Raw genomic sequence first — 115,681 nt, 5'->3', positions numbered from 1 at the left:
TTAATTAGAAAGTTTTCATTTCAGACCATTCTATGTGGCCACTTTGGGTCTCCGAGTTTGTATGGCCACCATGTAGGCCTCCTCTGAGCTTGTCAGGTTTAGTATGTGGCCCCTTTTTCACCCGCATCTGTCTAAGCCCAGCCTCCTACCTGCCAAGGATTGGCAGAAAGTAGAGTTGTTTCTGCCTAGGTTATCTCAGGATTGGTGAAAGATCACACAAAAAAATCGCCTTTAAGTTCCCGAACCGTAGTGATTTTAGAAACACACTTAGGACTAAGCCCAAGATTCTTGTTGCCTATGTCCGCCCCTCTTCCTTCTTGAGAATTCTCCAGATGCTTGTTTCGATGCCAGCGAAATGTAGCTGCTCCTGTGAAAAGGATTTATTCCCAAGGAATAAGATTTACATAAGACTACAGATCATTACTTTCTTTTGAGGATCGAAATCTTTTCTGGCCGTTGAGGGGAGACACCCAAGGAGGAGAAACAGGCCTTTCTCAGAGCATCTGCAGTCTAAAGAACTCATGGAAGAAGGCAAGATTCGCATCTCTGATGGAGCTGGTCCAGGAAGATGTCCTAGAGGATGGAAACCTCTACCACATTCATGGGGAAGATCGTGCCCCGCAAGTGTGCCCAGGGCACCAGGCTGTGCTGTGAAAGGGCACTGGTGAAACTGCAGGTGAAGGGACTAAAAAAAAAAATCCTCCAGGATGGTTTTTACTTGGTAGTGAAAACATTTGAGCTACAGTAGACGCAGAAAGAAACCTTATCTGAACTTCCCTTATTTGAGAGTCAACTGCCACAACCCCCATCTCCGGAGAGATCGCCGGTCAGACTCAACACATGGACATTCCAAAAACACTGTGTAAACAAGTCTCATTGGAGCCTTCCGCATTTCGAAGCCCTGCACCACCACCACCCTCATTAAGCTGATGTGTAAACCTTTATCCCTAGCTACTTGGGGAGTTACTAAGTGCTCTCGTATGCAGATGAATCAACTTCATTTTTTTGGACCTAAGTTGGTAGAGGGAAAACTTTCCTCCCTACACAGAACACTGCCCCTTTACTTGCTGGTCTGCCCAGGCAGGAGGCTAGAGGCAAAGGCATGATCTTTAGCCCCAAGAAGACACAGAAAACCTGCTACAAGGTCCGTCCTGGGGGGCGGGAGATGGAATCAGTGGCCCCGTCGTTGTCTGCTGCCCTTCCAGAAGCCTCTACCATCCTGTCTGCTTTCCTCTTCCCTTTTCCTCCAGGTGACCCGAAGCTCTCTTGCCCTTCCCCCTCTCCAGGTCCCCGGGGGCCCAGGTGACCATCAGCAACCGGCCACCCAGCAGATGCTTCCCTAAGACCAACTGTCCCAGCCCTGTTCCCCTCCCCCACCCCACCTTTTTCTTTCCCTGGTGTCCTACCAATCTGCTCTGCCAAGCTCTGGCTTTGTGGACTCTGGTCCCTACGGAGTGATATTGTGATGGAAATGAGGGAGAGGATGCGGAAGGGAGCGGCAAAGATTTACGGTTTCCATTAAAATCCCTGACAACCGATTATTTATGAAAGGACCGGCTGCAGTGGGAGCTGATAGGCCAGAGTCTAGCACCCCTGGCCTTCCGGGTGACGACAGGAGCAAACACGGGGTGAACAGCAAAGCAGGCTGGAGCTCCCATCAGGCATTCCCTCCAGGGCCGGACAGGGGCAGCCGGGAAACCAGAGAGCGTTGGTGCTTTGCGCCAGGCACACCAGCAGCAGAGAGCTCTCCCTGGCACTCCGCCTGGCAATCGCAGAGCCTTTCTGAACCTGAGTGTGAAAGGGTTAAGCAGTGTGTTGGCGGGTCCTTCTGGTCATCGAAAAATGTGCACTGTGTCCCCTCCTCTGAGCTTCAACACAGAGACAAGAGTGTGTGGGAAAAAAACAAAACACCCAGGTGTGACACTCTTGTTTTCACGGCCCTTCTGTTCCTTAGGCACCGGCCTGACTAAATAAATACTAAGAGGATAACGAAATCCTCAGAAGGTTGTTTGCTCCACAGTTGACACACAATCTCTGTTTCTCAGTGTGAGACTCTTCAAGCAGTTAATGCGGGGGGGCGGGGGGGGGGGGAGGCGGGGAGAGCGCCCCCACTGCCACTCTTCTGAAGCAAGGTCCCTCCTAGAAGCCCTTCCTGAGCCCCTCAAAAGAAAGTCTTGATACAATATATGTACCAGGGGTGGGGGAGGGAGTGGAAGTGAGGCAAAGATGCTTAGTTAGATTTTTAAAGATTACTACTTTGGCCCTGGCTGGCGTAGCTCAGTGCATTGAGCGCGGGCTGCGAACCAAAGCATCACAGGTTCGATTCCCAGTCAGGGCACCTACCTGGGTTGCAGGCCATGGCCCCCCAGCAACCACACATTGATGTTTCTCTCTCTCTCTCTCTCTCTTTCTCCCTCCCTTCCCTCTCTAAAAATAAATAAATAAAATCTTTTAAAAATTACTATTTTGTTTTTAAGTCAGCAATGTCTGATGGAACATTGTAGAACTGTGTATAATCACGAATCAGGAGTCTTGTTAAATCAGAAGAGATCTTGGAGACACCCTTGTATTTCTCCTATTTTCAGATGAGGAAAGTGAGGCTCAGAAAAAAAGTGTGGCTTCACAAAAGCCTTGCGGTGGATTCGTAGAGCAGCTTCTCCTTCCTTCACACACTTCGTACTGTTCGTGGGGAGAGAGAAACAGAAGTTGCTGCCCAGCGCCACTTTTGCATTCTTCGTTTTGACGGGTGTCTGATGGGTCTGAGAGACCCCCGGGGACGGGGCTGCGGGGCCACTGCCGTGCTTCCGCTGTCATCTTATTCTTTTGCTTCTTCCCTTCGTGGGCTGGGGAAACAACTGTCCCTGAATGGTGCTGTTCGAGTTGTTGTTAGGGCATCCTTTTCTGAGTGTGGATCAGGCTCTTAGAAACAAGTTCCACAGAAAGGACCCTGCCCTGGCTGGTATGGTTCAATGGGCTGAGCACTGGCCAATGAACCAAAGGGTCACAGGTTCAATTCCCAATCAGGGCACATCCCTGGGTTGAGGGCCAGGTCCCCAGGAGGGGGCACACGAGAGGCGACCACACATTATTTCTGTCCCTCTCTTTCCCCATCCCTTCCCCTCTATCTAAAAATAAAATGAATAAAATCTTTTTTAAAAAATGAAATAAATGTTAAGAGAATCTTTAAAAAAGGTAAATCCATGACTCAGACAGATACAACAATGAACGTGTGTTAAAGATTTAACTTTACTTGAACAATGATTAAAATTTAAAAAAATAAAAAAAAAAAGAAGAAAAAAAGATTTAACTCATTCAGTGAGGAGGGAATTAGATAGAAACAAGGAGTGTTGAAAAGAATTGTAAATAGAGGCAAAATTGGTTTCTTCCTTAAAGAAAAGAGGGTAACAATCAAACCTCTATCACACCAGAGAAAAATGGTTAGTTGTCTAGCAGCTAGGTACAGTTTACAGAGTTGCAAAGTAATTCCCAAGGAATTGGTTTTGAGTCAGCTAGTTTAAGGAAGAGTGTTCAACAGATAAATTTTCCTCTTCGGGCAACAGTCTTAAAAACATGGGTGGGATGTGAGATTTGGGGGATTTTGTTTGTTTGTTTAATGTAATTTTTAAAAACAAAGATATCCATCCCAAATTTTTAAAGGGACCATTGAAAACATCTTTATATATTAAGATTCCTGCCCTGGCTGGTGTGGCTCAGTGGTTTGGGTGCCGTACCGAAAACCAAAAGTATGTACCACACACCAAAAGGTCACCAGTTTGATTCCCTGTCAGGGCTCCTGCCTGGGCTGTGGGCCAGGCCCCCCCTTGGGGGCATGAGATTGGCAGCTGTATGAATGTTTCTCTCGCACGTCGATGTTTCTCCCTGTCCCTTCCCCTCTCTCTAAAAATAAATAAATAAAATATATTTTTAAAAATATCAAGACTTCCTAGAGTGTTTCATCGGTGACTTTGCTTGCCAGCACATTTCAGAAATGCGATTAGCACGAGGCACACCTGGCTCCTGTCTCTCCTGAAGTGTATAAAAGCCACAGATGACCTGAAAACAGGTAAAAGCCCAACGATGTCTGAAGCTAATTAGTAGTCTCCTTCCCATTGATTGTCCAATCTTCCTCTTTGTCCAACCTGGACATGGAAAGTATCTGGACTTCGTAAGCAATGAAACTGCAGAGTCTGGGTGGTTACAGAGACAGCCAGTTTCAGAGAGAAAATTTCTCTCACTTTCTTTTTCGGTGGAGCTGAGAGGCCACAGGCCAGTCACTGCTGCTGGGCAGGACTGGACAGGACTGGGCAGCCCTGGGCAGCCCTGGGCAGCACTGGGGCTCAGGGCAAAGGTGAGAGTCGCAGCTGCCGCTTGGCCCCCTTCTCCCAGGCTGCCTCCTGCATCTCCTTCCCCGAATCCACGCCCCAGGTACCCAGATGCTATAGGTCCGCACCAGCCAGGACAGCAATAACATATGGCCATGGAAATTTAAATTCTATAAACATCCAGTGCCCAGTTGCAAAAGCCACATGTCCACAGGTGTTAGTGCTTACTGGATCAGCTAGCACAGGTATTGCACACGTCCGTCACCGCAGAGAATTCTACCTGAGAGCCCTGCGGTAGGTGAGCACCCCTCCCTCCGTCTCAGATTTCTCTTCTATTCTTTTTCTGCTTGCCACGCTAGTTGCTTGTTATTCAAATAAATCAAATGTGGCCTCTGACAGTGACCAAACTTTAGTTAGGTTCCTCTGAGCCCTTTTCTTGTCTGGGCCTCAACTCTGGGCTTCTGTGTTCTGCCGTTCTTGTCAAGTCCAATTCTACTAAAAGTCTTGTGTTAGTTTAGAGAGAATCCCCTGCCCTTGATATGCGATCGATCCCTAGCCTGCCTTCAGCAAGAATCATATTAAGTCAAGGCCTTGGCTGGTGTGGCTCAGCGGATTGAGCGTGGACCGGCAAACCAAAATGTTGTGGGTTCAATTCCCAGTCAGGGCACATGCCTGGGTTGCAAGCCAGGTCCCCAGTAGCGGGTGTGCTACAGGCAACCACACATTGATGTTTCACTCCCCCTCTTTCTCCCTCCCTTCCCCTCTCTCTAAAAATAAATAAATAAAAACTTTTAAAAAATTCCATTAAGTCAGTTTAACAAAAATCCACCCCACCATCTTAGTAATAGTTCATCTACTGACCCCTTTACTTGGCTTGATGGCTGTAAGTCCCAACTTGCCCTTACTGCATTTGAGATGAGCACAATCTCTCTCCCCTAGTGTACTGTTCCTACTGTATAGTCCCGAGTAAAGATTTTCTTTCTATTTTTTAGATTTTATTTATTTATTTATTTTTAGAGAGGGCAGGGAGGGAGAGAGAGAGAGAGAGAGAGAGAGAGAAACATCAATGTGTGGTTGCTGGGGGCCATGGCCTGCAACCCAGGCATGTACCCTGACTGGGAATCGAACCAGTGACCCTTTGGTTCGCAGCCTGCACTCAATCCACTGAGCTATGCCAGCTAGGGTTTTCTTTCTATTTTAAGAGTCTTCAGAATATTTTTTTCTTTTCATACCTCTTTTATGAAACCTTCCTCCTTGCCCCTAGGAAAAATTAGTTCTGTGCACTCTTTGCACTATGTGAATTCTTCTCCTAAAGAGAGTATTGCTAGACTTTACACTCATCTACGCATTTGTCTTTTTTACGGATTGTTGAACTCTCATGAAAAGCACAGTGAGTGCAGCGATTAAGAATGCAGTCACTGGAGTCTGAATGCAGGGCTCAAAGCTTCCTGATGGAACTTACTAACTGTGTGAGCTTGAACAAGTAACCTTACGTCTCTAAGCCTCCGTTTTCTCGTTTGTCAAATGGAGATAATAGAAGTGCTTTCCCGCCCTGGCCAGTTGGTTGGGCATCATCCCACAAACTGAAATGTCACTGGTTCGATTCCCCACAGGGCACATGCCTGGGTTGCAGGCCAGGTCCCCCATTGGGGGCTTGCAAGAGGCCCCAGATCAATGTTTCTCTCTCACATCGATAGTTATCTCCCTCTCTTTCTCCGTCCCCTCCCCTCGCTCTAAAAATAAATAAATAAATAATAGGAAATAATGAAAGTACTTCCCCTGCAAAGATCAAATGAGACAGTCCGTTGTTTCAGGCACAGAGTGACTTCCCTCCCCCCACCCCACCCCCAGTCTTTGGCTCCAAACTTAGCAGTCGAAGATAGAAGAACAAAATTTTCTCTCTAGGTCTGAATATGAAGTCCCATTCCTTTAACATCCAGTTTTTTGTTTGTTTTTTTTTAGAAATTCTTAACATTTGATTTTTTATTTTTTTTATTTTTTTAAGATTTTATTTGTTTATTTTTAGAGAGGGGAGGGAGGGAGGGAGAGAGAGAGAGAGAGAGAGAGAGAGAGAAAGATTCAATGTGCGGTTGCTGGGGGTCCTGGCCCGCAACCCAGGAATGTACCCTGGCTGGGAATCGAACCTGGGACACTTTGGTTCCCAGCCCGCGCTCAATCCACTGAGCTACGCCAGCCAGGGCAACATCCAGTTTTAAAAGGGTTGTACTTGCAACCTCCCCTTGACACTTCCATTGGAAATAAATCAGACTAACCTTTTTTATTCTGTGCTATCAAATTTAGCTCCCCCAAATATCAACAAAACAGTCTGTTGATAAGACAAAACTGAGTTTCTTCTTACCACAGTAAGGAAGAACACTACCTTGGCACAGCTGTGGTGGTGGCTCAGGGGTGGCAGGACAGAGCTGCGGTATTGAGACTTTAAAGTTTAGCGTTGGGGAGGGTGGCAGGACAGGAATTGATTAGGATTGGGTAAGGTCATGATATAATAGTTTAGGATCGGTGGACACAGCAAAGCACTGATTTTGAAACCAGGGTTCTCAGAGTGTACAGAACTGTCCTGTGATGCTTCCTATTGTACAGTTGATGGCTCTCTAAGAAAGTTTCTAAAATGAACAATAGATTTATCTGCATTTTAAACTTCCAGGCCAGAGTGTTGTAAAATAGTTGTTGTGTTAATGTAGATAGTAAGCTGTGTGGGTGTAGGAAGTGCCAGCTCTGAGTGCTTGTAAAAGCTCATAAGCAAAATGAAAGGAAATGTTATCTAGGATACTGACTGCACTTAACCCTGCAGACAGAGTTTAACGAGGAAGAGCACTGTTCTGGTAAAGCGGAAAGTGATTTGAACTTTCAACAGCAGCCCCTCTCCCTGGTCTACTCATTTCCCACCATCTCTTCGCCTCAGTTGAATGCCACCAGTCTTGTGAGAAGGCAGAATTAAGAATGCTCAGTCTCCTGCCTGAAACCTGCAGTGGCCTCAGGGGCACACAACTTCTCCAGTTAGATGACAGCTTTAGACAGATCCTACTCTTTGGAGAAGGGACACTTGTGACTTTAACCTTTCATAGATAGCATGTGCTGTGTTAAGAAATAACTATTGCAACATTTGTTAAAATGGTTAGAAAGACTTTATCCAGGACTATTGCAACAGGGACATCACAACTGGGGAGAGAACATGCTGAACTCCAAATACAATAAGGACAAGTGGGTGGAAAATTACTGATAGGAGACCCCAAGGGTAGGGGGGATTCTTGCAAAACCAGTTTAGGATTCTTGATAAAGGTCAGCTGGGGATTGCTCAGATATCAAGGATGGGGAATCCCAAGCTGATTTAGCAGGATTCTTGCTGAGTTTATTCTTACTGCAGTTGGGAAGAGTATGACTTTGACAGAGTTAATGCTAAAGAGCAATTTCTTTATAGAGGGGCAATGACAAGACACAAAATCTGGAGCACCCAGGGAGATTGTTGGATCTGCTGGGCAGGTCGGAGGCATGATTAAACGCCGAAGGGAGCCTCATCTGTAAGTCTCTTAGTGAAGTGTTATGTGGAGGCCAGAGAAGAATGAAGATGACCTCTGAATGGCACTTCAAGCATCTGAAATAATGTTTAGTTGGTTGATTTTCTTTAAACTTGTTCTGTTACAGCTGCCTCAATTTCCCTCCGTGTTTGTTTGTTTGTTTGTTTGTTTGAAGGTAAGTTAATGGTTTGTTTTACAGGAAGAAATAAGCTTCCTGGGATGAGAATTCTGCTCCAGACTAGGGAAAACCGTGAACGGAAGAAAATCCAGTCACCTGAACACTACAAGTTCCAGAAAGCACCGCGGTCGGGGCGGGACTTGCTGACCATCATGATGTGTGGGCGGGGTCAGACGGGATGAGCGCTCTCTTGGGTTTTTGGCCCCGCCCCTGTCCCCTGTCCTGTCCTGTTGCTGTGGACCCGCTGCCGGCTGCTGCCCCCGGTGAGTCCCTGGAGTGAAGGAGGGTAACTAGTGGCAGTGGGCCCCCGGCTTCCCCAAGTCAGACTCCCAGTCCTGAGAAAGTACCATGAGCGGCAAAAGTGCTACCGGTTTCGGTTTCCACCTCCGTCCCTCTTTCTAGGGAAACAGTAAGTGGGAGTAGCGTCGCAGTCCCCGGAGCTCTTTCTGCGGCCTTGAAGGGCTCAGGGACAGTTCCCCCCCCCCCACCCCCCCACCCCCCGAGCAAGGCAGGGCTTCAATGCTTGCAGCCGGGTGGGAGACTCCTTGGGCAGGAGGGATCCCTCTGATCGCAGTGAGGGTCTTGACGCAGCATCACGTCCCTCCCGCGGGCAGAGGTCCCAGGAGTTCCTTAATCCTTGTCCTTGACATCTTGTGGTTTGCTTGGAGGAGGGGCCCTGCCTAGTCACCCTAGGCAACTTACTTTCTCTTTGGGCCTCCTTTGCCCCGTCTATATGAGTAGGCTTGATCCCTGAAACCCCTTGCCTTCAGATGGGGCCTCTGTAATTGGAGGAGGTTCTAGGCATCCGAGAAGAAGGAGAGCTGGAGTGCAGTGACCTGCTTCTTTACAGTCGGTATCCCATAGCCCCTCCCACTGCCACGAGCAGGCCTATTTAGTTTAGGGGCTAAGGTTCCCACTCACATTGTAATTTCAACCTCTCCCGAGCGTGTTAACTTTTTTCTATCACTTGGATTCTTTGCTCCTGATGCAAGCCTACAAGTGGTGGTGCTTGGGGCTGCGTAGAATAATACAGATGGTCTGCAGTTAATCCTCACTTAACGTTGTCATAGGTTGTACACCTTTAAGCCAAATGTCGTACAGGCAAGCCAGTTTTATCAGAGGCTATTTGGTAGAACCAAGAGTTAAGTTCCTACAACGTTTCATCAACATTAGAACTAAACGCTGAACAAATGGACGTTATTCAAGGATCTGCTGTGTATTATAACTTATCTCCACTATTGCAAAAACTACTTAAAGCAAAGGGCTTTTTATGCCATAGGCCCTTGTAAATAGTGTAGAGCACATGGTTAAGGAATATCCAGGGGACTCCTTTCACAGGTGTTTTCAGAAGGCCTCTACCTGAAACTCTACCCTTTAGCAGGTCTGACAGCTGTGGAGTGGAAGTGACGCTGAGAAAGGTGGTCAGTAAGAGTTCCATAGCACTAACAAGCCGTATTATCTTTCAAGTCAGGTAGTACATTTAAGGCTCTTTAAAAAAAAATGTGACAGTGCTTATTGATGTAACGCCATATTTCTTTATTTTCTTAGATAATGAACCCTTAAAATGAACTCTTCTAATTCCTTTTACTTAGGATCATCACTGGGAAGTTTCTTAGAGATATTCTAGCCTGATCCGTGCATTTTACTGATGAGGAAACTGAACCCTAAAAGGAGGTAGTGAGACTTGGCCAAGGTCTCAGAGCTTGTTAGTGGCAGAACTAAGACAGGAACCCAGGTGCCTCAGGCCCTGGCCTAGCCCACTTCCACGACACTCCAAGCACTGTCACTCCCCTTGTCACTTCAGGGGTTAGTGTAGTCACCCCTTTCGGGGAAAAAAAAGTGTAAAATCTCAGTCCAGTAAAATGGAGATTTAGTATACAGCGTTGAGCCTTTCGCAGTTTCTGGTTGCCTGCATGTCATGCCCCAGAACTAGTTCTCTGCCCTTCCCTAGTACTGCCGGCTCTGGTGGCGAGGGATGTGGGATGAGGGCCTGCCTAGAACAAGCGGGGCAGCCGATCCAAACAGCTGTCAGTGAGTACTACTGGAAGTCTCCTGGGGGTTTTTCTAAGGCACTCTGAAAGATTCTAGGTAAGGAACGATGATGAACTTGGGAAATTTGAATTACAGCAAGTGGCTTAATGATTTGAGGACCAGTGACTATGCGTCTTTGCTTTTGCTCCCCTGTCTCAGGCTGCCTACAAATCCATCATGTCTATCGCCGGCGTTCTCTGAGGGCGTTTCTGGGGAAGCATCTCTTCTGAGGCCAGAGAGGAGTGGGGCTCAAAGTGGTTCATCTACTGTGAATCGCTAGTTATTTAGAAAGTTAAGTAAGCAGAAGGATGAAGAAATTAGATTAATGTGGGTTTGGTTTTTATTTGTCTTTGTTTTTACTTTTCCCAAATGAAGACTTGATATGCAGTTTGCTCCCAGCTATGGAAGCATTTTGTTTTCTTCTGTGAACTAATCCAGAGAAACTACCTATAGTCTTCATTTCTCTCGAAACACGCACCCACTGCTATAAAAGGCTAATATAAAAAGTTGGGCACTTTAAAAAAATGTTTTTATTTATTCATTTTTAGACAGAAGGGAAGGGAGGGAGAAAGAGAGGGAGAGAAACATCAATGTGTGGTTGCCTCTTGCACACCCCCACTGGGGACCTGGCCTGCAACCCAGACATGTGCCCTGGTCGGGAATCTAACCTGTGACCCTTTGGTTCCCAGGTCTACACTCAATCCACTGAGCCACAGCAGCCAGGACAAAAGTTAGACACTCTAAGGGAGAATTCTAGTTATTTCTAATAAAGTTGTTTCTTTGTGGTTCAGCATACATGAGGAAAAATCTTGAGAAACTTGGACATTTTTCTGCTAAAAAGCTTATCAGTATAGCTTCCAGACCCTTGCAGGGTGAGCAGTAGAACTGACTGCTATTCCTTTTCTTCAGGAGCACGCAAGGGAATCCGTGCCTCCATGGAGTAGTTCTGGGAGCGGTATATCAGGCTTGAAAAGCCCCTGAGCTGAAAATGTGTCAGGTTTTCTTAGAAGTCAGGAAGCAGTTCAGGGGACTCATTTTTATTTTATTTTATTTTTTTTAGAGAGGGAAGGGAGGGAGAAAGAGAGAGAGAGAAACATCAACGTGCGGTTGCTGGGGGCTTTGGCCTGCAACCCAGGCATGTGCCCTGGCTGGGAATCGAACCTGCGATGCTTTGGTTTGCAGCCCGCCCTCAATCCACTGAGCTACAACCAGCCAAGGGGACTCATTTTTAAATACATTGCCTATTATTGCCACCTCCTCTGAGGACCCTAATCATTTTGGAAACTGAGCCCCACACACACACAAAGTAACAACAATGTCAGAGTCCACATAAAATGCCTGCGACAATTTGTGGAATCATCATTCTTTTCCCGTGGTTGATAGTTTGTTTTTAAAAATCCCTGTTTGTTTTCCGTGCTCACTTCTTACGTGACCAGTCTTTGACTGGAGGGCAGGAGTAAAGAATTGGTGGAATACCGTTCCACAATTTCTAGGGCGCCGACTTCATCCCACTGCTTTTTCATGACTCAGTAGCTCTGTGGGCTTCTAAAATTAACTCTCGCACGTGTATCTCCTCTCCCTTCCTTGCCTCTGGCAATAGCGCCAGAATTGGAAGTGGATGGTGGACAGGTTGTATAGTGGGAAGAGTGGTTAAAGGAGGGGAAGTTGGTGCTTACATCATTCTAATTTTCCTTCCATACCCTTCCCGTTCCCCTCCACAAAATAGTCACTTCTAGGTTGCTTTGTCAGAGGTAAGTTCCTGTTTGTACCAGGGAACTTCATCACTGGGGGAGAAGAAAGGCTTTAAGGACCCAGGGAACACCTTCCCTCCAGGAAAAGTGCAGTGAGGTGTCCTCGCTGGCCCAGCCCAGATTGGCAAGGTTACGCTCTAGGTTTGCGCATGGCCTCTTCCGTGCTCAGCTTCGGTAAGGAGCAGACAAGGGTAAGAAACAGCCACTGCTGTTCTCTGCTCCGCCTGCCTCCCCAGCCGCTTTCCCAGTCTTGGCAGAGAGGAGTTTTTGTTTCAGGATGAGTGTGTTCCGAATACCCAGAATGCCATCGTGTGCCCTCTGAGTCCTCCTGGGAAGCGGATGAGATCGTTGAAATGAGGAATTTCGTGGAGTCTCTTACATTTTTTTTAACTTCGTTACATAAATTAACCCATTTATTATTGGCTAGCAGTATTTCTTTTTTTTTTAATATTGTGCTATTTTTATTTTTATTATTGTTTTTTAGATTTTATTTATTTTTAGAGAGGGAAGGGAGGGAGAAAGAGAGAGAGAGGGGAACATCAATGTGCGGTTGCTGGGGGCCATGGCCTGCAACCCAGGCATGTGCCCTGACTGGGAATCGAACCTGTGACACTTTGGTTCTCAGCCTGAGCTCAATCCACTGAGCTATGCCAGCCTGGGCGGCTAGCAGTATTTCACATTGCGGAGCTTCTGCTGGTCTTTCGATTCCTTCAGCCTCCTGATGGCAGACTTTGCCCTGACAGCACAAGTGGGGTGGTAGGTCCAGCCGCCGCCACCACCAGCCGTTTCCATGCAGGAGCCACAGGGACAGACCTCCACAGCTCGCCTCTTCATCTTGGTTCTGCCACAGAAGGAGCAAGTGTACTTGACGTGAGGGCTGATTTCAGTTCTCTTCACCATTTTCCTGAGGGAGGCGCCATAATGGGTGCCGTATTTACCGACGATTCTGACTTAGTGCATTTAGCCAGTTTGCCTAGTCTCTGACATTTTTGATAAGGAAGGAATCAAGACTGTTGACTTTTCCTGACGGATGATTAGGTTTCCAGATGAAAGAAGAGAGATAAAGAATCCATTGGGCTCTGGCTGGTATGGCTCAGTGGATTGAATGCCGGCCTGGGAACCAAAGGGTCGGTGGTTTGATTCCCAGTCAGGGCACATGCCTGGGTTGCAGGCTAGTCCCCCAGTAGGGGGCACGTGAGAAGCAACCACACACTCATGTTTCTCTCCCCTCTCTCTCCTCCCCTTTCCCTCTCTCTCCTCCCCTTTCCCTCTCTCTAAAAATAAATAAAATCTTAAAAAAAAAGAAAGACAGATAAGTGTCCATTGGCTATACACTCAAGCTTTGGCATGAGCTCTTCCATGTCACTTTTTAAAAAGATGTATTTGTTTATTTACTTTTAGAGAGAGGGGAAGGGAGGGAGAAAGAGAGGAAGAGAAACACTGATGTGAGAGAAACATCGATTGGTTCCCTTTTGCATGCACCCCAATCGAGACTGGCCTGAAACCCAAGCATGTGCCCTGACCTAGAATTGAACCTGCGACCTCTCCCAATGCGGGGCTACACCCAGCCAACTGAGCCACACCAATCAGGGCTCCATATCATTTTTAACATCTTTGCTGATGTTCTTCACTGTTCTTCTGTTCATGAACTAACGTGTAGATTGCTTTTCCAGTAAGGAGTGAGAGGCCGAACCAAGCCCCATACCCAGGGCTGCTCTTGTCTTTCATGGGAGTATCCACTGGCAAAGCAGCGTGCCCGAGTTGGAGTGTGTGGAAGGTGGGCAGTGGAGTGTGGATTTTATGAGTCCTTAAGGAAACCGAAGCTATGCCTTTTGTTTTTTTGGCACCATGCCACTTGAACCAGCTCTGCCAGCTGAACCAGCCATACCAAGAATTGATATACACTTGGAGATTATCATCTCCTTACCCTATTTTAGAAAAGAGAAAGCTGAGAAACAACAGCAGCTTCTCCGAGGGTATCCAACAAATTAAGAGCAGAACTAAAAAAAAAAAAGGGGAAGAAGAATTAGTCCCATCACCATTCACACCATTGTTTGCCTGCAGATCCCCTTCCTTTCTTTTTTGCTGAATGACATATGTGTCTTATTTATTCATTTATTCGATGAATATACAATCGGCAACCACTCTGGGCAAGGCATTATGTTGTGGAGGAAGAGAACAGAGAGTACGGCCTTAGGTTGAGACATGTGCTGAAGTCACTCTTACCTGAGTGTTCTTCAGGTCCGTCGCCAAAGGACAGATGAAGTCATTTTACAGGCTCCGATTTACAGGCCTGCTTAGCACTTCACATGCTCTGTCCAGGCTCAGGACAGAGGGACTGCTGGCCTCAGTTTGCCTGGAGACCACCAGGGAAGGTAGGGGTGTGAAGGCCAAGAAACCGCCCCACCCTCCCTCCCTCCCCAAACCGGAGCCTCACAGGCAGCAGCTTGTCGGGAGGAACAAGCCCCGGCCCAGGCTGCAACGCGATCTCTCTCTTCCTCAGCAAAACTGATCTGAGGTTTGAGGTTGAGGATGTGGTTAAACTGTGTCACCAACCAGAAAGCCAATACATTTTTTTTTAGTTACTAAATTCAATCCCAAGAATGGATAGTTGAATGCCTCCAAGTCCCCTTCTCTGTGGGAAAAAAAAAACGGATCTGCGTGGAGTTGGAAGAACAGGCTTGGTTGGTTAGAGTTCAAAATGAAACCAGGAAATAAGCAGGGCGGGGCAGGGCTGGAAGAGCTACTGCCGGGTGTTTTTTTTTTTTTATTGTACTTATTTTACATTATGTGTGTGTGTGCTTACAATCTTCCAACATGTTCCAGCAGCTGGATTTGTAAGGTATCACACAGTGTTTGCATACATACAGCTCCTCCTCCTTCCGGTGTGTAGAGAGCTGCAATACTAGTTTCATTTCCCAGTAAACTTCTGGGTTGAGGATCATGAACTCAGTACCTACTACGCCAGGACGGCGTTTAGAAGGCAGGGCACGTAAGTTTTACAAGGCGGGAAGTGTCAGGTCTCAGCCACTCACTCAAAGGACTGTTTCCCTCAGTACTGTTTGTGCCTTCGGAATCATTTCCCATCCTCGATCACATCTTGTCTGTACTGTGTGTGGCCTGGAGAGTTCACTGTCCCCATCTTAGAGATAGGGATCCGTACTTGCTTGCGGTCCTCCACACCTGGGCTGTGTTTTCTTATTGCTTTGTTTTTATGCACGCTATTTCATTCCTGGAATTTCCTGACCCAAACCCCTTTGTCAAAATCTTAATCTTCCTTAGGGGCTTATCTAGGATTCTACCCACTCCCTGAAGCTTTTCTTTATTTTCCTGCTCAGTCACTCTCTCCCTCTTTGGAACCTGGGAGATTTTGCACTCACACTATCCGTTTGCCGGTCACTTGTTTACTCATCTGACTTCTCTGTCGGGCTGGAACCCCTTTTGAGGGCAAACACTGGGCCAGGAGAAAAAAAAAACATAAAAATAGTAATAATTACTAACATCTGTTCAAAATCTTTTTTTAAAGTTTTTATTCATTTATTTTTAGACAGAAGGGAAGGGAAGAAGAAAGAGAAGGAGAGAAACATCAATGTGTGGTTGCCTCTCGCGTGCCCCCGAATGGGGACCTGGCCTGCAACCCCGGCGTGGGCCCTGACTGGGAATGGAACCAGCGACCCTTTGGTTTGCAGGCCGGCGCTCCATCCACTGAGCCACACCAGCCTGGGCTGTTAAAACCTTTCTTTGTGCAGACTCTGGGCTAAGCACTTCATTCTGTCATTCAACACATCTATGGCAAGTGCTGATACAAGGACTGCACCCTTTCCATTTGCTCAGTCCCCAGCTCAGGCCACTTTCCCTTAGGCTGCCTGGCTTCCCTGAGGCATTTGGAAGAAGGTGAGCAGACTAGCCAGGAGCAGAGACAGGAAAGGCATGTGAGGGCGGGGTGGTGGTGCCAGTGGTGCAGAGGTCAAAGATAGTCTCAGAACATCCTTATAGCATGGGACGTTCATCATACATGGCTCAAAGTGAAACCAAAAGCAAGTTGTATGATCTCAGTGCTAGTCAGGCCTTCCTTCCCTCCCCCCCGACTTCTCTGGAATGGAATGTTCCCTGAGTAAGAGCCCAGAAATCTCCACCATTTCAGACAACCCTTTCTGAGCCTTATTTGATCCCGCGTCTCATCCACAGGACCCCGCCATGGAGGAGATGCTAGAAGACCCCCCCACCTCAGCTGTACTGCTGGACCACTGTCATTTCTCTCAGGTCATCTTCAACAGTGTGGAGAAGTTCTACGTGCCTGGAGGGGACGTCACGTGCTATTACACCCTCACCCAGCATTTCGTCCCCCGTCGAAAGGACTGGATTGGAATCTTCAGAGTGAGTAGTTAATTTAGTACCAAGTGACTAGGAACTAGAAGTGAATCTTCATCACCTTGTATAACAAGCATTTTGCATATTACATCCAGCCAACTTTAAAATCCTGAACCGAGCTCCCTAGCACTTCCCCTTTTCACACACCAACGTGTGCTGTGGGAGGCAAGCGAAAGCAAGGTGGCAGATCATACAATCCCCAACTTTTATTATGCTTGCAAAGACCAAATGTAAATTTTTTTAAAGTATCTTTTTTTTAAATTTTCTTTACGTTTATTTTTAGAAAGAGGGGAAGGGAAGGAGAAAGAGAGGGAGAGAAACATCAATGCATGGCTGCCTCTTGCTTGCCCCCCACTGGGGGCCTGACCCGGAAACCCAGGCACATGCCCTGACTGGGAATTGAACCAGCGACCCCATGGTTCGAAGTCTGCACTCAATCCACTGAGCCACACCAGCCAGGGCAAAAATATCCTATGTTGAAATGTTCATCTGTGGCTTGACTGGGACAATTGTTCCCTTACATTATTGGTGTTTAATTTGTCTTAATGTGAGTATTACAAATCTGGAAAGCATGTTGAGAAATTACCTGGTTCAACATCCTGCCCCCAAGAAGGTCGTCCCTGAGTGAGTGTGTCTTACTTCTTTGTAAAGATTTTCTGCGACAGAGAGTTGGTGGGACTCCTCAGTGTCCTCTCCTGGTGTCTAATCACCCTGTCAGTGCAAGTACAGAAAAGGTCCCTTTTTTGTGATAGTCAGCTTACTCTCTACCTCGGCTTTGCCCCTCACCTGTGTCTCTCTGTCTGTCACTGTCCCCCCCCCCCCCCGTAATGACAGATCTCCCTATTTCCAGAGACAGGAAATAAAGGTCAAACCTAAGCAATTTGTGCTGCAGAGTCCCAGCGTCCGTGACCTTTGTCCCGACAGCTCAGCCTGTCATTGCGAGTGTGCTCGTGCGGCTCATCCTGCAGCCAGACGTCATTCCTAACTGCGCTGCAAGGGAGCTGGTGCCCGTTTACATCCCTCATTAAGTGGCTTCTTCGTAACTGTTTGAAATTCCAAGCTGATGGATGGAGCCATGGCAGCAGGTGTTTAGAGACGGGGTAGGCAGCCAGAGGGACAGCGGCAGGCTCATGACAGCTCCGAGACAGCAGGGCGTGGGATCCTTAGACTGAAAGACGCTCTGACACAGAACCCTGGCCCGCCAGAGTGTGTGCTGTTTTCTGAAGAACACGACGGTTGGGGTTTTTTCCCCCGACGGGTAGCAAAGCTGTCCAGTGGGACATACTGCCGTGGGGCTGTGCCTTCCGTGTCCAGCGCCGTGGCCGCCAGCCACATGTGGCTATGGAGCACTTAAAATGCGGCTGGTGTGACTGAGCAACTGGCTTATAGATTTAATTTTGTTTCAGTTAATTTAAAATTAAATAGCCTTGTGTGGCTAGTGGCTATCATATTGGACAGGGCAAGTGTAGATTACAAAAAAAGAGGCGAATTCAAAAGGGTACGTGTTAGAGTTTGTAGTGTAATCTGTAATGTTTTTTGTTATGCTTCTGTTTAGCTTAGACTGCTGGTATTCCCCAAGCACTTAGCAACTTCCAGTGAGGTCTTGCCCCTAAGCCAAACAAGAGTCAAGCTGATTAAAAACAAATGTTTAAAAACATTTAAAAATGCATCTACATTTGGAGTGCTTCATGCATTTCTGAGGTATTGCCATACCTCCCTGAAGAAGTGGTTAATCCAAAGAATGGCCTCTAACATTTATTGTCCGTAAAGCTATTGATTTGAACACTGACCCCAAAGCCTGAAAGTTTCAAGACTAATAGAGAAGGGGTTAGAATTTTGGAGGACTCCGCAGTACGCTAGGTCTTTGATGAGGGTGTGTGTGTGTGTGTTCGTTTAACCCGCACAGCACAGCAGCCCCCTGGGGTGGGTAGTGTCGCCTCTTGTGCACACAAGAGTACAATGAATGCGCTCAGGGGGGTGACTTCCCCCGTGTCTCCCAGTGGTATGGGGTGAAACACGCTTGTTTGACATTTAAACCTCTGCTCCTCCCCCCTTCTGCTGAATTCCTTTAAACAACAGTTGGTAAAGTAGGAGAATTAAAAGTTGACTGTGAAGTTTCGTCCTTCGTGCTTCACTCCTAGAGCTCCCCCAGTTTTTTTTTTTAGTGTGCGTGTGTTTTTTTAATCCTCATCCAGGGACATTTTTTCATTGCTTTTAGAGAAGGAGGGAGGAAGAGAGAGAAACGTGGATTCGAGAGAGAAGCATCTATTGGTTGTCTCCTGTATGCACTCGGACCAGGGATCAAACCTGCAACCTAGGCACGTGCCCTGACCAGGAATCAAACCCACAACTCCTCAGTTACGGGATGATGCTCCAACTAACTGAGCCACACCAGCCAGGGCCAGTGTGTTTTTAATCATTTTCCTCAACTCCACATCAACCCTCACACTGGTACTTCCTGGCACCAAGTAGGCAATCATGAAATGTTTTTGAATGTGCAGTATGCTCCATCTTCTCGCGATAGCACAAGCCACCACCAATGATTGAGCCTAAAGTGGATGGGGGCCGGCTTTCCTTCCTTCAGTGTGTAGTACTGTGCTCCACACTCCCCTTCACCCGGGCACGTAAATGTTTCCAAGGTTGCAGAGGGGAGATGCCACGCCACGCAAGGCAGGCCGGGACTAGGACCGATCAGGTGCAGGAGCCAAGGACAGAAACTGCAAGTGGCTAAAAGTTGCTCCCTGTTCCAAGGCAGCAGTAATTCTTAGGCCTCTCCAGGTGCCATTTTGGTCACAGTGCATTAAGAAACTCCAGGATGTGAATGAAGACGCCATAAAATTCCTGCGTCCTGCACCACCATACGCTGCCGTGGCTCTGAGGTGCTTACAGCAACGGGGTGTGTATTAATGAGACACTAAAACATGCCCTCGCATGTTCTGATGAGCTTTCAGTGTAGCCTTTTCAACCCTACTCTAATTCCTTAACATATAAAAACGGAATATATTTTTAGTTTTGTTTTTCTTCCCACTGGGCTCAGGCAGGGTCAAAATATGGCAATAAATGTAATTTTGCTCCTCATTTGCCAAGTGTTCTCCCCTTGAAGACACAACAGCCCCCTTTCTATTCTCTGGTGTGCTCTTACCTTTCGGGTCCGACATGAGCCATCTTTCACTCCTCTTCACGTTTAGTGGGAATGTTCTCCACTTAGCCAGCTGTCTGCTGTGAGGCATATTTTACAGTATCCTTATATTTTATGACTTAATGCATTTGCTACCGAGAAAAAGCCTTTACAGTTACCACGTTGTTGTCATTCTCTTTAGCACCAAAAAGCCGTCATTAAGCATGCCTTCACAAAAACACTGAAGGAAAGAACACTCTATAGACTGGACTCAGTTATCCGGTGCTTCATGATCTAACAGGCCTCTTGCCCCTCCGCCCCCAACATTCATGGTATTCAAAATATGCATTTTTTAAAAGATTTTATTTATTTATTTTTAGAGAGGGAAGGGAGGGAGAAAGAGAGAGAGACAGAGACATCAATGTGTGGTTGCTGGGGGCCGTGGCCTGCAACCCAGGCATGTGCCCCGACTGGGAATCGAACCTGCGACACTTTGGTTCGCAGGCCATGCTCAATCCACTGAGCTACGCCAGCCAGGGTGTAAAAAAATGCATTTTTAAAAAAATGTAGTAGTATAACCAGGGTGGTCGAAGTAAGCAGACTGAATTAGACACAGGAGAGGACAAAGCAGTGGAGAGAGCAAGTCAAAAGTGCTTTCAGCATAAGAAGTTCCAACACGCCATAGTAAGAGGGTCACGGGACCAAGGATCAGAATTCTGGAATGTTTTCCCCAGTCACTCTTGGTTCTGTGTCTGACCTGGAGATAAAAGTTTTGGAGCTGGTCCTGGATGTTGAGTGGCCAGTTTTCATTTCCTTCCAAGACAGGTATTTTGGATGCTGTGTGTATGCGTGTGCCAGTTTTTCGTTGTATCAGACATTTCACCGTAGATGATTGTCATAAGTCAAAAAACAAGATCTGATCCATGGTGGGTGGGTCTCGTCATAATAAACTCATTCTATTGTGTTTTCAACATAAATAACAAGCAAATGCATTTTGAGAAGACATAGCCCAAACAAGGATTTTTCCCTGAGCATTTTCAGATGCTGAATGAGAGCCTCTTGTCACTGCAGGTGGGATGGAAGACCACCCGTGAATATTACACCTTCATGTGGGTTACTCTGCCCACTGACCTGAACAGCAAGTCGACCCAACAGCAGGAAGTCCAGTTCAAAGGTGAGAAAAGTACTGGCTAGATCAAAGGTGCTGGAGACAGTTAGCAGCCAAGACGAATTTATTTCCTTGAGCTTGGGCTTTTTGGAGCAGATAAAAGACCTCCAGATTTTTAGTTTTCTGGCTAGACCTTCTTTTGGATTACAAATCGTATTGTGTCTTTAGCTTATTACCTGCCCAAGGACGATGAGTATTACCAGTTCTGCTACGTGGATCAGGATGGCGTGGTCCGGGGAGCGAGCATCCCTTTCCAGTTCCGTCCAGAAAATGAGGAGGACATCCTGGTTGTCACCACTCAGGTCCGTGAGCGTGTCACCTGCCTCCCTTCCTGCCAGTAAGAGGAGTGATGCCAGAGGAGGGTGGGATTTGGGTCAAAAAGCCTTTATTGAACTTCTAACTGATACTATTGAGAAGAATTTACACGATACTCCCTCAAACCCACTCCAGAATGACTTGGGAACATTAACAAGAATCATCCCAGGTGGTTTCTCTCTCTCTGAAACTACTGTGACTTAGTGGCATTCAGTTATTTCTGTAATTTTTATCATCGCCATGTCTTATCACCGCAGTTCATTGAGAGGTTCCTTTGAGGAGAGACACGCCAAATATTCCTTGTATCTCTCAGCTCTGACACAGAGCCTGTCACGCATGAGTACTGGATTCACTTACTTACTCAGTTCCTGAACAGGATGCCTACTCCCCGTCCAGCACGATGCTGGGCACCAGGGAGGCAAGGAAGAATGAATTCAAACACTGTCCCCTGGCCTCCGGGAGCTAGGTCCATAAGAGAAACAAGCAGTACTAAGTGTGTGCGAGGAGAATCTGCATTCTTCTGTCATTCCCCCTTTTCTTTTCTTTTTTTAAGATTTTATTTATTTATTTTTAGAGAGGGAAGGGAAGGAGAAAGAGAGAGAGAGAGAAACATCAATGTGCGGTTGCTGGGGGCCATGACCTGCAACCCAGACATATACCCTGAGTGGGAATCGAACCTGCGACACTTTGGTTCGCAGCCCGAACTCAATCCACTGAGCTATGCCAGCCAGGGCTGTCATTCCCCCATTTCCATGGCCTTAATTTGGTTTATCTTTCTTCTCGGCAATAGCAGGCTCAAAGCTGCAGTTATACACATGTGTCTCTATTACTATCTCCCTTACACACTGAGGGGCTGCTCCCATTTGGGGTCTACGGGTACCACTGCAGTGAGTGGGGCCAGACCCTCCTTGTCCCAGGCTGTGCAAATTTTCTGCTAGACGGATTTGAACATCCCCTGAGCTGCGAAGGGTCGAATCAGAGTTTATGAAATGCTCTTTCGCAGGGCGAGGTGGAAGAGATTGAGCAGCACAACAATGAGCTTTGCAGAGAAAACCAGGAGCTGAGGGACAGCTGTGTCAGCCTCCAGAAGCAGAACTCAGACCTGCAGGACGAGCTCCGAAAGAAGCAGGTATGGCTGCTGGCGAAGGGTGACTCCAGAGTGTGGAGATCAGAACCGGATGGTATTTGCCTCTCAGGGCGCAGCGTTTCCTGTTTGGCTTGCGATCTCACTCCCTTATACTGATACCTTTGAACAGGCATAGTGTTAGAAGTTTTACGTGGATTATTTTTTTAAAACGTCATGACACACCTTTGGAATAGGTACTATTACTACCCCAATTTTGGAGATGAGTTGCCTGAGGCTTAGGGGGCTAAGTAATCTCTTACACGGTGAATCAGTGCCGGAGCCAGGGTCCAGACCCAGGCAGTCCGGCCCCTTCTTCCCATTGCCTGTTTCCAAGGTGAGATAATTTGCTTTGATTAGTTAGGACATGACATCAAGAGAAGAGACGGTAATAAAGTCAAGTTGTGGGTTATCCGAACCCTTTGCCACTTGTCTTCAAAGCAGCAGGTGGTGATGAGAGTTGATAATGCCAGAAGTGGAAGTGGAGAGTTTTCTCTAAAGACTATATATACTAATTACACTGAGGTCATAGCTTAGAAGTTTCCAAAACACACAGACCTTGGTAATCGCCGCCTGTGAAGCCCTCGATCTACAGGTGAGGAAACCGAGGCCCAGAGGAGAAGGGAAGTTCAGTGATTACACGGGATTGGGACTCGCTTTTCTGGACTCCCAGAGAGTGCTCTGTTCTCTACACCTTGCTGTCATGCAAGTACTTACCTGTGGTGCCCTTGGCCCTGGGCTGGTATGGAAGTGTGGGTGGCAGGTCCAGGCTGCAGACCTGGCCTGTCCCAAGCAGGGAGCTGACAAACAAAGGTGGCATCGGTGTAACTCACAGCTTGGCTGTCAAGAACCAGCATCTGGCCAGGAGCCTTCCAGCCTACCTGCCAGGTTCTAGTCCAGCAGGTAGAGGGTCTGGGTTCATGGGTGAGCTCCCCTCCATTCCTGCTACCAGTTATTATAATGATGACAAAAGCCAACATTTGTTACTCACCTACTGTGTGCCAGGCACCGTAATTAAGCACATTGTCTCACTGGATGCTTACAACAGCCCCGCAGCTCAGAGAGGTTCAGGCACTTGCTCCCTGTCACAGTTTGTGGCTTGGGACCGACTGGGATTTGAACTCAGATCGTTTTGATGTTAAAGCCCCTGTTTTTTAGAGGCAGGGTTATACACTGGTTAGGATCCTTGTCTTCGGACTCACACAGGCTGGTTCTCCCACTTACTGTTTGATGAGCCACAAGAAATGTCTTAACGTCTCTGATGACCTCTTTGGAAGAAGAAGATTGATAATACCTGTTTTTTCAAAAAGATACTAGGAGCCAGTTCCATAACAGCATCTTGTGCAATGACCAAAGCGTGGAGGCAGGTATCAGGGATGAACAGATGGAGAGACGTGGCATGGTGTGTACATAGAATGGCATTTTGCTCGGGTTAAAGGGGAAGGAAATCCTGACGTGTAGCGCAACGTGGTGCTGGGTGAAGGGGGTCCGACACAGAGAGATGGACACCACACAGTGCCACCGACATGAGGCATCTGGAGTCGTCAGCTCCATAGAAACAGAAAGTAGAATGGGGCTTGCCAGGAACTGGGGTGGGGGGGATGGGAGTTCATGTTCAGGGGGCCCAGAGCTTCAGTTCTGCAAAGTGAAGGGAGTCCTGCGGGGGGCGGGGCGTGGTGGCGGCTGCGCCGCAGTGTGAAAGCGCTAGGTCCCCCTGACCTGTGCTCCCAGAACGGTTGAGACAGCACATTTTGTGTTATGTGTATTTGACTACGATTTTTGAAACAGAAAAAATGATTTTTAAAAAGTCTATAACCCCAAACTTATTAAATCTTGAAGCTAAAAGCAGATAGGTGTGATTTACACAGAAGAATTGGTTCAGTTTAAGCCCTGGCTGGTGTGGCTCAGTGGACTGAGCACTGGCCCACAAACCAAAGGGCCGCTGGTTTGATTCCCAATCAGGGCACATGCCTGGGTTGCAGGCCAGGTCCCCAGTAGGGGGCACGTGAGAGGCAACCACACACTGATGTTTCTCTCCCTCTCTTTCTCCCCCCCACCCCCTCTCTAAAATAAAGAAATATAATCTTAAAAAAAAAGAATTGGTTCAGTTCACAATGAAATTGGGAAAGAACAATGAATGTTTAGGACGAACACGCGGGCCACTAGTCTCATGCGACATGTGGTGTGTTGTGACATGCTGTAAGCGTAGAACACATACCGGCTTTTGAAGACTTAGTCTGAAAAAAATGTGAAATTTTTTATTGTTCACACATTGAAACAGTATTTTATTTTACTTTTAAAAAAATTTTTACTTATTTATTTTTAGAGAAAGGGGAAGGGAGGGAGAAAGAGCGGGAGAGAAACATTGATCGGTTGCCTCTCACGCGAGAACCCGAAGCCCGGGCACGTGCCCCGACCGAGAATGCCACGGGCAGCCTTTTGCCCCTTGGGACAGCACCCAGCTCTCGGAGCCACACCGGTGGGGGCTGAAGCGAGACTTCAGACCTATCGGGCTGCATACACTATTGGTAAAATGAACTTCCGGTTTCTTTTTACTTTTTTTAATGTGGCTACTAACATTTTTTAACTACCTATGTGGCGTTCTGACATTGTTGGACGGCACATTTCTAGGAGAAAAGCAACTTTATTTTATCCAGTACTGTGTCTGCAATGCCAGGACAGTGTCTGGTATGTGATAGGCGCTCATTAAATGCTTGCTTAACAAACTAGTGGGCAATTAGTGCTCCAGTGGAGGAGGGACTTAGGTAGATACATTTTTTGTATGGACAGAACATATTAAGAACATCTGAATACAGAAACCCCTTAAGGTGGATAGTTTATTCACTGTTGTGTCATGCTATGCCTGACATGTAACATGTAATACATGCTCAATAAATGTTGCCGTGCGTTGGCTGCCTGAGGTATTAAAACTGTCTTAGAAATGGCCTGTCCCTTTGATGTTTCGGTCTACAGGAGGAACTGGAAACCTTAAAGAGCATCAACAAGGAGCTGGAGCAGAAAGCGAAGGAGCAGCAGGATAGCTGGGAGACAGAGCTGCTCCAGTGAGTGGGACCCCGGGCTGGGAGGACCTGCCGGAGCACCGGCACCCGCAGGGAGGGTCAGCTTAGATTGCTAGACTTCGTTAGACTACAGTCTCCCTGTTGCAACGTTGATCGATCAGTGTGATTCTCCCCTTTGGGCCATGAGCTCTTTGATTCTAGGCTAGAGAATTAGTGTCAGAATGGTAAGGAGCAATGACATGAATTCGAGTATTAACGTTAGGTATTGAATACCTGAGCTTTGAGGTCAGGAAGCCAAAACAGGATCGAAGAAGAGACGAATGGCTTTTAAAGTAAGTCTGCAGGCCTAGGGCCAAGGCAGCCGTAAGTCACGTCAGGCCTCGGGGAGCCAGCTGGCATCAGCACGTGCTTCACGTAGTCATCTTTGCACCCACAGACTGAAAGAACAAAACCAGAAGATGTCCTCAGAAAATGAGAAGATGAGGGTCAGAGTGGACCAGCTCCAGGTAGGCGATGGCAAACCCTTGCCCAAGTGTGCTTCCTTCGTCTTGCCGCCACCCCTGTCTGGCGGCCCAGGAAGATTCATTTCATTGTCGTGAATGCCTAACAGTGTACCTTTCAAAGCATCAGACGAAAGTTTCAGAGCGTGTGTTTTCTATTCTCCTTTTTTTTCTTTCCTGTGTTTTCTATGCTTGACCCTCCCACGCTTGTTTTTAATAGTCCCAGTCCACAGGAACGGAATAATTTTTTAGTTTATATTTATCATGAGCTCCTAAGGTGGATGACCATCATCTATACCAGCGGTTGTCAAATATTTTTCTTTTAACTACAAAGTCCTTGGAAGCAAAATCTGGAATGTAAAGCAAATAGCAGAACTGCTCTGGTTTTAGGAAGCTGTGCCCTAAAGAAGGGCTTCAAGGTGGAGGTTGTTGAATTTTACTCAGTTGCGTATTAGATTCTCAGGGTGCAAGGTACAGCTGAAAGGTGCAGTCCCCAGAGTCATGCAGCAGTTGGAGGTTGTCACGGCACACACATTTCTTTATGTCCCTGCACATTGACAAGCGTTGTTCCTGGTTAGTATTTCCTCTTCTGCATCTCGGTTTGATTCACTATTTTTGCTGTAGGCGCAGCTGTCGGCTCAAGAGAAAGAAATGGAGGAGCTTATTCGGGGAGATCAAGATAACGCAGAGCAGCTGGAGTATCTGAAAAGGGAAAACAGCCAGCTTCTTCGCAGTTTAACTGAACAGGTAGAGTCATGAAAGAAAAGAACACTTTTCGGCATTTAGGAGAAAATATACACATCGCTCTTTCTTTACTCTGTCGTATCCCTGGGTATCGCTGGCTCTGGAAAGGTCTCAGAGGGAGCCATCGGAAGCGATGTATCTCATGGCTTGTTCTCAGAAACCAGTAAGAGAAGACAGGCTTCTCTGGCTGTGTCGTGCTTGCTCATTAGCTGGGCAGGCCCTTCCCCAGTGCCTGCCTGCGTCCGTGTCTGTGCGTGTACTTCTAACCGCGGTACTGACATCTGTTTTTGTGCAGAGGGAGCAACAGAAGAAGCTCGAGCAGACGGTGACAGAGCTGAAGCAGGAAGAAGCTACTGCATTGAAGAAACAGCAGGAGCTGACGGCACGTCTGTCTTCGGGTGGCTTTGTGGGAGGAGCTGACAGAAAGGAAGGGGTGGGGTCCATACTCAGGTGATGGACAGGTTCAATAAGACAGACGAGAATGGTCCTTACCTCGGGACATTTTTGTATTCTACCCAGAAGGGCAGAGAATTTGCTATGTACAAAATGTTCAGGAACGGCAGGTATTTCTAATGTGGGATGAGTGCTAAAAGAACATTAGAAGTTAAACTTCATGACGGGTTGTAGTGAATGGAGCCTTGGGCTAGGAGCCCCCTCCGGAGAGAGTTGCTGCGCAGACACACAAGTGATCAGACGGCTGAGCTCTACGACTGGAAAATATTTCAGCTGTCAAAACAAAATTTGTTGTAATTAATATAATATTAGCAGTTATCATCCTTCTAAATTATTCTGAGCTACAGTAAAATGGCAATGATGGCCTAATTGCCTAATAATTTCCTGCAATATATTGCTGGGAGAGGGGACTCCTGGCAACGGCAGGTGCCTGGGAGCCCGAGTTCTGAGTAGATGCGAGAGCCCTGGAAACCCTGGTGTCTGCAGGCGCTCCAGCTGTTGGGGTCGTAACATGCCCCGTGTGCATCGTCCCCTCATCCAGCCATTGTTCGATGAATTATGGAGTGCCTGCCGTACATAACGTACTGTATACTTTTGCCCGGTATAGTAACGAGTAGACAAAGTTTGAAAATCGCCAGTTCACAGGTTAAGTTTAGTCCACAGACATGTTTTATTTGGCCTAGATGGTGCTTTTTAAAAAATTGAATTAATTGCCAATACTTAAAAATGGGAATGTCTCCCATTAAAAATTGTATCCCAGGCTCTGTCGAAAAATCGAAGACGGGAGCCCACACCTGGAGCCGAGTAGCTGCCGCGCCCCTTAGACGAGTCACGTGCCCTCCCTCTGGCTGCGGCTTTGCAGTTGCTCTGCATTCCGCTCCTCCTCTCCTTCGTTTAATTACATTCCTTGCCTGGCCCCGGCCGATAGACACATTTGAGTTTGTGACCTCTACTGTAGCAAAGAAATGACTGTTTTAAACAATCTAGAGCCATTCGAAGGCTTGGACTGACTTGTGGCAGGTATGGGTTTCCTTGGAAGTATTTTCATGGAGTATTTTGCAAGACCCAGGGGCTCCCCCAGCGGATGGCCATTCTTTATTCCTCGTGCATCTAAAAGGCCCCTATGAGGACTATGTACCTTATACCTCAGGAGCCTAGGAACCGAGAAAAGCAGCAGTGGAGGAGCAGTTAGTACAAGAGGTGGGCTGCCCGGAACATTCATCTTTGCGGGGGCGGAAAAAAAAGAGGTGGGCCGCCCAAAGGCAAAGGTAGAGGCCGGGAAAACTGTTTCTTAGAGAGGTACAAAGAGTCTCAGCATCTCCACAAACAGATCAGGCAGGCAGTTCAGGGCTGCCCTGGGCCCTGGTAGGTGACGGAGGTAAGGGGCCCAGGAAGCAAGGGTGTGAAGGTTTGTGGCCCGTAGCCAAGCCCGGAGGGTTGCACACCCTTGTGAAAGAGAGACATTCATCTTCCTGCTAAAAAGAGGAGGGATGGAGTGTGTGGCCAGAAACCGGCCTGAGAACCCCCAGAAATATAGGCCCCAGCCCAGCCATGGGCTCGGGGAAGCTTTCCGTAGCCACTGAGCAGGGTTCCACGCACATTCGGAGAGCCCTTCTTTACTTCTGCCTCTTGAGGAGGCGAGGCAGGACCAGAGGAGCCACAGGGGCCTGCAGTCAGCAGGTCCTGGGGCAGCCCCTCTCGCCTGACTGCCTCGGGCCAGCCAGAAGTGCACAGCTGTGTGGGCTCCAGCGTTCCTGTAAAAAGTCTTTGGCGGCGGGGGCACAGCTAACAGGATTGGCTTGTGTTTTTGTGAGGCGCCCAAATGTGGATGTACATAGGAAGGAGACGGGAAGCCCCCAAGTTATGCCTAGGAGTTCTGGGTTCATGAAACTAGCCCAGTCAACCCATCCTACCGGGAAGCTCCAGATTCTGGTCTGGGTTCCTGGTAGCCTCGGATAGATGCCTTCCAGGGCTCCTTTCCTCCTCCCGGTGACTTCTGTCCTCACACCAGAGAGGGAGTCAGGCCGTCCTAACCCTAAGTGCTTCAGGCGCTTTGACTGAGAGGTTTGTTCACGACGAACTGTTTCCATGGCTGGGTGGGGTTAGGCAAGGCTCCATTTATCCCTGACTCTGATAACTGGGTCTTGAGGTTTCCCCAAGCTTCCTTCTCTCTTTGGTCACCTACACACTTACACTCCCAGCTACACCGGAGGGAACCAGCACCTCTACGCCAGCCCAGGCCTCCAGGCACTTTGTCAAGCCCTTTCCTGTTCGTCAGCATCCCCTGCGTAGTACCACCCCGTTCCCTGTTCCCTCTGTCCCCACCTCACCCCGACACTTCAGAAAGCTACAGCTTCCGCCATCTCCCTGTTCCACCCCACCTCGGACCCAGATTTCTGCGTGTGAGCCTAATCTTACCTTTTTCAATTATTGACAGGACCAGAACTTTGACCTGTCAAGAAGACTGAGTGAAAACAAGATTATATATGATGTTCTGCTTAAAGAGAAAGAGAGGATGGAAAGAGAAAATGATGTAAGTATGTAAATGAGAGTAGAAAACCCCAAGATGTTAAGGGGAGAGAGCAGGGTGACCCAGTGGTGTGCTGGTAAGTTAAAGAGTTAAATGAAAGAGTCCCACCCTGACTGGCGGGGCTCCACTGGCTGAGTGTCATCCCGCAAAGCAAAAGGGCTCAGGTTCAGCGCCCAGGCAGGGTGCAGGCCTGGGTCGTGGGTTCAGTCCCTGGTCAGGGCGTGTACAAGAGGCAACTGATAGATGTTTCTCTCTGACATCAATGTTTCTCTCCCTCTCTTCCTCCCTTCCCCGGTCTCTAAAAATAAACAAATTCTTTTAAAAAATAAAAGCACCCCTTCTGGGACAGTGGGGGAGGCAGTCGCTCCTAAAGAAAGTAAATTCGATCTGGTTTCCTAATCTACCACAGTAAACCTACTGGGCGTAGCCATAGTCAACCTGAAAGGAACGGCTCCGGTGAGGATCTCACTTGCCATTTCTGGCTGTATCTTCACCCTGATCGCAAACGCTGTCTTTGGAGGGAAACGTCTGGTGTCCCTTTCATGCCAGCTGAGGACCCCCTTTCCCTCAGCGCACCCTCACCTTTGTGCACTGCTGCCAAGCCGGGAGCAGCCGTGGCGGGTGCATGCACCAGCGCTGGAGAAGCCAGGCTTCGAGAAGTGCGGTGCATGCATCCATGTACTCGTCAGCTTACCCAGTCATCCAACTGACAGCTGTTTTCTGCTGGGTTAAACACAAGTCACAACCGATCAATTGATCGAGATGATGGCAGTCAATAGAACACTTGAAGCCACTCTCGCGCCCCTACCTAGCACTGAGAGAGGGTGTCCGTGCGTTCTGGCTGCTCCTGGGTCTGCACCTCCGCCAGCTCCCCATCGCTGCCCTCTCTGTAACTCTCCCGGGCCGTTCCTGCAAGTGGTTATTTCTTCTCTTGATTTTACTGTTCATGCCATTGTGTTTCAATATTGTAGAAGGCATTTGGGGTCCATTTCTGGCCCTGTCATTCTCGACCTCTTGACTTAGATAAGTATACCTTGGCTTTGAAATCCTTATTTTCCTGGGATAGTCTGATGGGGTCAGGTGGGGTAGGGAGTGTGCACGCAATTTACCACAAGAAGGAAAAGATCTGATATTTGGAAGCTTTGTTAAGAACTATAGTAAAGGCTTCTTAAGATGTAAGCCCTGGCTGGTATGGCTCAGTGGATTGAGCACCGGACTGCAAACCAAAGGGTCATCGGTTCGATTCCCACTCAGGGCACATGCCTGGGTTGCAGGCCATGTCCCCAGTAGGGGGCACATGAGAGGCAACCACACATTGCTGTTTCTGTCCCTCCCTTTCTCCCTCCCTTCTCCTCTCTCTAAAAATAAATAAATAAGGTCTTTTTAAAAAATGATGTTAAGGGGCCATTTACTAATTTTATTTTTTTTAAGGAACTTTTGGTGCTATCTGCCCCCCTGTAGCTTATTCTCTCTCATTCTTTCTCTCATCCTCTCCCTCCGTCTCTTCCTTCCTCCACGTCACTCTTTCTGTCAGTGTATCCATTGGATGGGATATGATGGGAAGAAGGGAAAATGGTATCAGGTGAATATTTACATTGTGTAAGAAAATTGTTCTACAAAGGAGACTTTTAAAAAGAAGCATTTTGCTCTCAACAGTGTACAATAATTTCATTCTTAATGTAGCTCCTGCCAGCCTTGTATATCCACCCAATTTTTTGTACCTCCTGCAGTTGGTATATATTTCGAGATTTTAAAATCTTTTTTACCTGAACCCAAATGAAATGTGGTACATACTTAAGTCCGTATGTTCAGAACTCAGATCTTCAGAGTCCAGAGGCCGCTCCTTCCCCTTTTGGGGAATCCTGGCTTATTATCACTCCCTGGGCTCCCCGCTACCACGCTGTAATTAAGAACCACCTGGCCCTGGCTGGCGTAGCTCAGTGGATTGAGCGCAGGCTGCGAACCAAAGTGTCGCAGATTCGACTCCCAGCCAGGGTACATGCCTGGGTTGCAGACCATAACCCCCAGCAACTGCACATTGATGTTTCTGTCTTTCTCTCTCTCTGTCTCCCTCCCTTCCCTCTCTAAAAATAAAGTAAATAAAATCTTTGAAAAAAAAAAAAAAGAAAGAACCACCTGTAACGGGCACCCTTCAGCCAGTTCACTGGGGCCGCTCTTTGCCATCTTTCAACACGTCGCTATAAATCTTCTATCCTTAGGTTTTGAAGAGTGAGAACAGCAGGCTGATGAGGTACATGGATCTGGACTTTGACTTTCCGCCAGGTCAAGGGCCTGCTTCGGATCAGGGAAGCACAGGACGGAACCCAGGGCTGGTCTATGGGAATCCCTACACTGGTAAGACAACTTCGCCGCTGGAGCTGGGAGACAGACCCCTGCCTGCATCCCGGTCCCCCGCTAAATTTCTTTGTGTCTCAGATGCTAATTAAGACCAATCTCATTGTTAAGACTCACTGGGCAGAAGCCGAGAACCCGGTAGAAAGATTGCCAGGCGAGAAGTGTTAATTGAGAAATAAATCTAAATCCAGAAGACGCAAATCAGATCGTTCGCCCAGAGGCGGCGGACACAAATTGAGTCCCGTGGCTATATTCCAGCTACGTAAATCAGAGAAATGTCTCTGTGTAGGAGATACACACATAAAAAGCTGAGGAAGCTAATTAAGGTTTGGCAAGGGAAGCCCGAGAGGCGGGTAATGCCACCCAGGAAGGGGCAGTCATGGCAGCCACCCGATGGCCTGGCCAAGGGCCCCCGATGGTTCAGAGGTTCTTGTCACCCGAGGACCGGGAGTCCCATGTCCTCGCCTAGCAGGGAACTTGAGTCTCTTGTCTTCAAAAGTGAGGTGAGACCTCATTAGCTTTTTCAGGCAGGTTAAACCTGCTGTGTTTCCTCAGGAGTCGCCATCGGATCTTTGCAACAGGCAGGGGTACACATTTTATTTTTTTCTTTAAAAATATTTATAAACACTTTAATCAAAGAAACAACCATGCGGATTCAGTCTTAAAATACATTCTCAGACTGTTTCCGGGTTAGAGTATTACTGTTTTTATTAAAATCTCATTTTCCACCCACTTAATAGGTATACTGTTTTTTCTGATTATGTAATATACATAGCTAGTGTATATTACATACACCCCTTTATGTGACATACACTAAAAGCTCACCTCTTTATTTTTACCTTTTTCCCCTTGTCACTGACCTAGATCCCCTCTTTCAGAAGTAGATGGTTTATCAAAGAGATAGAGAGGCAGAAGCAGCGGGAGAAAGGGGACAATGGGTGTACAGAAAGCAGCTGCTAGAACACACGTGGAGACCTAAGGATGCTCTTTTTCCATTGAATGAAATTTTTTTTTATTATTACCTTCAGGCATCCAAGAAAGTTCTGCCTCCAGCCTGGTGAGTATTTTGAGTGACTGCTCCAAACCCTTGAGAAATGTTCCCTTGCTGCTCCAGTTCCTGGGGGACCCACAGGGCTCGCTGTGGCGACTCCAGAAGTCAGCGGGCGGGCCCAGGGCGTCCAGGGCCTGATTGAGGCGGGAGAAGAGCACGGTTCCTCCAGCAGCCTTCTGCTGAGTTTAGCGGCGGGATCAGGAGGGCAATGTGAACCGAGCAGCTAGCCACGCGAGGGATAGCCAGCGCCCCTTCCAGGCTGGCAGCTGTCTGACTGCTTCAGCAACGTTAGGTCCTTTCAATCCCGAGGGCAGAGATGGCCCTCGTGAGTCTCCCCAGAGCTGAGTTTGTTCGCTCGTCCCCCGTGTCTGGAGGACCTGCCCTTTTGCCAAGCACTGTGCTGGGCGCTGAGGACGCGGCGGAAGATCCTTCCGACAGACACGGTCTCCGCCACAGGCAGCCTGCGTCTTCCCTGACCCCTTTTGTTCTTCCTCCCAGCTCTCCAGTAAGAGATGCCCCGCCTGCAAGTCAGACTTCATGGGTGACATCTGTGATCACACCTTGGAGCAGCAGCTTGTTCAGACCCTGTATTGTCCAATTTGTGACAAGAGCTTCTCAGCCACAGAAGAGCAAATCTTTCAGGACCATATGTTCTGCCACAGTCTATAAGCGTCCCAGCCTCTCAGGTCCACGCTGCACGTAGATGTTATAGAGCAGAACCTATAGCTTCTACTACGAGTTATGACACGAGATCCTGTCTAACCTGAAAATATTGGGGATTTACTTAGTCCTGCTGCCCGGAAGGTAGAATCATGTCCATAATCTAAAGGGCAGTGTTCAGGGCTATTACTTCCATCCACGCTGGCTACCACCTTTGACGTTATCACGTGCTGCTAGCCGTGTCAGCTTCGCACCTGTGATGCCAGTTCTTCCAACGGCCCCCACTACACGGGCCCCGGGATGCCAGTGACCTGGCTGTTCCCCGCCGGCCTGACTCAGACCCTAAGGGGTTAGTTTTCCAAGTTGTCCCACAGCCACGCAAGGTGAGGCCTTGAGTGTATTTGTACTCAGTCCTCAGTCCTGCCCCTGGGGCCGGAAGTTGACCAGCAGTTGAGAATCTCTTCCTCCTCTCCCTCACGCCCTTTTCTCCCCCTGATGGCATTAGACTGGCCAAAAAAAATGCATGGCAGAGAACTCAGGCATCCAGTTTGGATACCAACAGTTTCTCATCTTGATTTCTCAGCTCCTAATAGAGGCCTCTTTTTCTTGAACCATAGACATGAACTATTATTTCAATCACAGAAAGTCCTCTTTGTCTAGGGATACCTCTGATTGGCATTTTCTACTCCTTGATCTTTCCTACGCACACACTTTTATTGTCTTTTCTTAACAGTAGGAGTTGTTAAAAACCGTATGGGGGTTGCAACTTTCTAAGCCCGTGGGTTTCAATATGGATGAGTCCAAATAATGAGACTAATGTTAATCTCTTTAATACTAAAAAAATAAACTAGTCCTCTTTTTCAAGGACTTTGGTAACCTAAAATAAACCCTGAGTTCATGGTCCTTTATTTTGAAGTTTACGGGAAAAGTGCAGTCGAAAGAAAGCATTGTGGGAATTACGGACCCCAGCCGTGACCTCCCTTCACCTGCCTTAACTGGTCAGCAGAAGGGCTTGCTGGCAGTTATTCCGAGGGGGAGAGGAGGTGGTGAGGCATTGGTTTGACAAATCTAGAACCCTGGCCTCTTGCTCTTACTTTTCACGCATTTTTTTGAAAGAGGGTGGCGTGGAATTTGGCACTTTTGTGAACCAAGTTCCATCCCCTCCGTCCAAGCTGAACTGTAAGAAGATGGTTCCATTCTCTCTCCCCCAGGGCCTGAGCAAACAGAAATGGCGACCAGGCAGCCCACCAGCAGGTCGCAATAGAGACTTCTACAGTTTTGAATGATGTGAAACAGGGGTGTCGGGGATAAGGCTGAGCCCACTGTGGCGGCATTCCTTCTGGGGGGTTCCCTGATGTGACTGGAGTTGCGTCTTAGGCAACGTATGTTGTCCCAGTCACAGCTCTTCACCTGCATTCCGCCTTGGATGGAATGAAGGTGGAACTACACCCCCACTTTTGCATGATTGTTTCAACAAGATGTCTCTTGGACCCATAGCCCTTTTGCCCCTTAAGAATCAGAAGTGACATTACGACGAACTCTAAATAGAAATGTAATGGGAGGTGATAATGCAGCTTTTCTGGCAGATGCCCCTCCTCCCTGCGAAATTCCTGCCGCTCCCCAGATAGTTCCAGCGAAGAGCTGCAGTTCCATTTATCCTGTACTAGTCATCTCTTAATTAAGCGCGGGAGCGGCGAGGAGCAGTCGCGCACTTAATCCAAAGCGGTGAATACTGTTTCCTGGTGAATCCCCGCCCCCCCTCCTTTGTCCCTGCCACAACCCCGAGGCTTGCCGTGATTGTCAACAGCAGCGGGAGCCCTTCCACAGGCCCGGTTAAAAGAACAGTTGAGGTGTTAATGATCCTCTTTGCTGGATGTAAAACAAAGCATCTTTAACCACTGTTCATTATCCCCAGCTGCTCTTACCAAGGCTTTGAAGGGGTAATTATGCTCCAGGCAGCTACTAGTGGTAAAGGAAACAATCATTCTTACATAATCCGCTCCTCACCCCAGCCTTTCCCCTGTACCCCTCTGGCACCCACATGTTTTATAGCTGTGAAATACCTGCAAAAAAAAAAAAAAAAAAAGCAGAAAGTTATGGGAGCAAAATAGTATTTATATCTAAATTAGGTTTTTAGAATCTTTGTACTTACATAGAAGGCAAATTTCTTCTATGGTTCCTCCTAATTTATTTTCTCTTGATCTAATACTGAAATATGTTTATATTACCTTAACACACCTACCAGATGGGCAGTGGGAAGAAGTCACCCTGGCCCAGGTGAGCGGGAGCGGTAAAGGAAAGCTACCCTAAAATCAGACACGGAAGAGCTGGCGAGAGAGTCAGTAAACCCAGGCCCCTAAGGACACCTGTAGCTTCAGCCCCTTTCCCTGTTCTTGCTAAAAACTGGGATGAAATGAAACTGCCTAATGTTTAAGTACTAGTCTCCTATGATTCGAGTGCTTTTCTACAGCGGCATTGGATTACACTGAGCTAAGCATACTCTAGCCTGGTCTCCTAGCAACAAATATTAATGAGACGATAGGCTGGGGCTGAGTGATACAGTCCATTACCTAGGAAAAGAGCAAAATGGAGTTAACACGGACATCAAACCCGAAGAGATGCCTAATTCCCCCGAGCTCACCGACAATGGGCCACACGCTCAGGGAGGCCGCGCTGGCCCCAGTGCCCGCCTTCGCTCTGTGAGTATGAAAATGAGGTCTTCGCATGCATGCAGTGCTTCACAGTTTAGAATGTGTTTCACATTTTTATAGATGAATGAGCTGAAACAGAGAAATAACTTGCTAAAAGTGGAAACAGCCTAAATGTCCATCAGTTGATAAATGGGTAAATAAAGATGGCATAGCCATACAAAGGGACGTTATCTGGCAATAAAAAGGAATGAATAATAAGGAATGATATGGCCCTGGCTGGGGTGACGCAGTGGATTGAGTGCCGGCCTGCGAACTGAAAGGTCACCGGTTCGATTTCCCATCAGGGCGCATGCCTGGTTGTTGGGCAGGTCCCTGGTTGGGGGTGGGTGAGAGGCAGCCAATTGATGTTTCTCTCACACATGAATGATACTCTCCCTGTCTTTCTCTCTCCCCCTCTCTCTGAAAATAAATAAAATCCTTCTTTTAAAAAAGGAATGATATAGGAATGAAAAGGAATGGATGAACCTTGAAAGCATGCTAAGAGAAAGAAGTCACACACACACACATTGTATGATTCCATTTACATGAAGTGCCCAGAATAGGCCAACATTCTATAGAAAGAAAATAGATCAGTGTTTCCCTAAGGCTGGGAGTCGGGGGAAACGGAGAGAGACTGCTGATGGGTGTGCAGTTTCTTTGGGGGGTAAAGAAAATGCTCTAAAATGAATCGTGGAGCTGGTGGCACAACTCTGTACTAAAACCCACTGAATTTAGAATTAAAATGGGAAAATTTTATGCGAGTGAATTATACCTCAAGTTGTTATGTTATTGAATAGGTTTTTAAAAACACCTTGCTGTGGTCATACCTGAGTGCATGGCAAGATGTCTTAAATCCAGATACCGTGCACAGCAAGTTCAACACTGTTGAACTTGGTTAGAATACACTTGTCTCAGTACAGCCCATGGCCACGACAATGTTGGGTGCTCCCCCTGTCTTGGGCTGGAGACAGCAGCTTCACTGTGATTAACAGGGTCAGTGCCATTAGCAGCCAGCAGCACAAGTGATCTCTGGGTGTATCCTGTGGAGATGAATGTCCCCAATAAAGCTGGGGCAGAGAGGCAGTAACCCACAACTCCCAGGTAATCGTATTAAGGGGTCCAGCCTGCTCTGTCTAGTGTCATCACTTTCTCACTGTGGAATGAGAGAATATGACACTCCGGGGGACTCAGTCTATTGTTTACTCCATCCGTCAACATTTATGGAGCACCCACCGTGTGCAGAATGGGTATGGGGCCAGGATTACAAACAGAGAAGACCAGCTCTTTCCCTGAGGGATCTGCAAGATTAATCTTGTAGAGGGATCTACACTCTCTCTGTCCTCAGGGAACTCTCAAACTGTTGAGGGAGAGAGTCTCAGTTTTCTGGGGTCTCCTAGTCAGATGGGGGAAAGGGGTCCCCACCCACAAAAGCAATTGAAGGACACAAAGATAAGGGAAGTCTTCTTGCAAACCTAGGACACAGAGTTCTGGGACCTGAGGGTTGGTTAAGTTGTCATCAAAGCCCAAGTTATTGATGTCTTATAAGAGTGTGCTGTGGAAGAAGTTGAGGGACAGAAACGGCAGACAAAAACGGGAAGGGCATTCCGAGGGTCTCCACAAAGGGAGGGGGAGAAGTGAGAGCAGAGAGGCTGGCCAGAATGCGAGGGGCTTGTAAGCAACAGCACTAGCATACACACAGAAGAAACCAGCTCTGTCCTGAAAGACACAACAGTCTAGCTGAATCCCATCTAACAAGCTCACGTGAGCTCCCAGGGGACAGGAGTGAGGGTAGGGGAAGGACAGTGCTCACAAGGATGTCAGAGTGTCTCAGAGCCCCAGGTTTCGAGACTCCCGGCCCTGGGGGCTAGAGCTGTCACTGCCATCTCCCCTCCTGGCATCCCTCATCCTGCTTCTCAGCCTCTGACTCAACGCTCCAGTCCAAGCTGACCCTTTGCCTCCTGGACCACATGATGTAAAATGGTTGCTTCTTGTAGCTCTAAGTTCTTAAGTCACTCAGTTAAACACACACACACACACACACACACACACACACACACAGAGGCCTTGAAAGGATGGGAATCTCTTAGCCCAATTCTAGATTCACCGAGGGACTCGCTGGCTGTGCTACAGGGAACCAGCGCTCACTCCTCCTTCGACTATGTCCAGAGGGTGTGGTCCCCCTGCACCGGCAAGGCTGCCAGACCTGCTGTGAAAGTGGGGAGGTTCTGGGGTGGGGACAGGGAGACACCAGCAAAGAATAGGTGTGAGCTGAGCATACAACAAATAATTGCAATAATATGGGAAGGTGGGATTTGAATCTGATATTAAAATATGAGCGGCCCTTGGATAGAAAAAAAAAAAATTGAGGACGACGCAGTAAAGAGGCACAGGATGGAGTACTAAGCAATAAAAAGGGACAAACCTGGCAAGTGCAATCCCTTGACTGACATGTCCAGAGAACTATGCTAATTTGAAAAGCATTTTAAATTACATGCTATATACTGTGTTTATGTAATGCCCTTGGAATCTCACAATTATAAGAATGGAGAATAGATTAGCGATCGCTGAGGGTTAGGTCCAGGCAAAGGGGAGGGCGAAGGGAGGCGGGCGTGTGGTGTGAAGAGCTACTCAAGGGTCCCTGTGGTAGAACCGTAGCACCTCTGTGCTGGCGCATGCGCAGACCTGCATAGGGAAGACCCCTGCACCAAGTGTACACACGGCTGAGAACCAGGGAAACGGGAATTCTGAGTAACATTGGTGGCCCTGGCTGATGTGGCTCTGGATTGAGTGCCAGCCGGCAAACCAAAGGGTCACTGGTTCGATTCCCACTCAGAGCACATGCCTGAGTTGGGGGGGACCCCCTCCCCCATTGGGAGATGTGAGAGGCAATCTTTCTCTCCCAGTCTTTTCCCCTGCCTTCCCCTGTCTCTAAAAATAAATAAATAAAGCCTTAAAAAAAAGATTGGTGGATTGTACCAATGTCAATATTCATTCTAGTTGTAATACTGTACTAAAGTTTTTGTAAAATATTGGGGGAAATGCCATAAAGGGTACACAGGATCTCTGTGCCATTTCTTACAACTGCATGTGAATCTATAGTTACCTCAAAATTAAACATTTAATTTTTAAAAAGAACAAGAGCTTTGAAAGAGCAGGTTGAGAAGAGGGAACGGCCACCACCCCTGTGATGAGGGTGTGGCGTTCCCGGGGCAGTGCAGTGCGGGAGAGGCCGGGAGAGCCGGTCAAAGCTGGTCTCTGGAGGTCCTTATATGATGTTCTGAGGAAGAATCTGGACTTGGCCCCATTGGAGGCAATAAAGAGATTTTGAGGGTTTGTTCTTTTTTTTTTAACGGGCGTGCAGTAATCAGATTTATATTCTAGCGCGGGCCCTGTTCTAGGTCGTAGAGCGCTGTGCAGATGGGACTGGGGGCCTCGTGTTGGATCCGGTTTTGCCACGCCCTCTTCCAACCATGGTTTCTGACAAGGTCCGAACATGGAAAGAGGGAATTCAAGGAATCCATCTTCCTGGAAGAGAGTGTGGCATACAAAGGGGGGTGGTAATTTTCCTGGGGATTGCTCTTAATAATTTCCTTGCTAATATTAATCATGGTCTTACTTTGGACCCTGATTCCCATAAGAACAGGCCATGACAAGAAAAAGTCTCAAAGTGAGTCAACGATTAACTTTGAGGGAAATTCTAAAGGGACAACTAGTTCTCCCTAGGCTATTCAATCATGCCCAAATTGTTTTAAACAAGGTGTTTATAACCTGAGTAAGAAACTATCCCTGATTGTTCCCATAAAAGAATTCATGAATCAGTTACAACAGGCTGAATTATTGGCGGACTTTCCCATGCCTGTTCCTTACCCATAGATACAAAGAGTCTTTCAAGAAAACAAGAAAAAAATTCTATAGACCCCTACCCACAGCCCAGAGATACCCCTGGGTAGCATATTGGGTTATTGGCAAATTATGGTATCCCCCAAGATGAGCTAATAGTCTCCAGAGGGTTCCAGATGCCCCATTGCCTTATACAGGAGCATATAATGAGGGTGGCATCAGAATGGTCAATAAGGATGGAGTCCAAGTGCCTTATAATAGTCTAAATTTCAGGGAAAGGCTAGCTCGAAGCAGACCTCCCTGGTGTTTATTAACTAAGGAACAAAAAAGGTTTACTGTAGCTGGATTTCTTGTTTATCTCTCCTTACATGTTTGTTTTGGTGATTAAAAGGTGGTGGGATTGTTAGACACCTGTATCTCAGGTTTATTGATTCGCATAACTCCAATGAAGTTGTACAAAATAATTTCTTGACCAGAGAACAAAAGCCCCTCTAATGAAATAGCCCCGAATGTCTCAAAGTTGTTGGAGTAACAGCCCCGCCTTCACCTTGAATATATATATCAAGGAATATATATCAAGTAGAATTAGACAGGCAAAGAAACAAGAAATGCTGGTTAACTATTACAAACTAAGCACGTAGAAACAGTTACCAGGGAGTCAGATGACAAATTCTGAGAACTTTAAGAAATAATAAGACATTCAAACTCTGTACGTACAGCTACTTCTAATTGTCTGATGTATGGCTCTCCTGGTCAAAATAATCTTTGTTTAATGTAACTAAATCTATGGGAATTTTCGTACTTTTCCTGGTTACCTTTGTATTGATTTGTTTCTGCCCCACCTAACCGCAAATGTTAATCACTGCTAAAAATGAAAGTATAAAAAGCTGCTTGTACTTGCAATAAACGGAACAGAGCATCACCGTCCTCTGAGGCATGTTGTCATCTGTCTCCCATCGCCAATGCCTTACCCACCTTTCAGGAACCCCTGGACCCTGCTGCGGCCGGACTGCGCCACGGTTTGCTCGGTCTGGTCTTCCTTCAGGCAGCGCCGTGCAGTCCTTGCCGGGCCCCTCTGTGCTTGTGTAATTAATGGTCGATTCCCTGGGCGCGCGCTGGTGGGCCCGGAACACACCCGACCAAATGCCCAGCCTGCGTCCTGCGCCTCCAGCCTGCTGCTTCCCGTTGTCACCTTGCAGGAGCCCTGGGGACACCTGTTCACTTGTTTGACATCTCGGAATAAATGGGGAAGAGAAAACCAATTCAAAAATGTGATGAAACGTACCACCAAGAGGAACTGGAAATTGCTTCCAATATTTGTGCTTTTGCTCCCTGCCATTGGCTGGAACAGGCATTTCCAGTTGCCTTGCTTTGGGCTTATGCCTGTCTCGTTCCTCTGAGCAGCGCCCAAGAACAGGCACAGACTCTGTTCTCTGCTCCTTCCCCTCTCACTGCATAGCTCCAACCCCAGGAGTCAGCGTGTGTTATTTAAATCCAGTCTACACTGAGTGTTTACTGTAAGTGCCACTGTCACCCCCTATTTAAAAAGTAAACGCCTTTCCCTGGCCGGTGTGGCTTATTTCGTTGGGTGTCGTCCTGCAAACCTAAAGGTCGTGGGTTCAGTTCCTGGTCAAGACACAAGCCTGGGTGGCTTCAGGGCGTGTGCAAGAGGCAGCCGATCGATGTTTCTCTCCCTCTCTTCCTCCCTCCCTTCTCCCCTCTCTTCCCCTCTCTCTGGAATCAATAAAGGGGAAAAAAATAAATTAAATGTATTGAGGTGACACTGGTTAATAAAATTGTATAGGTTTCAAGTGTGTCGTGCCATCCCCTTTCACAGAGGAGGGAGCCACGGCTGAGGGGACCAGGACCTGAGGAAGGTTTGCAGGTGCAGGAGGCCGCCTGGACAGGGTTTAGGGCGGCGACACTGCACAGTTCCGGGCTGTGGGGGACAGCCAACCCTGCTGGGAGGGGTGGGTATGGAGCCTGAGGCCAGCTTCTTCTCTCCAGCCTTCCTGTCCTTCCTGCAATGAAAGTTCATAGTCCAGGAAACTCCCCGAAAGTGACAGCAACTCTGGAACTTTCCCTGGAGATAAGAACTGTAGGAGCTCCCTCGCCAGGAGCCATCCCTTCAGCTGACAGTAACTCCTCCTTCGCTAGGAGAGGGCCCGGACTTTCCAGCTTGCCTTCAAGTCAGGACACACCCCCCCTGAAGAGGCCTCAGGAGGACATCCAGGCCCAGATCTGGGCCCAGCTCCCCCTCCTGCCGGGGGATGGGCAGCCCGGCCACCCCATCTCTCCCTTTCTTTCTTCCTCCTCAGAGTTTCTGCAGCTCAGCTCCCTCCCAGCCAAAGGGAAGCAACTGTTAGCGTGGCGCAGGAAGGAGGTTTCGGCAGGTCCCGGGAGGAGGCACTTTTAAACAGGAACTGACTCAGGTCCAGGAAACTATAAATGGGCACCTTGGCAATGCAGGTGCCCCATCTCCTGCGTGTAAACCCCAGGCGATGCCAAACAGACCATCTGTGTATCAACTGTCATGGGTTCAGGAAGCCAAACAGACCCGCCCGCCCATCACCAGGGCATTTCCTCCGGGCCAGGCCCCCACAATGACCACCCCTGAGATGAAACGCTCTTGGGATGGAACTGAGGAGGAGCTTTTACAATTTGCTGAGGCTTCACACCCTTTGTTGTTAGGAAATTCTGCCTGCAGCCAACTCCCGGTCTCCGTGAACACAGGCTGAACAGCGGGGTTGTTTTTATTGTTGTTCCCTCTCTGCTCTTTACCATCTCCTTCTAATTTGGGTAAAATAATAGGCATCCAGTGCTGGTACCATAAGCAGTGTTAAGCACTTTGTATTTGGTCACTTTAATCCCCGAAACGAACCATTCGTCATTAATGCGTAAACAATGATTAAACATATCATTAACACACCCACCTTACAGACGAGACAGGCGACATGAAGACTGAGAGAAACTGAGTACGTTACCCAAGTGGAACAGTAACGGTGGGGGTTTGCACTCAGACAGAGCCCCTGAGCTTACTTATCAATGCTCTCCATCCCCCTGCAGCTTTCCGTTCTCCAGAGGGGGTCATTCCACCCCCATAGGCCTGTCCTTATTGTTTCCCTTTGAGTCAGGAAAGCCACCGTGAACCAAAGTGTCGCAGGTTCGATTCCCAGTCAGGGTATATGGCTGGGTTGCAGGCCATGACCCCCAGCAACTGCACATTGATGTTTCTCTCTCTCTCTTTCTCCCTCCCTTCCCTCTCTAATAAATAAATAAATAAATAAATAAATAAATAAATAAAATCTTTTTAAAAAAAAAAAGGAAAGCCAGAACCGGCTCCAAAGGCCCTGGGTAGATTGCTATGAAGGACCAGAGCACAAACGGTTTCCTCTCCGTGACTCAGTTCAGTCTCCGACCGCATCCACACCGGCCGTTCGACCTGGCAAGCCTCGTCTAGATCAAATCCTTCTCAACAAAGTGTTTCCTCGTGCTGGAGGGCTGTGCGAGCCCTTCGGGGAAGCTCCAGCAAACCAGGGGGGCCGGGCACAAGGGAAAAAGAACCCTGTTTGCAAAGCAGCTGTGTTAGCTCATTGAAAAACACTTCAACAAAATGCCTTTTAAGGAAGATATATTTGCAGAGGTATTGTGCTCTCAGCTGTTTCGCTAGGAACACAGCACTGAATTCCTACAGGGGAAACAGCAAAAGAGAAAAGAAAAACACCGTGGATGCCACCTGTGGTTGGGTTTTCCTTCCGGTCCCATCTCGCCCACGTGCCTCACCTTATCACTGCATCTCCCCCGGTAACAGGGCCTGTCACTGGCCCCGGCAATCCAGTAGACAGTTATGGCAAAGAGCCCCTACTCTGGAACCAGGCAGCCTGGCAGCAACCTTAGGCAAGTTACCGGGCCTGTCTTGGCCTTGGTTTCCCCATTTGTAAATGGCAGTGATAATTACAGTCCCTGCTTCAGCTAGATGAGTGACAGTGTGTGAAGCATTTAGAACAGTGACACATAGATTGTCAGCGCTCGATAAATGTTCCACTCTGCCACTTAATTAAGAGCCCTGTGAAACTGAGCAGGAACAAGGATATGAAGTCAGACAGCCTTGCCCTTGAATCTTGACTTTCAACAGCATGCTTACCCTCTCTGACCTCAATAACAGGTCTATCTATAAAATGAACTTAATAATGTCTAGATTTTATTAGAGTTGTTGAGAGGAGTAAATGAGACAGTGCAAGGTCTGTCCAGAAGGGATCCAGCCATGTAATATGACAAATAGTGGCACTGAAGAAGATACAAGATACAAGAAACATTGTATTTAGGACAATGACGCCTCAGTCCCCCTCAAAGCAGGTACCCTGGGACCTCACACAGTTCTCCCAATAGCCATCAGTTGCTCCATAGTATTTTCTGAGTCTCATCGACAGGCTGAAATCCCTTCCCTTTCAAAGGTGATTTTAGCCCTGGCTGGTGTGGCTCAGTGGATTGAGGGCTAGCTCGAGAACCAAAGGGCCACTGGTTCAATCTCCAGTCAGGGTACATGCTTGGGTTGCTAGCCAGGTCCCCATTTGGGTATGAACGAGAGGCAACCACACACTGATGTTTCTTGCCCTCTCTTTCTCCTTCCCTTCCCCTCTCTCTAGAAATAAATAAATAAAATCTTTTTAAAAATCAAAGGTGATTTTAGTTTTGGGAAAAGCCAAAAATCACAGGGAGCCAAATCTGGGCTGTAGGGGAGCTGAGTCACCTGGGTGATTTGATGTTTCACCAAAAATTCTGCATGAGACATGATGCATGACCAGACGTGTTGTTGTGATGAAGCTGCCAATCACCAGTTGGCATGATCACAAGTTGGCAATCACAACTATGGAGTTGTGGCCTTCTGAATCATCTGAGTAGTTTCTGCAGAGGAATATTCAAGCTTAATGCAAAATTTGATTGCAGATTCATTGCTCTACTCGTTCAGTCATTTTGAATGCGACGGCCACACAGTGCCCATGCAACGGCATTTACCGCCCCCACTGACTAGTACAGTGATGTTGTCATTGGTCATGCATGCACATTCCAGTCCACTCTCCTTGGCTGCCAGGTTGCACTGACGCTGCACAAACTATTCTTGTTACATTAACAATGGCTGGACTTTTTCCAGGCAGACCTTGTCTACGGAAGGGACTCAGCACAGGGTATAGCTGGATATCAGTACTCAGTAAGTGGCCCTTGTAACTCTCATAGTTAATTCCCTGAATTCCAGTCCCTTCAGGTGCAAACGGAGACAATAACACCCCAGAAATTCTGTCAGGGCTAAAGCACATGCCGTCTAGTTTTCCTTTTCCTCTCTCCTGCCCTTTTAAGATGTTCCACCTACTGCATGTACAGCTGCTGACTCACCTGCCAAGGCCCACTCAAAGTGCTGCCTCTTACCAGAAGCCTTCCTGGGTCCCACCCAGTGCTTTAGAACCCCTGACTGGTTCTGGCTGGAATTCAGAGTCCCTCAGGTCTGATCTCTGCTGTCCATCCCTCGCCATGAACCAGAAGTTCCAGGACACAGAGCCTCTTCCCATCAGCACCTCCCCAGTGTAAGAACTCAAGGAAATGCAGTCCTACCCCTCTCCCAAGTTGCCTTAAGATCAAGAGAGATGGTGGTTGAGGGCAGTCTTTGTTACCGACCGACCACTGTCTTTATGGGCTTGTCTCCAAAGCCCTCAGCAGGAAGCAGGGGACTGGACCTGCAGCCCCAATGCAGTGGGCAGCACCCTGAGCCCTCTGGCGGACAGTCTGAGGTTCTACTTAACGCGCCATTCGTCCCTCCCTCCCAAGGCCTTTTTCAAGGGCATCAGGGGCCCTTGACACGTTGGAACTGCCCACAGCACGTCAAAAATAGTAATACGCATTCACATCCCACATGAAGTGTAATGTACATGTAGACTGTACAAGCGGAGGTGCAACTGATGGGTGGGCATTTTGTTTTAAGGCAATTTATTTAAATATTTGTGAATTTCCATTTTGCAATGTCCTGTGTTCATGTTGAAGCCAGTAACTGTGTTCTATGTTTCAACCGTGGCTCCTACACCCGAAGCCTGTTTTCTTAAGGATGGGCTGGCAGTGCCTCCTCCAGTGCCTGAATCAGAGAGGCCAGATGCCCAGGTCCCAGAGACCGTCCCGACCACGCTCGCCCTATTATACTCTCTCTCTCTCTGACTACCGATGTATATCTCTACAATCTATCTATAAATCCTCTATATTCTGTCTATCTATCTATCTATCTATCTATCTATCTATCTATCTATCTATCTATCTATCTATCTAAGCTGCCTAGGGTAGAAAAGCAACTGGGCAGAGGTTAGAGACGCGTGCATGGTGTGAGACTGCCCTCTAGAGGTTGCTCCAGGAAGATGCAGGTGAGGAGCCGGCTCTTCTGTCCGGCTGAGATCAGCCCCACAGCTCGCTGACCTTTACTGAGTGCCTGTTTATACCAGGCACCATGCATGTGCTCTGGAGCCAAGGGTACTAGGAAGAGAATAAAGCTCATTCCTGTCTCCGGGAAGTCACCGTTTTGCAATGGCTACTGCAAACACATCAACACACGATCAGAATTCAGTGCCATGGCCGCTGTAATAGATGTACCAAGTTCTATGGGAGTGGGGAGTAAGTCTGGGGCAGTAAGAGAAGGCATCACAGGAGAAGTGACATTTAACCTTGGCCTTGAAGGATGAGTAAGAGTTTGCTAGGCAGCGCTGGAGATGAAAGGCATTCCATGCAGAGGGAAGGAACCGCATGAGCAAAGGCAATGTACCGCAGAAATGCAGGCTCGCCAGGGCCCCGGTTAGAGGTGTGGTGTAGCTGGAGCCTGCATAGTACAGAAGAGGGCAAGACCCACCTGGAGAGGCAGGTGGGGCCAGGTAGAGAGGGAACGACCACTGGAAAAACAAGGATGGGGTGTTCTGGCCAGGATCCTGTGCCAAACAAGAGGGAGGAGCCTCTCTCTGTCCCCAAAGGCCCTGGCTGGGTTAAGATCTTGCACTGACCTCCTTGTTTCTCCTCCCTCCCCCCTCCTTCCTGCCCTGCATGTCTACCTAAGGATGCTTCGAAATCATGAGTCTGCTTCTGAATTCCCCTCTTCATCAACATGTACAGGACCAAGGCTCTTTCGAGTGCCAAGGACCTGAATCACACTGAAGCAACTTATGTAGCGGGGGATTACTAAAAGGCCACACGTGGAAGGCAGGAGAACAGGCCCCTGAGCCACCAAGCAGCCAGGCCATGTAGTGACAGGAAAGTGGCCAAGTGGTCCATAAGGCAACCGTGCAGCTATGGGGAAGGCCGTCCTTTACCGGCGAACATCTCATGTTGCTACAAAAGTGTGTAAGCATCATGTGCCCGACAGCTGAGCGGTTGACGTCTGCGTCAGGGGAAAGAAAGTTCCGGTGCCAAGAGCACGAAGTGTCTCAAATACTTCCGTATGGCCCAGAAGCAGAGTGAAATAGTGGCTGAGAGTCCTGGTTCTACAATTAGACAGCCCTGTCGCTTACTGCCTACGAGATTCTGGCCAAAATTCACTGACTGCTCCCTGCTCCAGTTTCCTCTCCATAATAATAGCGTAGTGCCTACCTCGACGTAACTGTGCAGATTAAACGCTTCACACATACCAAGGGGTTGGAACAGGGTGTCCACTAATAACCACTCCATCAATGTCCTTTATTATCACTCATGCAAGCACTGGGATGGAGTCTAATTACCCCCTGAGGTACCCCATACAAGCCACTCTCCCTTTCTTCCTATTGGTCACGGAAACCCCGCCCTTAAGCCTTAGTAAGATAATTGGTAGTTCAGCCAGAGACCAGATTTTCTGACCTTCCTTGCAGCTCGGTGTGGCCATGTGACTAAGTTCTGGCCAATGGGAGGTGAGCAGTAGTGAGGTATGCATCTTCCTGGTTGCATCTTTAGAAGAAAAAGTGTTGTTTGTTCTCTTCGCATTCCTGTTTCCTGTTGATTGAGGAGTGGCTAGACACAGAGATCGGAGGCCATTTGTTGGAGGGAGCAGAGACACCCTAGAAGGCCCGGGCTGCTGACCTCCAACTGCCAGTCACCTCTTCACAGTGTCAGCGCTGCCTGGGGACTCTCTCCCGTCCAGGCCCCCAGGCAAGAGCGGCAGTTTCAAGCATACATCCACGCAACAACATCCACAGTGAGAAAAAGAATAATTTATCCCTGTTGTGTCTCTTAGAAACCCCCGCAGAGGACTTCCCTTCATCTACCACTGTAGACCAAGCTTGGTTCTACATACAGGAACCAACCATCTCAGTTGGCCTGGGACTGGGGCTTTCTGACACCCTCCGGAGCTCCCCGTGGGCTCAGACTGAAGCTAACCTCCAGGTGAGACCATATCCTTGCTTCCCTTTTCCCTGCCTCCCTCATCAGCCTGTCCATCAGTCACTTGCGCAAGCATCGCTGTCTCAGGCTGTGCTGGGCTGCTAGCCTAGCCAACCCAGTGTGGGACAGGTGACCACGACTACACCAAGCAGTGGCAAGGAAAATGCAATGACCATGACTCATTCAGGCTCTGGCCCTGGGGCTGGGCCGGAGTCCCCTTCCGCTGGCACACATGACACTGTGGAGAAGGAGCTCCGGGCTCATACCAGACGACAGGTAGTAAGGAGGAAGAGAAAGACGTGGTTATTGGGAAGGTGATCAAACCAACAGAGTGTTCTGGCAAGTCCTGTTCTTGGGGGAAGAAAGGCAGTAATCTGGCCCTGGCTGGCACAGCTCAGTGGATTGAGTGCAGGCTGCGAACCAAAGTGTTGCAGGTTCGATTCCCAGTCAGGGTACATGCCTGGGTTGCAGGCCACGGCCCCCAGCAACCGCACATTGATGTTTCTCTCTCTCTCTCTCTCTCTCTCTTTGTCCCTCCCTTCCCTCTCTAAAAACAAATAAATAAAATCTTTTAAAAAAAGAAGTAATCCTATTAAAGAATAAAATTTTTGGGAATTTTTAAAAGAAGGAATCCTGTTATATCTAAGGCTACCCATTGTATAAGGTGCAAAGTTTGGGGTTTTGTGAAAGCTAAGCCTCAGCTTTTGCTCCCTGTGAAATACCCATGTACTTTATAATAAATCTTCCCAATTGTTAAATAAATTTCACTTGGATTCTGTTACTTACAACCAAAAGGTCCTAAATGACTGAGGAATGAGCATCTGGAGTAGCGTTCGTACAATAAACCCTGAGAGAAACTGCGGACTTAGCTGAGTTGGGGGAAGGGAACGAGGAGGAATATGTGGCCAGCACTACCTTGCTACAGGGTAGTGAAGTGGTTGGTTAAGCTCTTCCCTGACGTTTTATGGAGCTCAGTCCGTGTGTCCACTGACATCAGGCTTCAGGTGACTCCGTAGCAAGCAGAACGTGTTGCTCATTGCTTGTGGACTTCAGTAAGCTGCAGCCAGAGATACAAGCTCTTATCCGTCACTGGCCCAGTTGACCAAAGATGGTGAAGCCAAGGGCACCCTGGGATGGTCACAGTCTTGATCAAGAATTAGCCTTCAGTGCCCTGGCTGGTGTGGCTCAGTGGATTGAGCACCAGCTCGCAAACCAAAGGGTCACTGGTTCGATTCCCAGTCTAGGGCACATGCCTCTGTTTCGGGCCAGGTCCCCAGTGAGGGGCAGGTGACAGGAAACCACACATAGATGTTTCTCTCCCTGTCTTTCTCCCACTCTTCCCCTCTGTCTCAATATAAATAAATAAAATTTTTATTTATAATCTTTTTTTGAAGACTTTATTTATTTACTTTCAGAGAGGGAAGGGAGGGAGAAAGAGAGAGAGAGAGAGAGAAACATCAATGTGCGGTTGCTGGGGGCCATGGCCTGCAACCCAGGCATGTGCCGTGACTGGGAATCAAACCTGCGATGCTTTGGTTCGAAGTCCACACTCAATCCACTGAGCTACGCCAGCCAGGCAATAAAATCTTTTTAAAAAATTAGTGTTAAACTCTGCTAAATTGTGATGTCAGATTCTCTGATTCTCCATACCACCTCCATAGCCCAGAATGCAATTTGGAGAATTGATTAGAAAACTGAAAGGTCTTAGCTGTTGGAATAAGGATGTGGATGCATCCATTCAATAGATACTGAGTGAATCCCTTATCTGGGCCAGATACTATTCTAAACAAAGTTAAAAAAAGCGTGGGGGGGGGGGCAGGGGGCAAAATCCCTGCCTCAAAAAGCTTAAACGCAGGAGGGAGAAGGACGATAGAAAGTAACCCTAACAAACCATTATATTCATGTGTTACAGTCAGAACAGAACAGTGGTCAGAAGGTACTAAGTCCTACAGTGGAAATCAGAGAGCTGCGTGAGAAGTTCGGGGAGAGTAGGGTAGTTGCCATTTTAAATAGGGAGGCCAGTACAGGCCTCATCGAGAAGGCAAGATTCAAGCAAAGACGTGTAAGAAACTAGGGAGTAAGCAATGTGGATCTGAAGGGGAAGAGCAAGAACACGCCCGGGTGCTCAAGCAGCAGCAGAAAGGCGTGTAGAGACCCGTGGGACAGGTCAGACGAGCAACCAGGGACGGCGTGGGATGGAATTGAAGGGCTTCGGCTTTTCTCTGAGCAAAACCAGAAGCCAGGGCAGAATCTTGAGCAGAGGAGTGACTTCGTGAACTTTCCCAGTCACTCCTCACTTAACATCCTGAACGGTTCTGCGACTGTAAGCTGAATGACGTGTAACCGAATCAATTCTACTACCACAGGCGAATCGATACAAACAGGAGTTAAGTTCCCACTCATCTCATCAACATCATAAGGAAAGGACATTATTCCAGGACTTGCTGTATCTTAAGAGGATCTCTCTGGCTGCTGGGTAGATGAGGATCGATGATAAGGAAGCAAGGAAAAGCAGGGCAAGTGCTCGGTTTGTGCAGGAGTCCCCCTGAGAAAAGGAAGGGGACTCCGCACCGGCGGTGTGGAGAAGTGGTCAGATCGTGCGTGGAATTTCAAGGCAGAACCGTAATAGTTTCCTGGGCTGGGGTCGACAGTAGGGTGTAAGAGAAGCCAGTTTTTTGTTTGTTTGTTTGTTTAAGATTTTGTTTATTTTTTAGAGAGGGAAGGGAAGGAGATAGAGAGAGAGAGAGAAACATCAATGTGCGGTTGCTGGGGGTCATGGCCTGTACCCTGGCCTGTACCCTGACTGGGAATCGAACCTGCGGCACTTTGGTTTGCAGCCCCACGCTCAATCCACTGAGGTACGCCAGCCAGGTGTTCTGAGTTTTTTTAAGAAAAAAAAATCCTTCAGTCTCTCCACTGAGTGCCCCCTCTCTGTCCGACAAAGGTGAAATTGCCTCCTCCTTTAAATGAGCTTCCCAGCTGCTGTGGAATTCAAGGTTGTGGAGTTCAACTTCCAAGGCAGATAAGAGCAGAAAGGCACCCATCACCCCTCATTATTCACCGTCGTACCCTGAGGCTAAGGCTCTCCGTTCGGCCTGAACAATTATCAAGGACAAAATTCCTACTTTGGGCTCTTTAGCAGAGATCTCCCAAATGAAATGCTCAGGCTGCTGAGATGTTATGGGAACTGTAGCACCAGAAAAAAAAATATATATATAAAATGCTGGCCAACAGAAGCCTGGGACTTTCTTAACCTAACGCTGCAGGCAGACTCAGTCCCAACCTCCACAACAGAACACAGCAGTAGCAGGAAGAGGATGGCTCAGCCTGCACAGCTCCCTGCTGGGGGTTCTACCTATCCGTCCGTCTTCTTCGGAGCATTCCTGAAGGATGCTGGCTGTGCAAGGGAAGCCCTCCAACCACTGTAATCCCAAAGACCAGGGAACTCACTCCACTGCCCGGAACGTGAGTTACACGATGGTGCCTGTGAGGTTCTCTGATTCTAGTATAGACTTGTGTCGGGAGCCGACCAACAGCTGACCTTTGACGCAGTCGGGTTGGGTGAGACGCGTCTGCACAGCAGAGGCGACTGTGGCCGGGTGTCCTGTCTATCTCTTCCCGCATGCCTGTCCCTATTAGCATCAGGTGGTGAGATTTTTGGACACCTGTGCTTTGTAACAAAAAACCTTGCACGATGCCTCTGATTCTGCATGAAATGACTTGCTGACCACTAACTAGAAGCCCCTGATAATCCTAATGCTGCCCACTCCCCCTACCTGGAAAGTTAAGGATAGATTTAAACTATGGGCAGACCAGCTGCCAGAACGCGGGAGGAGGCCGTTGCTAGGAATGTCTAGGGCGTCACCATTCAAAAGCTCAAGATGTATTAGAACCACTGCCTTTCCCATGCCCTGGGCAGGAGCCGTTATTGATGGGACCGGGTAAATAGAGGAGGAAGGAGTTTTCATTTAAATATAATAATCTTAGTACATAGAAATATAATATGCCCCCCCAGATATGTAGTTAATAGATCTAGTTAAAAAATCATTTATTTAATTTAAACAATATACTTTCTAGCCCTGGCTGGCATAGCTCAGTGCATTGAGCGCGGGCTGCGAACCAAAGTGTTGCAGGTTCAATTCCCAGCCAGGGCACATGCCTGGGTTGCAGGCCATGACCCCCAGCAACCGCACATTGATGTTTCTCTCTCTCTCTCTTTCTCCCTCCCTTCCCCTCTCTAAAAATAAATAAATAAATCTTTAAAAAAAAGATTTAAACAATCTAATTTCTATAAACAATAATTAATTTTAAATCACTCCTTGTACCCCTTTGATTTAGACCAATCTAGAGAAATTTAGTAGATATTTAATTATAATCAGCATTTGAAAGTTTGTGCTCGTATGGCTCTGCTGGCTATCTGATTAATGACCCTCTTGGTCAAAGTAATCTTTGTTTAATCTGGTTGATCTGTGGGACTTCCTGTACTTTTCGGTTACTTCTTTAACATGATTGATCTGTAAAATCTTCTGTACTTTTCGAAGTTATTTCTATGGTAATCGCTTCTGTTTTAATAATCATATTATGTATTGAATATTGTATAACCTCTCCTATAAAAATAAAGGTTGATTTTTCTCAGAGAGTCAGTCGGGCCCCAAAAGCCTGGCTGTCCTCCGGCACCCCACCGGGTGTCTCGATTCAGTCTCTTCTCCTGAGCCGTGCATCCTTTGGGGACCCTGAGACCCCGCCAAGGCTGGACCCCAGCAGACTTGTCCAAGAAAACTTGGAGTAACTATTGTGATTGTCATTTTTTTTTCTTTCCCACTATTGTATATGAGTAATGACTACTAGTAGGTACTGCTAATTAGAACTAAAACTGGGACTTTGTTATGGTCAGTAAAATATAAGGAAACGTACCTTATAATTGATGCTACTGTGAGCATGGTTGTTTAGAAATACTTTGGGGTTGGAGAAACTCAAGACTATTTAATGAACATGCTTAGTAAGCAAAATGCTGGGAGAGGCAAAATTGATTTAAAATACATATACTGTATCATTTGACACTTTTTAAAAAGATTTTATTTTTATATATTTATTTTTAGAGAGAGGGGAGAGGGACAGAAACATCAATGTCTGGTTGCCTCTCACACACCCAGTACTGGGACCTGACCTGCGACCCAGACATATGCCCTGGCCTGGGAATTGAACCAGAAACCCTTTGGTTCACAGGCCCATGCTCAATTCACTGAGCTATACCAACCAGGGCTATTTTTATTTATTTTTTAGAGAGAGGAGAGAGGAGGGGGAAAGAAGGGGAGTGGAACACCAATGTGTGGTTGCCTCTCGAGCACCCCCACCCACTGGGGACATGACCCGAAACCCAGGCATGTGCCCTGACCGGGAAATTGGACTGACAACCCTTTGGTTCACAGGCCAGCACTCAACCCACTGAGCCACACCAGCCAGGGAGGGTGATTCAACTTTGACGAGGAGAGAAGTTGTGGTTGTCCTTGAGGTGGCTGGGTTATGCTTGGTGCGGGTAATCTTAGGCCGTACTGGGAGAAAGGTCTGTTTGTGTCTGTGTGTGCATGCAGTTATGCTGCACACGTGTGCTGAACAACGTGGCCTGGAGTGTACTCGAGGCCGGGAGACCCCTTGGGTGGTCTGCCTGGCCATGTGTCTTCACTGCCCCTTCTTGGACACTGTCCCTCACTTCTCGGTGTGGACTCCAACAGTCACATTGGAAAGGTTTTTTCTTTTCCCTTTTTTTTTTGTCTAAATTCATGGTTTTTAATGTTTTGATTTCTTTTTTTTAAATATCATAGATTTTTATTGTGCTATTCTCTCAAATTTTGTTCCCCCCTGCCTTTATTCCCCTCCACCCTGCGTACCCCCTCCTACTCACACTCCCCCCTTTAGTTCATGTCCATGGGTCGTACATATAAGTTCTTTGGCTTCCACATTTCCTACACTATTCTTAACCTCCCCCTGTCTATTTTCTACCTATCACTTATGCTACTTATTCCCTATACCTTTCCCCCATTCTCCCCCTCCCCATCCCCTGCTGATAACCCTCCGTGTGATTTCTATTTCTGTGATTCTGTTCCTGTTCTAGTTGTTTGCTTAGTTTGTTTTTGTTTTAGGGTTGTTGTTTTTTTACTTTCAGTTGTTAATAGCTATGAGTTTGTTGTCATTTTACAGTTCATAGTATTGATCTTCTTTTTCTTAGATAAGTTCCTTAACTTTTCATATAATAAGGGCTTGGTGATGATGAACTCCTTTAACCTGTCCTTATCTGGGAAGCACTTTATCTGTCCTTCCATTCTAAGTGAAAGCTTTGCTGGATAAAGTAATCTTGGATTCCAGTCCTTGCCTTTCATGACTTTGAATACTTCTCTCCAGCCTCTTCTTGCCTTCAAGATTTCTTTTGAGAAATCAGCTGACAATCTTATGGGAATTCCTTTGTAGGTAGATAATTGTCTCCTATTCTCTTGCTGCTTTTCAGATTCTCTCATCTTTAATCTTGGGTAATGTGATTATGATGTGCCTTGGTGTGTGCTTCCTTGGGTCCATCTTCTTTGGGACTCTCTGAACTTCCTGGACTTCCTGAAAGTCTATTTCCTTTGCAAATTGGAGAAGTTCTTCTTCATTTTTTTAAATACAATTTTTTAAAGATTTTATTTATTTATTTTTAGAGAGGGAAGGAAGGGAGGAAGAGGGAGAGAGAGAAACATCAATGTGCGGTTGCTGGGGGCCATGGCCTGCAACCCGGGTATGTGGCCTGACTGGGAATCGAACCTGCGACACTATATTTTTTTTAAATAAGTTTTTAATTTCTTGCTCTTCCTCTTCTTCTTCTGGCACCCCTATGATTCAGATGTTGGAACATTTAAAGTTGTCCTGGAGGTTCCTCAGCCTCTCCTCATTTTTTTTTTTTAATTCTTGTTTCTTAATTGTGTTCTGGTTGAATGTTTCTTTCTTCCTTCTGCTCAAAACCATTGATTTGAGTCCCAGTTTTCTTCCTGTCACTGTTGGTTCTCTGTACATTTTCCTTTATTTCACTTTCCATAGCCTGCACTCTTTCCTCTATTTTGTGACCAAATTCAACCAATTCTGTGAGCATCCTGATCACCGTGCTTTGAACTATGCATCTGATAGTTTGGCTATCTCTTCGTCACTTAGTTGTATTTTTTCTGGAGTTTTGATCTGTGCTTTCAATTGGGCCTTTTTCTGTTTGTTTGTTTTTTGTTTGTTTGTTTGTTTCCCTGCACCTGTTACATAGTAAGGGGCAGAGCCTTAAGTATTCGCCAGGGCGGGGCAACCCACATCACTGCGTTGTGACGCTATATGTGGGGGAGGGATCTGAGAGTGAACAATGGCACTTGCTCAGCTCTCCACTGGTTTTCAGTCCCTTCCACCACTTCCCACAATCAAACTGGGCCCTTCTGGTGCTGATTCCCACGTGAGTGGGTTTGTGTACGTTCTAGGACCTTCTGGGTCTCTCCAACGAACTCTCCTGTGAGGCTGGGAGTCTCCCTGCTGCCTCAACCCCCACAGATTTTTACAGCCAGAGGTTTTGAGGCTTTATTTCTCAGCACTGGAACCCTGGGTTGCTCGGTCTGTCTCACTCCCCAGTTGTCCCTCCTGGTTTATCTGCACACAAATGTAGAGCCACCCGCTCCACCAGCCATCGCCTTGCCCACCCCGGACCTCCAGCCACCATCTTGTCACAAGTCCTCTCTGCCCGGCTGCCCGGCTTCACCCCTCCTACCGGTCTTGGTGAGTATTCCTTCTTTAACTCCTTGGTTGTCGGACTTCATGCAGTTCAATTTTCTGTCAGTTCTGGTTGTTTTTTGTTTTTTAATTTGTTGTTGTCCTTCTTTTGGTTGCACGAGGAGGCACAGTGTGTCTACCTACACCTACATCTTGGCCGGAAGTCCTGTGTTGATTTCTTATTTAATTTCATTGTGGTCAGAAACTGTGGTCTGTGTGATATTGATTCTTTAGTATTTATTGAATCTTGTCCTGTGGCTTAGTAAGTGATCAATTTTGTAAGTGTTGCATGTGTGCTTGAAGAAAATGTGTACTTTCTAACTGCTGAGTGCAGAGTTCTGTATTAGTTCAATAAATACAGGTAGTTAATTGTGTTGGTCAAATCTTCTATATCCTAGTTAATTACTGGTCTTTTAAATCTGTCAATTACTGACAAACATGTGTTAAATCTCCTATCATGAGGGTGAATTTCTGAATTTCTCCCTATAATTCTGTCAATTTTTGTTTTACATGAGTGTTATTAGATGCATGCAGCTTAGAAATGTAGTTTCCCCATGAATCAAACCCTTTATTAATGTATGTATGAGCCTCTTTTCTGTAGCAGTTTTGTTTTTGCTTTAAAGGATATTGTGCCTCATATTAATATAGTGATAGGGCCAACTGCTCTTCCCTACTTAACAGCGCTGCTTCGGAAGTGCTCCTTTTTCTCTTCATCAGTTGTTTCCCATCTCTGCTGGTTTATTCCAATCTGAATGAAACTATGCTGCTATTTTTCTATCCTAAAGAATAATTCACTTGACCCCACTTCTTCCTTCAGCAGTTCTTTGTTCCCCTTTACCAAAGAATTCCTCAAAAGAATAACATTGAGTTCTCTCCTCCCATTCTCTTATTTTATTCACTGTTTTACAATATGTTTTTAAATAACCTGTTGTATAGAAACAGACTTAGAGAGACAGAGAATGGATTGACAGTTGCCTGAGGGGAGGGGTTTTGGGGGACTGGGTGAAAAAGGTGGAGGGATGAAGAAAAAGAAAAAAGAAACTTGTAGACACAGACAACAGTAGGGTGGTTAATGGAGGGAAAGTGGGTGAGGGCAGGTAGAAGAGGGCCAAAGGGGGATAAATGGTGAAATGGTGACAAAAAGAAACTTGACCTTGAATGGTGAACATACAATGCAGTATATACAGATGTGCATTATCAAACTGTACACTTGAAACTTACATAATCTTATTAACCAATGTCACCCCAAAGAATTCAATAAAAAACTTTTAATATAAAAATGAATAAACAGTTATATTTCAGAATACACAAGCATATAGAACATTAGAAAATATAGATAAGCAAAAATAATAAAATAAAAACATCATATTCTCACCATGCTGAGAGCTTCAATGTTAATAACTTAGTAAAATTACAGTAATAACTGGATCTTATATATATATATATATATATATATATATTAATGTATGGTTTTTTAAATAAATATGAGATCATATTACACATTCCATTTTATAACCTCTTTGTGTCATTTATTCACCTCTGTCTTTCCAAATAAGAAATTTTTCATCTCACTTAATACATAGACTATAAGCAAATTTTCCCAATTACCCCAAAAATGCCCTTTATAACTGATTTGTCCATACCAGTGTCTAACCAATGGCTACATGTTGCCTCTGGTCTTCTAGTAAAATCCCCTTTTTTCATGACACTAACTTGTTGAAGGGACTAGACCAGACGCCCTACCTTTTGAATTTGTCTGGTGCTCCCTCCTGGTACTGTTTAGCTTGTCCCCTTATAACCTGAATTTCTTATAAACTGAAAGTCAGATCTAAAGGATTCATGGAGCCAAGTGAAATTGCGTTGGTGAGATATATATGATAGGTATATGACAGGTATACCTGTCATATATGAGATAGGTATATGACAGACGATGTTGTACACCTTACATTGCACCTCATCACAAAATACCATATCTGGTGACACACCTATTGTGACAGAACTATTGGCCACTGGTTCAGGGTGAGGAGAGCCTAATCCCTTCAGTTGGAATTATACTTCCCCCTTGAGACTAGAAAGAATGTCATTTCCCTGTGTGCTCACTGTCCTGATGGGTTTAAGCCAATTAACAATCCTTGCCTGAATCAGGAATTTCATAGGGTTTGCAAAATGATGGTGTTCAAATTCTAGATCTTTCAGTAAATTGTTTTCCTTATCAACTGAATTTATTTGATTATCCTAAAATATAGTTCCTACCATAAAGGCAAGATAAATGCTTATTTATTTTCCTTTCATTGCCAATTTTCAAAGTAAGTTCAGTTAAATAGCCACATAAAATGATAGCAAATAACTATTCTTAAACCCATTCTAATGGGCTTGTACTCCCACCAACACACAAAACTCTGGTTAACTTCACAGATGACCTCCAGGTTGTTCCATCAAGGGGCAAGTCTAGTTCTCACCTGACTTGACCTATCAGCAGCATTTGAGACAGTTGATCACTCCTTCCTCTTTGAAACGCTTCATTTATTTGACTTTCAAGACACCACCTTGCCTTAATTATCCTGCTGCTTCCCTAGGCATTCCTTCTCAGACTCCCTTGTTAGTTCCCATCATTTACCTGACCTCTTTAATTGGGGTTCCCAAAGCGCCCTCCTTGGACCTCTCTATCTACACTTACTCTTTTTTTGACCTTGAACCAAAGGACATTTCAATTCCATCTCCCTACCTTCTTAACAAGTCCCAAACCCTTCCGTCCCTACGGTGAATTAAAACTCGAGCTACTCAAGCTTTCTGTGTCTGACCCCCTTTCTGTATTCCACCATATTCCCAGCCATGGTGGCTTCAGTTTAATATTCTGTGATCACTGCTCTGGTTTTACGTTCGCTGTTTTGGCTTCCTAAGGACTTTCCTTACTTTCTTGTGAGCTCAGTTATGCATTTAAAAACTAGGATTTATCACTAAGAATCATTTCTCTCTTTCCCTTTCCCTTCCCCCCCCCAAAAAAAAACCCTTCCTTTTATGTTTGTAACTATTAGTGTTATGGAATGAATTACCACCAGCTGGGTCTTTGGGAAAAGGAAGTGTTGTTTTAGACTGTGGGAAATTGGTGATTTGGATATAATATAGAATCCATTTCCTTTAGCTGTCAAAAACGAAGCTATGCTCTTAAAAATATGTTCGTTATATCTTATGTAGCATGTGTTAGGTGTTGTAGCAGAAGGATTTTTTGGAGTCTTTATGTTACAGAACACACAAGGGGGGCCTGGGACGATATACTATTATTGAAAGAAGGCCCCGGGTCCATTATGTCCGCTGCCCTAGGAAAGACGTCTCTCAATGCCAGAGATTTGTGAAAAGGAAATGTTTATTTAATGCTATACAAACTTAAAGTAGTGACCTATTGTCTTTACCAAAATCCCAAAGTCCCTTAAAACACCCACAAACAGACACAGTCCTTCCTTCCTTCCCCCTTTGCTTAGTCCAGAGTACCGTATCTCAGGAAAGAAAATAGAAGTCTATGGCTCAGGCAGTCCTCTGGTTCTTCCTCTCAGGGCTGCGGGAGTCTCCACTCTGTCAAGGCTGCGTGGTTCTCCCTCTCTCAGGGCTGCGGGAGTCTTCACTCTGCTAAAGCTGTGTGGCCCTCTCTCCAATGGCTGTGATCTTCTCTGCACCTCCACAGCCACATGGTTCTCTCCTCTCAGGGCTGTGCATGGCTCTCCTCTCTGGGATGCGCATGGTTCTCCCCCAATGGCTGCACATGGCTCCCCCCTCTCCTAAAGCAGCATGGTTCTCTTCCTCAACGGCCGCCAAATCTGGGTTTTAAATCCCCGCGGCCAATCTTCTTCTGCAGCCTCATTTCCGACTCCTCCCACACTTGGCTTCACATGCCAGAACTCATCCTTCCAGCTTTACTGGGCCGCCATCATGAGTCTGGGCAGGCGTGGCCCCATGTCCTGGAGCCAATCCTCTCTGAGCTCCCACGCAGGCGCTATAACTCAGGGGACCCGCTCCCCCGCCGTTACATCTGGGTGGGGAAGTTACTTCCACTCCCCTGTCTTAGAGCTGATCACAGCTACTTAACATATCTATGCAACCAGTCAAAGGTTATAGATATGCCAAACGACCACGCCAGAGTTTAGCTGCAAGGCTGTTGCTATGCTAAACAGCTCTCAATGGCCTGCTCCATTTGTCCCTTCCCCCAACCCACACCCTGGGCGGGGGGATGGAGACATCCCAAAATCTCCTGGACACCTTAAGTTCTGGACCCCATTTCAAATGCCTATTTGGGGCCCCCCTCTTGGCTGCACCCGGTAACATTTAGTCTAGCCGTATTGCCAGAAATGGAAGTGCAGCAGTCACATTTGTGCTGTCCCCTGGCCATGGCTGATGGGTCTACGACCGGATACACCAACGCCCCTCTGTGTTTTGTACATGTTGTTCACTCTGCCTGGAACAGCCTCACCCGTGCTCACCCTCTCCCTTCATGCATCTAGCTGACTGATATCTATCCTCAGAACTCAGCCCGGAAATCGTTTTTTTCAAAAGGCTTTCCTAGGTTCTCTCCACCTAGAGTGAGTCCTTCCCTTCTTTGTATTTTGCAGGTGGTTTGGGGATGTTCATTAACATGACAGCTTTAATTCTTTGTTCACACATTTATTTGCTTGCTAATTTTGAGTTTATTTAGGCCGAGACTGGTCTTACTCCTCTGTGCACTCCCAGCACCAAGTACAGGGCTTGCAAGTTAAGCACTCAAGGATATTTATTGAATTTCTAAAGACAGAGTGAGGAATGGGGCTGGAATGAAAAGAGAGAGGATTTGGGATAAGACTCCAGGTGGAAGAGGTGGATTTTGAAGAGAATCAGAAACGCCTTTGGAAAGCAGAACCTGCTGGCTAATTGCCCAGAAATGTGTTCTTCGCCTCCTTCGCCCGAGGCATTTCCGCCTGCCCGGGAGTTCTCTCAGGATTCCCGGATGTCATAACCCTCAGGACGTCAGGTCTAGACCTGAGGCTTCCCAGCTGCCAGGTGCTGCTCACGGGCTCTCCTGGGTGACCAGTACTTTCTGTCTCTGTCATCAAAAGAGCACTTCCACATATACTATCTCATTTACTCTTTATAATAACCTTGTTGAAAAAGGGATTTCTCCCTTTTACAGACGAAGAACTCTTAGAGGGGTTAAGAGTTTTGCCCCGAATCAAACAGTAGTGGTAAGTGGCAGTGCCAGGATTTGAAACCTGATTATTTAACTCCGAAACTCACATTCTAAACATGACACTAATCAGTCTGATTTCCAGTAGGACGCAGGATAAATCTGACACCTTTGAATGCATGCTGAGCAGAACTGTGTGACACATCTGTATGTGAAAAAAAAAAATTAATACTTGTAGACAAAGTCAGGGATGGTCCACATGAAAATGTAACTTGTCCTAGAGTAGAAATATTCACCAATCACTAACATGTGTCTGGCCTTTATTTTATTTATTTATTTATTTATTTATTTAGAGAGGGGAAGGGAGGGAGAAAGAGGAGAGAAATACCAATGTGTGGTTGCCTCTCACATGCCCCCACCCCCTACTGGGGACCTGGCTGGCAACCCAGGCAGGTGCCCCAACTGGTAATCAAACCAGTGACCCTTTGGTTCAAAGGCCAGCACTCAATCCACTGAGCCACACCAGTCAGGGCTGTCTGGCCTTTATTTTTAAAAGAAACATCAATTTGCTATTCCACTTATTTATGCATTCATTGGTTGATTCTTTTTTTTTAATATATATTTTATTGATTATGCTATTACAGTTGTCCCATTTCCCCCCTTCTCTCCCCTCCACCCTGTACCCCCCCTCCCACCCACATTTCCCCCTTTAGTTCATGTCCATGTGTCATACTTATGAGTTCTTTAGTTTCTACATTTCCCGTACTATTCTTGCCCTCCCCCTATCTATTTTCAACCTACATTCTATGCTACTTATTCTCTATACCTTTTCCCCCTCTCTCCTCCTCCCACCCTCCTGCTGCTAACCCTCCATGTGCCCTCCATTTCTGTGGTTCTGTTCCTGTTCTAATTGTTTACTTAGTTTCTTTTGGTTTTGCTTTAGGTGTGGTTGTTGATATTTGTGAGTTTGCTGTCCTTTTACTATACATGTCTTTTCTTTATCTTCTTTTCTTAGATAAGTCCCTTTAGCATTTCATAAAATAAGGGCTTGGTGATGATGAACTCCTTTAACTTGACCTTATCTGAGAAGCACTTTATCTGCCCTTCCATTCTAAATGAGAGCTTTGCTGGATAGAGCAATCTGGGATGTAGGTCCTTGTCTTTCATGACTTAGAATATTTCTTTCCAGCTCTTTCTTGCCTGTAAGGTGTCTTTGGAGAAATCAGCTGACAGTCTGATGGGAACTCCTTTGTAGGTTACTGTCCCCTTACCTCTTGCTGCTTCTAGGATTCTCTCCTTCGTTTTTACCTTGGCTAATGTAATTATGATGTGCCTTGGTGTCTTTCTTCTTGGGTCCAACTTCTTTGGGGCTCTCTGAGCTTCTTGGATTTCTTGGAAGACTGTTCCCTTTGCCAGATTGGGGAAGTTCTCCTTTATTATTTGTTCAAATACGTGCTCAATCTGTTGCTTTTCCCCTTCCGATTCTGGTACCCCTATAATTCGGATATTGGAACGTTTAAAGGTGTCTTGGATGCTCTTAATCTTTTCCTCAATTTTTTGAATTCTTATTTCATCATGCTTTCCTGCTTGGTTGTTTCTATCTTCCTTCTGGTCCACTGTATTGTTTTGAGACTCATATTCCTTCCTTTCACTATTGGCTCTCCTCCGCGTGTCTTCCTGCATCTGTTTTATGGTACTCTGCATTCTTTCATCTAAATTTCGTCCAAAATCCACCAGTTCCGTGAGCTTTCTGATCACCAGTGTTTTGAACTGCGCATCTGATAGATTGGCTAATTCTTGGTCGCTCAAAAGGATGAGTCCTGGGGGACTGATTTGCTCTGTTGAAAACATGGTTTTGTTTGTTTTTTTCCCCCCTGTCTCTCCTTTTTTTTTTTTTTTTTTCCCGGTCTGGTTGCTCTTGTTACGGTGGGGGGCGGAGCCTTAGGTGCTCACGGGGGCTGGGCACCCCGGTCGCTAGATTGTGACGTTTATGTGGGGGCGGGAGCGGGAGCGGGGCAGGAGAAAACAATGGCGGTAGTTCCGTTCCCCTGGACTCAGACCCTTGTCTGGGCTTCTGGGCCGCGAGTTCTGCCCTGGTCCACAATCGCTGCCCCCCTGGGTCTGCCAGCAGCAGTTTGCGTACTCAGGGATCACCGCTGCCTTCTTGCGCCCCCGGATGGCTTTTGCGCCAATTTTGCGCCAAACCTTCCCCTGACCTCCGCGCGCCGCCGACCCGAGCCAGCCCCGCGCCCGCCGGCTCGTCTTCTCCTACCAGTCCGGGTGAACGGGTCTACTTCAACTTCTTGGCTGCCCAACTTCCATTCAGATAAATCCTCTGCCAGATCTGGGTGTTATTCTGATAGTAAATTATTGTTGTAAATTATTGGTTTTCTAATCTTGGTTGTACGAGGAGGTACGGTGCGACCACCTATTCCTCCATCTTGCCGGAAGTCCAGTTGATTCTTATATGTGTCCTGACCAGGGATCGAACCCATGACTTTTGTACACTGGGACAATGCTCTAACCTGATTTACCCAGATAGTCCTGGGTTCAAATACTGACTTTTCTCTTACCCAATATGCCAAACTGGAGAAAGATAGTCTATTAAAGGGGGTAATGTATAAAATGGGATAATAATACGTAAAGGGTTTTTGTAAGGATTAAATTGTTTAGATTTACTTGTTTATTTTTTACTATGTATTGGTCTTGAGGGTACAGCTTAGTGGTTAGACAATCATATACTTTACACAGTGTTTCCCCCGATAATTCCAGTACCCCACCTGACACCATACATAGTTATCACAATGTTATTGACTATATTTCCTATGTCTTACTTCTGTTACAGAGCACAACAAGGAGGACCTGGGATGATATACTATTACTGAAAGAAGCCCCCAGGTCTGTTATGTCCGCTGCCAGAGGAAAGATGTCTCTCAATGCCAGAGATTTGTGAAAAGGAAAGGAAATGTTTATTTAATGCTATACAAACTTAAAGTAGTGACCTAATGTCTTTATCAAAAATCCCAAAGTCCCTTAAAACACCCACAAACAGACACAGTCCTTCCTTCCTTCCCCCTTTGCCCAGTCCAGAGTACCGTATCTCAGGAAAGGAAATAGAAGTCCATGGCTCAGGCAGGCCTCTGGTTATTCCCAGTTAGTACTCCATCTCGACTGGGAGACCTCCCTGGGTTCCTGGCACCCTCAGCTCAGTCACCGGGATCTCTGCTAAAACCAGGTGATGATTCTCTCTTCTAAAGCTGTGGGGGTCCCCACTCTGGCAAAGGCACGTGGTCCTCTCTCCCAGGGCCACGGGAGTCCCCATTCAGCCAAAGCCGAGTGTTTCTCCCCCTGCGCAAAGGCTGCAAGTGGGGAGGGGGGGGTCGCCACTCTGCTGTAATTAACTCCCCCCACTATGTATTGGTCTTGAGTTAATGTTTATATAATGCTATACAAGGGGAAGTTAATTCCATTCCCCGCCCCCCAGAGCAGGCCACAGCTATTTAACATATCTAAGCGACCAGCCAAAGGCTATAGATATGTTAAATGGCCACACCAGAGGTTAGCTACAAGGCTGTTGCTATGCGAAACAGCTCTCAAAGGCCCTGCTCCATTTGTCCCTTCCCCCAACCGACACCTGGGGGGGGGGGGTTTGAAGACATCCTAAAATCTCCTAGACACCTTGAGTACTGGACCCCATTTTAAATGCCCATTTGGGGTTCCCCCTCTTGGCTGCACCCTGTAACACTTCCGCATGACTATTTTGTAGCTACCAATTTGTTCTTCTTGGCCCCTTCAACTCTTTCACCCAGCGCCCCAACCCCACCTCCCCTCTGGCAACCACCAGTTCCTTCTGTTTCTGTGTATCTGTCTATTTACATTTTGTTTGCTGATTTTGTCCTTTAGATTCCACATATAAGTGAAATCATACGGCATTTGTCTTTCTCTGACTGACGCATTCCACTGAGCATAATATCCTTCCATGCTGTCACAAATGGTAAGAATTCATACTTTTTATGGCCAATATTCCATTGTATATATATTTCCACAGCTTTTTAATCTACTCATCTATTGATGGACACTTGGGTTGCTTCCATAGCTTGGCTATTGTACATAATACTGCAGTGAACATAGAGGTGCATATATTCTTCTGGATTAGTGTTTTGGGTTTCTTCAGCTAAATCCCTAGAAGTGGAACCGCTGGGCAGTAAAGCAGGTTCATTTTTAATTTTTTGAGGAAACTCCATACTGTTTTCCACAGTGGCTGCGCCAGCCTGCATTCCCACTAACAGTGCACTAGGGTTCCCTTTTCTCCACATCCTCACCAGCACTTGCCATTTGTGGATTTATTGATGATAACCATTCTGACAGGTATGAGGCGGAATCTCATTGTGGTTTTAATGTGCATCTCTCCCATGATTAGTGGTGTTGAGCACCTTTTCATACATCAGCCATCAGTATGTCCTCTTTGAAAAAGTGTCTGTCAGATCCTCTGCCCATTTTTTTAATTGGATTTGTATTTTTAGTGTTGAGTAGTGCCAGTTCTTCACAAATTGTAAGTATTAACCCTTTGTTAGACATATCATTGGTGAATGTGTTCTCCCATTTAGTAGGTTGTCTCTTAGTTTTTTTGATGGGTTTCCCTTGCTGTGCAAAAACTTTTGGGGTAATATAATCCCATTTGTTTATTTTTCCTTTTGATCAGTTGGTTGTGTTATAGAACAACAAGAGGGGGGGCCTGGGGCGATATACTATTACCTGAAAGAAATCCCCCAGGTTCGTTATGTCCGCTGCCAGAGGAAAGACATCTCTCAAGGCCAGAGATTCATGAAAAGGAAAGGAAATGTTTATTTAATGCTATACAAACTTAAAGTAGTGACCTAATGTCTTCATCAAAATTGCAAAGTCCCTTAAAAACACCCCAAACACACACAGTCCTTCCTTCCCCCTTTGCCCAGTCTGGGGTACCGTATCTCAGGAAAAGAAATAGAAGCCTGTGGCTCAGGCAGCCCCCAATTCTTCTCAGTAATCAGTCTCGGCTGATAGGCCTCCCTCGGTTCCCGGCACCATCAGCTGTGTCCCCAGGATCTCTGCTAAAGCCAGGTGGTGGTTCCCCCTTCTAAAGCTGCAGGGCTGCCCCCACTCTGGCAAAGCCAAAAGGTTCTCTCTCCATTGCCCCAACCACGTGGTCCTTCTCTGCACAATGGCCATGAGTGTCCCCACTCTGCCAAAGCCAAGTGACGGTTCTTTGCTAAAGCCACATGGTGATTCTCTCTCACAGGGCTGTGGGAGTCCCCACTCTGCTAAAGACTGAGTGGTTCTCCCCCCACTGGCTGCCATGTCTGGGTTTAAATCCCCGCGCCAATCTTCCTCTACAGCCCCATTTCTGACTCCTCCCACAATGGACCACACTTGCCAGCACTCCCATATCCTTCCAGCTTTACTGGGCTGCCATCATGAGTCTGGGCAGGCGTGGCCCCATGTCATGGAGCCCATCTTCTCGAAGCTCTCACACAGGCACTGTAACTTGGGGGACCTGCTCCCCCAGTCACATCTTGGTGGGGAAATTACTTCCATTCCCCTGGCCCAGAGCATGGCCACAGCTATTTAACATATCCATGCAACCAAAGGTTATAGATTTGTTAAATGACCACACCAGAGGGTAGCTGCAAAGCTGTTGCTATGCAAACCAGCTCTCAATGGCCCTGCTTCATTTGTCCCTTCCCCCAACCCACACCTGTTTGGGAGGGGGCGAGGACATCCTAATATTTCCTGAACACCTTGAGTTCTGGACCCCATTCTAAATCCCTATTTGAGGCCCCCCTCTTTGCTGCACCCTGTTACAACTGGAACTTCATCCTATAGACCAAAAGGTCACAAGTTCCATTCCAAGTCAGGGCACATACCCAGGTTGCTCTTTGATAACTTACCCCCTACTTGGGGTGCATACTAGAAGGTGACCAACGGATGTTTCTTTCTCCCTCACTAGAAGCAATGAAAATAAATAAATAAATAAATAAATAAATAAATAAATAAAATAGTTAAATAAATAAGAGAGTTTAAAAGCGCTCAATTCCTCAAGAATTTCTGGATCAAAGAGAATGAGCTATTCAACATCTTTCAATGAGCATTGCCAGATTGCTTTCAAGATAGGTTTTCTGTGTCATTCTCTCATTAGCAGCATAGGAGTGCCTGGCTCACATTAATAAAAGGAAATCTACTCTTGACAACTGCAAAACGTTAGCTTAAACTTCTATTTCTTTGATTAGTGAAGTTAAACATTCTATCCTTCAATTTATAATAGTTTAGTGACTTGCTTATTCTTATCCTTTGCTCATTTTTCTATCAGGGTACAGTTTTATCCTTAGACTGTCGCTTTTACAATAAAATAAAAATTAAAAATTAGCCCTGGCTGATGTGGCTCAGTAGATTGAGTGCCAGCCTACAAACCAAAGGGTTGACGGTTCAATTCCCAGTCAGGGCACATGCCTGAGCTGGGGGCCAGGTCCCCAGTGCGGGTGCGCCAGAAGCAACCACACCTAGATGTTTCTCTCCCCTTTCTCCCCCCCTCCCTCTCTCTCTAAACATAAATAAACAAAATCCTTTTAAAAAACACCTTGTTGGTAGTGCATGACTGCTAAACACCAGCAGAGGTCCACAATGGCGCACTCGCCCATCAGCGAACTTTCAAGGCCAGCGGGCTGCCTTTATTCCCCATGGCGGAAGCAAGGTTTCCACAAATCACCATCGCGGGAATTGCAGCAAAGGTATCCGTTTCCCCAGCCCCTGGAAGAAGGTCTCGCGGGATCTCAGCTGTCCTTGGGACCTACGACCTGACTACAAATCCCAACATGCAACTCGCTAAAGGCCCCAGAATACGAATGAAGTCTGGGTCCAAGGTCATGTGTCTGTCTGCGTAAGGCGTCCGGTCATCTCTCTCACGCCTTTTTCTACAGCTTCCACCTTAGCCGCCATTTTGTGCGAGAGGTTACGGAACTTCTGAGTCCCACCGACTCTATGGTCTAGCATTTCGGGTATCAACCAATCGGAAGCCGCATCTTGGGGGAAAACCCCGCCTTTACCCGCAGGGAGGCGGGAAATGCCACGAATCTCCTGTGAAGAGAGAGGAAGGAGCTGTGGAAAACCAATAAGAAAGGAGGACTTGAGGACGTCAACCAATGGGGACGCAGAGGGGTTGCGGCCAATGAGAGTGGGGGGACCCCGGGACACGTGGGTGGGGGAGCTGTGCTCTGAAACCTAGAGCTAAAGCTGGGACGTGAGTCAGTCACCTTGAGCGGGGCGAGCGCCGTGGTCTGAGCAAGGGCAGCAGGGCAGTGGGAGTGCAGGTGACTTGGGGCCGGAAACCCGCGGTTCGCAGGGGTGTGGGTTGGGCTGTGTGGAGGGGCATTTACCCCTAAGGCCGGGAGAGATGATGGGCATCTATAGCCTTAACTATTAGTTAATTACCAACGGTAATGAACGACTTACTGCACAAATGAGGCTGTGTAAAATGAACGAACGGGACCCTGCATAGCACCTGCCCGGTGTTGGCCTCCAGTCTTTCTGGGAGACCATCCTCTTTCGCTACATTTCCCTCCTGGGACCCAGGCTTCCTTCCTCTACTTCCGATCTCCATGACCTTCCTGTGCAGATCCGTCTCACTGAGAGTGGTGGACCCGGGAGTTCGCGTTGTCCCTCTGACCTCTAATGCTGGGCACGGTGCTAGGAAGAGCGTGGTCCAGGGAGGACGGGCGAGGGTGAAGGGGACGAACGAAGGTCGCCACTATAAGGAAATAAGCAGACTGTCAATGGAATTTTTTGTTTTCCTCTGCAGACTGAAAAAATGCAGACCACTGGGGCTCTACTCATTTCTCCGGCTCTGGTAAGCTGCGGCTCCGGGGTGCTCTGTAGTGCCAGGAGTGGGAGCCATCATTGTTTAATGAATGAACTGAGAGAATCTTGGCATCCTGATGGTGTTGGCTCTTTGGGGAGATTGTAGGATGTGATGCAGTTAACCCCTGTTTATTTGGATGTGTAAACCAAAGGATCTTGGCTTGGAAATGCAGTCAGAGAGTCCGGATCTGACGTTTACCCTCTGTCTGGCTTAGTAAGACAGCCCTCTAAGAACAGTGATTTTCTCTCGTGGCTGCACATTAGAATCAACTGGAGATCCTTGAAAAGTACTGATGCCCCGGCTCTACAGATTCTGGGAATGAGAGTGGAACCCATGCAAATATATCAAGAAAGCCATGTTACTAAGGACTCTGCTTAGATGTCTGTTTCAGGAGCCTCTCCCAGTTTACTGGTCCACTCCATTCAGGATATATAACAATGAATACCATTTTAGCAAAATGAGATTTCCCCCTTCTGATTCCTTTGGTAATCTGGGTACAAAACCTTCCTGAACCTGGTTTGGTATTAGTGTGGGCTTTTGCTGCATTCTGGGATACTGATCAGGGCTGTGCCCGTAGAAGTGAACTTTGGTACCCACTTTTAAATGGGAAGGTTGCCACTGCTGACAACACCAGGGTCTCAGGGCAGCTGCGTTTGGTGCAGGCATAGTTGGTAGGAACAGGAATACGTTAATTGATCTTGAAGTACATTGGACTTTTTCTGTTCCTAACATTTGCAGTCCTTCTTGACAGAAACTCGGCATTTAGGTTGGGGTTTTTTTTTTTCTTTGTCTGATTTGGGGGATGTGTCTTTCTGATTTTACAGATCCGCTGTTGTACCAGGGGTCTAATCAGGCCTCTGTCTGCCTCCTTCTTGAGTAGGCCAGAGATCCCGTCTGAACAGGTAAAGTAGTGTGGGCTCACTTGTGAACTTCTCCAGACAGAGGTCTGTTCAGTTAGTTGTGTTGCCTTGAGGCCAAAGCGGAAGGAGAGTTAGTGAATCCGAGGTGCTTTAATAGTTCCAAGTACCCACAAGGTGAGCACTGCAGGGGAGAAACTTGCAAAAGTGAGGTTACCCGAAGAGTAATGCCCAGCATGCTCTGCAGTCTGAGCATTCTGTACTTGCCAGGCAGTTTGCCAGCAGTTTCAGAGCTCAGGTGGGTGGGGTGAAGAGGGTAGAGTCAGACACCGTCCTTGTGCCTCACTCTCCCCTTTGTCTCTTCCTCTCTTTCCTTACTTCCCCCTCTCTCTGTCCTTCTAGCCTTCCTACAGAAGCTCCCCGCTCCTGGTGGCCAGACGGGAGTTCCAGACCAGTGTTGTCTCCCGGGACATTGACACAGCAGCCAAGTTTATTGGTGCTGGGGCTGCCACAGTGGGTGTGGCTGGTTCAGGGGCTGGAATTGGAACAGTGTTCGGCAGTTTGATCATTGGCTATGCCAGGTGAGTTTGGGGGTGGTCTGGAGTCTCTCTCACCGTGAATTCCACCCTGTTTGGGGGAAGCCTTGGCAAGAGAAGGTCCCTGTGGCTTCCAGTGTATTGCACCTGTCTCCTGTTTTCTCCAGAGGGGAGCAGAATTCTCTGAATGAGAATTTAAACATGCTTCAAACCTGGCTCACTTAAACTTACCATGTTGGTACTTTGCTTGTCTGGCCAAGTCCCCAGGGTACATGCAGGCTAGGCCCTCCCAGTGTTAGCACTCCCCATTCACCCAACCTACCCGAGTCCTCCACCCCCAGCCATGCCCTCACCCCTTCCTCTCCATCGATCTCTGTCCCTGGCAGGAACCCGTCTCTCAAGCAGCAGCTCTTCTCCTATGCCATTCTGGGCTTCGCCCTGTCCGAGGCCATGGGGCTCTTCTGTTTGATGGTCGCCTTCCTCATCCTCTTCGCCATGTGAGCCTCCATGGGAGTCACCTACCCATCCCTGCTGCTCCGACTCCAGGCCATGCCCGGTGCTGGGACATGCTAAGCTTTACCATTAAACACAACATTTCTCTAAACCCATATGCCTGCGCCTCTGTCCTTTGACCTCGGAGAGGGTCTTGATGGAAAGGTGGGACAAGGGAAGTGGGGTTGGGTTTTTGGTGATTAGGAACTCCTCGAGGCTGAGAAAGGTCACTGCCAGGCCTGTAAGAACCTGGAGGGTTCTCTTTCTCTCCCAGAGGGAGCAAGAACTTGTCTGATCATTGGTGCTTTTTTCCTGCCAATTTAGTATAGTAATGTATGACATTTCTGAGGGGCTCAGTACCAAAGGCTTTATGTTTTTAGCTCAACAACCTTATGAATTAGAAGTACAGTGACTAGAACTATTTTGAAAATGGGGAAATGAGGCTTAGGAAATGAAGCAAAATAACCTGGCAGCCATCACAGACCTGGTAAGTGGCGGAATTGGGGATTCCCCATCAGGCCAGCCTAAACCTCTAACTGTGCTGCCCCATCTATTTTAGTCTTGGCCACACAATGGAAGTGGCGCGGATAGGGAAACTTAAGTGCCAGAGAAATTGTATAGCCCTCAGAAATAGAGAGAGGCCTCTACCCACCTACATTTAGCCTCACTTGTATATTTCATTATCATTTCACCTTTTTGAGTGCCTAGGTGATCTTTTTTGTATTTTGTAAAATCTGTTTATTGATTTGAGAGAGAGAGAGAAACATTGATTGGTTGCCTCCTGTGCATGCCCTGGCCAGGAATCAAACCCCAACCTTTTAGTGTTTAGCGCAATGCTCCAACCAGCAGAGCCACGCTGGCCAGCGCCCTAGGTGTTCTTGAATAAAGCAGATGTGGCAGAGTCTCTGTTCTTGCAGAATTTACAATCTTAGCTTTGCTAGGCGGGGGGAAAAGGGTGTTTAGGCAGAAGGGAGGGGGAAACAAACTAACAAATTGCTTAGAGAGCTTTGCCAAGCATCTTGTGGTCTCAAAAAAGTCGACGCTCAGCAGGCTTTCCCCCTTGGCTGGAGTGGGACCGATTACCCAGGTAAGAGAAAGCGAAGCTGATACATCTGCAGCTGCTGCTTCTCTGAGTCCGAGCAGGAGCAAAACGAGCAGAATGGAGTCAGGTTGCTGGTAGACATGGTCTGTCTCAGATTAGATGGTTACAAAAGGAGTAATAACTTATAAGTGGAACCCATCTTGTGAAAACCTTTCACCTCAACCTGTTGCAAATGTTTCTGTGAAATAGTGAAACCCAGAATATTCCTAATTAGTGCTAAGAACAACAAAAATGTGAGTCGATAAGAATGGATTTAATTTATATGGAATTTATTTTTTTAAGATCATGTATTTATTTTCAGACAGAGGGAAAGGGAGGAAGAAAGGGAGAGAAACATCAGTGTGTGGTTGCCTCATGCTTGTGCGCCTCCCACTGGGGACCTTGTCCCACAACCCAAGCCCTGAGTGAGAATTGAACTGACAACCCTTTGGTTCACAGGCTGGCACTCAATCCACTGAGCCACAGCAGCCAGAGTACAATTTATTTTTAAATTGTTTTCCAAAGATTTATTTATTTACTCTTAGAGAGAGGGGAAGGGAAGGAGAAAGAGAGACAGAAACATCTATCAGTTGCCTCTCACACATGCCAGACCAGAGATGGCCTGTAACCCAGGCATGTGCCCTGACCAGGCATCAAGCCAGCAACTTTTCACTTTGCAGGACAATGCCCAACCAGCTGAGCCACCCCGGACAGGGCTAACTTATATGCAATGAAAAGACAACCATGCAGGTATTTAGGCACTAAGCATCCTCCTACGTGTCTTGGGGAAAGCAAAGAAATCTAAGGTCCTCACCCTGAAGGAGTGGAGCATCAGCAGAGTGGACACGACAGCGAACAGTGCCATATGTTATGGAATATGCGGGTACAGAGCTATGTGCTGTGGAAGAGGAAAAGAAGAAACTAGTAGTTGTGATACTGTCAGCTAACACTGAGCGTTTGCATGTCAGGCGCATTGCGAAGTACTTTCCATGAATAACTTCCAATTTCCCTATGAAGTCATTTGTGGATAAGGAAACGGGGAGGCTCAGAGAGCCGTGAAGGTCACACAGCTGTTGGTAAAGCTGGCATTCAAACTCCAGAACCTGTGTTCTTGCTACTGCTGGCTCACCTAAGGTTTGTGCAAGTTTAGTGACAAGCTCAATATCGTACAGCAAACCAATGATTCTAACCCAAGGCCATCTAACATTCATTCAGCAATCATGGTCATGGTCTTCTAGCACAAGATTTCTCAACTTTGGCACATTTGGGGCCAGGTGATTCATTGTTGTGGGACTGTCCTGTGCATCATTTGATGTCTAGCACCATCTGTGGCCACTTAGCCACTAGGTGCCAGTAACATCCTCCCCTTCCCGAGTAGTGACGACCAATTGGCAAATAGATGCAGGTGTCTCCTGGCTGTAGGGCAAAAATCCCCCCCAGCTGAGAACTACTGGTTTACCATAATCTGATTTCTGTCCTCTTAGCCTCTTCCTCTTTGGTAACTCAAGGTTATCGCAGTAAGCCAGCAACAGAACCTGAGGCTGAGCCCAGGAATCTCAGGGCCAAAGAAAAGAAATGGGAACTGAGGTTGAACTGGCAGCTGAGGTATCACCAAGGGAGCGGTGGACTAACTGTTAACATTTGCACAAACGGCATGCAGTAGCCTCTGAGATAGGCTGATACCCTTACCAGGTCACCAGCCTCTGGCAGTAATCAAGGAGCAGCCCCCAGAAAAGATGGTTCCCTTTTCTGTCCTGTGAAGCTCTAGGAACCTAGTTTTTACCAAGAAGCTAGTAAGAATTTCCCTTAAAGTGGGCTCCAAACAGCCTTGAAATTGCTTGGAAATCCAGACCAGCAGGCTTGGGAATGTGGTTGGCAGCCCATGGAGCCCTACAGGGTCAGTGGGGAACACACCCCTTCCCTCAGCCAGGCCAGTCAGTCCATTACCACCGAGGTTTTTATCTAGGGTCGACGGTCCATAGGTGGAGTCATTTTGCTTAGTGCAAAGTATTTGTGAGAGGATACAGATGCATTTTGGGGGGAGAAGATTCATTGTTTTCATTATATTCTCTGAGAGGTAATGACCAAAACAAACAGTAATCGCTGCCTTAGAGTTGGGTGTGGTAGCAAAGCCTGTGGATTTGGGAGTCCAAGGAGCATGCAGACCCCAGCCCCACCACTTCCCAACTGGGAAGTGAATTATCTCCCCTGAGCCCCAGTTTCTTATCTCTGAAACAGAAGTGAGAACAGCTTGTGGTGGTTGTGACGACAAAATGAGATAATACAGGTAAATTTATGCAAAGGATGCATTGATGCATGTAATATATACATGTGCAGTATTACTGAGATATACACTAAGATGTATTTGAGATACATAATGTGATAACAGGTATTAAATTTTTAAATATAGTTATTATCATTTATAATCTGAAGCTTCAAACCACCCCATCCAAGTGCTAATCTTTCCTTTTAGTCTAGAATTTATGACCTAGATGGGAACTCTTCATTTACCCCTGGCACTGAGCCCAAGACAGGAGGCTGGACGCTCCCTGCAGGGGAAGGCTGCCCCAGAGGGCAGTGGGGCACAGGGTTTGGGGGAAGAGGAGAAGAACGCTCAATCTGTCGCTTTAGAGAAGGTTGAAGCAGCTGTGACCTGGCCTCCAGAACACTGGCTGGCCTCTGACCTTGGGGGAGGGCACCCGCCTAGTTGCCATGAGCAAGGCACTACAAACTTCACTGCATAAAGAGAAAGCTCAATGCAGGGCGGTCCGGTGCTGGGCAGGCAAGAGGCTTGGGTCCAGGTTCTGGTAAGGAAGCCCTCAGTTGTGTCATTCATTACCAGAGGGCACGAGATGCCTCCGGAAGGCACACTCTTGCCCTCCGGCCAAGCTCTGAAAAGCAGCCAGGTGTCTCCTTGAAAAAAGTCAGTGAGCGCTGGGTAAAGTAAGCAATGCCAATTTAAAAGTTCTTCCAGCCTCTCCCTGGTCCTTCTTCTGTTCCCCAGCTTAGAGGCCGCCTGGAGTTAGTTCCCTTTAAGCAGCTGCCTTCTGCAGCCCCTGAGGCCCAGATTATTAATGCCAAGGTCAGCTTAGCCCTTTGGAAAGAAAATAGGCATGTTGGAGGAGGAAGAGGTCAAGTCCTGAAGATCCACGGCCAGGGGAAGGACAACTAGCTACCATGTCCTCATTTCCAGTCTGTTCACTGTTTCTGCAGTGCTCCCCGAATGCCTGGTCCTAGAGATACCAGACAGGTGTTCCATCCATACATTCTGCCCTAGAGGATGTCCTTTGCAGTAGCTAGACAGATGAGTAACCAAACCGCTAAAATAAAAGCAGTATGTCCTATAATAAAAGTATGAATTACTCCAGAGTATGGGGTAATTAAAAATGACTAATAATATTAATAATATGCCTGGAGGTGTTAGGCTTGGCCGAGAAAGTGATATTCCAGCCAGCCTTGAAGATGAGTAAAAATAATGAGTTAATTACCGAACATTTACTTTGGCCAGGTACTGTGCACGTTCATTATCATATTATCGCTTCTTTATAGTTGCTATTATTTTACCAATATTACTGATGAGGAGAAGAGGCCTGGCAAGTTCAAACAGCTAGGTTTTCCCCTGGTAGAGGGAGAGACTATTCCAGGTAGAGAAAACAGGAGCAAAGGCCTGGAGGAAAAAGTACGTGAGCAAGTGAGGTACCAATTATCTGGACAGTACTTGCCACTTAGAAAACTCTTCCAGAAATGTCACACTTAATCCTCAAAAATACCCTGAAAAGTAGGAAATATCACCATTCTACAGATGCAGAATTGGCTAAAATTGGGTATTTGCTGAATGATACAAATCAAAAGTTTGAACCTTTCTTCTAGGTATAAGGTAAGTGTTCTCTGTTTTTTTTGCCCTTGTACTTGAAAACAATGGTCCAGAAGAAAGGAGGGGACAAACCAAGCAGTCCACTTATCCCGTGGGCCATCTTTGGGCCTCTGCAGTCTGTTGCCATGGAGGAATTTATGGACTAGTGGTTCTCCTTGTGTGTTGTTACCCAGTGAATTAACTTTTGACCATCTTACTAAATAAATACCTAAACAAAATTCTGGAATCCTTTTTAAGTGAATAAAACATATAGTTTGAATAGGCAATAGATGTACAGTACAACATTTAAAAGGCACCACACGCATGCACACACACCCCTTTGGCCCACCTTGTCAGCAAGAAAACTATCCAGAGGCAGCCACTGTTACATTTCTTGTGTACGCTTTCAGAGAGATTCTGACATCTTTTTATAGAATGGGAAAACACTATACCAACAAAACAATGATATCTGTATTGATTGGTTTTGTTTCATGTTAAGTCCTTAAGCTGTGCCCTTTGCTGGATTCACAAATACATGGTCTGGAGCAACGAGAGTGCTGTGTGTGTGTGTGTGTGTGTGTGTGTAGGTGGATAGGGAGTGTGAGCAACAGTTACCAAAGGACTTTTGGTACAAGGTAAAATGCAGTAAGTGTGGGAGAGTTCGTAGCTGTGACAGTGTCACATAGTGGTTAGAACTTTCTGTCTGGAGTCAGATCTGGCATACAGCCCTAATTCTGCAGCTTGTTCTCAGTGTGACGGTGTAAGCGGCTGAACCTCTGTAAGACTGTTTTCCATCTGTCAGAACAGACTAAAAATAGTACTTACTTCATAGGGTCCTTGAAAGGAGTAAATAAGACAAAGTATACAAGGAGCTTGGTGCATATTAAGCACTCCATAAATGTTCGCTAAAAATAAAAAAAATTTTAGTTATCAGTAAATGTTGGCCGTTTTCATTCAAATGTACAATTTTCCTTACCGAAAAACTCACAAAAGCTGTGAAAACTGGACTTAAAAAAAAATTGGCGGCAAAATATAATTCAAAGGGAAGCTATTCGGAGGTCTTTGTATGAATATTCATAAGTACGCAAATCATTATGAATATTCATGACCTTTGGGATGGACGTAGTATCAACGTTTACTTACTTGATACTACCCCAGGTTACTCTAAATTCTGAAACACATCTGGCCCCAAGTTTTCTGGTTAAGAGTACGAGCTTGTATTCTTACCAGGGAGAAAAGGAAAAACTTTTTTTTTAAGAAGGCTTTTATTTTTCTTAGTCCGTAATATTATTTTTCACCTTTCTTATCAGGGAAATCCTGAGGAATCCTTCCAGGATTTAAACTCACAGCCCCTTTGCTCGATTCCTGTGTATTCAAGGACTCGTAGGAAGTAAAAATATTGAGCTTGGAGTCGAGGCCTGATTTTTTTTCCCCTTCACGCTCTCGAGGTCTGTTTCATTATCCCTATGGCAACGCCTAGAATTTAGTAGGCTCTTCATAAATACATATCGAATAAACACTAAAATGAGATCGTTTTTCACTCGCAGGTTTTGGCTCCTTTCCTTCCTCTCGGTCCTGTTGCGAGTTGGGGCAATGGCAGGCAGCCTGCCCTCAGTGGTAGGCTGTGCAGGGAGTAAGGATAAATCACAGCCTTCCGAGCAGCAAGGGACTTAAGCGAGTTACCCCAGTCTACTCAGTGCCTCCCTACAAGGAGGATGGATCCCCAATCCTACCCCATGGGCACATCTGAGGGTCGCTCTCTTTAAGAGGGAATAGTGCCCTCCCGTCCTCCTCTTTCAACATTTGAAAACAAAATATCCATTGGAATTGGGCTGTCCACTGTACCGAGGCGCCCCGGGACGCGCCTAAAATTCTTTTCCCGCAAACCCCGGTGCCAACCATCGCAAGAACCAGAACCCGCGGTCCTCCGGGTAGTTCTTCGCCCGCCCGCCCTGGAGGACCGTGGGTGGACGCTCTTGCAGAACGCCTCTCGCTGGTCGGGGCGGGGGTGGGCGGAGCCAGCGCCGCCAGGCTGCGGCCACGGAGGGTGGGGACACTCTGGCCCGGCTCTCGGTGGTGAGGAAGACAGTGCGAGCAGCGGCCGCTCTGGTCGGCGGACGTGCTGCCTAGCAGTCCCGGAAGCGAAGCGGTGATGGCGGAGAGTCCGACTGAAGAGGCGGCGACGGCGGGCGCCGGGGCGGCAGGCCCCGGTGCGAGCGGAGTCGCCGGTGTTGTTGGCGTTAGCAGCAGCAGCGGAGGGTTCGGGCCTCCTTTCCTGCCGGATGTGTGGGCGGCGGCGGCAGCAGCGGGTGGGGCTGGGGGACCAGGGAGCGGCCTGGCTCCGCTGCCCGGGCTCCCGCCCTCGGCCGCTGCCCACGGGGCCGCGCTGCTTAGCCACTGGGACCCCACACTCAGCTCCGACTGGGACGGCGAGCGAACCGCGCCGCAGTGTCTACTCCGGATCAAGCGGTGAGCTGGGATTTTTCCTTCCCCAGCCCCAAGCTCTGGGGCTCGACCTTCTGTGCACCCCCCCCCCCCAACCCTTACCACTCCAGCCTTCACTCTCCCCTGCCGCCTGCGCGCTTCCCTCGCGGCCGTCCAGCTGTAAGGCCCACTTCTGGTCAACCAGGAGAGTCGGGACCCGATCCCCCGCATCCCCCGTCCCTAGCCCCACACGCACCAAACCCCTCCTCGAGTGGCCCAGGTCCGACCCCGCCCCTCGGCAGCCTCCCAGGGGCCCCCTGTCTCCACTCCGGACACCCTCCCCCCATACCTCCCGCCCGAAACCCGACCCTTTGGTGCTTCAGTAACACTCCCTCCGGCCCACCGCTACACCCCTCTTCCCCGTTCCCACCCTAGCCTTTCTAGGTGCTGCGTGGAGTCCCAATCCATCGGGGTCCCTCTCTGTCGTCTTTCCCTGGCCCTCGTTTGTAACGCAGACCCAGCTTGCTTTCCCGGCCTCAGACTCGAAACCGGCCTTTATTTTTATTCCCCGTTTCCTCAAATCCCCTCCCTGTAGTCCCTTCCCAAGTCTAGTTCACTTCCGTCATACCCACAATCTTTCCTTGAACCACTTTTCCATAACCCCAAAGCTGTCCACTCTCACACCTGTTCCTGGAACTCAGGCTTCCTCCCCCCAGTCTTACTCTGGCTTGTAATATTCCACTCAAGATACATCTTTCCTATATGTTTTGCTCTGGACCATCAGGTTTACTTTCCTAAAGTAAATAATACCCAATTCAAGCATAGGAACAAGGTCCTAAGTGCTTTTTGTTCTTGCCTCTTGGGCGACTGATCTTAGATCATTATCATTTAACAGACAACATTTTTGTAAAAATTCTTGGCATAGTATAGTGCTTGTCACGTAGGACCTGCTTCCTGTTGACCATGCTCCCTTTGCAGTCCTCATCTGAATGTTCTCATCCCCTGTGTTTCAAGGTTTCCGTGAAAATTAAAGAGCACGTTGTGCGTAAAGTATACCTGGCCCAGTGCGGAACACAGGGCAGTTTTACATTCCTTACATACCTTTGAGTTCTGCCTATACTTACTTCCTGTGTGCCAGCTATTCACACTTTTCTGTGTCCCTGTGAAAGTCCCTAGCCTGTTCCCACCTAGAATGCCCTCCTTTAGACCCTCGCTCACGGCTGATACAGTCTGGCTTGGGAGATAGGACCTAGAAATCCTCTCACTTCTATAGCAGCCACTGCATGCCATCTTCCAGCTGTGAGATTCCTGCCTGTGAGTCTCTTGGGCAAGAAGATCATTGCTCCCTGCCAGCGCACTTGCTTCATATAATCCCCTTGCTCACAAAGGTCCACAGTGGTTTGTGGAATGAGTTTTTTCCTGGGGTTGATGGTGCCTTCCCAGTTACTAAAAAATCTTCCTTTAGCATTTAGCTGTAGTACCTGGGAATCTCGCGGGTGCGGAGTGAATGAATTGCCATGTGGGAGGAAATGAGAGTAAATGGATGAGTCTTTTCCGGGGTGACATCTGATGCCTTTGGGATCTCTGATTATTTACCCCCCCTTCTTACCCTCCCCCTGAGGAAACAATGCCCCTTTGATACTAATTTGCTCTCTGCCTGCCTGACTGGCACTCAGCTAGTGCGGCAGGACAGTGCAGACATCTGCGTGTGGTACCAAGCACCGCTTTCCTGAACCCTGGCCTCACGGAGGTGACACCAGCTGTCCTGTTCAAGGGGTTCCCTTTTTCTGTCCTCTCCCTCACTCCCTCCCCCACCTCCTCTTGGTGTTATACAGGGATATCATGTCCATTTATAAGGAGCCTCCTCCGGGAATGTTCGTTGTACCTGACACTGTTGACATGACTAAGGTACGTAACTTGCTGGGGGTCGGGGTTTGTTGGGAAATTGGGCCCATAAAGTTGGAAGAGCCTAAAAGAGATGATCCAGCTCATATCTCTGATTACATAGGGAAGGAATCAGCAAGCCCCCAGGAGGGTAAGGGTCTGGCCCAAGGTTACACAGTGAGGTGGAGCAAGCTTTGAACAGGTGGCTCACTAGGGTGCCAATAGGTCCCGATGGCCTTGGGAAATCCCAGTTTACACCTATTATTTCCAGTTTAACTATTAATAGGGCACTCTTTCACTTTCACAAGTGCTCCAGTTTGGATGATAAATTATGTGGTCACCCTACCCATTATACTGCCCAGCTCTGCCCCCGTCCCGCCACTCTACACCTGTACATGTGCAGCAGCTGTGAACCAGGGGCAGAGAAGGCTGGGGACGGGCGAGCTTGAGCGACAGTGTTGGTAGTGAAAGGGCATCGTTTAGGCTCCTAACCTGATGTTGGGAAGAAATCAGACTGCCTAAGTCTAGTGTCTAGATGAATACTGAGTTTTAATTTTCTTAACAATAGAAGTTCAGATTTTGTATTGTTGGTATTCATTTTGTTAGGAACAGGTTTCTCTTTCAATTAATTTTTTTCTTTATACGTGGTTGGAAATGTTTTTCCTTGGACATCTTGTCCACAGTCAGGTGTCCGTGTTAAAATGCTAGTCCCTGGGTCCCCAGAATCGATGCCGTGTCGATGCCAGTTGAGCTTGCTCTTCCAATGACTGAGCTAAAAGAAAATGTAGGGTGTCACCAGGGCAAGGGAGGGACTGGATGCTGAGGCATTGGATTGCAGGTCCCTTTCCCTCTTGCTGTTCAAATCTGAGCAGACGTAACATGCCTTGGGCCTTTGTAGAAATATAACTGAGTTCAGGTTAGGGGGATCTTGTTCAATAATTATGGCTGGAGGAAGAGAATTTAGTGTTCTGTTTGAAGTGTCGCTGCATTTTTCTTTTCTTTATTTTTATTTTTTAATTAACCTACAGTGTTGGGGCAAGTTCTGGGGAGGGGGGAGGTCTAACAGCTTTGAGTGGACCATGAATTTTCCCCATTTTTCTTGGCATCTTTGACACAGTGGGATGGGCGCTGTAGGTTTGATCCCCTGCAGAGAACGCAGACCCCCTGGGCCTCCAGCACAGCCCTCCGCTCTGCACCGGCACCGGTGCCGCGGCTTCCAGCCCCTTTCCACTTGTCCGTCCATCTCGCCTCCCCTTTTTTGCCACATAAATGGAGGGTGGAGTTGCATCATACGCAGGTTAAACCTAGGCAAAGCCAAAAGTATGCACTCAGAAAAAATGCCTATTTCTTAAAATTAAAAATGCTAGGATAGTACGTTACAGATGCATATTTTGCATGTTGGTGTTCTATCCATTTGTTACATATAACACTGATCAGAGAGTCTGAACAAAAGCCATACTTTAAAGGAGTTTTGAGGATACTCAAGGGTAATTTTTGACTAGATTGAGTTGTCACCTTGGGCTCTGACTTTAGAATGGAACCCCTGAGTAAGATGCCACTCCACTATAGCGGAATTTAAAATTCTGGAAACATTAATGTGAGTGAGGACAGGCTGTTCATTCTGCATGGAGAGGGTCTGGAATGTGGATACCAGGTGAAGGTCCTGCCTCTGACATGGGTAGCAAGTGGAAGCCAGGAGGGGTTGGGATGGGACATCACCTCACAATTTTGAGATGGGGTTTTATTTTGCAGATTCATGCATTGATCACAGGCCCATTTGATACTCCTTATGAAGGGGGTTTCTTCCTGTTCGTGTTTCGGTGTCCGCCCGACTATCCCATCCACCCACCTCGGGTCAAACTGATGACAACGGGCAATAACACAGTGAGGTTTAACCCCAACTTCTACCGCAATGGGAAAGTCTGCTTGAGTATCCTAGGGTAAGAGGAGATTTCTAAGGGGCCAAGTTGGTTGTTAGCAAATAATTACTCTAGGCCTTTATCAACCAGGGTTTCTCGTCTGAACTACGGAACACAGAAAATAATGGGAGCGACTATTTCCTCCATTCTCCCCAGGGTGGTACACAACTAGTACGATTCCAGGTGCGACAGACAGACGTTAATTCACTCATACAGTGGCTGCCTTGGTGAAGTGGTTCTCCCAGAGCAGCAGCAGCACCTGGAAACTTGTAGCCATGCAGACTCTGGGGCCCCGCCTTAGACGCACTGTATGAAAAACTGGGGGGCTAGGGCCCACAGCTGTTTTATACGCCCTCCAGGTGACTCTGGTGCACACTGCAGTTTGAGAACCACTCCCTTAGGGCATCAGGGCTTAATTCTCCAAACAGGTTGAGAAAGGCTGCAGATCTGTGCCATTCAAGATTGTGGGTGTCTTATTTATGAGTCTCTCAATTAGTGGCTTTGGAGGCGGTGGTGGTGGTAATGGTTATGTATCTTAACAACTGAATGAAAAATGTCTGAGGCTGGAAATCACATCACACACGAAACACAAGTTTTAAGTGCATTTCGTGTCCGGGTGCTATGGGGATTTTGGCTCATATAGTTCTCATCTGTTCCTTTTCATTGCCTGAGGGGGTTAAACATTCAGAGTGGAAATGTCTTCCAGTACATTCTGGATTGGTCTTTTTAGTGTGGTCTGAGTTTCCCCGGGGCAGAGAGCAAGTGCAGGTGGCAGTTGAGAAAGTTGCCCAAACTGGCGATACTGTCTTCTTTCTTCTTGTCCATCAGTTTCTGGGTCTGTGTGAGGACGAGGCAGCTGACACAACTGGAGACGTGGGTTTTTGTTGTTTTTTTTTTTTTTAAATCCCTCAGATCTAGGGATGTGTCCCGTGATTGTGGGTGGCCGTGAGGAAGTCCTGTAAAGCAGGTTGTCCTTACAGAAGTCCTTCCTCTTGCTGGGGTATACATTTATCCGTGCCAGTAGGATGGTGGTCTGTGCAGCCCACAGCGGTAAGGAAATGTAGTTGTCACTTCTGTATGAAGTTTATTCATGAAAGTGGGTTGTGTTTTTTGTTTGTTTGTTTTTGAGATTTCACTTATTTATTTTTTTAGAGAGGGGAAGGGAGAGAAAAAGAGGAGAAACATCAATGTGTGGTTGCCTCTCTCACACCCCCTGCCAGGGACCTGGCCCGCAACCCAGGCCTGTGCCCTAGACTGGGGATCGAACTGGCGACCCTTTGATTCACAGGCCGACACTCAACCACTGAGGTTCTCCTTTATTAGGCTAACATAAAATTATGTTGAGTAAACACTAGCTAACAATAGAAATAGGGGAAGTAAAATGGTAGGGTAAAAGTGGCAGAAGTATGTTGGGTGGAAAAGGGGGAGCTACCCAGAAATTGAAAATTTGCCATGAAGACTCAGAGTAGAAAATCCCCGTGCGTTCTTAGGTGACTATATTCACTTAATCGGCCTCATTTTTTTCCTTCCAACCTAGAAAAAAAATATTGGGCTGACTTACTGACGGAAGGAATTTAATGAAAGTTTACCATGTTTACTTGAACCCTTGGCTGTGTGACGCCTTAGCAAAGGTGTACAGTTCTGCGGGGAGCAGAGCTGAGGAGAGAGCAGGTTGAGAGGCCCTGAGGAGCGCGCGCTGAGCAGGTCGCTGTGCGCATCGCGTCCCCAGTTCCAGTGGACAAAGGGCATTGGCCAGTGACCTGCCAGAAGCAGTCCCCGCTCAGGTTGTGTTCTGCTCCCAGCTCAGGGGCCATCTCGTCAGTTACCAAAAAACAGAGGCAAATGTCCTTAATGCCCAAGCTGCCCTCTTCCTCTGAATGCTCCATCAGATTTATGAGCGAGGGGAGCAGTTGTGGTGTTTCTCTGTTATTCAAGTTATTTTTCACGTATTTTCAGACCCTCCACAATCTGGAAGTCTTTAATCCCTTCCTGTTCTTTGGCAGAGTTCTGTAGTCTTCAGGGAATTTGACACTCCTTGCGGGCTCGATAGAGAACTGGGTCCCCTGATCCACCCCACCACCTGGCCTCTGACCACACGGCCTCGCTCCCCCATGCCTCTGTGCTCAGCTTCTCTCCCCTCACTAACTGCATCACACCCACAAGTAAATAAGTAAGCTCTTTGACATCCACAGAGGTTCACATTTTGACACTCTTTGGAGCTGTTTTCTTACCTTATTTCTTTCATTCTGATGAACAGAACCTTCTCTGGCTACTATTTCTTCCCTAGCCGAAGAAAATCCCCTCAAAGTTATCTTGCTGCCTTACCCTCTTTTCTTTTGTCTCACTTGATAAGAGGATTAGGCAGTTGACTGATTTCTGGTGAATGAGGGTGAGACAGAGGCTGGGAAATTCCAGAGTGTTAATAATGAAAGAGAAACCTTGAGTCGCCTAAGGTTGTGCTGCTAGGCCCCCGGGCACTTGTGGGTTGGGCTTTCTGTGACGGGCTTTTCCCATCCCTCCGCCCCATCCCTCCCCATCCACTCTGATGTGTTTTGCAGTACGTGGACTGGCCCTGCCTGGAGCCCAGCCCAGAGCATCTCTTCCGTGCTTATCTCCATCCAGTCCCTGATGACAGAGAACCCCTATCACAACGAGCCTGGCTTCGAGCAGGTAAGTCCAGGGCCGCCCAGCCCTGGGGCGTGAGATACTGGGATTTAAGACGTGAGAGGCCTATCTGCTGAAGGATTTCTGGGTTGTTTTGTGAACCTGGCTTAGCCCCAGGTATTGAACTTGTCAGTAGAAGAGAAAAAAAGCTGGCGTGCATGCTTCTCATTAATGAATTTTTCCCCTTGTAAGTCACAATAACACTGTTGAGTTATTTCCACTCGACTTGGATTAATCTGCCATGTGGAAGTCAGTGGAGTCATTTGGAAGTTATTTCTGAGCCTGCGTTGGGGGCTGTTGTATCCAGTGGGCTCTCCTGTACACCTCCATTCTCAGTGTCGCCTGAGGTCATGTCGGTGACCGCTGCTGAGCCCGACATTCTTTTGGAGTTATAAAGTAACAGTTGACCCTTAAACAACACGCAGCCAAATTTTCACATATAGCTTTGGACTCTGTCTGTAATGGGCCCTTTGCATCCACCAATCCAGCCAACTGTGGATTGAAAACAGTACTTTGGATCTGTTGGCGAGAGTGTGAAGATAATATTTTCAGTCTGCTGTTGGTTGAATCTGTGAATATGAAACCTGCAGATGAGAAAGGCCAACTGTATTTACTGAGGGGGAGGAAGAAAACACACGTGAGCCAGCCCATACAATTCAACCCTGTTTTGTTCAAGGTCAACTGTACCATTCATTACCTGCAGAGCCAGAGGTGCTAGTCATTAGCTAGGGCAAGAATGGTAGTCAACGCTGCCAAAGAGAAGGCAGAGGAAACTCCCATTTTCCAAGGGTATGTTACGTGCCAGACACTGCCAAGTTTTTATATATAATTTCTTAGTTAATTTTCATAATAGCTCTGTGGGGTAAATATTGTTATCCTTGTTTTCAAGGTAATGGTGGCTTAGAGAAGTGAATGAACTTTCACAAGGACATACGAGAGTGGGGTTGGATCCAGGATTTGCCCTGGAGCCCAGAGTCCTTCCATTCTGCCAAGTGCCTTTCGGGATTGATCATAAGCACAGGAGAAGGGTCCAGGTGGTACTCCCCAAAGATAATAATTCAGTCTGGGTGATTAAAACAGCTTAATTCATTTTGAAACTGTTTGAGATGTCACTCATGTTGCTAAGTCTTCTATAAATCTGAACAAAGGGAAATACCCTTTAAGAACAAACAAAAATTATCCCCTAAACCATTCTTTCCAAACAAACAGTATATTTCAGGAGTAGGTAGACGTGAAAACGGACTTCATTGGCTAACCAGCATGCTGATTTTTAGGTCTTCCTTGTCTTTAAATTCAGCAGATGCGACTTTTATTTTTAGTACTTTCAGATGTTCTTGGTTCACAACACTCTCTGGTCTTGGTAGTTTTTTGTTGTTGTTGTTTTGTTTGTTTGTTTGTTTTTCAGTTCTCCAGGTAGAACAAGTTGCCAAACTGTTCCATTTGTTAAGCAGTTAGTTTCAAATAACTTTTTTTTTGGATAACTATAATGGCATAACGATAAGACGTGTAAATCTGTTAGGCATCACGTGACTTCTAAAGTCTTGGAACCCCATTAACCCACCACCCTCAGTTCTGTTCCCCACTGTTCTCATGTGCTCCCTGCTGCTTGTCACGGTGGTGGCTGAAAGTCCGTCGTCACAGACATAACATGTCATCAGAAGGAATGCACCGCAGTGAAAACTGAATTACTGATCTTAAGCTAGTAGTTCATGCTGTATTTGATAGGTGCCAAACACTGTGGTTTTCTTCAAACATTTAAAATATCCCAAAGAGCCCTGTGATTTTGTTGTGGTGCGTTTTGGGAACCATAGTAAGGAGGCCGAAGGTGTGTGTGGGTTTTTTTTTAAGATTTTATTTATTTTGAGAGAGAGACAGAGACAGAGACAGAGACATCAATGAGCGGTTATGGCCTGCAACCCAGGCATGTACCCTGGCTGGGAATCAAACCTGGGACACTTTGGTTCCCAGCCGGTGCTCAATCCACTGAGCTACGCCAGCCAGGGTCCTGTGCATGTTTTTAGCAGAGGCTTTATTGGAGGCCATGGCTCCGGTTGGCCAGGGCTGGTGGAAAAGCGCGCACTGCACAGCAAAGGAAGAGGTTGAAGGAGGGTTACTCCCTCCTGTGCTCCCTTCTGTTCACACCCACACATTCCCATCAGCTTCAGAGGCCAACAGTTGGGGTTTTCTTTTGAGAATTTCAAGCCTACTGATAGCGTCACAGTAGTCGAGTTTGTGACGGTGGAGGCCTGCAGACGTGTGAGGGCGTTAACCAGGAGGCGCCCAGCGCACACTCCAGACTGCGACACCTAACGTCATCTGTGCACAGCTGGTTTCGCCCACTGGGTCCTTACCTGAGAGGCCTTTCATCTCAGGCTTTGGAAACTCTGACGGACCTAGTTTGCTGCTTATCGGGGTCAGGTGACCCAGCGGAGGATGGGCACTGGTATGCATCGGGGAAGGGAGCGATCGCAACAAAAGGCCCAGTTGCTCTTCAGTGGGTTTCCCATGCATGGGAAGGGCCTCCTCTCGGTTCATTTGCTTAGGTCACGTACCCCATACCCACCCTGAAGTCTTCCCATTGGCTTCTCTCTTTGCCTGAATTATGTACCTGGATACTATGGTGTCTGTCGCATTACAGGAGAGACATCCAGGAGACAGCAAAAATTATAACGAATGTATCCGGCATGAGACCATCAGGGTGGCGGTCTGTGACATGATGGAAGGAAAGTGTCCCTGTCCTGAGCCCTTACGGTACGTGTCTGGAGGGCCCAGCTGGTACTTGCATTCCTTTTGAAGATTTAGCTTGTTCGAACCTTTGAGAACTTTGGGGGCACCAGAGGGAAACAGAAGAAGCAAGTGGCTTAAAAGCATGTGGCTTATACTTGATGTGGCCGAGGGTTCCCAGGAGGAGGTTCCGACAGAGTTGCTCTGGTCTTGGAGAGTGTCGGGCCTGAGGGGACAGACACAGTCCATGCCCTTGGGGAGCCCCCCGTTTTCAAGGACCTGGACACATTAAAGACACAGCTGTTCTACAGCCAGATGAGGTGTACTGCACTTCACGGTAAACCCATTTCTTATTGTTCGAGTTTATTTCCTGGGTGTTAAAACCGGAAGAACAAAGTCAAGAGTTAATGGAAAAAATTTCCTTGGGACAATTTTGAATAAGGATTAGAATTAAGGAAGACCTATAGAAAACTAGCGAGATTGAGCAAGACATGGGTTGAAGCTGAGATTTGAATGATTGGTATTAACAGTAGCTCTCATTTTATAATCCCTAAGGTATAAGGGGAACCAGCCACGGCCTTGGAAACACTCGCCGTGTAATTTGGCGTTGGGCTTAGATGGTGAAGGGGTGACCCCTTCCCGCCTGCTTCCCAGCTGAAGCTTCTCCGCTTGTTTTCCAGAGGCGTGATGGAGAAGTCCTTCCTGGAGTATTACGAGTTCTATGAGGTGGCCTGCAAAGATCGCCTGCACCTTCAAGGCCAGACTATGCAGGTAATGCAGCCCCTGCTGTTGACTCCAGGGGCCTTCCGGCGAGACCGTGTAAAATCCCCCGACGAGGGTGACACCCGCATCTCTCCTAGAACCGAGAGCCGAAAGGAACCTGGTTCAGTTGAGTAGCTGAGGCCCAGAGAGGAGACTGACTTGCCTAAAGCCATATGGAGTTGGTTCTCAGGTCCTGGCATAAAGTAGGTACTCACGAGTAGAATCTGACTCGTCCTTTCTAGCCCAGAACTCCTTCCCTTCTTGGTCAGTAGTCTTTTCAAACCAAGAACATTCAGCTCTCTTTAAGAATCTTAGAGAATTGTAAGAGTCCTCTCTTGGAATCCCGTCCCTAGCTCAGAGGGGCGCTACGAGAAGGAAGGCTTTGACAGGCCTCGTGTGTGTAGTGTCAGGTGTTAAAACATTCCTGTTACAGGATGGTAACCAGTGGCCCGTTCTCTGTCTGCTGGGGAAACATGCTTGTGCTTCCAGCAAAGATGCAGAAGTTACGGCTTGTTTTAAAGAAGAGGTTCTTACCACACCAAATTGAGATAGGCTCCAATATGAACAGCCTGGTTGGTAAGAGAGTGAGAACCCTTAGCCCTGAAGGGCTGGTTCTCATGTCTTTTGGATCATTTACTAGTGGTCTTGCTTGGAAATACAGAGAGTTGGGTAAGTGACTAGGACCTTTTAGTGTTTTCTCCATCTCTTCTTAGACTGTTCCCCCCAGCCCTCTTGCCACCCAGCACCTCCTGCAGTAGGAGTAAATGTCTTATTTCCTCAGGTGCGGCCTAGAAATGTTAGCTTCCCTGTCCTTCCTTCAAGGACTCGCCACCCACCTGCCGCACTTGAACTGAGAGGGCAAGGCCAGCTCAGGGTGTATTGAAGGTGTGGCATGCCGTGGCGTGTGCCCCGTCAGGAATTCTCATTGTCGGTACCCAGCAGCACTTCCAGTACTCAGTCTGTTAAGGGGAAGTAACTCGTGATGGGGGAAGGAAAGGGAGGAGCAGCATCTGGGGAGGAGGAGAATGGGTGGAAATGGAACCAATGATGAAGGAAGGAAGATTTGGAAAATGGGTAGCTCCAGAGTAAGCGTGGAGGCCAGCCTTTGGGTATCGTAACCCTCATAAGCGAAAAACGCCTGCTCAAGTCACCGTGACTGTGACCTGCATCCACTGGTCCCTGGTCACAGACAGAAGAGTGGAAGGAGTTTCTGTGGGAGAAGCAGTTGCACTGTGAGAAGGAAAAATCTTACACCTTTTCATGGCTGCCAGGGAAACAGGTCTCCAGCTGTCTGAGACCTGTCCACTCCACTTGGCTGCCACCTTGGCTGTGTAGCATTTTAAATTCCTTTCATTCTGTCCTCCACCGCAACCACAGTTATTTTTCTACTTTAAGGACAGTTAATGCCTTTCTGTGTAATGTTTAGAGATCGTCTGAAATGACAAGGACTAGGACCGAGTCTGGGTGGCCCTAGCATGATGCCCAGAAACCTAGACAGAAATACACGGTGATTGATCCCTGGGGAACAGGGCCGGTGCTTACCTAGAAGTCCGAGCTCCTGAGTTCTAGACCCATCCACAACCTTAGAAAAGCACATTACCCTCTTTGAGTACAGTGTGCCCTCACTTTGTGTTGTTACATTCTTGGAACTGCGGCAAAGCAGCGCACAACAAAACCGAGTTTGCCGTAGTCTAATTGATGTAAACAAGAGTAAGCTCCTAGGCATCTCATCAGCGTTACAACGAAGACATCGATCCAGAGCGGTGTTACTTGAGGGCCTTCTGTATAGGGAGTGCAGGGTAACTCCCCCTTTGTGTGGCTTCTGAGGTTAACTTGGAACCCGGGCGCACTTAGTCGTTCCAGTCCCGGTCCTGGATTCCGCTCCCCGTTTGCTTGTCCTTAGTGTCCTCCTCCTGTATACTGGCCTGCCTGTGAGGAGCGCACCACGCTTGAATGCTGGCCCGAGCCAGGCCTGCCTGGGCCCGTAGATGTGCCCCGATGTTCCTGAACAGAGATTCCCTTGTGTGCTGTCCGCGGGGTGCCCTCCTCTGTTCCCGGGCCCAGGAGTTGGGCACGCGTGTCACACGGGCCCGACGCCACGCTCTCCAGGGTGACCGCTCAGGCTTGACTCTTCCGTCTCCCTTGTCCCCTTCCCCCCACAGGACCCTTTTGGAGAGAAGCGGGGCCACTTTGACTACCAGTCCCTCTTGATGCGCCTGGGACTGATCCGTCAGAAAGTTCTGGAGAGGCTCCATAATGAGAACGCCGAAATGGACTCTGACAGCAGCTCATCTGGGACAGAGACAGACCTGCACGGGAGCCTGAGGGTTTAGATCCTGCGCCCCTCTCCCTTCCCCCCACTCGAGAGTCTCAGCCAAGTTCCTTCCCCCGCCCCAGGGATGGAGAGGCACTGTGTATCTCCCTCCAGCGTGGCGCCATTCTGCAGGATAGCAAGAACCAAGCGAGCTCGGATCCCCGGGTGTGGGGACGGGGAGTCTGTTCCCCATCTGACCTCCTCGGCTCTCGGGCATCTGGGGGCTTCGTCCATCCCATACCAGGGGCCGAGGTACCTATGCAGGAGCGCCTAGGGCGAGGGCCTTTGGCAAAAACAGAACAACCAACACACCTCTCCACAGGGCCAGCTCCTTAGGGATAGGTGGGAGGTAGAAATTGCAATTCCAAGAGGGAGTGTGCCCAAATGATTTATGGGGTAACCGGAAGGGAGCTTGGGGTGGGGGGCTGTCTGACATTTAAGCAGTCTGGGTGGTTGTACGTCTGTCTCTTCAGTCTTGAAGCAGGGCTTCCCAGTGCCCTTTTCCTCCTCGCCTCTCTTCCCCGTTATTTCCCATGGGCCAGCATAATTTTGTTTTTCCTAATTTATCGTCACTGTTCTAGACAGACCAAAGAGAAGGAACAGTGGTGGAATCTAGGCTGCTGATCAGTGAGCTTTACCTAGCACCTGAGCACCTTTCTCTCCTGTCGCCCGTCCCCTCCCCCATTTCTAGATTGAAGACAGAAAATAAACGTGGTAGGACTGAACCAAGTTCTCAGTAAAGCCCTCACAGGCACCGGAGGTAGATGGAGGTGCTGTTTGTTCCCAAAATCATTGGAAACTTCCCAACTCCGGCAGCTGCTGGGTGTATGGGATCAGAGCCACTAAATAGACTAGTCTCTTGCAGATTGTCATGAATACCAGTCACAGTGAGGGTGTTTCCTGGGTGGGGTGAGGGAGCAGGCTGATGCCAGGCCTGTTGTATTTTGCTTGGCTGTCCTTGTGGGCTTTACCCCAGCCTGTGGTCATCCTTCCTCACTTCAAGGCCCAGAGACCAGTGGGGAGCAAGGGTAGCCGATAGAGATCAGGGCAGGAGATTTCCAGATTTTTGGAGACTCCTTCTCTCCCCTCAGCCCCTCCCGACTGCTCTTTGTCCCCGGCTCCGATGGGTGTTTGCCCGGCTGTGTCGCTTATTCGTATTTATCTGCGGTGATCCTTAGCTGGTTGGCTGAGAAAAACACGCTTTGGGTGCCCTGTGGTAGTGGGCAGGGAGGGACCCACCCTCGCTCTGTTTGCCGTGTTCTCCCTGTGCTTTCCGGGGTCTCATTAAGGCCTCCCGGGGGGTGCTGGCCCTCTGTGTGGCAGGGCCCCGTCAGTAACCAGCTGCATGTGAGGGGAGGGCAACGTGTTTCTGCCCTGCCAGCTGCTGTGGCCGCCTCTGTCGTGTGTACCGTGGGGCTTCCCTGGGGGCGCTGGGGAGGAGGTTGGGCACAAAGGAGAGTGTCCTGCTTGGGAGGGCAGGAGGCAAACTGCACAGGAAGTGGGTCTGGGGAACGGAAGTTTACCTTTGGTATCTAAATGTTGGGTCTTTTCACGAGGAGGCTCAAAAAACGCACCCTGCTTCCAGTTTCCCTCTTCCATTCCCAGAGCTAGGACAGGGCTGGGAAGAAGGCCCTTGGTCTGCTGGTCCAGTGTTGTCTGTCATTCATTTAAGTGTTCCCACTTTCAAGTGACAATCCTCTCCCTAGCCCTGCCACAGGCAGAGCGTGTCTGGCGTACTGGCCTGACTTTTACGCCCTAATCTTGAGGAAATATATGCACAGGAGTCAAAAGAGATGTCTTTATACCTGACTGTACATAAATGAAGTTTTTTTTTTTTCCTTTTTGGTGCAATAAAGTTTGTTTGGCAGAAGGAGGAAGCGCCAATGGGTGTGGGAGGGCTTGTGTAAAGGAAGAACGGGGTACCAACCACACATCTTGCTGAGGCCGGAAAGGCTCAGTGAATTGTCTGGAAGCCAGAACCAAGTTACGTGCTGTGGGTGGGAGCAGGGCTGCCGGTGACAGTTTTCCACCAACCAGAAGTAGGGTCTTGAAGGCTGTGGCTCGGACAGTCCGAGAGGGATGCCATTGTAGCCTCAGTGGCTGCCAGAGGAAAAACCTACACCAAAACTGGACAGTGACCATGTCCTACAAGGACAGAGCAGTAAAGACAGGCTTAGGCCGTATGCCAAGGGAAGGGTGATTCAAGATGGAAAACCCATTGGGTTTGTTTTCTGTGCTAAACCATCCCTTAGGAATTTAGCATTCAGGCCACAGACTGGGCTCAACTAGCCTTCCTGCTCATCGCCCCTTTTCTGACTTGCCGTTAAAGGCCTTTGCTTTTCAGTGCAGAGACCTTTCGTCTTGACCAACCAGCCTGTGCCATGTGACGTGTGGGCTTGAGCGAGTGGGCCTAGGCTCTAGCTTTGGCTCTGCTGCCAAACCTGGTTGGTGGTCACTGGCAAATTAGACTCCTTGTGTGCAAGGTTAAGGATGCCTACTTTTTTGTCAGGTGGCTGCAAGGATTAAGAGGTGTGCGTAGACATGGTCACAGAGCAGGTGTCCTGGGAGTCCCCTCCCACCACTAAGGCTAGTCAGGACCTAGTGGTGAGTACAGGGGGGAAAGCTGGTTGGGAACTTGAGAATACCACATTCACCATCAGTTGGTTTCCCTAAAATCTGTTTTCTTCCCTCTAACTACCACTTAACATTAACTTCTATTTCCTTCACACTCAGCCAAGTCTGTCATAACCTGGAACCTCTTCAAGAGGAAGCTGGAGGAGCAAATATAATCTACTAGCCTATTAGGATCTGCTCATTTGAGATAAACATTTTTGTAAGGAAGAGGTTTGGATTAACAGGCTGTAATTGGTCTCAGGGCTACAAAGGGACGGACCTGTCTAGCCAGGAGACAGACGGCCTTCCACCGTGGACTTGTCGATGACCCGTGTGAGTCATTTGACGTGCTCGCTGTTACCTGTGTTACTCAGGTTATCCCTACTGGATAAATGAGGTTTTCTCCAATAAAGATGCAATGTGAAGGCACTTTAAAAAGAAATAAAGTAATAAGTGAAGAATATTGGGGGAAGAAAAAAACTTGGAACATCTTTTCTGTGGGTTTTTTTTTTTTTTTAAACAAAGTTGTCCAGTTTTTATTCACCATCAGGTTCTCCCTCTTCTCTCTGCCTGCTGCTGCCACTGCTTCCACACCCCTGGGTCAGGGGAGGGCTTCTCGGGCCTCCTCAGCGGTGATCTCCTGGGAGTAGAGGTCGGTGAAGAGAGCGGGCAGCCAGTAGTGGGCCTCCCCTGGGGCCTGCAGGTCCAGCCAGGCCAGCCCTTCCTTCAGCAGGTGCTCCTAGAGGCAGAGGAAGTCACGTGAGAAGGGAGTTCCCACAGATGAGCAGAGAGTCCCCACCCCACTGGCTTCAGTGGGGTTTTCACTTTAAATCTACACGTGTGCCTTCACACACTGACACAGCCTGGCACAAGCTGTTTGGCCTTGACCTGTGCTGCTGGAAAAGAGGGTGAAGACGGAGTGCGATGTCATGGCAGGGACGGAGGGCGGCAGAAATACCTGCTGCGCCGCCCAGGGCTGATCGCTGGCTCCATGAGGCGGGATGGAGATCGCTGCCTTTCAGTTAATTGACCAGGCAACGCGTGTGGGTAAAACTTTTTGGAGAAGTTAATGGGAAGACACTGTTGCTATCAGAATGGACTCTGTTCCTACAGCTGGAAATAGGCTCAAGACGGGCTGGTTCTGCCCAATATTAAACAGATGTGTATGCTGACATTACAGATGATGTGTCCGCAGGTTCACTGGATAAGGAAGAAGGTATTAAAAACCTACATTTCCATGCTAGCCACTCCCTCTTAGTAACATGTCTTTCATTAGTACCATGAAATTTGTATACATAAAACTATACATGCAATAGTATATAATTACACATATGCAGTACTATGTAATTTAGATGTGATTATAAGTTGTTGGTACTTTCCTTCATTATGAACTGTTAACTGCCAGTGTAAACTATATTAACCATCTGACCAAGTCCTACAGTTCAGGAGGGAGCAGGTGTTGGTGATGGCCCAGGAGAAGTGGCTGCCTGGCTCTGCCCACGTGTCCAGGTTAGAAGCCTGCTTTCGAGTTCTACCTCTCGGTGCCACCTTCAGAGAAATGCTGGGTTTCTAGTGCGACACCAGTAGCCTTCAAGGCAAGAGGCCAGCAGAACAAGGCCAAAATTCCAGTCTGTGTGGGTCCTGACCGCCCAACTCCTCCTGTCTGGGACCCGTCTTTTCTGGGCCATTCTACAAGTCACATACCAGCACTTGCCGCGCTCTTTCTGTCTCCCAGTTAAGACTGGCTTTGATGTCGCTGACGGTCACGTAGCCACTTTTCTGAAGGAAAGAAGAATGGGGACTGAGTCAGTTGCGTGAGCGTTCCCTGAGAACCCAGCATCTGCCCGGGGACAACCGACTTATCCAGAGAGCAGGAGGAACGGTCTGTGGGCAGAGAAAGCCCCTGAGCACAGAACAGGAATGTTCAGAGGTCCCCGCAGTGAGGGGGCGAGGGAAGGAGTGGGGGGTAACAGGTTGAGTGGTTCAGTCTTAGAGTCCCTGATACTAAAATAAATTTGACTTTCTCAGAGAACTCGAGAGTGCGACAAGGAAAGATATGGAATGATTAATAGGAAAAATGATTAATGGAGATAATCATTAACTGTTCATAATCTGAAATACTTAAATGCTCAGCCCATCCCTGCCGTCTCACCCCACCTGATCCCCAAGCCAGAAAAGCCCCCCCCTTCTTCAGTTGTGTTCTACATTACCAAGTTCAGAAAAGTGAACGTGTCTTCCCCAAATACGTGACAAGGATTTGGGGAAGGACAGCATATGCTTAAGGCATGCTGCAGAAGGGGGGCTGGCAAACAAGAGTCAACATTTGTTTTCAGGAATCCATGAAGCAGTTTTACGAAGACATCCAAGGAAATACGATTAGTCGCCTGCATGTGTCTGCCCCCCTAGGCTGTAAGCTCCTTGAGAGCAGGAGCTGTACTACGTGGTGCCCGTCTTCACACGGCCGACAGCCCCGCCCAGTGCTGTGCACTGCAGCTGCTCAATAAACGTCTGCTGAACAAGCACAGACCTGCGTCGTGCCTCCATCAGATAGCTTCAGCAAAAAGACAGCAGTGACGGAGGGATCGAAGGTATCCCAGAATCCCCTCCCAGACGGCCCCTGCCACACATGTGCGCGCAAACACACACACACACACAAGGCACAGCAGTACCTCCGCCAGCTGTAGCACCACGGTGTGATCCATATTGAGTTCAGCTGGAACGGACTGAATGAGGTAAGTGCCGCCCACGGGGATGATGCCGAAGCCAGTGCCAAGTGCCTTGAGTTTCTTGATGGCCCTGATCAGGTCGTCTCTAAGGTGAGGAAGAGCTGCTTAAGGACCCTGGGCAGAGCAGACCTAGCCACCATGCAGTTTCAGCTCTGCCCTGGGCAGAGAACCCTGACGGAAGACTCCAGAGGCTGCACAACATTTGAACAGGTGGGTAGAGAGAAGGTTAAAGGGCACCCAATGGTGCTTGGATATTCAAGGGGATGGTCAGTCTCTGCACTCAGCAAACCAAACCCTTCCAACACTGGACAGAGGGTAAAGTAACCAGGCCTGCGGGGGTCCATCACAAAGTGTGAGTGAACGCGCTGAACGTGGGAGACCACAGGGAGTAAAGTGAGCTAGGGCAAAACAGAGGAAGCCTATCCATTCTAATGGGGACAATCCAGAACTGTCTACTGCCATTGGGAATTCAGGCCCAGTACCGCCAGACTTTCTGATTTCTTAGTTGACAACTAACTCAAATTAGGGTAAAACAAAACCTACAAAATGTGCAGACCACATATCCAGCCCACATACCAACAGCTTTTTTTACCTTTTCTCAAACTGGAGTCAATTTGTACCTATCTTCTGACCCCAACACTCTTCCCGGGCCTCTTTGGGTGCCTGCTCTATTCTCCATGATCTCAAATAATCTCAGGAGTACATACAGACCCAAGAATGTTTTTAAAAATGCGCAGGTACACATGAAAAAAATACTTAAGAGCTCTGGCTGGTGTAGCTCTGTGGATTGAGCTCAGGCTGCAAACTAAAGGGTTGCCAGTTTGGTTCCCACTCAGGGCACATGCCTGGGTTGCAGGCCAAGTCCCCAGCATAGGGCGTGCAAGAGGCAACCACACATTGATGTTTCTCTCCCTCTCTTTCTCCTTCTCCTCTCTCTAAAAATAAACAATAAAGTAAAACCTTTAAAAAATACTTAGAAATATAACAAAATATTTAACAGATGTATTCTCTCAGTTGAGAAATAATGGGTGGTTTTTGTTTTTTAAAATACCTCTCTGTGTTTTGAGTTTTCCAAAATAAAAACTTTTTCTGATCATGACGAGGAATAAAAATGATTCCTCAACTATCCTAGACATACAAGCAGTGAGGAGAAATAACATCCACCTGATTTTTAAAAGCCCTTTCTATACTCCAAGGCGGTGGAAGTGAAGACCTACTGGCTGACATCCTGGGCGAATTTGCCCCTTCCTTTTAACACCTGTTGATGAAGCTCCTCCAGAGTTATCAGACCTGTTGGAGAGGGGGACAGAAAGCAGACTGAGGATTACCTTTATGGCTAAAAAAAATAACACCAAAAAACCCCCCAAATAAACCCCCAAAAAGGGGCATCATCATCTTTGGGAAACTAAGCCCTAGCCAGGTAGCTCAGTTGGTCCGAGTGTTGTCCCCATACGCCAAGGCTGTGGGTTCGATCCGCGGTCAGGGCACACACAAGAAACAACCACCGAACACATGAGTGAGGAGAACAACAAATCGGTGTTTCTCTTTCTCTCTCCCTTCTTCTCTCTCTCTCCAAAATCAATAAATAAAAATTTTGAAGAGAAAAACTATAAATGCTCTATTGACATCAATGCTGTGTCTATTTATAACCAATATTTTGAAGATTTGATTGATTTGAGAGATTGATTCATTTTTTCACTTACTGATACATTCATGGTTGATACTCGTATGTGCCCTGACTGGAGATCAAACCCAGAGCCCTGATACACCAGGATGACGCTCTAACCAACTGAACTACCTGGCCAGGGTTATAACAAATGATTTATAACTAGTTTTAAGTTTTCTCTTTCTTAACTACAACAGACCATTTACTGTGCTTATTAAGATGACGCTACCAGCCCTTGAGGGTGTGGCTCAGTGGACTGAGCGATGGCCTGAGAAATGAAAGGATGCCAGTTCAGTTCCTAGCCGGGGCACAAGCCTGGGTTATGGGCCAGGTCCCCAGTAGGGGGCTCATGAGAGGCAACCAATCTGTTACTCTTGCACACCAATGTTTCTCTCCTCCTTTCCCCTCTGTCTAAAAAAAAATAAACAAATAAATGACAATCCTGGATGGCCATATTTAAGGTCACATTTTGGACAGCACAGACACACGGCTGGCATCACCATACCCTATTTTCCTACCTTCCTACTATTTTCTACAGTGACTAGGGGCTAGACCTTCCTAGCCAAAGATCTTTGGAGAATGGAGACAATCATTCGGGTAATTCCATTTACCCTTGGCCATGGAGACCTACCAGGGATACAACTGCATGAAGGAGCTAAGATGTTTCTCAAGACGCTGCTGGTCTGCAGGGTACAGGGTGTGAAAGGCAACCTTCCAAGGTGTTCTCCCTCTCGGAGAAGCCCACAGAACCCAGCCACCCTCACCTCCGTTCCGGTGCTTCAGGGCCAGGCACACTTCAATAATCTGGACGCCCAGCTCGTAGTAGAAGTCTCCCACGCCTAGCATTTCAGACCAAAAGCCTTTCCCAGCTAAAAGACAGAAAAACAAAAGCTAGGTTATTCAATCAGTTACGCCTCTTCTTCCGAAGCTAGGTTAAAACATCTGTGCTATGGGAAGTCCTCCCTGCCTAGCCCAAGTCCTTCTGCTCCGCTTACTACTCAGGATCCTCGACGCAATCGGACTCTTGGCAACTCCTGCTACGGAACAGGCTCAGGCAGTTCTAAAGCACAGGGAATCTGAAAGGCGTGTCTACTTGGCTGCCGATTCTGGCTCAGGATACTGTATAAACGAGTCTTCCTTTCCCAAAGCCTACAGTGAAACGTAATGGGACATATGGTCCAGACGAGGCTAAGAGAAACATGCAAACCGAGCATTCAAAAATCTACTGAAGACCATACTTTACTGCGTGAAAAATGCAAGTTGTAGAGTTGGAATTATAGCCTTAATCCCATGTATGTAAAACCAAGTGTACAAATATGACGGAGGTGTCTAGAAAGATATAGCCTCAAACTGTTAAGAGCACTTTATCTCTACAGTTATAGGACAGAGTCAGAAGACTTCTTTCTCCCACTTTTCTGTCATTTGTTGATTGCATGATCTCGTACTATTTTCATTAAAACTAAGTTATTTTTTTAATAAAGGGGAAAAATAGCCATAAAAAAATTCTACTGTAGGTCATTCAAGGGAAAATTGTGTACACTGGCCTCTCCAACTGCATTCAGCCTCTCCGTCTTCCCCATCAAACTGGGCACTCAGCACCCTGGTACGCTCTCCCTAAAGACAACACTTTCTGTATCTCCCTACAGGCCCTTCTAGAAGATGCCCCTGTAAGAGCAGAGATGACAACCAGGTAGCTCTGTCCCTTTGGAACCCTAGGAGAACCCTAGACGCCCACCGACAACCCCTTACAGGCCAGCGGGTCCACCCCGATGGTGGCACACATGTCCTGGAACTGCACCCGGAACTCGGGGTTCTTCCGGATCTCCTGTTTGTGCTTGCTGGCGAACTCCTCCAGGTGGGTCTTGAACATGTCCAACTGCTTCGACATCTGTAAGACGGACAAGGGGGAGGTTAGGGGCAGCCCACCTAGGTGATTATCAGATGCCAAAAATAAGCCACTGGCCAAGTGGCAGGGCAAAGACTGAGACAGCCTATGTCACCAGGCCTGCCAATACGCTGGTTTTCTGTCCCCTTTCTTTGGATCCCTGCCTCTCCTTCACAGTTCTGTTGTCAGCAGAAATGAGACGCTGTAACGTTTCCTCAATTCTTAAATACACATTTTTATTTCACGTATTCTTGATCTCAAGTCAATGTGCACATCTAATGGAGTATCTAACAACCAATGTGCACATTTAATGGAGTACTACTTCTTTTTTAGAGAAAGGGGAAGGGAGGGAGAGAAACATCAATGTGTGGTTGCCTCCCATATGTCCCCAACAGTGGACGTGGCCCGTAACCCAGACATGTGCCCTGTGACGGGGACTCCAACCAGCAACCCTTCAGTTCGCAAGCCGGCACTCAATCCACTGAGCCACACCAGCCAGGGCTGTGGTCCTTCTTTTTCCCAGGAAAACTGTTATTAAATTGAAGACAAACCTAATAACCCATTTTATCTTAAAAATGAAGGAGTGCAGCCCTGGCTGGCGTAGCTCAGTGGATTGAGCGCGGGCTGGGAACCAAAGTGTCCCAGGTTCGATTCCCAGCCAGGGTACATTCCTGGGTTGCAGGCCAGAACCCCCAGCAACCACACATTTCCCTCTCCCTCTCTCTCTCTCTCTCTCTCCCTCCCTACCCCCTTCCCTCTCTAAAAATAAATAAATAAAATCTTAAAAAAAAAAAAAGATACCCTTAAAAAAAAAAAAAGAGGGAGTGCAGCATTCACACAGTGGGAAATCTTCGACCACTGGCAGAAAGGCCGGACAGGAGAAAAAGCGAGCCTGCCGTGCGCTCGTGCGCAGCGCTTGTCCAGTCTGAGTCGTGGACACCCTGCAGGAGGAACTCCAGACAAGGAATCCCTGAGGGAGAGGCTGTGGGGCCGCCAGATCCCATTCCAAAGCTAAACACAAATCTTCTGAGGGGGTTTCTGACATCCTACTTGTAGTATTCCTTCTCATGCAACCTATCTTCTACCCCACCAAGGGTAACCACTTCTGGCCCAGTATCCCATTTGCTACATGTTAGCAATTTACACACTGTTACAGTCACTGTTTCCTGTTGTTGCCTGCAGACCATCTGCCCATGCGTGGGAGGGAGCCTCTGAAGAGCACAGCCCGTGTCTACTATCTCTCCTCCGCTCAAGGGCCCATTTCCCTGTCCTCTTCTGCACCAGTTACAATCACGGAGTAAACTCAGGGCAAGCACTGAAAAGGGAAGCGTTAGAAAAAGGGACTGGGCAGGAACCACACCCCCATCACTCACACACACTTGTGGTGTGCACCTAGCTGTGATGGTGGTGGCGATGGGTGCGTAGCTTGGGTAGTATTTCCATGTCGTTCTTAGACACTTAAAGTAAAGACTCCAAAAGACCTAAATCAAACAGCTTTACCACTTACTGCCCATGTGACCTTGGATAAAAGAATTAACACCTCAGGTCCTCAATCTTGAACTAGGAAGAATAGTGCTCCCTCCTTATACCATGAATGAACAAGATGGTCTATGTAAGGAAAATGGGCACATGCCTGGGAGGCTCTGAGCATGTAACCACTCCAAGACGTTAGTTATTATTGTTGTTGTTGTTGTTGTTATTATTATTATTAGCAAGTCACCGAAAAGATCTGAGGAGCCCAGAAATCAGGACTTGCCAAGTGCCCTATTTTAGTTCAATCCAAACAGTCTAGTGTATGTCAAAGGTGTCCTGTCTAACCTTGCGGGGGTCTTCCCTTCCTGCCTGCAGCCTTCCAACCGACTCACCTGGGCCAGCTGGTCCTCAGCCAAGACAGTCCCCCGCTCCTTATACTTGGCCTGTCAGACAAAGAGACCAGCATGAGAAGTTGGGAGTGGACGCTGGGGGCTCCCACTTGTGCTGCCTCGGGTGAACAGAGGAGGGTCTCTCTTAAACAGTTCTTCTTAGGGAAGGGGACGAGGAAGTGGAATGGACGACTCGTCTGTAGTCGAATTTGGGGACATGGGGGAAAGGGCTGGTGGATCTGGGGATGCTGACATTCCAATCTACCGGAAGTTGGAGAAACTCCGTTCCCGGGGACCCGAGAAGCCCGCGCCAGACTCTGTCGCGAGGCGATCTGAGCGTACAGTGCTCTCTGCTCCACAGACTTCCAGCTCCCGCGGGTCAAGGACGGCTGTGGGTCCGCCTTCTGGCCCTCACCTCGGCAAGCTTCTTCTTGGCGATGGCGCCGGCTCCCACCCCGCGGCGGTGCATCCCCGCCGTGGGCCCGCGGGCCGCCCCGCTGCCGGGACCCCCGGTCTCCGCTTCCCGGGATCTGCGGCGGGCTCCCCAATGCGGAAGCGCGGCCCGTGCGTCATCTCCGTGCGCCGGAAGCCACGCACCGACTTCCTGCCGCGGGGCTCCCAGTCTCCCACCGCCGGGGGCTAGGGGCTCTTTCGTTGGTGGCCGAGTGGCCGGGAACGCGCGGTCTCCGGGTACCGACCCCGGGCTGTCTTGCCGCGGCCGTGTGTTCCCCACCTAGTGGACGCTTCGGACTCTCTCATCCTTTTGTGACTGCTCCTCCCCTACCACCGCAGCCACCAGTGCTCGTCGGCCGGCCTCCCGGTGGTTGGGCACCGAGGGTTCCATGCGTATAGAACGGAAACCAGCATCCATTCTGTACTAATGGAGCTTACCTGTGAAAGTCACACGCATAGATTCTAACCGACGAAGGCCTTACAGTTAAGAACTTGGACTCTGGAATTAGATCGTCTGGCTCCATAACTTACTTCCACTGCATACGGTCCAGTGACTTCTGGCAGATAGATGCCTTCATCTGTTGTGTTGCAGTTTCCATAGTTGTGGAAACAACTACTCACGAAGTTGTGAGGATTAAGTCAGAAAGTACACAACAAATCATTTGGTGCAATGCCTGGCACATCAGTAAATATTAGTTATGATTGTTATTCATCAGGTCTGGAGTGGTATTAGTCACCTGTGTGTTCAGGAAGCTCCACTGGTGATTTTTCCCCCCATAGGTGATTTCAGTAGCATTATTGAGTCTAACAAAGAAGGAGTAATGGAGGATTCTTAAACCAGTAAGTAATAAGATCAAGTTTTTGTTTTAGAAAAAGTACTGGCAACCTATACTTCATTTAGTGTCTGCAATCTGAACTAAAAATAATGAGGACCAGAACTAAGATAGCGGCAATAAGGATAGAGAGAAGGGGACAAAGTCAGGAGATATTAAGAAGGTGAAATGACAAAACTGATCAGATGGGGGAAGAGTGAGTGGGAAAAGTCAGAAGGACGCTCAGTTTGCTCAGTTTTGTGGCTTGGGCATCGAGGGTGGTGCCGTTGGGAGATGGGGAGACCACAGCGTGAAGTTGGAGAAATAATTAAGAGTAGTTTTGAACTCGTGGAAACAGGGCTGCAAGCCATCACAGGGGAGATGGCGTTGTCATTTAGATGTATTGGTATGCTCTACAGAAAGAGCTGAGCTGGGCCCTGGCTGGTGTGGCTCAGTGGATTAAATACTAGCCTGTAAGCCAAAAGGCTGCAGGTTCAATTGCCAGTCAGGGCACATGCCTGGGGTGCAGGCCAGATCCCCAATTGGGGCATGTAGGATGCAGTGGATTGTTTCTCTCTCACTCTTAAAAAAAAAAAAAAAAAAAAAAAAAAAAAAAAAAAAAAAGAGAACGTGGAACCAAGGTGAATGATGTTATCAGAGAGGTTTCCAGTGAGGATGGGTCCTGGGTGCAGAGATTGGTGGCAGGATGTTTAGTTGGGCTGGTGTGTCTCAGTGGTTTGAGTGTTGGCCTGCAAAACTGAAAGGTCATTGGTTCAAGTCCCAGTCAGGGCACAGTTTCAGGCCAGGGCCCAATCTGGGGACATGGGGGCATGTGAGAGACAACTGATCGATGTATCTCGTAGTATCTCTCCCACATCAATGTTACTCTCCCTCTTTCTCCATCCCTTCCCCTCTCTCTAAAAAGAATATTAAAAACAAGAGAGAGAGAGGTAGAGAGAAAGAGAGAGAGAGAATAGTTGTGAGCTCTATGAGCCTGGGTCCCTGAGGATTTCATGGAGCAAAGTTGTTAGACCAGCCCTGGACTGCCTGCCGTTGGATGTTTAGAAGAAAGGGAAATATTCTATCTTGCTAAAGCCACTGTTACTTGTGTTTTTCTGTTATTTGAGGCAGAATATAATGTTAATGGATGCAAGGGCCAAGCCTGAAACAATCATTCAATGTTTCATAATCATCCTTCAGTTCATTCTCATACACACCCTCAGACACTATGCCCGGATTGCATAAGCCTCCTTACACACAAACTTTCTCAGACGCAGATTTGTCCCCTTCAGCAGATACCAGACCCCGCCCTCATACACGCCAGTCTCCTCCAACATGCCTACCCACCCCTTTCTGTGGAAAGCACGCAGGGCTCACACTGATACACTGACCTTGTGTCCTCATCTTCCTACTGCACCACTCCCCGACACGAAAACTTGGTCCTTTAAGTATGCACTGACACCCTCTAGACACGCCTGCTTCATTTGTTACTTTTTGACTCACACTGTGGGACTCCTTAAGGCGCACACATTGAACCCTCGCTAACACCCATGACCTCAGATTTCTCTGTTCATCCCCTCAAATGCACATGCACACCTGTTCCCTTACGTACAGATGTTGGCCCTTGACAAACCTCGTGGCCACCCTCAAGCAGACATGCTCATTTCCTCAGACACATTTGTTCTCCTTTATAATTTTAGAGAAATTATGCTGACCAGTAATGTGCTGGTAAATGTTTAACAACTATCTCTCTGGGTGGGAAGGGAGGAGCTGTGATTTATATAGCCTTTGCTGATTTCCTTCGTATAAATACTCTAACCATGGCCAATTTCAAGCTATCGATGGTTTTATATGTTCTCAAAATTCCCGACAATGTAACGATGGCTCTCAGAAGTACTCTGCCACAGCACACCTCGAATGCTGGCTATCACCGATGCCCTCCTTGCTTGAAGTGACTTACTGGCCTCCTGGCAAGGGGGCTAAGAGCACAGGTTTTTATCGTCTGCTTCAAGGAGGCAGCGAAGTGTGTGGTTAACAGCTATTATGGTTGCATCGTCTTAAGGGGTTGTGATGCAGCTTTAAATGAGATCACCATGACTTTTTCCAGTGATGTTTATAAATTTGAACAGCAAAAACCAAACAAACAAAAATAAAAAACTTCAAAAGCTGAAAAACTTTATGAAAGACCGAGCACAGCCCTGGGCAAGGGTGTCCAACCCACGGCCCGAGGGCTGCATGCGATCCAACAAAATTGTAAATTTACTTAAAACTTTTTGTTTTGCTCATCAGTTTTCATTAGTGTTTGTGTCTTTAATGTGTAGCCCAAGACAACTCTTCTTCCAGTGTGACCCAGAGACGAGGGTTTGATCCCTGTCAGGGCACATACGGGAAGCAACCAATGCATGCATGAATGAGTGGAAAAACAAATCGATGTTTCTCTCTCTCTCTCTCTCAAAAATTCAATAATTTTTTTAAAATTTAAGAAAGACAGCACAATGCCTGCCCCATAACAAGAACGTTGTACAAAATATTTTTAAATATTTTATTTATTTATTTTTAGACACTGGAAGGGAGAGAAAGAGAAGAACATCAATGTATGGTTGCCTCTCCTGTGGCCCCCACTGGGGACCTGGCCTGCAACCCAGGCATGTGCCCTGACTGGGAATCGAATGTGCGATGCCTTGGTTCACAGCCCGCGCTCAATCCACTGAGCTATGCCAGCCAGGGCTACAAAATATTTTTTAAATAACCCTTTCTGATTTACTGACTCCAGAGACACCCCAAGACTCCAGAAACATAGATGCAAACTTCTCTCCAAGACCATCCATTCTATCATGAAGAATCCCACCCTCTGAACAAAGGCACGCTCTAAATTGGGTGGTACACACTCCTAGGACTCCAGGAGTCCAGGGGAGAGGGAACCAAGTACGTCAGAGCTGGAAGGGATGGCAAACTGGCAGCCCTCAGGCACATTCAGCTCCCTGAAGAGTTTTGTTTGGCACAAGAATGCTTTTAGGCGAGTGTGTCTCTTCCATTTTCACAGTCCCCGTCCTTCCCATTGTCTTACACCCTCCCCACTTTGCTCATGTATGTTACTGGCCCAGACCTTCAGCCATCCAGCTTGCCTCTCTCTGATTTGAGAATAATACCCTTGTGTTTTTAAACTGACGTTTAGGTGCATGAGAATAATGACAAAAGTTAGCCCTGGCCAATGTGGCTCAGTTGATTGGACTGTCGTCCCATAAACCAAAAAGTCGTGGGTCCCATCCCAGGTTGGGGGCACATGCCTGGGATGCAGGTTCGGTCCCTGGTTGGGGTGTGCACAAGAGGCAACCAATCGATGTTTCTCTCCCTCTCTCTCCCTTCCTTCCCTTGTCTCTAGCATCAATAAGCATGTCCTCGGCTGAGGATTAAAAAATATAAATAAATAAAACCCTGACAGGTGTGGCTCAGGTGGTTGGGCGCTGTCCCACAAAGTGAAATGTTGCCGGTTCAATTCCTGGGCAGGGCACATGCCTGGGTAGCAGGCCAGTCCCCAGCCGGGGTGCATATGAGAGGTAATCAATCAATGTTTCTCTCACATACACATATTTCTCTCTCTGTCTTTCTCCCTCCCTTCCCCTCTTTCTAAAAGTAAGTAAATAAGTGAAATTTAGAAAATAAAAAAATAATAATAACAAAAGTTAACATTTATCGACCACTTATTTTGTGCCATACATTATCTTTTTTTTAAAAGATTTAATTTATTTATTTTTAGAGAGGGAAGGCAGGGAGATAGAGAGAGAGTGAGAAACATCAATGTGTGGTTGCTGGGGGTCATGACCTGCAACCCAGGCATGTACCCTGACTGGGAATCGAACCTGAGATGCTTTGGTTCGCAGCCCGCGCTCAATCCACTGAGCTATACCAGCCAGGACTTCATATATTATCTTAATATTTACTTTAACCCTATGAGGTGGATACTTTTTAATCTTTTTAAAGACAGAAAACTGAGTGTAAGAGAGAAACAAACTTGCTAAGTCACAGAGCTAGTAAGTGGTTGGAATCTAGGTGTGTTTGACCCCAGCCCCCCCAGATGACTAGATCAAGGGGAAAGGGAGAGGACATTCCGGGAAAAGACTCAAACAAGGGAGAGAAGGCACTTCTGCAGAGCGGACACAGGGCCCTGGGAGGAGGCAGCCAGCTGCAGGGGGGAAGGCTCTGAACCCGGGAAGATAAAGGTATTGACTTTTGGATGAATTGAGTTTGCCCACGGCCCTCCACCCCCACTACCGTCATCCTAGTGTAAACCCGAGACCCTGCAGGAGCCTCCGAGCTGCTCCTGCATGCTCATCCCTGTACATTTCAGTATCGTTCTCACTGTCACCAGCGTGATTGTTTGGGAATGCAAATAGATCCTCTCAGAATTGTCCCCGCTTAAAACCTTTCAGGGACTTGTCTTTGCACTGAGGATAAAATTCAAAAGCTTTAAACATGGTCTGTAGCCCAGGCTGGTGTGGCTCAGTGGACTGAATGCCAGCCTGTGGACCAAAGAGTTGCTGGTTCGATTCCCAGTCAGGGTCCATGCCGTGGTTGTGGGCCAGGTCCCCGGTTGGGGGCATGCGAAAGGCAACCACACATCGATATTTCCCCCTCTCTCTCCCTCCTCCCCCCCTCTCTAAAAATAAGTACATAAAATAGAAACATGGTCTTCAAAGCCCTGCCTCCGCCCACCTGTCCAGCCTCTGCTCGTCCTGTTCTCCCCGTCACCCGCTCTGCTGTAACAGTAACACCTTAATGCTAACACGTATTCAGGCTCCACTCATCCTTTGGCCATTTTTATCCTTCAGATCCTATTTAGCTTATACATGCCACTTCTCCAGAAGGCCCTGCTGACTTTCCTCTCCACCTGGACAAGCTTTCTCCGTCCTTTCTCAAAGCAGCCCCGTCTTTCTTCACCTAGCCCAGCATGTTCTGTGATGGCCACATTTGTGGGTTTCAAGGTGGATGTCTGTCTTCATCACTAGACTGGAAACCCCTCGCAGGGACGAGGACGGTGTCTGTGTCCTCAGTGCTGGGCGCCCAGCGTTCAGCACAGGCCCTGCTTACGGTCAGTTCCCAGTAAGCGTAGAACAAGCAGATGAATTAACAGACGGGTAAGAGCCACATCTTCTCCTTGGGTGGAGCACGTGCAGACAAACGTGCTGTTAGCGCTCAGCAGACGTTTGAATAGGTATTGACAAGAGACACAAAGATGTGTTGCAGCTTGAACTTTATTGGTTTGGCTTCTCTGGGGTACCCAGGAGCGGGGCCGAGGCAGGAGCCGAGTCAGTGAAGGGCTGAGTCCAGTCCTGAGCTGGGTTGAACCCGTCACTGCAACCTGTGGGGAGTGGAGAGAGGAGGGTAGTTATCAGCTCGGCGTCTGCAAAGTGAATTTCTCCTGGTGCCCAGCCAGAGTTGACCTTCTCCTGCCTCCAAATCACTTTTTTAAGTATAAATAGTCAAAATGATTTTTAAAAACCACAGAGACCGTGACCCACCTTCCTATGGAGATTTTCTCATCCTCTCTGTTGCCCTGGTCGCGTTCCTCTCCCCCTTCTCATCCTCTTCCAGGAAGTCCTCCCACATTTGTTCCCTCAGTCCCTCCCTAGCTCCCCGGCACTGAAGTCTAAATGTATTTTGGTTTCTGAGCCTCAGTGTCTGTGTTCTGAATGAGCGTCCTGGCTCACCCTTCAGGTGGCCTGGGTCTCCCCATGGCATTTAGCGATCCCTTTCTTCTAGAACAGAATGGACTGCAGGTGGGGTGCTTTCAAGGACCATTGAGGCCAGTGGCAGCTACAGAGAAGGGCAACGTGCCTCCAACTCTATCGGTTCCGCCGCTGGGAAGGCGCCGTGGCACAAGGGTACGGAGGGAAAGCTCCACCCTGGAGCAGAGGAAATAGGGCGGGCAGGCCCCGCCGGTGGGCCGAGGAGGTGAGAGCAGCACCTCACTCAGCTGAGGAAGAAGAGCAAGCAGTCCTAATAGTTGCCGACATCACTGAATTCTTACTACTCTACAGATGTGGCTCTCAGCTTTTTCCTTGCCTTGTTTTACTTAAAACCCACAACAGTCCTGTGAAGTGGTTGAAACAGCCCCAATTTTCATGAAAACACGGAGGGTCAGAGAGTCTAAGAATCTGCCAGCACATGTTAAGGTGAACATCTGAACCCGCGTCTGACCCCCACGCCCAAGCTGATAACCACACGTGAGACAGCCCGAGCCTCCCGTTCGGCTACCTGAGCCTGCAGAGCTCCGTCTGGTCCGCCATCCAGGCCAGCAGCTCCGCAATCAGAAAGTTCTTCAGCGAATCTTCGTCACCAGGCTTCTTGAGCAGGGCGCTGCAGAGGGGAAAGCCTCAGGCAGGCCCCTCCGCCTGGGCCGCACCCAGAGAGAGTAAATACTGGGACCGGGACGGCGAGGGGGCCGCTGGGGGTGGGGCAGGGAGTCAACACAGCTGCCACTCAGTCACCTCGGCTGTAAAGCCCCAGCCCATCTGTCTGCCCGGGTGCAGGCCCTTCAGCACAGGCAGAGCCCGACAGACACAGCTCCGGTGGGGCACGGCCTGCCCCTCCACCTCCACAGGGATCCCAGATTGCATCCCGAACCCCCAAGACATGATTTGGTGAATACTTACTCTTTTTTTTTTCAATTTGTATTTGAGAGAGGGAGAGAGAGAGAGAGAGGAAGGGGGAGAGAGAGAGAAACATCCCTTTGTTGTTCCACTTATTTATGCATTCCCTGGTTGATTGTTGCATGTGCCCTGACCGGGAATTGAACCCGAAACCAACCTGGGTGTGTGGAAACAACACCCTAACCCACTGAGCTACCCAGCCAGGGCGACATTCACTCTTCTTCATGACGACCAGTGCCATGGATGCCTCGGCTTCCTCAGAGAGGGGGTGACTGATTGCAGGGGCTGGCCATGGGCAGGAAGGTCCCAGTTCCATAAATATCCTTCTTGACGGGTGGCAGGGAGAAGTGGGGAAGCCGGTTCCCGAGGTCTCTTCCACTGTCCCTCTCCTGAACGCTCACTAAGTCATCAATCTTAGAAACCCTGGCCCCCAGACTCCTCCCAGGACCCCACCCCCATTCCTTCCAGGCCGCTCCCTTAAGCTGAGGCTGACCTCCAAGAGTTCAGGGAAGACCCTTCTTTGAACTCCGACTGGAAGGGGCTGCTTATCTGGGGCCTGGCCCTACTCTGGAGCCTGGGAGCGGGAACAATGAGGCGGGGGTGGGTCAGGAGGCCCCACACCCCTCCTTCCCCTGTGGGCTGACTCACCCCCGCTGCTCCCTGGCCTCCTTCTTCCTGTTAGATTGATGGGCCAGCTCTGGGGCCTGGGCCTCCCTCTGAGCGATGCTGTGCTTCCAGCTGGTAAGATAAAGATAAGGGAGTGGGTGGCGGAACAGAGGGTACCTCTCCCTTCACTCAACCTCCCCACCGCTCATCTTCAGCTGCCAGTGACCAGCTTTCCAGAACCTACCATGCAGAGCAAGGGCCTGGGGAGCTTTGGCAAAGTGACGGAAGTGGGACGAAGACAGTTTATTCTGTTTCCAAGGTCCGAAGGGGCCACCACCCAAAAGTCGTGGACGGCAGCTCAGCTCCCCCTGCCTTCATCCCCAGCCCCTGGACATCCCTGGCGAGCCCTGCCATCTCCACGGACTCCCGCCCCCTCCCCCCCAGGTGGAGATAGGGGCAAGCTGCCCTAGTCCCGCCCCCAGACCGGACTGCTGCCCGAATGGGGCCGCCATGCTGTCCAGCTCCCTGTCGTCGTCTAAGTGAGAGGTGCCACCTGGAGCCGTGCATCGCGTGGCGCGTGGCCACCTGTGGCCCCTGGCTTGACTCCAGGAAGGGAGACCGAGGCTCGGGCAGCGGAGGGGCTTGCACAGGGACTCACTCGTTCCTCTTCCCCTTCTGCGCCAGCAGCCAGTTCACGAAGTCCTGTTGGCGGATCTTGTCCATGGCGATGCTGTAGTCACTGATGAAAGTCCCCTCGGCGTACCTGCGGCCTCGGGGTCCCGAGCCTCTGCCCTCAGCGTGGAATCTGAGGGGCCGGGAGGGGAGAGACACAGAAACCAGGGCACCATGAAGGGGGGCAGGGGGTGCGGGGAACCACAGGGCGGGCGTGAATGACTGACTGTCTCAGACTAGAGGCCAAGACCTGAGAACGAACCGGCTGATTTCTTGGGACTCAGTGTTTGTGAAGACACCGTCTTATGCATGTATTAAGCTGCGTGGACTTCATTTTCAGCGTAAGGGCCCACTTCCTGCATCCTCAGTGTGTGTGTGGCTCTGGCTTCTGGGCCACGAGGGATTGGGGGGAGGCCCCTTACCCCAAAGGGCTGAATCACTGGCCTCCTCGACTTCCCTTGCCCCCGCCACACCTGGCTGAGGTCGTTGGTCCCCAGTCAGCGCCAACAATAGTGAGTTCTTACACGTGAGACAGGGCCTCTAACATGCATTCATTTAAATCCTCACACTGCCGCTAGTGGGGAGACACTATCTGTACCCCCTTTTGTGAATGAGGAAACCAGGGTGAAGAGAGGTTAGTGCAGCGCACAGCACAGGTGGCAGATCCATGATTTACCCCCAAGTGGCCTGGGCCCAGGGCTACGTCCTTCCCCACGACACCGTCTCTCCTCGCACGTGTCTCTGACAGCCGTGCCTCAAGTGTACGTCACCAAATCAATAAGAGCGTGCATCTTGTCCTTGCCTCCAAGAATGCCCAGATCTTTACTTGGCTAGGTCTCTGTGGGCCCCCCAAACACAGAGCCCCCTGCTATGCTCATTCCTAACACTCCGCTTTTCCTGAGGACTCACGGCAGTTTGCAATGTGCCCAGGCGGGGTCTTTGTCTGTTCTGCCCTCGGGCGTGTACGCTCCTCGAGGGCAGGTGGCCTTTGAGGGCCATGCTTCAAATGTATCCCCCGCTTCTGGCACCCATGGGGTCAGCTATAAAATTTCATCAAGTGGCCCTGGCTGGCGTAGCTCAATGGATTGAGCTCGGACTGTGAACCAGGTATCACAGGTTTGATTCCCAGTCAGGGCACATGCCTAGGTTGCAGGCCATGGCCCCCAGCAACCACACACTGATGTTTCTCTCTCTCTCTTTATCTCCCTCCCTTCCCTCTCTAAAAATAAATAAATAAAATCTTTAAACATTTTTCATCAAACGCATACATAAATGAATGGTGAAGGGAGCTACTGTCACCTACTTCAGACACAGCCACTGAGAAGTCCTTCCAGAGATCTAACCACCGTCTCTCCAGCTGCAACAGTAGCTCCCTGTAAATATTCTGTCCTCACTCTGCACTCACGCTGCTGGCAGATTTCCTCTGGAGCTTCTCTCCTCTTGGCCTGGGACCATGCCTCCCTTGAAAGCCAGGAGCCAGACATCCCCCCCCCCCAGCCCCCTTCCCGGTGGCTGGCCCCTCCCTCCTCACCCCTACCTGGAATGACCCTCTCCTTCATCTCCTAGCACCACTGCCAGGAGCAGGGACACCAGCAGCAGAGAGATCTTCATGGCCAGTATCTTCCAAGGGTTGCTTCCTGAGCTGAGAGAGAACAGGACCAGGATGAGGGGGAGGCACCGTGCCTGCTGAGGCAGCAGCTGGTCAGGCAATGTGCTGCTGGCACCCCGGAGCCCCTGGGGGTTCTCAAAGCTGGGGACACTGGACCCTGGGGTCTGGAGCAGGATATGTGTTAGGGTGGGTGTATGGGGCATGACAGTCAGTAACTCAGTAACTACGAGGAACAAGGGGTCTGGCCGGGAGGTGAGCCTTCTTTCTGTTTTGTTTTTTAAGTGGAGTCTGAGTGGGGAGGGAGGGGGGCAGAGGGGAAGAGATCCAGGCAGAAGAAAGCAGTGGAGGCTCAGGTGCCTGGACAGCCCCCCTTCCCGGCTCCAGCAGCGAGACATCACAGGCATGTGGTTTGGCAAGATTCTCCCTACACCCCCCCACCCCGGCCCCAGGAGCCCTCCGGAGTTCATACCAGCCAGCCTTCCAGCTCTCAGATCGGCCTGTCACCTAAATCACCACAGCCCTAAGTGAAAACCACACGGAGAACCACCCCGCTCTCCCGCTGTCAGACTTCACTATCTCGACTCGGGGAAGTTCTCTCTGAAGTCTGACCCCTCTACAGAGGGCTGGCCCCACTTGGTCCAGGGGGTCTTCAGGAGCCTTCCTCCCAAACCCCAAAGCCAGGCTGGAGATGGGCGGGCTGCCAGACCTCATCTTCCTGCCTTTGTCACCTGGGTGTTAAAGGAACCGTCAAGCTGCCGTCTTATTTCTTGTACAGAGGGAAGAAAGTGGGGTGCAGGGGTGCTGGGCACCACAGGGGGCGCTCAGGTCCCCCCCTCCCCAGGGTCCCCTGTCCCAGCCGCCCTCTCACCAGACGTCCTCCTTCCCAGCTCTTCCAGGACTGGATGGGGGTGTTTTCCTCCCAACGCTGGCCCTTAGGAGCGCACCCCCAGGAGGTCTGCAGCACCTCCTTTATATCCCAGCATCGCAAACCCCCTGATTAGCCTAAAAGCATCTTATCTCAAGAAATGAAGCCCACAGCTCCTGCCACATTAAGTCCATTTTACACGTAATAAAGTTTCCCTTTCCAGCTGAACTGTGCTAATTGGTGATTAACATTTGGGTGTTTCCAGCTGCTATCTGGGCCTGTGGCCCGTGGGTAGGAACCTTAAGTACCCCTTTTTCCTCCCCCTCCTCCCTTCAGAACCCGGGGCCCAGTGTTCTACCCCCGCTTCTCTCACTGGCGCCCTCCGTCAGGTCAGGAAGGATGCCCCTGCTGAGGGCAGATCTGGGTGAGGCGACCCTAGCTGGGGAAGGGGACACCCCCAAAGACAATAGGCTACGTCTGGGTGGCACAGGGTGGAGTTGCAAGCATGTGAACCCCGGCTCTGGAGAGCGGCCCACAGCTTTAGCAACGGGGCGGTGTGCCCGCTGGGATTTCTAGGAGGCGCCCCAGCTGGCTGGGGAAAGACTGGAAAACGAGAGGGCAGCAGGTGGCGGGGACAGGAAGCACAGAGGTGCCCTGGTGGTAGCTGCGTTCGCTGAGAACTTACACTCAAACTGTCTGCCTTCTTAGGGGGATGGACAGAGTAGAGAAAAGAGGCACATTGAACCCGGGAAGGAGATGAGCAGCTACGGCTCTACTTATCCATGAAGGGCTTTGAGGTCCAATGGCATCTCTTCAAATGCCCTCCTCTCCTGCATGGGAGAGGCCTCTGGTCCTGTCCCTGCCATCAGACTGGGGAGCCCTGAGGTCATGCTGTGACTCTCTGTCCCCCAGAGGGCTCTCCAGGGCTGGGGCTCGGTTCCCCGGATCACAGTGGGGGCTCTCTCAGAGCAGGGGGGAGGGACCAGGGGCTGTATCTCCCCCCTCCTCCAGGGGCTTCCTGAGGCTGAGGGCTGTGTCTGCCCCCTCAGGTGGAAGACCCATTGGGGTGCTCCCCTGGCCTTCCTCCAAGTCCTTGGTGCATGGCTGTGTCCACAGGGGCTCTCAGCCTGGAAGGCACGGGGCACAGATGCTGTTTCTGTTGACCCCCAAAGCCTTCTTCCCAGCCTCTCCCTTCACCACGCACCATGGGTACTTTGCACCATAAACAACAGAGCTCATGGCAACTTAGACTCTTCTTGAAAGGAGCAGGCATGAACCATGCCAACAAAAGCAAGTGGGGGTCAGTGGTGGGGGGTGGCGGGAAACTACAACCAAACTCTTGCTCTGCCTCATAGCTCCATGGCCTGATAAAGGCCACGTCCACGTTCTTTCCAGGTGAGCTCCCCAGCCCAGGAGCAGCTTCAGCATGAAATTAAGTGCTTGTGTGGGATGGCAGGTCACTGGACCAGGAGGGCAACCCCCCTCTGCTTCCTAGAAACCTTGGCCGCCCACCACCTACCTTTCACCGTGCGGAGGGACTTCTCACCGGGCAAGTGCACCGAACTCCATCTCCCAGCTACCAGTGGGCAGTGATTAGACATCCATTCAGCCCCGGCCTCCAAAGGGCATGCGGGGGCTGCTCGGGGTCCCTGCTGATCTGCTGATCTGCACCGCTGATGGGCTCAGAACGTGTGTCCAGACCCTGGAGGCCGAGGGTCTCCGAGATGGTGGGCTTCGCTCTCGGGTCTGAGGCCACACCAGAGTCAAGGAAGGTTCTGTGATAGGTTTGGTAGCCCCGAACCCGGCCTGATTCTCTGTGGGTTTGTTCTGGGGGGTGGGCTGCTCAAAAGGCCAGTTTTGCTTTAAGTCCCCACCCACCCCCTCTTGGAGGAGACCTCTCTGCAGCCCCCCTCCCGGTTTCCCTTTGATCTCTGGCTCCCATGCCGTGCAGTGGAGAGCACAGACTGGGGAGAATGTGGCCTGGGCCCTGGGGGAGAGGAGGGATGTGGGGAGGACCAGCTGAGGAGATCAGAGAAAATGCCAAACTCCCAGGGGAGCTCACGGCTCCACCCCCCTCCCGCCCTTGAGTCCCAGGGCATGTTGGGAGGCCAGGGAATGGCAAATGTGGCCTTGAGAAGTTTCTGGGCATCAAAAGGGCCTTCGGGACTTGATCAAAATCGTGCAAAAAAACCCCACTGGCATCTTGGCCAACCCATTCACGCTGGAGGAGAGGTGTGTCCTGGTGTCCAGAACTCCGTGCAAGGGTGGGGGGGCATGAGGACGGGGAGCTCCAGAGGTGGCAGAGCATGAGAGGGGCAGAGGGGACCCCTGCAAGGAGCCCAAAGCCCAGAGCCAAGGGCTGACAGCCCAGACAGTTGGGGAGAGGTAGCGGTGGGGGCGGGGATGTCCGAGGAGTCCCTGAAGTCCAGGAACATGTGTGGGGAAGAGATGGCGACGACAGAACTGTTGCAAGAGAACCCCGGGGCCTGCTTCTCACACCCTCCCGGGTCCCAGCTGAAGCCCCAGAATGAGAGCGGGAACAGCGGGAGCGCCCTTGGGGGTTGCTGACTCCACCAGCTCCAGGTGGTGAGTCACCAGGCCGCCACCCCCACTCCCACCCCACCCCACGGCCCGCAGGACCACCGCAGACATTCCAGGCCCGGCTCTGCAGCCAGGCCCGGATGACTCAGGCGCTGGCTGCAATCTCTCTGAGTGGACTGTGCTTTTGAAGTTCCGTGGGTCTCGTCGAGCTCGCTGACTGACTCAGAAGGCAGAACTCTCCTCTGATCTCTCTTAAAACAGGTGGCAGATGT

General features: G+C 48.4%; 5 protein-coding genes and 1 long non-coding RNA gene across 12 annotated transcripts; 4 read left to right on the top strand and 2 right to left on the bottom strand.

Moving 5' to 3' along the window:
- The first annotated feature begins 8,226 nt into the window (after positions 1-8,226).
- Positions 8,227-34,113, top strand: CALCOCO2 (calcium binding and coiled-coil domain 2). 3 transcript variants are annotated; one of them, XM_028520179.2, is made up of 13 exons: positions 8,227-8,299; positions 16,007-16,195; positions 20,379-20,481; positions 20,644-20,777; positions 21,794-21,919; positions 24,887-24,975; positions 25,370-25,439; positions 26,058-26,180; positions 26,473-26,559; positions 29,068-29,163; positions 31,380-31,515; positions 32,544-32,572; positions 33,065-34,113. In XM_028520179.2, exons 2-13 carry the CDS (start codon positions 16,016-16,018, stop codon positions 33,233-33,235), a joined length of 1,344 nt encoding a protein of 447 aa, XP_028375980.1. In that variant the 5' UTR covers positions 8,227-8,299; positions 16,007-16,015; the 3' UTR covers positions 33,236-34,113. The 3 variants fall into 3 exon arrangements, with proteins under 3 accessions (XP_028375980.1, XP_035889701.1, XP_035889702.1); XM_036033808.1 differs by lacking the exon at positions 8,227-8,299 and adding an exon at positions 8,307-8,445; XM_036033809.1 differs by lacking the exon at positions 8,227-8,299 and adding an exon at positions 8,807-8,885.
- Positions 34,114-40,326: 6,213 nt separating this feature from the next.
- On the top strand, positions 40,327-53,158 carry LOC118502321. Its single transcript, XR_004905031.1, has 3 exons — positions 40,327-40,393; positions 46,643-46,648; positions 53,148-53,158. It is a non-coding gene; the product is annotated as an uncharacterized LOC118502321 (long non-coding RNA).
- A 15,084-nt stretch (positions 53,159-68,242) lies between these two features.
- On the top strand, positions 68,243-70,940 carry ATP5MC1 (ATP synthase membrane subunit c locus 1). Of its 2 annotated transcripts, none has more exons than XM_028521752.2 (5): positions 68,243-68,391; positions 68,880-68,927; positions 69,764-69,841; positions 70,199-70,377; positions 70,719-70,940. In XM_028521752.2, the coding sequence occupies exons 2-5, from the start codon at positions 68,889-68,891 to the stop codon at positions 70,831-70,833; spliced, it is 411 nt and encodes a 136-aa protein (XP_028377553.1). In that variant the 5' UTR covers positions 68,243-68,391; positions 68,880-68,888; the 3' UTR covers positions 70,834-70,940. The 2 variants fall into 2 exon arrangements, with proteins under 2 accessions (XP_028377553.1, XP_035889700.1); XM_036033807.1 differs by having other exon boundaries at positions 68,299-68,321.
- Positions 70,941-77,821: 6,881 nt separating this feature from the next.
- On the top strand, positions 77,822-92,291 carry UBE2Z (ubiquitin conjugating enzyme E2 Z). Its single transcript, XM_028521602.2, has 7 exons — positions 77,822-78,227; positions 80,018-80,090; positions 81,819-82,006; positions 84,544-84,655; positions 87,288-87,400; positions 88,054-88,144; positions 90,298-92,291. The coding sequence occupies exons 1-7, from the start codon at positions 77,911-77,913 to the stop codon at positions 90,466-90,468; spliced, it is 1,065 nt and encodes a 354-aa protein (XP_028377403.1). The 5' UTR covers positions 77,822-77,910; the 3' UTR covers positions 90,469-92,291.
- Positions 92,292-93,553: 1,262 nt separating this feature from the next.
- Positions 93,554-101,773, bottom strand: SNF8 (SNF8 subunit of ESCRT-II). 3 transcript variants are annotated; one of them, XM_028519916.2, is made up of 8 exons: positions 101,617-101,773; positions 101,205-101,255; positions 99,204-99,342; positions 98,219-98,323; positions 97,006-97,078; positions 95,732-95,873; positions 94,767-94,841; positions 93,554-93,801 (listed from the first exon to the last, which is right to left on the bottom strand). In XM_028519916.2, the coding sequence occupies exons 1-8, from the start codon at positions 101,668-101,670 to the stop codon at positions 93,664-93,666; spliced, it is 777 nt and encodes a 258-aa protein (XP_028375717.1). In that variant the 5' UTR covers positions 101,671-101,773; the 3' UTR covers positions 93,554-93,663. The 3 variants fall into 3 exon arrangements, with proteins under 3 accessions (XP_028375717.1, XP_035889698.1, XP_035889699.1); XM_036033805.1 differs by having other exon boundaries at positions 101,544-101,620; XM_036033806.1 differs by lacking the exon at positions 101,617-101,773 and adding an exon at positions 101,467-101,516.
- Positions 101,774-107,704: 5,931 nt separating this feature from the next.
- Positions 107,705-112,955, bottom strand: LOC114503833 (gastric inhibitory polypeptide). Of its 2 annotated transcripts, XM_036034451.1 has the most exons (6): positions 112,872-112,955; positions 111,932-112,036; positions 110,381-110,527; positions 109,765-109,854; positions 108,722-108,823; positions 107,705-107,825 (listed from the first exon to the last, which is right to left on the bottom strand). In XM_036034451.1, exons 2-6 carry the CDS (start codon positions 112,003-112,005, stop codon positions 107,816-107,818), a joined length of 423 nt encoding a protein of 140 aa, XP_035890344.1. In that variant the 5' UTR covers positions 112,006-112,036; positions 112,872-112,955; the 3' UTR covers positions 107,705-107,815. The 2 variants fall into 2 exon arrangements, with proteins under 2 accessions (XP_035890344.1, XP_028377223.2); XM_028521422.2 differs by lacking the exon at positions 107,705-107,825 and having other exon boundaries at positions 108,718-108,823.
- Between the last annotated feature and the right edge of the window lie 2,726 nt (positions 112,956-115,681).

Source organism: Phyllostomus discolor, chromosome 8 (assembly GCF_004126475.2).
Source record: "Phyllostomus discolor isolate MPI-MPIP mPhyDis1 chromosome 8, mPhyDis1.pri.v3, whole genome shotgun sequence".
In the NCBI taxonomy this organism is placed as follows: domain Eukaryota; kingdom Metazoa; phylum Chordata; class Mammalia; order Chiroptera; family Phyllostomidae; genus Phyllostomus; species Phyllostomus discolor.
This window is presented reverse-complemented; position numbering and strand designations above follow the sequence as displayed.

Excerpts from the sequence above, each read along its gene's own strand:
- CALCOCO2 (XM_028520179.2), top strand. The coding sequence starts at position 16,016 with ATGGAGGAGATGCTAGAAGACCCCCCCACCTCAGCTGTACTGCTGGAC. Across the intron at positions 20,778-21,793 it reads TCCTGGTTGTCACCACTCAG|GGCGAGGTGGAAGAGATTGA; the intron begins GTCCGTGAGCGT and ends GCTCTTTCGCAG. Across the intron at positions 25,440-26,057 it reads TCAGAGTGGACCAGCTCCAG|GCGCAGCTGTCGGCTCAAGA; the intron begins GTAGGCGATGGC and ends TTTTTGCTGTAG.
- ATP5MC1 (XM_028521752.2), top strand. The coding sequence starts at position 68,889 with ATGCAGACCACTGGGGCTCTACTCATTTCTCCGGCTCTG. Across the intron at positions 68,928-69,763 it reads TACTCATTTCTCCGGCTCTG|ATCCGCTGTTGTACCAGGGG; the intron begins GTAAGCTGCGGC and ends CTGATTTTACAG. Across the intron at positions 69,842-70,198 it reads CAGAGATCCCGTCTGAACAG|CCTTCCTACAGAAGCTCCCC; the intron begins GTAAAGTAGTGT and ends CTGTCCTTCTAG.
- UBE2Z (XM_028521602.2), top strand. The coding sequence starts at position 77,911 with ATGGCGGAGAGTCCGACTGAAGAGGCGGCGACGGCGGGCGCCGGGGCG. Across the intron at positions 78,228-80,017 it reads TGTCTACTCCGGATCAAGCG|GGATATCATGTCCATTTATA; the intron begins GTGAGCTGGGAT and ends GGTGTTATACAG. Across the intron at positions 84,656-87,287 it reads ACGAGCCTGGCTTCGAGCAG|GAGAGACATCCAGGAGACAG; the intron begins GTAAGTCCAGGG and ends GTCGCATTACAG.
- SNF8 (XM_028519916.2), bottom strand. The coding sequence starts at position 101,670 with ATGCACCGCCGCGGGGTGGGAGCCGGCGCCATCGCCAAGAAGAAGCTT. Across the intron at positions 101,256-101,616 it reads CCAAGAAGAAGCTTGCCGAG|GCCAAGTATAAGGAGCGGGG; the intron begins GTGAGGGCCAGA and ends TTTGTCTGACAG. Across the intron at positions 93,802-94,766 it reads AAAGAGCGCGGCAAGTGCTG|GAGCACCTGCTGAAGGAAGG; the intron begins GTATGTGACTTG and ends CTCTGCCTCTAG.
- LOC114503833 (XM_036034451.1), bottom strand. The coding sequence starts at position 112,005 with ATGAAGATCTCTCTGCTGCTGGTGTCCCTGCTCCTGGCAGTGGTGCTA. Across the intron at positions 110,528-111,931 it reads GAAGGAGAGGGTCATTCCAG|ATTCCACGCTGAGGGCAGAG; the intron begins GTAGGGGTGAGG and ends CCGGCCCCTCAG. Across the intron at positions 108,824-109,764 it reads GAGGCCAGGGAGCAGCGGGG|CGCCCTGCTCAAGAAGCCTG; the intron begins GTGAGTCAGCCC and ends TCCCCTCTGCAG.